The sequence below is a fragment of the Cuculus canorus genome, chromosome 6, assembly GCF_017976375.1.
Source record: "Cuculus canorus isolate bCucCan1 chromosome 6, bCucCan1.pri, whole genome shotgun sequence".
Classification (NCBI taxonomy): Eukaryota; Metazoa; Chordata; class Aves; order Cuculiformes; family Cuculidae; genus Cuculus; species Cuculus canorus.
Window position 1 is genome coordinate 30,040,553 of NC_071406.1, and position 144,179 is coordinate 30,184,731.

Here is a 144,179-nt window from a genome sequence, read left to right on the forward strand (position 1 = left end):
GTCTGTTTGCTGAAACTTCTCAAATAAACTTCTCTGTTGTGCAATACAGATCACATTGCCTGGGTGAGAAGGTGAATTTAATATTGGAAGAATTTTCATACTGATGGAATACTTTTTCCCCCTCGCGAGGTTCTAGATAAAAACATCTAGCTGTCTTTTTTGTTGTGCATTCACAGTCTTTGCATGGTCTCTGGAACAGGTGACCACAGCTAGAAAAGCTCTCTGCTTAAGGGATCAAAGTCTGCTATGTAAACTGCCTCACTAGGGGCATATTGAACTCAAAATTCATACATGAAGTGTTCTACAGGATCTTGGGGAAGCTGCGCTGGGGTTGCAGACTCACAAACAAAACAACAGAAAAGTTGTGGTATTACTTAAATACGATGTCTAGGTGCTTCTTATAGTTTCTGGTTATAGTTCAAGACTGACATGTAGAATGGACACATCTGAAAGCTACACATCCAGCAGTACATTTTGATTTGCATGAATCCTTTTTCTCTCAACATATGCAGCTGAAATTCTGGCAACTTACAGGAGAAAGACACAGAGATCCCCTCGTACTTCATGAGATTCCTCTTGGCCCATTTCTTCAGCCTGTCCAGGTCCCTCAGAACGGCAGCATAATCATCCAGTGTTTCAGCCACTCCTCCCAGTTCTTTATCAACTGCAAATCTGGGCAGGCGGCACTCTGTCCCAGCATACAGGTCATTCATGAAGATGTTAAACACTACTGGCCCCCATATGAAATGCTAGGGAGCTCTAGTGCATGGCCTCCAACTAGACTGTGCCCTGCTGATCACAGCCCTCTGGCACTGGTGGTTTAGCCAGTTTTCAACCCATCTCACTGTATACTTAACACATACTTGTCAGTTTGTCTGTGGGATATTATCAGAGATAGCATCAAAAGCCTTACTGAAGTTGAGATATACAACATCTACTGCACTTCCCTCATCCACCAAGCAAGTTGTCTCTTGTAGAAGGCTGTAACGTTAATAAAGTTTGATTTCCCCATTGTAAATCAATGCCAACGACTCTCATTCACCCTCTTGTCTCTAACATGGATAGAAACAGTTTCCACGACTATTTTCTCCATCACCTTCCCAGGTTACAATGGGAGCTACAATGAAGTACAAGGAGTACAATTTGGCTTGGCATTCTTAAGAATATACTATAGATTTAAGAATATCAGTTGCACCTCTTAAAAACAGTATCAGACCAAAGGTCAGGCTAACCAAGGAAATGCCCTCAGAAGCTTCCAACAGTGCTCTTGGAAAAGTATAAAAACCAGTCAAATATATAGTAAAGCTTCTCCAGAACACTCTTGCAGCCTTCAACAATTTACAATTCAAGGAGAATCTGTGCCAGAAATAGTATTATGGTCATTCCTCACCGATATTTTTCCATTAATTTTTCCAATCAATTTTTAAGCCCTTGTAAGCCAATAGCGTCTGCTTCTGGAGTATGGAATTCATCAGTGTAACTGCAGGCCGTGTGAAGAACCATCTTCTGTACCCCAAAGAAGATAACCTATTTGTATCTCATTAAAAAAAAGCTTTGGCTATCTTGGTTGCAAAATGAACCTGAACTTTATCGAATGGAATCTGTAAAAGTTGTGTGGCAGCTGGCAGCATCTATAACTCAGATAATGCCAGAAAACTGTTTGTCAGCTGACACTGCATTATGGAATGCACAAGTGATTCATGAGAACCCAGAGGGAAGAAGGACAAAGCCCTGAGAGCTGAACAGTATGATGCAGTTGTCATACTAGCAGTCTTTCAAATGGAAACTTAAGGTGTTGTTTTGCCTGCATCCTATTTACTACTGAATTCCTATGGCAGTGCTGTTTTCTGTCCAGCTGCCTCTGGCACATCCTCTGGACACTAGACTTCTCTTTGCTGTTCCTCAAAATGAGACTTCCTCATTCAAATTTCTGTATGATTCTGTCAAACCAAAAGTTGATTATCAAAAACAAGGGGATTGTCTCCACCTGTTTCAGCAAATTTATTAAAATTTGGGATGCTTGTGTCTGCTCCAGCCTGCACGGAGAAATGGTCCTACTGATGGCAAATATGAAGAACTCACATTAAAATTCGCAAATATGCTTTATTTTAAATTTTCATGAAAACATATACTTTTCTTACAAATTAAGAAGTGCAGCAAACCCTTTCAACAGATTATAAATTACTGACGAGAAAAGCAGAACATGAGAGTGGAGCCTAACTTGTATTTGCCTTCCTCAGTAAAGTATTCTGTGTCCCTTCTACAGGGGTTCCTTTCCAGGAAATTCCACTTTGGAAGACCTTTACTACTTTAAGAACAATAAGCACTCTGTAATTGAAACATACATATATATTTTAAAAATTGTACCCATTTTAGAAGTATTGTTTATGCAGGAAATTCTCTTGTCTTCTTCAAATATATTTTTATTTACTTTTAAAGCTTCTTTTATTTTTTCCTTTATAGATTGGGGAATCCAGAAACTGCATATCTGTAAACTTATCCCCACGCCTTAATTTGCTGTAAACAAAAGAAATAAAAGACATAATGTACGAATATCACCAAGTACCCACATAACTGTAATTATTATAATTATGTAATTATGATAAAAATTCCAAATAGCAAATACTCTCAATGAAAGCTTGATACACTAAATAAAATACATCTATGGAAAATAAATATGCCTGAAATACCAAGGCACAGATAACTGCTATTTTCAAAGAATAATCCTAAAAATAGACATCTTTTTATATGGCCTGTATCAAATTAGTATCTGACTAATCATAACTTATTCCTATAAGAAAAAACTCAAAAGTTATTTAGACCAAAGGCTTAACAGCATCCACTCAGGGCAATATGCTTGAAAATAAAACATAGTGTAGGAGACAGTAATCTAAAACCTTGAGTCATAGTCACATTTTTTCTGTTACTAGTTACTGTCTCTCTCCAGAAATACAGAACCTTATCATTGCAAAGCAAAAGAGAAGACTGTGTCAGTATGAGAGTATTGAAGCATTTTAGCCCTCAGTACAATTAGTAGGAGGAAAATGTAACTCTAGTCCCTTTGCATTTCTTTTACAAGCTATTTGGCATAAACACTTCCAAAATGTCATTCGTAAAGTGAAAAGACACTTCCTACATTACTGTTAGCTCCTCTTTGTCTTTAGTTTCATTGCTTTAATTAATTGTTTGTTTACTTACACAGGTAAACAAAAATATATTGGGAGTGTATGGGAATGTTGTGCTAATTTTTTCCTTATCCTCCCTCCATTTGCCAGAAAAGGGAAACAGACTCCTTTTACACCTTTGTCATAAAGTGAGTTGCTGTAATCCTTTCACTGTCAACGCTGTTACGTGGAGATGTTTATACTCGTTAGCACATGAATAAGCATTCTACTAATACAAACACAACACGGTGTGATTTTTCCTTTAATTAGTAATATAGTTGAGGAAAAAAAAAACCCCAATGAACGTTGCAGCAAAAAACTCTCAGAATATTTTCAGAAGTAATAAACTTAAAGGTCCATTGAGAGACAGATCTATCCACATAAGTGCAAATATTTGAGTTTTCTTAATGGAAGTTTGACTTTAAAATCTTCTTAAATATTAAGAGTTATCACAGAATTTATGCCTTGTCTTTTAACAGTCTCAGAAATCCTGTGCCACTAAATTTGCCTAGACACTGAGAGGCTAATAACGAATTATCAATTTAATACATCTTAAATTATTTCTTATATTACATACAGCCAGTATCAAAATGACTGAGTTATATAATATCAGTGCATAAATTCTAGTGCCACTTGACAGTATTGCAGGAACATTATTATGGTATGAGTATACATTTAAGTATAATATTTACAATTATCCAACTCCAAAGGGGTTTATATCGTGCTAATCACTAAGATTTCACCTTTATTCACCACTAGTATAAAATGTTACATTATTATTTAGGTTTTGAGACTTGAATACTGTTGGTGTGTTACTTTAGTGCTTGGAAATGTCTTATTTCAACACTGAAGCATCTTTGTGAAACAGGTTTGTGAGAGAAACAGGTTTGTGTTTATTTGGGGGGTTTAATAGCAAATCTTTATTGAAGATTGTTACGTAGTCAAAAACGAACAAACAAACAAAAGCCCTGTTTTATATATACATACCTCTGTAGACTGGGTTCTTTGTAGCAAATAGTGGCTCTTTCTCGTCTAGATTGTGCTACTGAGTTTCCCTCTGAAGTTTTGGGGAATTTAGGTAAAGAAGTACGAGAGGGTATACTGGTATTTGTCAGATCATGCAAAACCTTTGTCCCTGTGAATACAGTAGTTTATATGCCTCATTTAAAATATCTTCGGAATCATTAAGTAAGCTTTCTATTATTATTTTTAATGAGTAGTTCTTAATTCAGGACTTTGGTTACTACTCCTACTCTAAAGATGCTCAGCAAAAAACGGGATAGATGATAAAAGATAATTCCACTACAGAAGCTTTCAACCTACTCAAATTTGGAGCTGTATTAAGGTCTGACATGGCTCTTGTGGAACACGTTAATAAAGCCCCATAATTACTGTAATTTGCAGGTGGCTGTTTAAGACTACCAAGAGTTATTACAGTTAAAAAAATAAAGCTGCACACAGCTCTTGCCTTTGAATGCAGGGGGAGGGTATGCATGTATAATTTGAAGATTTAACCTGCACGAGAGTTCTCTAGGACTGCCTTTTCATGCCTGCTCATATGCATCAAATACGCATAGCAAGGTGAGCCTCCTTCATCTTCAAAACTGTATACTACCAACCTATTCACAATGTCTCGTATTTTGAACCACTGAACATGTCCAAGAGGAATACTCCATAAAAGAGTAACTAGCTTTGGTAGAAGAAGTACTATTTATGTCAGTTTTGCATAATCCTTTAAGACCAACTCAGAATGCCAAACATTCAATATTTATTTATATTTACTGTGTGCAGATGAGAACATCTGGAATGTTGTTTTTCAAAAGAACTGAACGTAGAACTCTCTTACCTTCATTTTTTGAGTTTGAACGCTTTACCTTAAATTATCTGTGGCAGCAAATGGATCCAGGTAAAGGATAAATGATGAATTTGTTGTGCCAGTCTTGCCACTAATAAATTATATCACTATATATTTACATAACTCTCAAAAAGTGAACACTTTCTTTCTTTATTATAGTATCTGAATGTCTTGTACACTGTAGCGTACACACAGTTAATTAAGGAAGAACAGTATTCATTTGATTTAAACAAGAGAGCACTCCGATCACGAAAAGCTACCAAGTTTGGCTGCCTCAGAAATGAATCTTGATTTGTACTAGTAACTAAAGCAACTTTAAAGTGGAAGTAAAATGTTATTCTGGGTTCTTCCTAAAGCTTAAGGTTAGAGATCAGATCAGTTTCTTTTTAAGCAGCATGCTTTGAGACATCTATAATAGTGCGTTACTTAGGAAAGCTGTGTGCGAATTAAGTGTGAATATTTATGTTCGCATAGCCTTAACTATATGGTGACTTTGATTACAGGAGACTTTCAAGATATATTTCTAAGTACACCTCAAGGTAGTGATCTGAAAAGCTGGCATCATCAGAAATCATGACATTTCCTTGCTTTCTTTCAATTCAAGATATGGATTTGGATGTAGGATGAAAAATAAACTAGCTTTTGAAGTATGCTTAAATAGATTAAATTATTAGTTTGATTTTATCTCAGTAGTCTTTGATACTGCTGCTCACAAAGGTTTATGCGTCTATCATTAAAGCTAATAAAATGATAATATCATTTTTCTACCTTCCAAAGAAGGAATCGAAAGTGAAAAGATGCAATTGCAAATTACCAGGACTAATACCTAATGGTCTAATTCTGCCAGTAATCCTGTTCTGTGCTCCTGCAAAATAGGAGATTTTTTGGCCATTGTATGCTAGCATTCAAATGAAGCCAAGGCAGTATTTGCTTGATAATTTGGGATTCCAATAATTAATTTGAGCTAGGAAGCTGTCTAGGTGTTAGGGCACTCTCCAGAGACAATGAAGTAAACAGGAACTCATTTAGAGTGTTTACAAAACAGATCCCTCATGCTAGGAAACGTCAAAGCTTCATTTTAAAGCATATCTAAACTCTAGCGTTGAGGTGTTGGTCATCTATTCCTTTAGCTCCCTTAAAGTAATGTTGTTGCATGATAGAAGAATCTAGACTTATATTCCAGAGTACACTAAAGTTTGGTTATTTTCTTAACCTAATGTATCTTACTTAAATAAGACATTACCACATGAAAGTTTGGTCATGGGTAGATTCTAGAGAAAACCCACTCAAAGTACATTTTTAGATCCAGAATTCCTATTGATTTGCAGTGTTTCTAAAGAAATGCAAATGAAATCCTTAAGTCCAGCTATGTTCTCTATTTATGAAGGGAACTGTGTAGCTGACTCTTATTTTGCTTGCATAGAAGCTCAAGCTATTGCATCTTTCCTATGCCCAACTTCCTGAATTCCACCTCATTCTTTGAAAAATGAACACAGGCTCCAACTCTAACTGCTCCTGGAGAATGTTGACTACTTACAGGTGCTCAACTAAATATCATCTTGGAATATACTGAAAGGTAACAAGGATATTAGTTACAACAATTAAAATATACATTATAACTGATATATGATATAGAATACAAAATATGAATAATTTTAGTGATTTTCAGTTCTTATATTTTTCCACTCCTGTTTTATCCACTTTAAGCAAGCAATAACAGTAGCATAGTACTAAAATACTCTAGGCACTACCTAATTCAAAACGCCATTTTTATTCTCACCCATACACTTACCACAACAAGGTGTCAGAGTCTTTTTGTAAGTCTCGTTGGAAATAAGATCCAGTTTTTGTTCTGCTTTTCCAGCATCCAGTGCTTTATTATGATAATTTTCCTTCAAGATTTCAGAGTTTTTCAGAATTGAGAAATTCACAGAACCATTCTGGTTATCAAAAGCTGGGAGCTCCACATTGGAAAGACTTCCCTGGGACAAACTATCTGCATTTAATGGCCTAGTCTTACAACATTCAACAGGTAAGAATTCTAAAAATTCTGATTTTTGAACCACAGACTTCAACTTGCTTGTAGAGGAATCTCTCTTATGAGGTACTTCCTGGTCATCCAAAATAGTCTGTCCCCCCTGATCAATAAGCCTGAAAGATATTTTTTCTGATCTGGTTTCAGTAACATCAGAACTAAAACTCTGTTTGGGCTTTATTTGATTATCAGGATAATTACTAATGTGAGGGGTTTTATGTGCCACTGATAAAGAATCTTTCTTTAACATATCAGCATCAACTTGTTCTTTAGCTTGTGGTGTATTTATAGCTACAGCATTCTGTATAACTAAAGCTACTTGCATTTGCTGAATTTCTGTAATTTTACTTCCACAAACAGCCTCTGCATGCAATGCATCCTTATTTTTTAATTCTTCGTTTTTACGAGATGAGAACTGTGTAAGATTTTCTCTTGATATTATACAGGCTTTCTGGCTAGCCTTTGCCAATATACGCTGTAATCTGCCTGGCGAAAAAATTATACTGTTTTGGTCTACTTTCTGAGTAATTTTATGAATGCTGTCACTCTCAGTTTTCCTGCTTTGCCTGTAACTACTTTTTTTGTTGTATTTTCTCTTCATGATGATGTTCTGGTCTTGTTTTTTATCCATGCTGTCATGTTGCAGTATCTCCCTTTGTGACTTTTTTGAAACACATGATGCATACTGCCCATTTTCCTCTCCGAAGTGTTTTGCTGTGTTCATTTTAGAAGGGATTTGAAAACTTTCCTTGTTTATTTTTGGTTTGTTACATTTACCATTCGTGTGCAGAAAATCATGCTGTAAAGGAAATACAGTAGCAGTGTTATCCTGGAATGAATAATTTTCAGCACAATGATCTTCTGGTGGGATCTTGGTAACAGATGAGTTTGAGTCTGCTTTTTGTATTTTGCTTTCCATGTCTTCAAATGCTGCTGAGAGAGTTTCTTTATTTGCCTCCTGTTTTCTTGGACTCATTAAGTTAACCTGGTATGTCCTCCTAGCATCTTTAGCTTTACTTAGAGAAATTTGTGCTTGAGACGTGCTGGCATTTAGCAAGTTCTGTTGGCTTACAGAATTTTCTGTAGGTAGCTGTTCTGTCTGACTTTGGAATAGTTGAGTTTGTGAGTCAGTAGTTTTTGAAACTTCACTGCTGTCAGCCCTACCACGTCTTTCATCTGTGTATAAATTTGAATTGACTTCATTCTTGCCTTTAATTTTCTCTTTATCCTTCTTAGAATATTTTACTTTTCTGAAATCTGCTACTATTTCATCAGAATGGGCATTACTATTTTTATTTTGGTTAAATTTACCTTTGTCTTTTGCTGTAACTGTGAGAAGTTCACCTGCATCACTGGCAGTCAACTCCATATCAGCATCATAAACAGTTTCGTCAGCCTTTATCTTGTTAGCAAAATGCATCTTCTTATACTCTGTCTTACTTTCTTTGCTAAATTTGAGAGGTGAAGGAATACTGTGAGACAAGTCACTTGAACCTTCCTGCAAATTCATGTCATTGGTGTTGCTGCCACTGTTGATATCATGATGAGGCAGATTATTTGAGCAACATGTTTTATCAAAATCCTCTTTATTAGGGTGAGGTTTTGACTTATGAAGTACTGCATGTTTCTTTCTTTCAGTTATATTTCCATGGAATAGCAATGAACTATCATTATATTGTTTTGTAAGCTTCTCAGACTGTCCTAAAGATTGTGTGGTTTTGATATCAGTCAGGAAGATGCTATTGCAAGTTGGTTCTGTGCATAACTCATTTTCTGCAAAGAGAAAAATTTCAGCAGCTTGTGGAAAGAATAGAGTATAGCTATGAGAATAACACAGATTACTGAAGGTTGGGCCAGAAGCATGGACAATTGCAAACCACTTGTTCCTGTTTTTTTACTGAATTTAGACATCCTGTGGTTGGTCCTTAAAAATTTAGTTAACTACAACTAATTTCATAAGTTACCGAAGTCAGACTTTTGAAATTGGATATAAATAAAAACCTATTTTTCTATAACTACTTCAGTTATTATTAGGTTATTTTATCAAAGTTTTATTCTGTTCACATTAATGTGGTTACATTTCAGCTGAACATTATTTTACACGTCACTATCAGAACATTTAAACTTATGGGTGAGCATTCTATTTTTTATTAGCTTATTGCAGATTAGGAATCTTACTATACCTTCTGTAACACACATCAAGTAATGAATTTAAACACTGATTCTCTGATACCTCTGAAAAATAAATCACCTCTACAGAAATACATCATACCTTTTAAGAATATATTTTTGTCAATGGCTGTTTCCACTGGTTCTGTTTCAATTAACTTTTCATTATTAGTACCACAAAGGAAAGATGATGCAAATTTGATTTGATCTGAATGCATTTCATTTGACAAAACAGTGGTACACTTATAAGAATTCTGTATTTCACACACAGAAGCGCTATCTTGCCGTTTTGCATGAGCTGTTGGGACCAAAGGAAGTTCCACTGGCAATTCTACATATCTGAAAAGAGGTAATTTTACTGTGAAGATTTTTATTACATTTTATGCCATAGTATTCAATCGTTTAAGACATTCTCTTAATAACGTATAAAAGCTGTAAACAAGAACTCAAGTATGAAATCTAGTTTTATCTTAGCAGAAAATGTATTTTTTATGATAGAGAACCCTACTTGGGGCTGGTGAGATCACATGAATAAAGAAGCAAGTTACTCAAACACAAGTTTTGTCTACCACTCTGTCTATAAATTCCAAGTTGCAAATACATAATTTCCAAATTAGACAGTAAATTGTTTCTCATTACCACAAAAATACCTGGGACAACATACAAAGCTGTTTTTTAAAAACCCACAGGCACTTACCAACTTCTGCATTTAAGATAACCACCTACCTAGCAGGCTGACATGTATTCTTGAACTGCTCATCAGCAGGGTTACTTGGATCAGCTGACAGAAGAATGGAATGCTGAAGATTCTTTCAAAAGAAAAACAGTGGGGAAGTAGAAGCAGTTGAGTACTCTCTCATAAGTATCAGAAATATCCACAGGCAAAAAAAAATAATTAATGAGCAAAAATAGAAGCACTGATGAAAGGTGTGTGATATAGAAATGCACAGAGTAATTTTAAAGAAAAATATTTTGTAGCCAAACTTATAAAAATCCATAACCTAACTGCATCCCAAAGCAATGTATAGACTTTTAAAAGGTAGCTATATCTAATGCAACACACATTATATGTACAGAAACACAGAGCAACCCTAAGCAACAGGCAAAATAAATGATTTGTTTAAAAAATTAGCTGTAATTTTGCCATGACAAAAGGAGTAACATGCAAGGTATTCATTGTAGCAGTAAGCAAGGAAGGCAAGTAGCTTAGTGAAGAATACCACACAACTATGCTTTCTTGTTTTTAACCACATGACTTCATTTGGGCTGATACTTAACTTTTAGATACTTTGTAAACAAGATCAGATCCTAAACTTTTAGTGCAAGCAACAGCAAAAATTAATCTATTTCATTAGACTAAGGTTTTAAGGAATTGGGGTGGGTGTTTTAAAATGCATGTATGATTTTGACATTGCACTTATTTAGATGCTTTGAAAATATTATCCTAGAAAATGAGTTCAATATGGTAAGAAGTCACAAAAACAACTTACCTCAGAAAGACTGCTTATTTCTATTGCAGTTAAGAGTTTATTATTCAAAAATGCTTCTATGTCTTTAAGAGTTTTATTCTGCATGTAAAAGAAAAAGCAATTTAAAATAATATATCTTAAGTGGCTTCTGGCTTAAGAAAAGATAAGCTATAAAGCTAATTCTACCTTGTAGGACCTTTTTGAAAATACTCAAGTATTAAACAAGCTGGTTTTTAATACTATCTCAATACCTATAAAAGTAAAGCTGATACTAAAATAGATCTGAATAGATATATACAGTGATGGACAGAATAGCAAGTAAAAAAAGTCTATGAAAGAAAAATCAAATGAGAATACTATGCTATCAGGTGATGTAATTTCACAAATCTGAGATGTACATTTTAACATTTTAACAACTATTTTAAGAAGCAATATTAAGTTTCTAAAAACCATAAAAGCTTGGTTTAGCTGATGTAAGTTTAAGTGATATTATTTCTAGCATACCAAATAGCTTAGTTTTTGACGAAACAAGATATTATGAAGCTGCAGCTTGTTTACTTCTTTCTGAAGAAAAATCTTCTCATTCTTTAACTTCCGACAATTTTCTTTCTCCATACTCAAAGCCATAGCTAAGGCTTTATTATTTTGTTTTAAAGATACTGTAAACATAGATGAGTTATCTACAGGAGACAAAATCGTATTATTTTCAACAGCTTCAATGGTAAGCCTTCTCAACATCAACAATCTAAGAACATTTTTATCCATATGTTGTGTTTGAACAATAGCAGAGTCTGGCTCCTTCTAATATAAAGCTGTTTCTGTTGGCTGTCATTCTGATGACTACTCTGTCAGTGTCAAGTTCAAGTTTATTTCATGTGCAGATACTGCTCCAGTCTGGCTTTTTAAAAAAAGTTTATTTCAAGAAGAAAGCATTTAAAAATTGGTAGTTTCACAGGCATAAATATGTTTCCAAATTTCTAAAAAACAAATGTAAATTTCACAAATTATAAAGTTCACCTTAATATAGTTAACAGGCAGCAGTTCAGCAAATCACATTAAATACAACTAACTATTTCTTTTGCAGTCATAGATTTTAACTACAGAAAGTGGCTTCAGTATTATTTTAACAGGACTTACGAATTAGCTTAGTTTTGATTTTAGATGCTAAAGCAGCATTCTGTTTTGCAGCTTGGTATGTTCTCTTCCTCACGTGTCCTTTAACAGCATCCAAGGTGGAAATAGTAGATAATTTAGCAGCTTCTTCTTTATCCATCATCAAAACAAACCTGCACACCGTCAAGAGGAATGCCCAAATAATACATGATCTCTCTCACACTTTTAAAATAGTTTCATTACATCTTATTAGGATATTTTTTCTCTGAATGTGAGAAAATTCCTTTAGTCTTTACCTTTGTTCAATTACTACAAAGAGAAATGCCGAAATAACACCTGATCTCTCTCACACTTTAAAAAAAATAAAGTTTCATTACTACTTATCAGGACTTTTTCTCTGAATGTTTTTCTCTGAATGTGAGAGTATTCCTTCAGTCTTTACATATCTTCAATTAATTCAAAGAGAAATGTCCAAATAACATATGATATCTCTCACACTCTTAGAAGTTAATTTTCTTTACCTCTTGTCAGGTTTTTTTTTTTTCTCTGAAGGTGAGAACCTTTGTTCAATTAATTCAAACAGGTTAATGAATTGTTCCTTGAGACTTAAGTCACATTATCACAGAGTGGCAAATTAATTAATAAAGGATCACGGATTCGTGCCCTTGTCCATTCCCTTAAGTCCGAGCTGACACTTAAAAGGGGCAAACCGCCCAGGTTCTACCACTTTGTCAGCTTTTTTTTTTTTTTAGGACAGATTTTAAACTCAAGCATTTAAATAAGCTGCATCGTAAATGCAAGTAACTGAAACAAAGAGCCCAGGGGAAAGAGGGAGAGAGGTCCCAGCGAAAACGCTTCTCGTAGGCTGGTCCCGCCGCCCTGCTCGCCTCAGGGGCAACAGGCAGTGACTGAGCCGCGGGCAATGGGCAGCGCGCGCCCCGCCTCGCCCTGTGGCTGCAGCCGCGGGGGGGGCTCGGCTCTGCCGCTCCTCTGCCGGCCCACAAAGGCATCCCACTCATCCTTGACGCACAAGGGCGCTTTGATGTGGCCGCTGATGTGGAGTGGCCACCAGACCTCTGTCCCAATCCCCTCCACCCAGTGACTCAGCAAAGTAGTACGAGGGGAGCGATACGTCATGTAGCAAGGCACTGGCACAGGCCGCCCAGGGAAGCAGTGGCTGCCCCCCCCACCCCTGGAGGTGTTCAAGGCCGGGTTGGATGGGGCTTTGAGCCCGCTGATCTAGTGGGAGGTGACCCTGCCCATGGCAGGGGGTTAAAACTGCGTGGGCTTTAAGGTCCCTTGAACCCAAACCATTCTATGATTCTTTAATCCATGCTTCCAGTTCTTTAGCAACACTCCGGGGTGTTTTAAAAAGGGGGACTGGGATATATGTAACCTTTCATCTACATGTCTTTGCAAAATCATTTCAAATACCAACCATTAATAATGCTAAAATTAAAAAATAAATAATAATTGCATAAATACTCGTAATACACTGTAAGGAAGGGGATTGGGGAACTGCGGATATTCCACCTGCCTGTCAGAGGTTTTTAGGAAGAGTTTGAGGTATTTGGCTTTCTGTTCTGAGTTCCTCTAGGTTAAAAGCAGAAATCCATGTAATTCCTTCTCAGTGGACAGTTAAAATTCTTTTGGGCTAATAGCCTTAGTTATTAGTGATACCTGAAATAACAAACATTTAGTAGACAGTCGTCAAGACAGTTATAAAACTAGAAATGGTGAATTTAAAAAACAATAGATCATAGCAAGTACACGTGCTGCCTGCATGCTTTCTGACTTGTGAGGGCAGAGGCCTCCTGCGTTAGAATGCGAGAAATCCCACTTTCAGTTTGGTTTAGGTAATATTAGGACTGGGATTTTCAAGGAAGTATTTCACGGCTTTTCCCCAAAATCTGTTCTGAGGCCAAAAGCCCTTGCTCTTTAACAGTCCCTTCACAAGCATTCTCTTTCACTGGCTGTGTGTGCTCAGTCCTACCATTACTTCAGGTGGACATTGCCTCCTAAAATGGATCTAGGAATCAGTAAATTCATAGTAAGCAGTTTTGTGAAAATCCTGAGAGTTAGTGTTTTATTTGAAGATTTACAGAGATAAGGCAGGTTGAAATAGAAAATGGCATTAGGTTCTGTAATGCAGTGATCATTATGAAAATCTTATCTTTCCGTATGATAACATAACAATACGTTGTAAAGTAAATCAAAGGAATCACACAATAAGTATCAGTGGCATTATTTGAAAATATATCTTCATTAATTCATTATTTTCATCATCTGCTACAAAGAGCATCTGGAGAATCTCTTTACCTTTTCTTAACTTTTTTATGATATGCATCACAGTTTCTCAGTGTGGCCCTGAAGCTACAAACCTCCATGCTTCTATGCAATCTCTTAAAGCACAGGTTTGATCCAGAACACCTTAAACACCTTTGGTAATTTTCCTTTACAAGGCAACTTGGAGATAACTGTAGCCCCTGTAAAACTTTGCCCATGTAAGAGAGCAAATAACCTTATGTAACTTTAGAAATAGAGAACCAATCCAATAAAACTTACTTCCTTCTCTGCCGCGATTAAGAGACGGGACGCAGCTTGATGCAAGCAAATGTCGTCTTTATTGTGCAGCTAACTTATATTTATAGCAGTTACAGCTAATTTAGGCTCATACATATTACAAAAAGCGAGCTCAGTATTGGCTAATACAAAAGGGTCTTCTGCCTCACTTAACGACAATTTCCTGCCATTCAACAATAAGTACCCGCGATCAAGCCCGCAATCTTTGTTAAAGTTCTTGTCTCCCTCCCTCCCAGGGCCTGTGGCCTACAGTCTCCAGCACGTCTGTCTTTATCAACTGATCTGTGCTGGGGGTTCTCCTGAAGCAACCCCCAGCTGTTGCAACATCTCCCCCTTCCTGTTGCACAACAAGAATCTTTTTCATAGATCGCGCTACCAACCTTTGCAAACATTGTAATAAACATGGCAATAAAAGTAATAACAAGACAAAAACACCTAAAGCATATACGACCATTTTTACAAGGCTTCTCAACCACCCTGGAAGTCCCCATCCTTCAAAGAGTTTATCTAACCAGTCCCAACTATCACTCTGTTGTAATTTGGAGACTCCAGTCTTAAGCTGTTGAATGCTCGCATAAATAGATTCCGAGTGGTCGGAAAGATTCATGCCAACACATACCTTCAAAATCCTCACAACCATGTCCCTGTGCTAAAAGCAAAAATCTCTTGCAACTCTATTTTGTAACGTAACATGCCTAACACTATTAACATCCGCTAACAAGCCAGTCAAAGCCATTGAAGTAGCTTTAGTCTGCTTACTCAACCAACATCCCAAATTTGTCAGCTTTGTCAAGGTTGCTGCAGTTGCTACCCCAGGAGCTAATGCCGAGGCAGCTACAATTTCTCCAGGTTCCCAGAAAGGTGACTGTACTCTCACAGTCAGCCCCAAATTGATGGATAGATCGTTTCTTGTTATAAATCATAGTGAGATTGGGAGTTAGTAACGTAAGCCATCCAAGGCTACATAGCCTGCAATTAAATTTTGACAATATTCCTCTGCACACTTTAACTCCATTAATCAGACAAAAATTTTCTACATGCAAAGCAACTGGAAAAGAAAAAGAACGCGATACTTTAGGAAAGATATGACTATACAAGGCTGTTTCGTTTCTATACACAGGTAAACTAGCATTTACATTCTGACCTTTTTGAGTGATTTTATAGGTACAATTATACATTACACAAGCATCCATTATTACTGACCTATTTCGCTGGAACCTATCTTGGACCGCTATCTGTAATGACACAAACATAACCTCTTCCTGTCATTTTTAGCTCAACAGGTCCTTCCCATTCACCTGAGTCCCAGTCTTTGTATAGCACCTTGGTATCTTGCTGGTCCTGGTTATTCAGTCCTGACTCTAGGATCGGTGATGGATTACAATAGAAGGACCAGTTCCACCTCCAGCCAAACGTAAAAAGTTCAAAAGTTCAACACATAAGTCGCCTTTGCCATTCTTTCACTAGGAAGTAAAATTTCCCTCTTTTTTTTTTTTTTTTTCTTTTCAGTTTGAGGAGCTTTACTTTTAAAAGGTACTAATTGTGCTGTTAGACCAAATGCCTGACCATCAAGTCGTCTATGAGCTTTTCTCTGAGTAATGGCTTTTCCAATTTTGCTCAAAGTTTGTTGTGCATCACTCTTAAAAGTAAGAGGTGCTGTTAAAACCATGTCCTCCCTTAAGAAGATCAAATAATGGACTTAGTTCTGCATTAGTTATACCCAAATAAGGTTTAACTCGATTGATTGTTCCTTGGAGCTTTTGTAAATTGTTTTAACTACTATTTGTAATTTGCCTTGCAGGGGTTCAATTGTGGCATTCAAAACTTTCCACCTAAAACACTTCCAGGTTTGAATTCCCCCAGGTGCGACCTGAAGGCCTATTTTCTCTACCACAATCTTAGAAATGGTATTAATTGAGTAACACAACTGCTTTGGGTGATGTACACAGGTGGGAAAGGAATATATACCATAACTTGTATTTGTCCAGTAAAAGCAGAATTAATAACACCAGGCTACACAAAAAGACCCTGCAAAGCGACACTCGAATGACCCACTAACCAAGCACTCAAACCCGCTACCAATAAGACCAAAAGCTTACAGCGAAACCTTCAATCCCTTATTATTGAAGAGGCTGTGGAGAAGATCCAAGCAGGAGCATTGACTGTTGTCACACGTCTCCGCTGCATGCTGGGTTGCTGGTTTCCTTGGTTCTTTAATGTTAACGGTTTACCCCCTGGCTTCTTTTATCTGTTTTTACCTGTATGGAAATTCTCAAGGGTGCAAATGTATTAACTTTTCTATGCAGTTTGTTACTTTCAGAGGATACTCCTTTTGGACTCTTAAATCGTCTTCATTAGTATCTGGCTAAAATTCCCTTTACGGTTGTCTGCACTAGGACCCAGCAGTTGCTGATCTGATAAGAGACACTAGAATGCAGAGTGTTCTTCATAAATTGTTACTCCCCTAGAGAGAGATAAGGACTCCCAAGCTGAAACAAAACAAAAAAACCTTGACTTTCAAACAAAATCAGGAGTATGGGGGGGAGACTCACACACAGCTATGTATTTTAAAATCTTGTCCTCTGCAGCCTTTCACTTCAAAGGTCCCAGGTAAATCACCTGTTTGCTGGCTTAGTGGACGTTTGAGATTGAAAGGTCTCAGAGTTGCATTTTTAAGATTAATCAAAACAGAGGCTCAATATAACCAAAACCCAATTTGCAAGTCTTACAAACGTTTAAAGCGCTTTAAACACACACACGCATACACACGCACAGAACCCCTCTCTTGAGAGCTAGCTTAATATACCCATACAATATTTTTTACGACCGGTCAATAAGAATAGCATGATGGTATGAATACTCAAACTACACACGGCACCGAACACACACAACACTTAAAACATGCAGATATATCACAAAATAAGGTTTGTATCAATTGTTTAACAGGTAGTAGTCTTTGGTTGGTAGAGCATTTTCGTGGCAGAGGACTATCCTATGACGGCTGTGAATTATTCATGTATACGATGGAGCCGGTGGCTGTTTCGAGCGCTGGGGTGGGGGCAGCTTGGTGACGAAACAGTCAATACTTTCTTTTTACAGCCTTTCAAATTTCTTTTATCGCTTCATAACTAACTGATTTCCAGCGAAGATCTGGTGTTTCCTCTGCCACGCCATCTTCTACCTCCTCTGATTCCTCGCTATTATTTTGTGCAGCCCTCTTCCGTCTTTATCTCTCCAAAGGCTTATGACGTCGGGCGGCAGATTCCTTTTGGACGATCCAGGCCTTCGGAAAGGTCCTGGATCAAAGGGATCCTCCTCAGGAGGACAGCCAGCGGCGCACAGTTCTGGTACCACGGAGGGTCCATCCTTTACTAGTGATAATGGAGGGATAATTGGAAAGTCCTCCTCCCCTTTCACCTTGTCTCGGGGGCTCTTTTCTTGTACTTTTAAAGTCTCAAAAATACTCCTCCACCATGGGAGCATACGCTGTGCTTCAGCATTCCCTGTGGTTGCTGCATCCCACAGTTTTAACCCTACTTCATCCCAGAGTTCCCGCGTAAATATAGTAGATGCGGTTACGGTGGGTATCTTTTCCTGTACCCATTTAAGTATTACTTTAAGATCATGCCCAGAAATATTTTTACCTTGTTTCTTAAGAAGGGCTTTCATGAGTTCATATACGTCTCTTTCGGGGGAAGACATCTGATTCCCCATCTTTCCCACGGCTCACCTCAATTCTCCAGAGGGATTGTTCCTGGCCAGGATCCTGCTTCCTTTCAGCAGCTCATTCAAAGTTCCGAGGGACTCGCGGCATGCCACACAGATAGGTGGTTATCAGCCTGCCTCACACGGGGCACCAATTTGCCGCGATTAAGAGACGGGACGCAGCTTGATGCAAGCAAATGTCGTCTTTATTGTGCAGCTAACTTATATTTATAGCAGTTACAGCTAATTTAGGCTCATACATATTACAAAAAGCGAGCTCAGTATTGGCTAATACAAAAGGGTCTTCTGCCTCACTTAACGACAATTTCCTGCCATTCAACAATAAGTACCCGCGATCAAGCCCGCAATCTTTGTTAAAGTTCTTGTCTCACTCCCTCCCAGGGCCTGTGGCCGACAGTCTCCAGCACGTCTGTCTTTATCAACTGATCTGTGCTGGGGGTTCTCCTGAAGCAACCCCCAGCTGTTGCAACACTTCTCCTTTCCTAAAGGCAGTGTTTTCCTCCAGCTCCAATCATGAGTTTTCGTTTCCTCCAGTTTTACAACAGTTCCAGGTCCTTAAGGGGAAATCACCAATTTGCTTCCATTTAATGCTTATGTCACTACTGTGGGCAATAAATTTAAAACAAAACATCAGGTACTCTGTTTCCACCCATGATCATACTTTAACTTACACTCTGCTGAGGAACTCCCACACTGTAACATTTCACATGTAAAAATCTCCAGTTAATTGCCAGCTACTCCAAGTGGGCAAGAGCTTAAAGCACAGCCAAGTTTCACAGCCTATATATCTTAAATATATATTAAGAGCAGAATTCTGGGTTTTGGTCATTTAGGATCCTAAGAGTGGTCTTTAAACTGAATAGAAATGAGAGAGAGTGAGGAAAACCAGAGACAGACCTATTGCAAGAGCCCTAACCATGTGGGAAGTATTGTATTGAATTTTTATCTTAGTAGATACACGCAAATCCATCTCTGAGAAGAATCTTGCTTGAGGAATTAATCCTGTAGGGCCTAGTAAAGCGTAAGCTATAACTAAAACACTTCTGGTGGGTAGATTATGTAGAAGAGCTTTCCCCTCTGTGGGTTCTCCAATGTCCAATAATACTTGAGCTCGTACTATAGTTTTTTTCCTGAAATTACAATATTAAGAACACATCTTCTCATCACACTCCTTCTTGCACAAGCTTAATGAAAAATCACTTCTTAATGCCTCTTCCCCGCTGTCAAATTTGACTGAAATTGATAAATTGAAACACAAATATATAGAGGATGATTGTGTAAGCCTGTGTTCCTTTGGAAACTAATGAAAACCAAAAATATCCATGTGTCCATTTCCCAAGAACATACAGCTCAAAAGACATTTTGCATGTGCAGGTTGGTTATGCTGCTTGCTTCTATACCAAGCACATGCTGTACTACACTTTAACAGTAATGATAACAAACAGTTAAATCTGAGGTCCAAAATGGCATTGTTTGTGTGTGTGTGTGTACAGATAGACTGAACATCCATATTGTTCTGGTCTCCCTAAGCAGAAATACACGAAGGAACCTTGTTCAGATATCTGAGGCAAGACCAAATCCGCTTAAAGGAGAAAACAAGCACAGAAAGCTGCAGCTTCATTAAGTGAATGTTGTAGAGTGTACAAGACTGGAAGTTCTACCTTAAAGTATATTGTAACATGTGACAACAGTGGCCACATTTAAGTTGTGATTGCTATGTATGAACTATACCCTGTAAGTAGGGGACAATGCAGATTACATCCTCACTAAAGATATAGTTAAACCAGACACCATTATTGCACAAAAATTATCTATTATAATTATTTTCACTTGTTTTATAGCAAGTCCAACATCCATGATTTATCTGTCTGTACTGCGTTCAGTGGCATGTTGTAACCTGTGCTTATTTAATTAATTAGATATTAAGCATTAAAGACCTGGCTTCTGGGTATGTTCTCAGCCAAGAACTGTTCAGAGAGAAGAAGAGCCATGGCTCTTGCCGTGTCATTTTCCCTCTTTGCTACAACTGTTGCATGCTTAGTTGCTAAGGAAAATGAAACATGAGAAGCATTTGCTGTGGCTTAACTGCCATTCTAAGGTAAATCAGCATTATGATAAAAAGAAGTGAGTTCTAAGTAGTAAGTGATCACTCAGAGTTACAAAATCTGAAAGAGAATCTCCCTCCTAGGACAAGATGTAACACGATTTAGATGGCTCTTTCCTTCAACATTCTTCACTTGAGTCTGAATTGCAAGTCTATGGTAAAAACCCAGGATGATGAAAATCAATAGGAATTGTATACATAACTGAGTTAATTTGATAAGGTAAATACAGAGAAAATACTTACATACAATGCAGGCACATTTCTTTTATGTGCCATGTACAGTTAAATAACTGGATTTTTGCTGGACTTCAGGTAGCAATTAAAATATATTGTTAACGTTTAGGATTTAGTTATGTCTTACTATATTTTCTAAATATATAATTGGCTTATAATTTGAGGAAGTTAGCAGAAACCTAGAGTTTGGCCCTAACTTTTGCATGCAACTACTAGTTATTTGGTAGTTGCATTCAGAGGGTTAGATTCTTTACATTATGGCAAAAAAAGGAAATTATTTGTTGCTTGCTTACAAGGTTAAGTGGGAACCAGACATATAAACTTTTCTCTTTTTTAAATATGGCTGCATCTCAGAACCATTTGTCATGGTGCTGATACAAAGGCATGAGAATCTAATTTTTTCCCCTTTCCATTGTTTATGCACGCATTTTTGTAAACAACTACTGATGAGTGAAAGCAGACAACGGGGGTTGGGAGTGTTCATTACAGCTTGACGCTGCTCACCTTGAAGACCTTGGAAGTTGATAACGAAGGAGCCAGCTAGCAGAAGTTTACTGATAAGTGGGCATTGGAATGCAGAAAGCTGGCTGCATTTGGTTCAGGAGTTTGAAACAGCCAGAGGAGACTGAGTCTGTGCAAAGTTCAAAAAGAAAAATATTCATCCCGAGGAAGACTTCCTACTTCATCCCTAAGACCCCAGCCCACGACGACCAGGAGGCACTACGCAGGCGCAAGACTGGAGTGAACTTTCCAGAACTAATTATAATGTGAAGCGGGGAAAAGGTTATGAATATGCAGTAGGTGCTTATAACTATGCATATATTTACACTATAAGTAGCTGCTTGTTAAGTTATACGGTGTGCAAGGTAGGAGGAGAACCCCCTTGCACCCCAGTGCTGGAAATAAACATACCATTCATAGTAAAATATTGAAAAGGAAAAAGTCTTTGAAGCAAAGGCAAAAATATTTTTATTTTACAATTCAGTGCTGAATCGGATGCCTTTCTAAAAAGGCATCCCATCTTACAAAAGCAGTAGTATATATACTAGTTTTAGACAAAGAACCATGTAAGTCCTCAAAGAATGTTTATTTTTTAGGTTATCCAACCATGTCTGGAGACTCCCTTTAGGTTCTCTCCTGACCCAAGACAACTACATCTCATAAGTCAATTAAGCACATCAGTAAATTCTCGCAGCCCTAAGACAAGTTATCTCTTGACCTAAAACAGCGACATCTTATGAAACAATTAAGCACATCGATAAATTCTTGCAACTCTAAGAGAGTGTTTATTCCATCAGGTTATTCATTCATGACTGGAGATTGTCTGCATATTATCTCTTGATACAAGACAGATTTATATTACAAGATAATTAAGCATACGAACCAGCTACAGCAAAACTTATCTATTAATTCTCAAACACTGATACCGAAAATGCCAGCAGGTAAACTCTCCAAGACTCGTTTTGGAGTTTTAGAAAGTGAGCATCCTTTATCACCCTGGGTAACACGAGGGAGTGATCCTCATCAATTGTGTGCAGCCAGACACGAGCTGGGACAGAATGGATTTCCCACTTACAGGCATGTGGATAAAATTCCCCAGAAATCTTGTGCATATTCTACTGCTTTCCCAGGACTAATTTTAATGTTATCATGAACATCACAGCAGTCAAATCTCTTGCTAATTTGGAGCTTCGGAGCCAGCTCTGACCTTGCATTTGAGATGGGGAAAGGCTGCAAGCAGAGGTGATCCCAGCAGACACAGCTGTTCATACAGATCAGACTCAACACAAAACTTAACAGTGACCAGAAAAACACTAATTGAAAAAACACGCTATAAAAAATATGCTCTCACTGGGACATTCCGTCTAACTTTCAAAAAATACAGTTACTCGGATGAATTTAACTCTAGCTTAAATCAAAAGATTCCACTTTTTGTAACAGTAATAGGAATTGCTTATACTTGACATGTAGTTGTTCACAAAAATGTGTGTATAAACAATGGAAAGGGGAAAAAAATAGATTCTCATGCCTATCAGCATCATGAAAATTTCTTCAAAAATGTAGCTGTATTTAAAAAAAAAAAAAAGTTTATACGTCTCGTTCCTGCTTTGCAAGCAAGCAACAAATAATTTCTTTTTTTTTTTTTTTTTGGTAACATAAAGAAGCAAATTCTCTAAAAGAGTGTTTATTCTTTCAGGTTGTTCATCCATGCCTGGAGATTGTCTGCATGTTATCTCTTGGTACAGGACAGGTTTATATGACAAGATAATTAAACACACACAGCAGCTACAGCAAAACCTATCGATTCATTCTCATAGCCCGAGCAGGCGGCCCGCGTTCCCCGGGCTCCGAGAGCACCTGCAGCGACACCGGGGCATCGCGAGCAAAACGGAAACCGAGGGAAAAAAGAAAACACCTCGTCTGCAGAAATTTATGCCTCCCGGAGCCCAGAGAGCCGCCTCCCTGCGGGGACCGCGATGCGCACTCCAGCCTCTCCTCTTCCCTCCTCGCCGTCGCCATTTTGCGGCGCCGTCGCCATTTTGTGGCGTGGGGCAGCCCCGCGGCAGGTGTGCGCGCCTCGGGAGAGCGGCGGGAGTCGGGCCGCTCCGAGAGAGGGCATGGTTTGTTACAAGTTAGTCGCCTGTTGTATGTTTCAATGTTATGCATAGATATCGTGATTTTAGAACTAAAATGTAAGGTTAGCTTTAACAGTAAACTCGCTGAGGGTGCCCTCGATCTCACTGTCTCTACCGGTATCCAGGCACAGGAGAGCTAGAATCATAGAATCATACGACCTGGTGATTCTATGATTCTATGATCATGTATCTCAAGAGTAACCCCAGTGTAGCAAAGTAAAATGCGATTTTTTTTTTTTTATAGTACAGGAGTAGAATATTTGGCTATATGCACTAATACATCTCCAGAACTGTTTTGAAACCTGATGTACCCTATTGTGTAAGAAGCATATAAAAGCTGAGTAAAGGTTGGGTGTTGTATGTAATGTGTTCAGTCTTAACTGTCATTAGATTCACTTTTGTTTGTGTCCATTAGAGGTTTCAATTACTTGTAATTAACTTCATTTGCAAATGAAATGGAAGAGGGCAAGATTGAAGACATCCAGGATATTCTATGACTTAATGTGTGGGGATATTTATACACAGCCAGGCGTGAGTCTTTATGCCACTTTAAGGATTTAATGCTGGCATCTATTTTTAGTGGACGCTTTCCTTTGAAAGTGGATGAATCAGGTAAATGTGTTCAAACTGTAAATATGACATTTACATGATCAAGGAGCTCTGTGGCAAATACATGCTTTTATATATATTTATGCATTTTATAGTAATCTCTCTTCCCAGTCTGCTGAGCACCAGTTGGTTTCTATAATTCCAGAACATGAAACCATGCATGACTTTATACTTATGAGTAAATCATCTGAATTCCACAAGACTACTCATGGTTGCAAACATGTTTGTACAGTGCTTATCCCTGTCTTGTCCCAGTCCAAACCGTGGCCTTGGAATGTACTTCTTCATTATGAATATGGAAATAGATAAAATTGAAGTTGGCAGAGTGTTTGGCATGTTTTAACTTAGTTAGAGTGTTTTAACTTAGACCCTGTTTATGACCCCTCTGTATTCTCTGGAGACATCTCATTCTCCCTGTTATGTAAGGAGACTTGTGTCTAATCTTTGTTTCAGAATACTTTGTTAACCAGTAAGACTGTACTTTTCTCCACCATGGCTTGATATGGAAGTTTGAATAAAGCTATTCATGGGTCAAATTTCACACTTGTTTGTGACTTGGAAATCCTGCCAAAGTTATGTTCAGTTTAAAGATATGATGGATGAAGAACAGTAATTCCTTGTTTTACACTTTTATCTGTTTAAAATACCTGAAACGTTTACCATTTTTACGGGCAGTGCTTTGCTATCTTTCTGTGGCAGTGAAGAGCTTGTTGTACGCAGCTGTGGGTAGTTTGGTCAGGTTCTACAGTGGTCCTTGAGTCCAGCAGGCAAAGGAGAGAAAAGCAAACAAAAAAGTACTGTAAAACTTGAACAATATTCAGGGAAGGTCAGACCAGGTGTATACTGGAGCTGACACTGCTTTTAGCTCTTTAAATTGTCTAGATCCAAATTTGAAAATGTCTCTGCAATAGTGAGAAAAGATGTATCTACAGTTAAAATTAGAAATGCACCTAGAATTCAATTCTAGACTTTTAAGTGGAATGCAGTTCTGCCGAGGTTGGATGTTGGCACAGCCCTGTGCAGAGCAGTGATTTCAGTGAAATCCCAAAGAAATGTTCACTGCACTAAGAATTTTATCTTCAAATAACAAGTATTCCAGGGAAACAAAATAGTAGTTTTGAGAGAACAGAGGAAGTATAATTACTCCTCATGACTAGTTTTGCTTAAGACTTTCAAATAAAGGCTTTACTTGATGATTTGGTGGAAAATGACAAGTCTGTCTCCGCTTGCTGGAAGCAATATTTTAAATCATTTGTGTTTTGAGGAGCATGTCTAATTGATCAAGATGGAAGTCTGTTTAAATATCTTGGATTATCTTCATGGAGAAGTTCAGATTCCTGAAGATGAACAAATTCGAATTGCACTGCAAGAGGAAGCAGATTATTTTGGCATCCGTTATCCATACAGTCTGTCTGATCATTTGGCTAATGAAATGGAGACTTATTCTTTAAGGTCAAATACAGAGCTTAAAAAGGTCTTGACATTTCTTATATTTTAAAAGATGTTCTCTCCAATCCACACCATTCATTAGCATCAGATACTAGAACTACAGTGTATGCGAGTTAGCACTTTTTAATCTCCACATTAAACAGTAAATTCAGAGTTTTAGGTTAAGAAATCCTAGAGTTGATAATGCAGTCACAGTAGTTAAGGACATCAGCTTTTACCCATCACTGCAATACAGCAGCAGTTTAAATTTGACTCTGTTTTACATGCATGGCTGCTGTAAAACTTGTGTGGTAGGAATGACATTGTTTCATTCCCTGTTTGGCTTCAAAGTTCACTTGAGATTAGATTTGATTCCCTCAAGACATTTGGTTGGGTTTTCTTTTCGGCTTTACAAATTCATCCTAAAACTTGAAAGATAAAATGAACCTTGCCTTTTTTCAGAACAAGAAAGGAGAAAAGAAAATTATTGTACTATTTTAAATCCCCAGGTTTGTCTGTTTTAGAGTACTGTAATTTAAAAGCTGATTTTAATTAACTGACTAGAAATAAACTCAGATTATTAGGCTATGTTTGTCCTGACAGTCATCCGTGTTCTCACTAAGCTATTGTTCCATGTTTTCCCTTATTAATTTCCTTTTGAAAAGCATAACACATTTCCAGGCCTTTCAGTTTCCATTCTTATTAGGGATTTGCCATGCCTTTAAGTATTTTTGTTGCCTTTCCATAAGTTTCTCCTAATTGTACAGTATTCTCTGCTAACATCAGATAAGAATTGTTGCACATATTATTCTAGATAAAATACATCCTTGATTTACTTAAAATACCTAATCAGGACAGTTAAGAAAACTTAAATATGAAAGCTTATTCAACTAAAAATATTATATTCTCATGAATGTTCTGTATTTTGTGTTTTATGTTTTTTACAGGCTTTGTTAGATTTCTGTGATTCTTATGATTTAGTTTGTACCAAGCCTACAGTTTGGGTCCTGAACTGCCTCAACACTTATGGAGTAAGCTGTGAAAATAAAATTGTTGGTGTGTATGCCACAAAAGCTGATGGGACCGATGCAATTAATAAGGACCTAGGAACAAAAATTCATATTAATAGCATTTACAAAAGGTAAGATGACTGTCAAACACATGAAAGCACTATGAAGTGATAATGAACACTATCACAGAGTATAATGATACCTAAATATTTTTATATGTAGCATTATTATACTATAAATCTGTGCAAGGAATCAGATTCTTTCCAGCTTCAAAAACTACTGGCTGATACAATGTTCAGATTAAACAAACAAACAAACAAACAAAAACTAAGTGTGGAATATAAGAATCGGTGGGAGTCCACCACAAGTGACAAGTGTGCAGCTGCTGTAAGTTATCATCAGGTTTTACTTACTATTTTAAAAATGTCTCAACCATTTACAATTATGTCCTAATTTAGGACAATATTCACACTAAATACAGTGAATGAACCCCTGTCCAGAAATATTCACAAAGTTCATTGTGATTAATGGAATTGTATTTCGCCATCTTCTAAGACAGCTGAAAGACATATTTAACACTGCAAAGATCTGAAGATGAAATGAAATGGTTTTAATTCTTTGAAGGATATGTACACCTCTACTACACTATTAATGTATTTTTATGACAACAATTGTAAGCTATTGGTAGACCTCTACTTCCAAATGTCTGGAAGCAGTTGGTCTTTCTCTTAGTCCCACAGTAGTGTCAGATGTGCACTTCACTATGTAGCTTTGGAAACATGTTTAAGAGAGAGCTTTTGATGTTTTGTCATCTTTATAATTAAGATGCTTATTTTCCTAAATTTAGGCTGGGACCATTAATATTTATTTTAAGACTGTCTGAACACATAGTAGCAGGTATCTGTCCTCCTACTGCTTTTTCCCTTGAATAAATGGTTCAGATTTAGAGGATTAGATTTTACACCATTAATTCTGAAATTATTCTTTTATGAAGATCTGTTATTTCATGACTAGCCATTTTTAGCAATAGATGTTCACAGCATGCAGATCATGGGAGAATGGCTGTTTGGAACCTCTTAGACAAATTTAAATGAAATTTAAGTAACATTTTACTTTGAACTTTACAGAACATTTACTATTAAATCCTTAGTTAGGAGTTCATAAGAATTATAGCTTTCATCAGTGTTACATTTTTGAGGCCATAGCTGCATTTACTATGTAACTGTTACCTTTGAAACAATGTTTCTAGAGAAGTTGGAAATAATGTCCAGTACATCTGGAGCTATTACTCAGTAGCCCAGTTGAAAACGATGATGGATGCTTTTGATGCCTGGGAAGGGAGAGGTAGAATATTATTTTTTTTCTTCTATTTCAGTAGTAGTTCTTATTTTACAGAAAATTAAGAAAAATACTTGTCTAACTATAATAAAAAACACATACATTTTCACTCATTCAGTAAATAACATGTAAAATATCCCATAGTAGTGGCTATGGAGAAAAAAAAGAGTTGTAAGGGATGTCTGACAAGGTGACACGAAGGCATAGACATGAGAGCCAGTGCACATGAGAGGTGATAGCCTGTGAGAGTAGGGCACTCTGGTGGAAGCCCTAGAGGTGTGCTGGCTGTGAGCAGCAGTCATGTCAGCAGTGTCAAAGCTGAAATTCTATACAATAAAATACACACATTCACTCAATCAGGTGCATACACACAGAATATTGACTGTGCGGTCCAGGTCATCAATGCGATGTCCCTTTGAAATGCAGGTATCAGCTACTGGAGAGTACCCCAGGAGCTGATTGAATGCTGGACTCTTGAGGAGTGCCCTTTGAAAGGCAGTTTCCATCATTTCCCTGCAGTTTCTTGGAGGTATGCTGCTTTGCACAACTGGCTTAAAAGAAAGCAGAAACACAGAACGATACTTTTTTTTTTTTTTTTAATAATTTCAGGTTCTTTGAGTAGCTGTGAATGTTGAGGTTTTTTTCTGTTTCTTGTTTTGACATTTTTATAAAATATCTCATAATCTTGTAATGCAGACCTTAATTGCAGGACTTATCCTTCTAGAAACAAATGACCTTTTTTTTGGCTACTGGAACTGTATTCTAATTCCACTTCTCCAGCCTTTAAAACATCATTTCAGAGTGGGAAGGAGTAATTTTAAAACTTAGAGAGCAGTATTAGTTAAATGGATTGCTAACAAAGAAATTTAACTGAAAACTTTAAAAGGTTAATCAATTTTCACATGTGAGATGTCTTCCTTTTGTTAGAAGGAATTTCTAGAATTCCTTCTTTGCAGTTTTTCAGTGCTACTTGTGACTACACCTCTGTTCCCAATACGTTACCTAAAAGCTGCCTTTGCAGGTGCAGCTACGCAGCTGATCTGAGCCACTCTACAGCCACTCAGCTGCCAGACAGGAGGAGTATCTTGCTGACACTCCTTGTCCCTGGCTGCCCTGTCATTTCAGCAGCAGCCTCAGAGCTGCGTCAGCACAATGATCCAGCTGAAAAGTCCTATCTTGGCATCCTCCCTATGTTTTTGGATACTGCGTTCTTTGCCTTTCATAGCTTAAATAGGAAGGACTGTGATAATTTGATCCCTTGACTGCCTAACAGCCTACATATATTCCTGAATGCTCCTCTACTACCATTGCCTATTTAATCTCCTATCTCTTGGCTTTGATTTATGTTTTCTATTCTCTTCACCCTCAAAAAAAGCTATGTATTTAGCACTAGTATTTAGTAGATTTTGTATCTGACGGAATTGATAGCATCTTAATATTTGCTTTCTAGAACTCTTCCAGCCTTTTCCCTCATTGATTTTCTCTTAGCATATCTCATACATAAGAGATATGTGTACCATATCTCTTACAGTTTTTAATGTGTAATATTCCTTACCCAGGTAGAGAAGATCAGTGGTTCTGTTCATATAAAGGCCAGCCCGAGTGCAGCAATGAACAATTCAGAACTGCAAATGATATTGTAGTAAGCAAAAATTAAAAGAATTTCAGATTTGTGGATGGCTGTCACAGAGTGTCTGTTTTGTAATAATGTTATAATAATTTAGATACACAGTTTGTTGCTTTAATTGAAGTTTTTTGTTTTACAGACAATTAATTGACTTTACTGAAGCAGAAGACTGTTTACTGTGTAAAGCAGGTTCCAAGCCAATTAGATTCTCAGGTCCCTCAACAAGTACCCATATCAAAGTCAAGAATTCAGCTGCTTTAGAGGTAGCTGCTTGCAGTGCCTCACATTCTGCAGTGACTTCTAAACAAACCAACAGTGAGAGTCTGACGTTGCCCAGCAATTCCCAGGAGCCCTGTGGAAGGCCGAGTGTTGGCAATGGGACACCGTGTCATGTGACGATTGAGGTGGCAGCATCTAGGAAGCCTGGAAGCAACTGTGTAGTAAAGCTGAAGTGCACTCCACTTTTTCTAGTGGCACCAAGTCAGCCATCTTCTTCTGTGACCAGTAAAACAAGTGAACGGGACAGTGGTCCTGTTGAAATTCCTACCGCTTCTGTGGTACTAAACAAGAAAGAAACAGCTGTGTTAGCAGATACTACTAAACTTGTGAATGATAAAGTGGATGGATAATGTTTGATCCAGCCTGATAAACTGGATAGCTTTGCATCATCTGGTAAAAAAAGAGATCATCATCTCTTGTGGTAATTTATTTGAAAATTTGGTAGTAAATTATGATGAAAAAGGTCCATGAAAAGTATAGAGATAAAGTGTTTTAAGTGAACAGTAAAGTGTGTTTTCTGCTTTACTTCTAAACATTTTTTAGATGTTGGGAAGGCAGGAAGAAGAGGGATTTAAAAAAAGCCCTCAAACACAAAGCACGTGGGGTCTAATGTTCCAGTGTCTCACACTTGTACTTCTGTCAGGCTGTTCTGGTGCAACGGGCCTTTTTAAAGGGAGTACCTGCACAGCATAAAAGAAGACCTCTCTATCAACTTTAACTACAGTTAATATTAACTACTGTTAATTTCCTTAATTTTTATATTTAAAGTGGGGAAAAATAGATAATCAGTAGCTTTTATTAGATAGAAATTTGCCACAACTGAAGATTCCAGGAGTTGAATGCACTTAACTAGTGCTTCTGGTGAGGGTAAAGCACCATTTTGTTATGAACAGCAATGAAAAGGATGCCTTTCCTTGTACACAGTGAGAAAATTCAGGAAGGCAGGAAGGGAGGAAGCACGCCTGGGGAGTGAGAAGACATTTCTTTCCATAGACCTGGGACATGTACTGCTATCCTAACGCAGTGCCGTCTGCCCCTGGGGCAAGGCTGCTGCGGGCAGGCAGCGCAGCCTGGGCATTTCGTGTTGCACCACTGCGGGGGTGCATGGCAGCTGCAAGGGAGCCTCATGGGGCCAAGTTCCAGGTGGCATTTCTGTGTCCCTCTGGAGGCCCTTTCACTGAACTGTGCAGTGCTAACAGAGCTGCCCTGGTTTGGAGGAGGATAAAAAGAACCCCTCCTTCCACCAGGGCAGGACAGAGGAGACCTTGTACCAGGGTAAATTTGGGGTAATGACACTGAAGTGAAGAGCTCCTGTGTGTTCCCGTCAGGTGACAAAAGCTGAACTTGGCTTACTGGTTTTAAAAAGCCCTTTTACTTGTTTAAATGGGTGAACGAAATCTGGCTTTGTTTGTTATCCCTGTTTGCTCAGAGTTGGGTGCTAGGTTTTTTGTTGGTTTTGGTTCTACTTTTGCTTTCCCAGCAGAGAGTCAACAGAGGGGCCCCTGAGTGCCGAGAGGCTGTGCCGCACTGCCAGAGTGCAGTGTGCTCGAGATTCCTGAGACACTTAGAATTACAGAAGGGTTTTTTAAATGTTAGATTTTGTAGATCATTTATAAGCAATCACAATTTCAGGCATTTCTTCTAACTACAAGGACTTGAAACAATATTTGCACAAGTAAAGAACCCAAATGCTCATGTATTAACATATTTTTAAGGAGATGCTGTGCCAGGAACAGTAAAGGTGTGCAGTACTGTAATTTTCTGCTGTTGGTGTGTATGTTGCAGACCAGCTTCCTTTGGAATCTTTAAGCTAGTGTTTTTCCTTAAAAAATAAACCCAAAGAACAACAATCCCAACCAAAAAAGTTTCACTAAAAAAGGACAAGGCAAAAATAACAGAAAGATACGAACAATGTAGTCTCCTGTTCTTTGAGCATGTAGCTCATCCTTGGTGCTAAGGTTCTGAAATCTGTTTTTCATAATAATCTGCCTGAAAAGCAGTTTTTAATACTTACCTTCCGTAAGTAATACTTAACCTTACCTTCCTTCTGCTTCACTATTTATTGAACAGCTGAGCACTTTAACACGGACCTTTAAATCATTTTACAGGGCTTCCTAAAGCATATTTCCTTCCTCTTCCTCTGATGAGTTTACAAGGCTTCTATAAACATAGAATCATTTAGGATGGGAAAGACCTTTAAGATCGTTGAGTGCAGCTGGCATTTAAGCTCACAAAGACCATTGAGTCCAATATCACACTAAAGCTCACAAAGACCATTGAGTCCAATATCACACTAAAGCTCACAAAAAGTAGGGAATTTTGCAGGTGTACAAGAAAAAAGCTTTGAGAACAATCCTACAGGACTTCCTGAATTTGCACTAGCTCAGTGCTTGTTTAATATCTTAGTAGCACTTTTTCCAATAACATTTGCATCATTTGCATTACAGTGGCTTTAATGTGGCTGCTCTCTGCTCCAGACAGGCTGGCTTGTGGTTAAAAGAGAAAAAACCCAAATGAACTCCCTTGAATTTCAGTAGATGAAACAGGAAAGTGGCTGTGGTAGGGATTAAGATTAATTATTTTTTGAGGGACTTGATTTTATTTATTTTTAGTTGGATGAGGTGCTGACATGGCCTTCTGCTGTACCTAAGTAGGCACTTGCAGCATGTTTTGTGTCCCTGTGAACCTTGCCAAGTTTCTTTTAACTGATGGGGTGATATTAAACAGTTTATGATAGCTGAAGACCATTAACCTTCATGGTGACTCTCACTATGAAAATAACGTTGCTTTTATCTATGCAAAGCCTTTTAAAATGTGGAAGTAAACCAGAATTCCATCTTGTCTCTGGGAGGCCAGTAGCAGAACACAAATGAAACTTGACAGTCTGGGGACTTGTCAGCCTCAGACAGTGCTCCTCTGTGACCACACATGGGCTTGTGATGCAGAGGGCCCATTATCACCAAGATGTGATTCAAACAGATGGAATTCTATCTGCCTGCTTCCAAATGTGGAGAACTCATTTGTACTTGATGTTAGCAAGCAGATGATATTTCATGGGACAGGCACATGTTACCACTGGTCCCCCAAGTGGAGTTTCCATCAGGCCCTTGGCTGAAGAGCCATGGAAATACCAAAGCTACCTGTGTTTTTTTTTCTTTCAAACTGCTCCAGTTATTCTCCTACCAGGTCTTCCAGAGCAGAAAAGTACTCTTTTAAACCAATTTCCATTAAATTGCTTAGATAAGATACATGTAGTTCAACTCTTACTATGGCTAAAAAGAAATACTAACATTACCCATGAGTAAGCAGATTTCATGGACTTGGTTCTTCCCAATCGATGAAGGACAAATTCTCACCAAATAAAAATGTGAGGCCAGCTGTGCCATCAAAAAGTTGGGAGTGAAGCTGTCTGTCCCTTTGCTGCAGTTACAAAGTGTGGTTGGAAGTAAAACTCTGTAAATTGTGGTAATAAACCGCCACAAAAATCTAGCTTCATTTTGGACAGCAGCTTTTAATAAAAGATGTAGAGCAGTGGAAACAGGTACGGCTGAGTTTACAGACCTTTACTGATTTCTGAGCTTTTGGGTATTTCTTCTTACAGAGTTTTCTTGCCCAGAGAACCCGGCTGTCGAGACCAGAACTGATCGCTCTTGGCTGAAAAGGGCTTTGTAAATTCATGGGGTCACGCGATCACCTGTGTCGCGTGCCCAGAGCTTGCAGGAAGGATTTGGCCCCCTTCAAGTTGCGCCTTCCCTCTCTATCAATCCTTTCACTCATTCTTGTCCCTGGTACAGCACACAGGAACACTCTTGTGCAGTTTGGTTTAAGATACATAATGGAATGGCTGTATTGTCTCAAATTTCTGGCACATTTCTATTAGATCCTCCTGTGGGTCACTGGCAAGGAATGGAAACTTGAGACCTGTGGGTCCCGCAGCGCCTCTGCTGCAGTCACACGTATATGAATGAGGATGCAGCTGATGATCCACCCCGGTCACGACGGGGAGATGGACTGGCAAGCACCATTCATGCAAGCTCAGACCAGGCATTCCCTACAACAACCGTGTCCGGGAAAGCGCTACAAAATCCATGTTTCCCTTCCAGAATTACTAGTTTTTCTTTCAGAGTGACATTTTCAAACACATTATAATGATTTTCATTAAGTTTTTTCCCCCCAAACATGCCTAAATAATCTAAGTTTTCCAACTAGCCTGGCTGTGTTGTTACCTCCCCTTTTTAGTTTTCCAGCTGCTTGTTTCGTACTTCATGCTACCGAGTTGTACCCTTACTGAGTTTAATCTTACACAGAAGATAAACCAGATCCAACCTCCTTTAAAATACCACCCTTTAAGGTGTGTTTCCACTTCTGAAAGAGTGAACAAAATGCAGTGGGAATTCCAAGTTTGTGTCAGAGCGATGCCAAGCGGCTGTGTTTGCTTTGCAAACTGAGGGTGCTTTTTAAGAGACGGCTGGCCTGACAGCCAGGCCTCGTCCTGCCCTCGATCCCCTCGGCGAGCACTGCAGCTCCTTACATTATGAGGCACACCACAGGTAACCAGCTCTGTAATTAGAAGATAGAAGAGTTCTATTGAAGATGGCCCAAAGAGCATCTGATTAGTTACAAGTATTGTGAACAACAAAACACTCCTAGAAATAGGCAGGTAGAATTCCAAGCGCAGAGACCCCAGGAATGAAAGATGAAGAGATACCGTTGTGACAAAGCCACGTAAAACAGTAACAGTGCGGCCCGCCACGCACACACTTGGTGTGCTCCGACTGCAGCATCCCCAGACCCAGCCCACCCCAAGCACCCAAAGGAAATGGGTTTGCCTCAGGCTGAAGAGAAACGCCCTCTCACCAGGCAGCCCTATATGGAGCCATCAGCCTTAACTGGTACCGAAGAGCTGAGGTGGTCCTGTCATGCTAAGTTATGCCTCATGTTACAGACGTTATTTATTTGCAAAAGCCTGCTTGCGCAAAGCTGACTTTCGGAATAAAATAATAACAATCCTGTCAAGTAGAGGAGTTCTAAAGGAGGAGTAAAAGTCATTACAGAGAAGTTAGACTTTGTTTTTTTCAGGAGAGGTTACAAGAAGTGACATAAATAAGTTTCACATATAATGCTAAGGACAATATAATAAGATTCCTGTGGAATATCTGCATGGAAATGAGGTTACGATTCAAACTAAGGCAGGAGATGAATTTTGAAAAGCTACCTAGCTAATGGGTGTGCGCGTAACACGGATTCTGGGGTTTCAGTTCCATGTACTCAAAATATTCAGCTTAAAAGCCTAACAGGTAACGATGCAGGACAGCAGCAGCACCCCAGGGCTAAGAAAGCCAGTGTCCCCTATGCACCTTTATTTTTCTTTCACCACTCTTCTGGATGAAGATAAGTTCTTTCCCTTTTAGAATCGGGTTTTGCCAATATTCACATGTAGAAAACTCTAGATAGATATCCAGAGAAATAAAATTCATCAAACCCACCCATAAGGAATCCACCTTGCTTTACACTTTGAGATTATCTTTCAGTGGCCACATGAGAGAAGTAAACCACTCGGTACAAAGGAGGTGTGCAGTCAGCTAAGAGAGATCAGGCAGGCAGAACTGGTAAGAAGCAACCTCAAACAAGAACCTAGGAATAAACTTTTCAAGGTACTCCAGTGTCCGGCTCTTGCCGCCATCAGTGGGAAGTCAGTCTTACTGACCTTCTACGCCCTTCTGACTCTGACACTTGGTTCACCTGATGCCAAGTCTGGATTCTGACACCTCACTATGCTAAATAATAACTTATATTCAAAGCAGGTCCGGGACGGAGGGGGCTCTCATCGGAAGGTTCTATTCTGTGCTCTTGTGGCATCAGAATCTAGCTAAAAGCAAAAGCCCAATCCGAACTCGGCCAGAAGCCTCCCACTGATATCGGCTGAATTAAGCAAACACCCTTTGAATAAGATCCCCACGGTTAGGGACTGCAAAGCAGCAAACACCAGGATATTTTAGAAAGATGCTTTTAATTTTTTTGAAGAAACGTTTTCTGAAATACAGAACCAGAACATTAAGACTAAGTAAGATCTTTATTTCAACAGAAAACTCAGGATGTAGTATCTGCTCAAATATGTACCTCCTCGTTCTGCTGCATGTTGCTGTAACAAATTCATTAGTTGCTCTCGTTGTGGACAGATGGTTCCTACAGCAAAAAATATAGAAAAATAATTTGGATTCAAGTCTAGAACACCTGCAACTTTTTGTATGCAAAAAAATAAATCAAACTAATCATAGAAAAGTGGCTGGTATGGATGGAGAGCAGGGCTGCGCACACAACAGCCAGGACTCTACACAGTCCAAACTTAAGAAATGAACACTTTTCCTCCACCTCATAAAAATAGTTCGTCGATGAAAAATACCAATATGTAATACATTAAATACAATTTATACTTGAATTTAAAGATCTCAGATTATGGAATAATAAGCTAAAATCAAATGTACTGTTTTTTTCAAATGTTCTTGTATATAATAATACTCTTGGTGTATCCAGTGTGCATGCACGTACACCAATACACGCACAGAAAGAAAGATGGATAGAGATTTGCTGAAAAATTCTATGAGATTATCTAATTTCATTGCAGACCACAGCATATAGCCTTCCTGGGATCCTTCTAACACAGACTGCTCTAAAAAATGTTTTCTGGTATAACCTCATATCTACAACAGGTTTTTGCTATTATGAATTTAATTATCTTTTTTTCCCCCCCAATCTAGATTTCATTTTTCTAAGAAGTAAATGCTGCTTTGGTAAGATTCTGTACTGGCATGACAAAATAACTGTGAACATAATGGGCAAAGCATTGAAAGTACGAATTAATTTTGATAATTAGTAAGTAATAAAGATACCAACAAGTTTTAAGCAGCAACAGATTTAAAAAGACTATGTTCTGACTTATTTTGTTCACCAACAAGCATCTTGAGCAAGAAACTAAAGTGAAGAGATTCAATTTCTCTGCTCGCCACCACTATGACATTTTAAGCCACCAAAGTCACAGCTGGCACTGAAAGAACAGTGGCATCAGCGGAGACTTCCATCCTTGCAGGACACAAATTGCATTGCGACACCCTGCCAACATTGCCTTGGAAAGGCCTGAGATCTGCAGTGTCCAGCGTGTGATGCTTTCGCCGGGTCTTTTCTGAATGTGTCGGGTTCTCTGGGGTCCGTGTAGTCGTGGACTGCTCTTGATTTTTCATCGCTCCTTTGTTTTTAGATCTGAAGTTGTTATGCTGCTGCCTTCTGTGTTCAGCCCTGGAACCGCTCCTTGTGTTATTTTGATCTGCCTCATTACTGGCACCTTGTGACTTAAGAGATCCATTGAGCCGCATGTTTTGGTGCTGAGGATTGAATCTTCGTCTCTGGCTAGAAGGCCCATTCTACCCAGAAAGAAATTGGATAACTGTTGGGTTATCTGAATCTTTCAAACAAGACATGAAACACAGCAATCAGAATTCACAAGAATTGCAGAATACAATTTTGATTGTCACTAGGAGAGGGAAACCTTGTGCAGTTTTGATTGCTGCCGGAACTCTATTTATAACACTTAAAAACTGACCTATGAGTAACGTGCTACATCTGAGCAGCCTGGAAATGTAGACGGCAGGTTCACCACTGACACCAAATTAAACCCTGCCACGATTCAAGAAAACACAGAAAAGGGGATGAAATACTGGACATCTCAACAGCAGCAGTTAAGAAGCACTGAAGAACTTGATACTGACTGACTTTTTCCAAAATCATAAAAATACCTTTCCTAGTAAAGTATTGTGTAAGGCTGCAGGAAGAACAGAAATTCACATGTAAATTAAGAATCCACACAGTGGAAGAGATGATGTTGTTATATCTTGCTCAGAGGAAGCTCTGATCCTTAGTGGGAAGTGGCTCAATTGCTTCATTTGCTTGACTGCCAGGGCAGCCAATTCCATACGTGCATGACATTATGTGATGCTCCTATGCTTCCCTTCAGGCACCTACTCGAGCCTGAAGTCCCTACTGGAACAAAATTCAGACCAACTTCAGTAGCAGCTTTACCCAAGCACCACAGTACAAGGACAGTCCAAGGTGCTTTCATGCTGGAATAGCTACCAATACAGCACAACACTATAAGCTGTGATATCCAGCTTCTGAAATACCATGCTTTTAAACCTGGCAGGATTCCCCTTTCAAAGCCTATCTAATAATTATACTTCAGCAGCACATCGACTGGTCATTTGTCAAAGATCAGGGATAAATGTTTCTCCATCGTAGCATGTGGAGCAATTACAGAATCACAGAATTGTTTAGGTTGTAAAAGACCCTTAAGATCATCATGTCCAACCCTTAACCTAGCACAGCCAAGCCACCCACTAAGCTATGTCCCTAAACACCACCTCTACACAACTTTTGAGTACCTCCAGGGATGGCGACTCTCCCTGTTCAGCCAGGCCAGTCTTCTTCGCTGACGGCTTGTCCTCCATCCCATGGGGACAGTCTTCTCTTGCACCTTTAAGACTTACTCCTTGAAGAATGTGCTGCCTTCCTGGCCTCCCCTGCTCTTCAGGACTACCTCCCAAGGAACTCTGTCAACCAGGCTCCTAAATAGGCCCAAGTCTGCTCTCTAGAAGTCTGAGGCTGCAGTTCTGCTGACGCCCCTCCTCACTTCTCCAAGAATTGAGTACTCTAGCATTTTGTGGTTGCTGTGCCCAGGGTGGCCTCCAACCATCACATGATCCTCAAGTCCTTCTCTGTTCATGAACAACAGGTCCAGCAGACGGCCTTCCCCCCAACTAGGCTCCCTCACCAGCTGGGTCAGGAAGGTACCTCTCACACACTCCAGGATCATCCTAGACTGTCTTCTCTCTGCTGTATTTTATTTGCAGCAGACATTTGGTAGGTTAAAAGTCCCCCATGAGGACAACAGCTAGTGATCATGAGATTTCTCCCAGCTGCTTGTAGAATATTTCTTCTGCCTCACGTCATGTTTGTGTGGTCTGTAACAGACTGCCACCATGATATCTGCCTTGTTGGCTTTCCCCCAGATTCTTAGCCATAAACACTCTACCTTATCATCACCATCATTAAGCTCTGGACAATCCAAACGCGCCCTACCCCTCTGCTTCTCCTTCCTTGCCTGTTCCTTCAGTCTGTTAGCTCTCTAGACACCTCCGAACACCAGACCACAGGGTTTTGCTGGTATGGCATTTCTGGTATTTCTACCTTGTATGTTCACACTGTCTTGAAAATGAGCCTAGATATAGAGACTGCAAACCAGCACTCAATTTTGTATTTACAGCTTTCAACACCGCATAGTTTTTGGAAATCTTTTGAAGTAATTTAGTTTAGATCTTAACTGGTTTCCTACCTGCTTATTTGTCATGATCCCTTGGGAAGAAGATTCTGTAAGATTGGAAGAAAGATGATTTTGTCCTTTAGTGGTGGCTGTTTTATTATCAGAGTTCTTGGCGTTACCAGAGGACTTCTGGGTGTGCGTATTTTGCTTGCCAGTTGTTGCATGCGAGGTCATTGAGGACAGCATGGAACTACATGGTGTCCTTGAGGAATAGTTGTTCTTTGGATGAGAAACTAAAAAAAAAATATTCTGCGTTATCAGTTAAAGTATCAACATCTAAACATAAGACCATTCTTATCCTGCCTACAATTAATTTTGGTAGCATCATTCCAATCTTACTTTAGAGAATGAGGTAAGGTAGATAACTAGGGTTGGAATCAGGGTGTAGCCTTTCACTCCTGTGAAACTGCCTTGTCGTGAAGCACTTTGGGAGACAAAAGAACCAACATGGTGGAACTGCGCTGAAATTGGAAGGAGCCTCGCAGGTGCCTTTGCTCATCCAAGAAAACTTCTTGAAATTTGTGGCACCTATTGGTTTGCTGGTGAAGTTTTAACCAGTTGGGCTGAAGGTGTGCTGTCAGCACTGCTCCATGTGCTGCTGTATTATCAATAACACTTCTAACGGGAGTCTTCAAGCAATAAAGGAAGAGACACGTGAAGGAAGACAGTGACTCTTTTGACTGTTTGAAGTCAGAGGAAGTTGTGCCTGCAGACACCACAATCTAAATTTGATTCCAAATTATTCTTTGATCACAGAAGGCTGAAGATGTTGACGTTTGCTGTCTATATCTGTACTAGCTACAACACAGGTAACAGCTATGAAAGCTTCCTTAGTATGTCAAAATATTTTTTAAGAAGGAAAATAAAATGTTTAGTTCCTGTTGCTCATTCCTCTCTAAGGAGATGGTTAAACAAGGCTCTTCTGTACCACAGATATCTATAAAAACTGAAACTGAATGTAATGCACTAATTCACTTCATATAGATCACAGCCATCATCACCATCAGGAACTGCTATTGCTTGTCCCAATATGTGCCTGTCCCCTACTTCCCTCTTACTATTTTGAGACCGCTTGATTTCTTAAGCACTTCCATGTCTGATGTGAAATGCACCAAACAAATTCTTGACTCCTACCTCTCTGTGTTTCTACAAGCTCTTCAAGCTACCTGACTCTGTACAATGGCCCTTAAGCAGTCCTCCTTAAAGAGGACTCTGAGCCTATTGAAGTAAATTTCTTGATCTTAATTTGGTGTTTTATTTTTCTCCATTACGGAATTGTCCTGTTTCCCTCTGGTACAGATGACAAAGAAGAGGCTCACTTCAGTGAGACACCTGTTGTTTTATCTAAGAGATACTTCTATTTTTCTACTTTTAGTACAGAGAAAGAAAATGTGGAATAATTTTAGCAACTGAGCATCATCTGTTAGGGTTTTTGAGGCTTATTCACTTAGACTGACATCAGCTATTTCTCCCACTAGGTGTCCTCTTTAGAAAAACAATGCAAAGATCAGCCCAACAAACTGAATTTTCTGTCCCATGCTCAGTGAGGCTGGCTGTCACTGAATTCTACTGCTCTCTCTTGCTTAAAACAGACTGCTGCACATGCAAGCCCACATAAAAATCCAGGTGTTTGTCATAAAATGAGTTTTTAACAAAGTGATGTGCAAGGAAGGAGTACAACCCACCACTGGGCATTCTGGATATATATACATATGTCAGTCCAATTATTTTTTGGTTTCCTGTGTGCATATGCTGCCCACTCACTTCTCATGTGAGAACATGCCTTCCTTTGCACAAACTCTGTGGGTTTGGTTATTGCTCTTGTTAAGCCCTCAACAGTGGCTGTTCTTAGCCATAGGCCTGGTATCATCTCTGTTTGAAGGGTATTTGCAGCTCCTAGCTCCAAGGCCTCATTGTGAGATGCTCCAAACAGGAACATCTTTTGCACTGAAAAGCACTTATCAAAGATACGCCAACAACACGAGTTACTCGTCTAAGGTCACTGAGGGCAACTCAGAGCTAAGTTCTTCAGACGACCAGTGCAGTTCTTCAGACGACCAGTGCCTATCAGTCGTTTCTAAGACGGCACTGCTTCCCTCCTAACAGCTGTTCTTTTGACTTCACTAATCTGATTTCAATAGGTGTGCATCAAAATATGCTGAAGCATAATGCTTTACTGAAATGTGGTATAAATAATTAACCCGCAGAATTAACTGCAGCTGAAGGTTATTTAGGAAATTAGTTCAATGACTTAAAAAAAAAATAGACTATGGTTATATCAAGACCACCTGTGGTTCCAGTTAGTCAGGATAGTCTCCACAGAATTTTCAGTCTCTTAAGCTTCAGGGTATGAGACGAGGTCTATGAGGGAACTGTTAACAATTACATGCTTTAGTGGGAAGCTTATGCCTGCCTTTGAAACACCCTGGCTTGGCTTCAATGAGAGACAGGATACAGGGTTAGATGGATCTTAAAGTGTTCTGCAAAGGCAATTCTCATGAAGTAAACTGGTTACACCTCAAAGGAATCAGTGCTTTAGCTGTGCACTCAACACACCGTACTGGCAGATTGTGATGCTTTTTCTTTTTTCTATTTCTAGTAACTATTTGAAAACAATAATTATTATTCTTCCCAAAATTTTCTTTCCACTAAGATGCACTAGTTCAGTACTGCATTAACAAGTATTTCCTGAGTGATGCTACTTTCCAGATATAATGGGACAGGCTAGTGTTTAGGGTAAAAATATTTTAGCATTTACTTTTTTGGGGGGGAAAAAAGCACCACAAAGATCAGAAATAGGCTATCTCATATTTTGCAACAGGGACACGATACTAGGATCACAAAATGAACGTGAATTTCTAATTAAAATGGCAGGTTACTTGGAAGCAGGAACATTTGGGACTACTTTTAGCTCTTGGGAAAGCCTGTGCTATAGAGCTGGGGAATTACTTCCCAGCAGGAGACTTCTGAATTGGTCTCATAACATTATGTTCACACAGAGGAGCTTCCGATTTACTAGTCATTCATAAATCACTGAATCTGAGTGTTCCTCAGAGCTGACTTTTATTTCCACTTGGAAATCCTGTTTAGATGGAAAACTCCAACTGATCTGAGTAATAACCGTAAATCTCTGACAAAGAGGGCACGCTGCATGTGCAGATGGGACTGTGCAGCACACGTACAGTGTATCTAATGTGTTGCATACTGTAAAGCTGACATGTTTGTGTTCGGCAAGCCTGCTGCATCCAGATATACCATTCATGTTAGGCCTGCTGCACACACAGGCAGTACACATGCCATTATTTCTGCCAGCACATTCTGTGGAATGCTATGTTTTGAAAACCTCGCTGTGAGAAATCACCAGCACTTACTTTCTCCAAAGAGCTGAATTTGGGTCTTCAGCTGTTCTGTATCACAGGAAAATTGTGCAGATCTGCCCAGCTCTTCATCGTATTTCCTTTCACTCACAAAGTGCTGCAAAAATACAGACAACAAGTTAACAGTTATTTGCATTCTGAGAAAAAGACTATATGGATACTTACATATCAATACTTAAGTTCCCTTTGAGGGTCTGCAAACTCTTGACCCTGCCCTGTACATAGGATCTCTATGCAGAACCAAGTATTTTCCCATCCTTACCCAAATTACACGTCTCTCAGCCCAATGATTGGTGTATCACTCCCACACTTGGAAGTGGGTCATTTCACAGGAGTATATGTTTTTGATCACTGAACCTGAAACTATCAGGTTTACTTGTTAACTGGGTCTGATAAACGATACACAAACAGCAGAACTCCCCACTGCTCCACTTATGAGGAGACAGCTTACACTTCTCTGATAGTACCCGTACACTGTTCAGAGGTATTAGAATGCTTTAAGAAGGTATGATTTCCCCGTGAAAAGCTAGTTAATCTTTGGCCCACAGCAGGAATGAACAGCCTGGGTATGGTAGCATGACAGCTCTTGCTTGGCATTTATGCAAACAGCTAAAATGTCCAATTAGAAGTAAATGCCTGACCTTAATTTCAGCCCTGAGTTCAGACAGTTGTGCTTCAGCCATCTGACTGGCTAGGTTCGTCAGTCTCTTCAGCTCCTCAGCTTTCTTCTGACGAGCAGTCAGGATTTCCACTGCCAAATACAAATAGTCAATAAATAATGCTAGGAAGATAAATTGCTCTGTAATTCATTACTCTTTGTCTCATATGTGACGCACAGTGTTAATGCCCAAACACACACATCTCAAACATCCGACTTCCGCTGGACTTCCAACATGCTGCTTGCACAGATTCAGTTAATCATCATATTTAACTGAACTGCCTGATGTTGAAAAAGAGCTGGAAATGGGATAGCTGTCAAAAAACCAAAGTGAATCTAATCCTTCAACATTTAGAGAAACAGGGGCAGAGGGCATGTTGTTTTGAGTTTTCCAGTGCTTTATTTTTAAGCACAACATCAGGGGACCTTCCCTGGAGACACAGAAAGGAGCATTACATTAAGCCAGCAGCCTGCTTCTGAAGACATACTATATTTTATTTACACAGGGGAATTTCAGTTCCTCTGAAAAAAATCCTGTGTATATATCATTTACGTTAAATCACAGGCACTGCAATTTTGCTTTCAAGCACAGAATTTACACAGTTGCCATTTCTACAGCAAAGCAATAATATAAAAGCCAACAGTCTTTATGAAAAAATACAAAATATGCACTACTGCCTGTCTTGTATACTTTATATAAGGAAGGGGTTAATATTTACATTCTTATAGGAAATGATTAACCATGAACCACATGTCCACTTACATGCAGTATAATATGACATTACAATTTTGGCAGAAAATTAAATATATGCAAATCCAAAGAGCTATATGGTGACTCAATGTACAACACCTCATTAACTGGCTGGTGGGTCAGCACTTATGGCGGAGAGGAAATGTAGAGTAGTAACAATCATAGTCTTTCGTCTAGAGCTTATGTCTAACAGACAGGGTGAGTGGTAGTTATTGCAAACTATCCTAAGGCCACAGATTCTATTAAAGCTGTGGAGACTTTGGCTTCTTTGCCTTCTTTTGCCACAAATTTCCAGAGTGGACGTGGCAAGTCACCTAATCAGCTCATATTTTGTAATGTTATTGTCTAGGCCAGAATCAAAGATATTTCATAGAGAATTTGTTTCTCAACACACTCTAATTTACTTAATCAAATGGCACCTTCTTTTGAAAGTATCATAGAATGGTTTGGGTTGGAAGGGACCTTTAAAGATCATCTGTTCCAACCCCCTGCTATAAGCAGGGACATCTTCATTCAGACCAGGTTGCTCATAGCCCCGACCTAGCTGACCTTGAATGTTTCCAGAGATAGGGCTTCTACCACCTCTCTGGGCAACCTGTGCCAGTGCTTCACCAAGTGCAGCACGGTCCAGAAGGCACGGGGAGACTGAGCTGCAGCTGTACAGCTGTGTGGGAGCAATGAAATCATACGACGGACGAGTGTGCGTCACACAGGCAGGCAAGGCAGAGAGTGGCTACAGTTCCTTTGGCCCTGTAGGTATAGCTGTGCCTATGTCATTACTTAGGCTAACAACAGGTGTGTAACTCTCTCTCTAGCTGATCTTTTAATTTCCTTTCTGTGGAAAGCAGTCTACAAGTCTGAGAAACCTTTATCAGATTAAATGAACAGTTTACCGGCTGTTTCTCTTTGTCCAATAGTTCTGCGTTATTTCTTATTCTAGGTAATGCTAATATTGTTTCTCCCTAAGGTCAGCATCCCCTTTGCAGAAGTGACTGCCCAAACCATATGATCCCATCTCATACTGGCACTTATCTGCACATGAAATGCCAGCCAAATACCCATTTAAAAAAAACCCTGAAATGATCATATTTGGAAATTTTCCCAGTATTGACAGTAAGAGTAAAATTACCCACTGTAAAAAAGTCCTCCAGTGCAGCAAAGAGATGTGAAAATAAATAATAATGTAAATCTTGGTTAGCATGTTACAGTCCTATAACAAATTTTTGCATAAAGTTCTGAAGCATTTCACAAACGTACAATAGACTTAAAAGACAGCAGAAACCATATGTGGAGTTGGCATAGAGCAGGGAAATAGAACCTGCACATGCAAATGCAGTGCTTTGCATGCCTGTAGATAAGAGGTAGGATTACCTTCCACACAAATTACTACTGTGCCTGGCCAAGATTAATGAAGGGGCCCTATGATACCACCAGCCCTGCATGTTGGATTTTCAGAATGTTCTTTTTGTTTATGCTGTTAGGGCTTAGATCCACGTCCGCTGATATCAGTGGGAATTTTACCATCAGCTTTCCTGGGAGTGAGTGCATGCCCTATGACTGATTATGGCTATTGGGTCTCTGCAAGTAACCAAAAAGCTGCCGATACATTTCCATCCATCACAACTCCTTCCCAGAACAACAGAGAACTCCCAATTCACATCTATTTCACGTTAGTACTAGAAAAATTAGCATACAAAATTCCAAACACAAACTAATGCCAGTCTTTGCTGTAATAACTCATATGTTTTACTTCCCACACACAAACAACTGCAAAAGCCTTAGCTAGCAACAGAGGATTTAGAGTATATTTTAAAATAAAAATCTAACCAGTTTACATTTGTGAGCGTTCTAAATGCAAATGAAGCATTCAAGAATGTTACACACATTTTTGATCCTCCTTGGAAGGATTTTAAATTTTCAAATCAATAAAAGGATTGGATGTATACATAGCAACGATATTTTCATCTAGCAGGTAAAGTATTATTCTAACAATACTTCGGTTATTCTTCAGTTTCTTGGTTAGTGCTCACTGTTGAAACTGATCCCTTTGACTACCGAGCCATGAATACTGTATCTCAGATAGGGTATAACACAGACATTGTGGACTCCTAATCTTGCCCTTTCTTCTCAGAATATATACACCTTACCTACACAAAACCCAGAGACATCCTGAAAGCCTGGAATCAGATCAACTCTCACAGGTTATTAAGAAAACAGATTCTAGTAAACAGCTGTTTTTTTACCGTTCTAATTCATAAGCTTGACCACTATGCCTTAAAGTTACGCAAGGCCATGCAATAACCTGCTCCTCACGTAATTTCCAGTATTCTAACTCACATATACAATATAAGCAAGCAAACAGTGATTAAGAAATGGAAATGAAGTAATCAAAAAACCACAGAAATAAGAAAAAAGAGTGGTCATAAAGCTCTGATATGTAAGCAGAAGGAAGAAACAATTTAAACCTAACTTCATGTGAACTTTTGATTTACCCTTATTTCATAATATTTAAATTTTGATGCAAACATTATAGATAAAAACTATACAGAAACTATCCTGGAACATCAAAGACTCACTCAATTTTATGTGTATACAATGAAAGATGCTGGAACGCTGCTAACCAAATTTATGTACTGCATCATTTTCTGCCAAACAAAACAGATGTTTCCGTAACTATTCCAACAGTTCCCTGCGTATTCTTTTACTTACTGGCTTCTTCTTTAACTTTACCAATTTCTGCCATTAATGACACTTCTTTGTCTACGACACTAAAAAAGGAAAAAAAGAAAGAAAAAAACCACAATTTAATCCACGCTAGAACTCCATTAAAATCCAAAGCTGTAACTACACAAATACTTCAGACCTTAGTTATGGGAAGTTTTGAAATGAATAAGACTTAAAAAAAATGGAAGCTGAAGAAATGGCTAGGCAAACTGACTACAAAAAAAGTGAGCGATAATCAATGTATCCTGCTTTGCACAAACACCTCACTGGCCTGTCCACGTGTCTGCACTCTGACTTACCTCTCCAGCACATCTTGGGCACAGCAGCCATCAAATGACTAAACAGCCTCTGTTCTAATTAAGCCAGGTATATCATTGCTGCTACCTAGGTTAATACAGCTTAGCTCTCAGTGCAGTATCAGGAGTAAAACAGAATTAAAGCCATGTGGAAAGAGGTCCTTCTGTTCTTTAAACAGAGGTATTATTGCAAATATGTCGGGGTAAACAAGAAAATGGTTTGTGATGTAAACAAGCATCAATGTGTCTCCATAGCAGAGGTCAGCTTACTTCCCCCAAATTCCCTCCAGGACTGAAAGCTGTGGTTCCACTTTTACCTGGCCTTCCTAAAGGTCTTGTGCGCCTCTCCTTCCACAAATCTCTGGTGTGCAGTCCGTGACAGAGCTTTCAGTTGCTAAACTGCAAACTGATCAGTTTGGTGTACCAAGAGCAGTTTGTCTGGTAAACTGTTCACATCATCAACACAGCGATGTCGCTCAGTGAAGTAACTCACTGAAGAACGCTCTCCAGTGGATAGTGCTCCAGGGCGTCACTCCACCTTCTCCTCACTAGATTATTCTCAGTCATGTACATGTTCAATAAACACCACCAATGTTGATGTTTATGTTTGCATAAGTGAGTAAACACAAGCAGCTGGGGGGGGGAAATAGCAAAAACTAGGCCAAATACCAGGAGTACATCCAGACGTGTGGCTCAAGGGAAGAGTGGAGTTCTCAAATCTTTCAGTAAAATCATCCTTGAACGTAAGCTTTTGTACCCAGGGAAGATCCTGAGTTACACGTGAACTAGCTTCCATCAGAAGGAAGACATTACAGAAAACTCAAGAACAAACCATTTGTCTAGAATGCCCTTAAGCAAGAAACGAAAGATCCTACAGAGTTCAGTGGGCAGCAATCAAAGACTGAAGACTTACAAAGGGACCGAAAGGTTGTCACCTAAACCAAGAAAAGATTAGGGAGCAGGCAGCAGATTTACAGCTGATTCAATGAGAAATCTACCATTTAGCACATGTTCAAGTGCCCTGTAGCCTTGCTTGAAATCTTCTCATAAATTAACCAGGCTCATACAGGACGTTTGCAACAGAAGCTCCACAGCGTCCTGCGCTGGGTTTTATCAACCAACCATGCCGCCTTTAGAGGAGGAGAGGCTACTGCCTTCCAACAACCAACAAGTGGGACAAAGGCAAGCCGGCTGATGGCAAAGGACGCAGCAAGACAACAGAACTGCAATGTAACACGTTTTTCCGCTTCATAATGTAAACAAGACTAAAATTACTGGTTTTGGCCTGCCAGATCAATTTAGTGTGAGCTACACACCAGAGGTAATAAACTAGCAGGGGGCTTTACAGGAGAGCAATTCAGTAAAGAGACATACTCTCACAATGAAAGGACACACTTCTTCCAGTTGGCCCTCAATATTCTCCAGGCATAAGCATTAAGCTTGGACTCCAAATAGGCAGATGATGATTCCAGCTTGCTAATCTAAATAGAGATAGCTTTTCAGAATTAATCTATTTTCAATCAGCTTTTGTAACTACATGGTATCATAAACTTCCTCAGCTTTCAGAGCAGGTGGCTGAAATGAATCTTGTAAGCTCTCACCTGTTTCTACCCTACACAGAAAAAAAGAGATTTTAATGGTCTTTAGTATTTTCCCCTCAATTTAAAAGACTGCACATTTTTGCTTTTGCCATCTGTGTTACAAAAGTTCCTCTCTAGTGTACTACATAGGTTATATAAACACAAACTTTTGGCTGGAAAAAACATTCAAATAACCAGCTCACAACAGCAGAGCTCATGAGAACTTTGTGTTAGGCCTGTTCATTCCACGACTGTCCTCTCCCCACTCCAATAACAGATCCTTGCTAAACTGCTTGGCCCCTAAGATTTCATTTTGACGCCAAATAAAAACACTTTTAATATGAGAATGAGAACCAGGCCATAGCAGTCCTACATATGTCATCTGTTACCAGACAACTTCCCACTCCTAATGGTTTAGCATGGTCTCTGATGAACACTTCAGGAAAGCGTTTGAGGGAAGTGTTTGAATGTAGTAGAGGCCAGGACTCTGATAAATCACAGAATCATAGAATGTTCTGGCTTGAAAGGGACCTTAAAGATCACCCAGTTCCAACCCCCTGCCATGGGCAGGGACACCTCCCACCAGACCAGGCTGCCCAAGGCCCCATCCAACCTGGCCTTGAACACCTCCAGGGATGGGGCAGCCACAGCTTCCCTGGGCAACCTGGGCCAGTGCCTCACTGCCCTCATGGTGAAGAATTTTTTCATTATGTCTAAATTTGATGGAGAACAACCACTTCAGTACTTCCCTTGTAGCTACAAGCTAACATAAGGAAAACTAAAGAATAAAATGAGAAAAAGTGTCTGATGCCTTTGTCAATATGTGAATAGCTAATGTGATAAACTTTCCTGAAGATGATGCAGCTGTACTAACTTATAGCCACTGAGGACATGGATGGACTCTTTTTTTTGACAAAGGAAAGGAATGTATTAATTCTCATCTGGAAGTTTACAGCCATATTTTGCAGCTTGGAAATCATGAACTACCATATGTCATAGAATGGGGGAAGTTAATGTTTTTTTAAGACTGCCACAGGCCAACTAACACTAGGAAATGCTAAATTTGTTCTTAGTTCATGTAAGGTTAATTATTAAGGAAACAGAGTAAGAATCAACTTGATTCCTTTCTAGTCACATAGAGCACTTCAGTACAAAACAGGCTCCTCCATGAAGAACTGGCAAAGTTATAAACAAACAAAAAATACAGAGAGAGAGCTGGAAATCTAGGTTGGAAAAAAAAAGATGAAAGATAGAGCAAATACAAAAGCAAAACTAAATGCTAATGGACCCACATGGAAAAAGGACAAGAACACCATGGAAAACATCAGTGGATCAAATTTTGCCTCTTCTTCCTGCTAAGATCCCACTGTTTTCACATGAAACTCAGAGAGCCACTTAAGCTGAACAGCTTCTTAACTCATGAGAAGCTTAACTGATTTTAATGTATTTTCTGGAACAATGTCCTACTCAGCCTCAGTAGGATGATCATGATCAGATTACAGTGCTAGTATTATTGAGAAGTGCTCAAAGCTCAGCTCAGCAATGCCTCCTGAGTATGCATCTGCTTTCAGTGCTTCTTAGTGTCCACTTTACAGCAAAACCTTACATCAAGCTGGTACACTCCAGTGCACAGCCTGCAGTCATTGCTGTGCTGCAGAGAACTGGATACCCGCTACAAGAGGAACTTCCTGCACACTCACATATCACTAGGTTTAGGCTCTAGCAAAGCAAGGAACAGAATGCATTTCAGATCTAAAGACATCTTGGGGAAAATGTTCTGCTAACTCCTTCCTCTCTAGTTATGCTGTTTCTCCTGAATCTTCTATAGATGTTAGGGACCAGGATTAAAATCATAAATGTGATTCTTCAGCTAAGTTTTGGAGAGGTCATACCCTTATCAATTTTTTATGATTACTCCCAGCACTAACATTCTATCAGGCTTCAGTCATCCCTTCCCATTCCCTCGAGCATCAGCATTTGAGTACATTTCATATTAAATATATTCCATACGAGGTCCAACATGCCCCCTCTTCCCACACCAAGAAAGTGTCTGTAACTCCTTATTTAATAAATTAAGAAAATCCAGCATGATCACTTTCAAAATAGTTCCTTTCTGAATTGCACATAGCTTGAATACAATGCTGCCAACGTTCAAACAAATTCCACAGATCATATTCTGAAAGGCTTTTGAGGGTGTCTGTCACTTTTGCTCTCACATCTTCTACTGACAAAAAATGGGTTTCTTTGAGCACCCACTTGATCTTTGAGAAGAGGAGGAAATTGCAGGGAGCCAGGTGTGGTGAACAGGGTTGATGCTCAAGCACAGTGATGTTATTTGCTAAACACTGCTTCACAGACAAAGCATTGTGGGCTGGCGCACATCGACATTTTCTGGCCAAGGGTAAGAAAACGCCTGTTTGAACACGTGTCCACTCATACCGAGTGAAGCAACAGAACTGAGCCTTGTCTCACTGTGACAGGTTAGAACATGTTCAATAACCACCGCTGTGTTTCAACCCTCCCACTCTTGATTCCTCAGCTATAGAGTTAGTCTTGGTTTTTTTGTGTTGGACCTCACATACTATTTGAGACTCCTGTGACAAACATACAATTCAGCACCACCATTTTCCTCTCTGCATGTAACCGAATCCATGCTCTCATCATCAGTCCATAGATCCCCTGCTGCAGTAGCATTTGCCACTTCTGCTACAAGTGTTCATGTTTTTTTGTGATACATCTGTAATACTCACTGGATAAAATAATGGGAGTCAAATGCCTTCTCCTATTGACCAGGCTCAAGGACAGATCTGAATCAACCGAGTCATGGTCCACGACTGATGCTGAAGCTGTTTCAGAACAGTGTAAGGCTACTACCCCTTTCTTTTCTGTCTCCCTTTGCAACATCTCTCCTCTGAAAGACTGATTCTGTTCTTCTCTTACCCCTCACTTTTTCAGGATCAGGGTCTGGGTACCAAACTCTAGCTATCAGCATCATCTCATTGTTCACCACAGGTGAATATCTGTAATTTGCAGCAGAGGATTCAGCACTGTTTAATTTTAATATCCAGATGAAATTTTGAGGTGGCATTCAGGAAGGAGATAATCTTGTTGAAGGAACACAGCAAGGTAGACACTTAACACAGAGGACATGCAAATAGGGCCAGGACACAGCCAGTGCTTGTGCTGTATAGATACGAGATGCAGCAGGAGAGACAGCAGCTCTTCAGGATTCATTTTGCTTAAGCAATTCTGAAGGTAAGAGCAGAAGTGCCCTCTTCCTGATAGAATGGACATTATTTGTGCCTTGGACTTCAGCAGGCTGGCAGAATTCACACTAGTATACAATTGGAAAAGAGCTACAAATGCCAAACTGCAAAGAGCTGACGGCACAGCAATGATGGGGTAAATTATGCTGACAGCTGCCTCATTTCACAGTTCCATACAAATTCTGAATTTGTTCTGACATTAGTGGAAACAAATTAATCTTCTTCTAGTTTACTGCATGCAATTTAGTGCTTGCACAGTGAAAAAGAAAAGATACTTCCAGTCAGCTGCAATACCTCAAAATCCCACTAAAATGATTAAAGTTATTAGTGCCTCTTCAGAAAAGCTGCTTCAGATTGCCAGGCTGGCTGATTTATAGCTTTACTGATGAGAATCAGAAGGGTTCCAGACGACCAGAATCTTCTCTTTCCTTCTGCCTCTTCTAGGCATTATGATAAACCTATTGTGCCTGAAGAGACGGGGAAATAAAAAGACCAAGCTGACACGGAGGCAAACATGCTGACACAACTCACAAAGATAAGCCACAGCTGCATGGCACAGAGGTTACTGTTAAGAGTGTAATTCAAATGAGTCCTTTCAAAACCCTGTTAAACCCCCCAAAATGCCAATTTTCTCCTTGAGGTGTTTAATAAGCTTCACTCTCCCCTGAAGCAGCTTTGTGCACAGTTTGAGAACAAATGTTTTGGAGACTGAGTAAGACACAGTCAGCTGTGTCATTTTGAATGACTGCAGCAGGGCTCTTCATCTGGGAGGGGGAAAGAGCTATTTTTCCAAGGGCACCCTCTGAGGTCTGGATCAGCAGGTGAAATGCTGGAATTCTAAGGTACAATTTGAGGCCTTTTTTATGAGGAAAAGATCTAGTTGTGGGACACTGCTGGAGTTGTGAGACACTGCTTAGTCTTCAAAAAAATATGACACACCATTCCCCAGTGACTTTGGTCTGTCAGTGGGCTTTGGAACAGACACCAGCAGCTCCAGAAAGTTGCGCTGGTTAACAATCTGCTGACAAACTCAAGCAAGTCCGAGTGACATTAGTGTTGTCACTGTCTCTGCTATATCTGAGCTGAGACTACATGCAAATTCACGGGATAGTCCTGATAAGCGCAGCCATTGTCGTTAAGCATTATGCCTCATTTCATGTGCACATTTCCCTGCTGGCATGAACACATTTGACCCACAGGTAGGGTGAAAAGACAGCTGATAAGAATTTCTGAGCCAACTGTGAATGGCAAAAGAATAGCCCACTTCAATCCAAAACCCAAAACTGCCTCTGTCAAACTTTCAGCACAAGGAACTAGAATGATGTGATTAGAATATAAATATAGAGCCCAATCACCTGTAACGGGTGATGACAAACTACATGGGATTATTGAATTGCCAGACTATTTTGTAATTGGAAAAATGATACTTCAGGTTTTCTTTCTATTAATAAACCTGTAGGAAAAGCTGTGTTACATTACATATTTTGCAAAAGCTCAGTAAACTATATTCTTCTACTATTAGAACAGTTGAAGGTTGTTATTTGATCACTGTACTAGCATTTGCACATTTACACGGCAAACCAGATTACATGATTTTCATTCTGACCTCAAATACAGTCTGACAATAAACAGATAAACCAAAGACAAAATAAATAAATTTCACTGAAATCCTTCCCTCTGCAGCATACCATCTAGTAAAAGTAAAAATGCCTGAAGATTTTTAGCTATTCAAGTTTACCCGCCGTTAGACTTAATCTACCTTTGTTAATACTGTTCTCTTTAGCAGCCAGCTAGCATGGTGTAGCCTGGTAAAGACATCATAATTAAAGTTCTATTTGCATTTTTCTTTTAAGATCTGTTTACAAACAATTAGAAACATATGCCCTCATCATAAAAACTTGTTTAAGCTGAAAACTGACATGGAAAACATTTTCCTGAGAGAACACTTCTACATTTTATTTATTTGGAAATGAAAGCATCACCTCAAGATTCAGCAATTTCAATGAGGAGGTGAGGAAGAGTTGTACCATGGCTTGTTAGCACCCTGCATGTTTTTACATAAATTTGTCAAGTATTTTTTTCTCATTTGAGTCTCAGTTCTGATCCAACTACTGAAATATCCAAGTAGTCGGATCAGTGTCCTCTTCCTGGTCAATGAATTTAGCCTAAACACCCTCTGCCAAGGCAGAAGACTGTGGTCCCTGTTTTGGGGTTCGTGATGACAAACACACCTCTGAATGACTGGGAGGGAAGAGGGGAGATGCAGGGTGATAAAGTATGAACAATAGTTCAAGAGACAGTGTAATCCACCTTTGGATTTCAACCCCATAATCAGTCTTTGCAAGCTTAGTAAAAAACATGGAGATGAAGCAAGTACCTATAAAAAACAAAGGGGCCAGAATGTGGGCATTTTGTATCAGATTGGAATCTAATCCTCTCCCCCATGCTTGGGAGACCGTTTTTTCCTTCTCAGCACTGGCGAAGTTATGGACCAGGTTGTGTGGCTGATAGAGAAACAAGTATCAGAACAAACTGCAAGAGGATTTGAAAATCTGTGCTTCAGAGGCATAAGGACTACCAAAGGTTGTCTGGCAGACAGACACGGACAGAAAGCTAATGAGGACTGCCTGGAAATGCAGAGAGAAATGGCACAGGAACTCTGTTCAGTATAAAGCAATACCAGTCCTGGCCTTCCCAGCCATCTTCCCATGCTCTAAACTACCACAGTGCTAACACAGACAGGCAATTTTTCCTCTGGTGCCACTGACTCTGCACTACAAACAGAAAGCCATCATCTTCACAGTTTGCCAAGTAGAGGTCCCAGAAAGCGGATGACTCTGTTCACTGACTGCTCTTCAACAGAGAGCACTGGCAGTGCTGCTCATCACCCAGCACTGAGTTAGTACAGACCATATTCATTTAAATGGCTTTTTCCCTCATTCGACCACTCCTCTACTTTGAGTTTAACTTAGAAAATGATAGAAAAATTGCTTTATCTCCCCCAAATATGCAAATATTCCTAGCTGTTCCCAGAATGTATTTTAACATATTTTTAAATTGTTGGCATTGCCAAACTCAATTTTTGTGAAATTATGTCAGATTCAAATTTTTATCCAGTCTACAGTGGAGATTTCGATGCTTTTTGTTCACTCAAAAAATCATTAAATATGTTGGTTTTCAAGCTCTTTATAAAGCATTGGTGATACAAACGTGTTTAGGATGCAAAGAGCACAGGAGTAGAGGAGGCTTGTCTTTCTTTGGTTTAGTTCTGTGTGCAGCATGATTAAACCTGACCCTTACTATTTTCTACAGATTATTTTCCATCCGTGGCTGGAAGCAGACAGTATGGGCAAGTAGCAGATGTTTCCTTTTAGTTCTCCATACGACTGTGCAGATGCCCAATATGTGAAAATGATTTTCTGGCAAGAGGTGTTATGAGGAACTGTGGCTTCTTTTGTGCTCTACACACTTCACTCAGATTTCCTGGGGCTCTCTTTTTATACCCAAGATTCAGTCTCTTGGTGGAAAAGTGAGAATTAGAGCATATGGGTTTTAACCTTGGCAACAAATGTCCCAGGTGCACTCTAGTGAGAGGGTAGTTCATCTAGCTTTTCCTGGCCTTCCTCTGCAGCTCTGCAGCACTACTGGTGTTCTTCTTTTCCTTGTCCTACATTACTGTGAGATGTGGCTATGGTCTGACGTGTTTTACACCAAAACAATAAGTGGAGCAGCTTCTGTTCTCACTCACACAAAGGTATTCCTGACAACCACACACCAAAGCTGGATGCCATGATGAGGTTTGGCAATACTGTTAGAAGGCTCTTCCTCGTAACTTTCAGGTGCACATATCAGCCTGAGAAACACCACCCTTGTAGTGGTGAGAGTGCTAGGTCACAGCAGGAGCACAATCCACATGAAACTGCAAAACTTTTCACAGAGAAGGGCAAAATACCCTGCATGGTCCAGCCCATGGCCTGTAAAATGCTCTGGTGTCTTGTGGCGCGAAAAGCGCTGTATAAAGGCAAGTTATTATCATCTGCTCTGAACAAGCAGAGAATTACTCCATCTGGCAGGAACTCCTGGGAGGCTCATTAAGAAAGTGAGCCCACTGCAGTGTTTTTAAATAAACATCTTTCTGGGATTGTTTTTTGGCCCCATTTCATTAGAAAGTTAAATTTGGAAGCAAGCACTGTTCCTCCCTCCTCCCTCAAGCATTTATTAGTGTTTATAGCACACCTGCTCCATTCCCCTCCTTCTTTAGATCGTGGAAGGGCAGTATGCAGTGTTTTGCCAGATAGGTAACTTTTTAAATAGCAGCATAGCCTGAGTGTGGTCAGGAGTAACTTCCCCTCATTAGTTAGGTCGAGCTTTGAAATACTGAGTCAGACAGAGACGTAGACTTCACTGGCAACTATCACTCAACAGTTTCTGCTGCTAAAAGGAGGAGTTCTTGTGAATCTTTCTGCTGAAGCTTCCAGGACATATTAGGCCACACGTACTATTCTTTTATCTCTGTAATAATGGCTTTGTATGTTATCTGGAGGTAGGAGGAAGAGATACAATGTTATCTTTGTAGTTAATCCTTTCTGTGACTGGTAAAAACATGAAAAGATGAAAGAAAAAAAAAGATTATTAGAAAGTCCAAAAGATTCTTTAAATGCCATTTTGACTCTAACTTTCACAGTAAACACAAAAATGGATGACAGAACAAGGGTCTTTTATCGTATTGCCAAAGGAAGAAAAACGAACACAAGAGAGACAACAGAAAGCAGTGTGTTCCAGCATTAAGGTGCAATGCAAGATTAAAGTTTCTAACTTCATCTAGCTTCACTAAAACTCCTTAGATAGTGACAACTGTGTCTAATAGGAACCAGTTAAGCTCCCATCTAGGTTATGGTATTGAGCCCGATCAAGTATTCCCTGAAGTTCTGCCCACAGACAACACTTAGTTGCTGTTGTATGTTCATCTCTTGTGTATCTCAACCAGCCCACACTCCAGCAGCAACTGGAAGAAGAACTTGCAGAAGGCTTTGGGATCACTGTCCAAAGGAGACCAGATGATATTGTCATGCCCTTGCTCTTTGCCATAGCATTCTCGGAGCAAAAATTTAGTTGAATTGCTTCAGTTTCCCTTGATAGACAACCTGACTGTGTCACACTGAAATTCCCATGCTCAAGAAGGGTGATAAATATGCAGGAGGCTGAGTGCTCACTTAATTTTATCTTATCCTCCTGCTACCACTAGTGAGGCTTTGTTCAAATCTGAAGCAAGAAAACTGTCATGTAAATAACACAAGCTAAATTGTTCAGCCCTGGAATATGATGTGTTGACTGTATGAGATCTGAAGCTATATGCATCACTGGTTCTTGTGACCTCTACTCAGATCCAGTGGATCTACAGCAGCTGGCAGCACGCTCTTTGTAAGTGAGGCACTAAAGACAGCTTTTCCCATCTTTTTCAGAGTTTAAGGTCATATGAAACATCCCAAAAGGGGGTTTAATTTTTGTGAAAAAGGTATTAAGCTACACATTTTACTGTTTAAACCAGATTTTCTCTTCATTCCTTTGAAGAAAAACATAAATATTAGGCTCATAAGCTGCTAAAGGCAATGTAGCCAGCATTCAGATGTCCATAAACATGTCCTGACAATATACTTTCCTTTTTGCAACATTATGCTATGTGCATGAAATTGCTTTTTGAGGCCTGAATATTCAGAGCACAGATCTGTTGCATTCTAGAGCTTCTGGCAGAATCCACTCGATTAATTTAGGCACTGAAGCTGGTAGGAGGTAAAATTAAATGAAGCCTATTTGAAGGCTAATTTTTTCCAGGCTCTTTTTCATAATTTTAATTCTACTTGGATTTACATACTCTTTTGGAGTTGTTTAATCTTTTCTCCTATTAAGCTCACCTATTAAGTGACACATGCTAGCATTACACAATTCACTGTAGTGTTTTACAAGCTAAAACATGAAAAATAAAGAATTTCAGTTCTGACTTTACTAACAAAGCGCCTCCCCTCACATTCTTAGATCCAAACTAGACTTCCAAGTCTATTCCATGACCAGAGCGACTATTATTTAAAGACTGAATTGACTGTGACTGCCTGTAAACAAAATCTGATGTGTGACATATCTTTTCAACACTGCTACAAGAAAATCTGAGTAAGAACTACACAGTGAATGAGACCCAGTTATGAATTTACTCAGAGCCTTCTTAGCAGAAAGCATAGATATTTTACAAGCTTAGTAGAACTGGTGATCACAGCCCACGTTCATCAGAGTCCAGAGACAGAATAGACAGAATGTACTCTCTGCTACACAGTGAAGTACAGTGGCAGCTCAGTGCAACAGAATCTTCCACAAAACCAGCTCAGCAGTACTTGGACTTCCTACCCATTCAGAAGCGGAGCTCCAGTGGCATTGAAGTTCCTCTAGATGCATCACTAAAGACAATAAATACACCACTCAAGTCCAGAGATAACAAACCTGTGCTAATACTACAGCAATTTCATGAGACATGGTCATAAAAATACTCACAAATATTGCGGATGAATTAAGGGTGAAAGGTTTCTGTACTCTTCTGTGATTTGTAACCAAATCTTCTACTTTTTAATATGTTTCCGAATGTTTACTGCAACACTGTATAATACACAGGTTTTATAAAGCACCTATGCTTAAGAAAAGGCTGAGTAGAACTAGAAAATATTTTGCTATGACAAGCATTCACAAAATATGCAACTTGCTACTACAGCAATTATTTCCGCTACAGATTTCCAAAGGGTGTAGATATATATGCCAAATATCTGCAATAACCAGAATTATAATGGGGGGGAGGGAAAGGGAAGAGATAAAAGAAGAAGGAAAAAGACTGAACTAGACAAGAGAACTTTAAATGAAGTGATGGATGTGAAAGTTATAAGAAACTATGAGGGAAAGAAAAAAAAAAAGAATGGAAGAATGGTAGGACAAGAAGCAAACATGATGGGAAATGAAGAGACAGTGAAAGACTGGCTGCCAAAAAATATAAGATCAAAGAAGCATAGAAGGCAGACATTCATAGAAGGTAAAAAAGGCTTCAGAAAACCCCATAGACAGGATTTTTGGAGAAGCTTTCATTTCCTCACATATGCTGCCACTGAACTTGATACAAAATAATTAGATCAAGATGGATTACTTAGAAAAAAACAAGCAGTGAGACTTTGCAAAGAACTGTAGTTTTGTCCCCATTTACCTTATGTATGTACGTAAACATAAACTTAGGCATATATTACTTTCTAGTAGGTGACAAGTTACTTAAAGGCACCCCATGGGTTTTTCTTGATGAAACCAAGAGCTGCAAAGAAAGAGGGTGTAGGTGACTCTTTCCCACCAATGCCTGTGGCCTTATCAGCCCCTCTTTGCGTTCATGACAGGCAGGTCTTGCCAAACTAACCTGATTGCCTTCTATAACAAAGTGACCCGACTACTGGATGAGGTTGGACGAGGGAAAGGCTGTGGATGTAGTCTTCTTGGACTTCAGTAAAGCCTTCGACAGAGTTTCTCACAGCATTCTGCTTCAGAAACTGTCAGCCTCTGGCCTGGACAGGTGCATACTCTCCTAGGTTGAAAACTGGTTGGATGGCCAGGCCAGAGAGTGGTGGTAAATGGAGTTAACTCCAGCTGGAGGCCAGTTACAAGTGGAGTTCCTCAGGGCTCAGTGCTTGGTCCAGCCCTGTCCAATGCCTTTCTCAATGACCTGGGTGAGGGGATCAAATGCACCCTAAGTAAGTTTGCGGATGACACTAAGCTGGGTGGAAGCGTCCATCTGCTGGAGGGAAGGGAGGCTCTCCAAGAGAAGAGCAACAAAACTGGTGAGGGGGCTGGAGAATAAGTCTTATGAGGAGTGGCTGAGGGAACTGGGGTTGTTTAGCCTTGAGGAGAGGAGGCTGAGGGGAGACCTTATTGCTCTCTACAACTACCAGAAAGGAGGTTGTAGAGAGGAGGGTGCTGGCCTCTTCTCCCAGGTGACAGGGGACAGGACAAGGGGGAATGGCCTCAAGCTGCACCAAGGGAGGTTCAGACTGGACATCTGAAAAAAATTTTTCACAGAAAGGATCATTGGGCACTGGCAGAGGCTGCCCAGGGATGTGGTGGAGTCACCATCCCTGGAGGTATTTAAATGACGGCTGGATGAGATGCTCAGGGGCATGGTTTAGTGGTTGATAGGAATGGTTAGACTCGATGATCCAGTGAGTCTTTTCCAACCTAGTGATTCTGTGATTCTTTACTCATGGTGCTGATGGATCCTCCAAGCTGATTTACCTACCAGCTGTGTAATTCTGCAAAAGCAGCTTTGATCTTCTTCACTGAATTATCCACTTCCTCTTTGATCATCATACGGTATCTGGTTAGAGAAACAGTGCAACGTTGCAAGTCTTTTACTGATTTTTCAATGTTTGGCCCTAAAATAGAAAACAAAAATGACACAAAAGTCAGAAAGCTGGTTTTGGCTTTTCTGAATGAGGTAGCAGGAACAGTTCAACATGTTATTTGCCCAGATTAGGATGAAGTGATTATCCCACTAAAGACCATAAATCCAACCTTTTCACAGTCCTTCTGTGATACTTTTCAGTATATAAACATGTCTGCTTAACTTAATTCTCCAAATCAATGTTAAAGCAGCACCATTAATTCAAATTAGTAATTTTAAATTTCATTTAATATAATTTTAAATAGCCCATAAATTGTTCTGCTGATTCCTGTTACGCTGAACATGATTCTGCTATCGCTTGCCAAGACATCTCCTCCTCACGTATGCGCTTTTTTCTTTCTAGAGGACCCAGCTGTCCGATCACCTCAGCACACAGCAACCAGGGATCAAATTCACCTCTTTTTTTGACTGAATCATCTGTCGTTGCTTCAAGTTGAGTGGCAGCATTAGATGATTTAACTGAGGAAGATTTTGACTCTGGCCTGCCTAGGTTACACTGGATTTGAACTGATGAACAAAGAGATTCATGTTGTTCTACTCCATTCATAGTCTTTGGGTTTAATTCCACAGATACTCTCTGCTGTCCTCGTTCTTTGTCTGTAAGAAAACATAAAGAGAAAACATGGTTTTATAACATCAAGAAAGATATGAAGACTTACTGTTTAGTCTGAATGGCTTTATATTTATACAGTGGAAAAATAAAGCTTTTTTTACTGGCACACATTCTACAGAACCTCAGAAAGCAATGACAGAACAGAAACAAAATTATTTTGGTTATTAAATACTAATCTGAACACATCTATGTTTCAACACTATAAAAAGAAAAATCCACTAAAAAAATAAGCTCTTCCAGGCTGATATGAAAAAATACCTCTTAACACAGAAAGCATACTACCAGTTGTGATCTTTGCCCAAGTATCAAACAGAAATAGAGAAGAAGTCTACCACAGAAAGCCTGAGACTTTAATGTTGAGAGAGAGATGTGCACATAAAAAATATGTTAATCATTTAATCAGCATTTTAAAAGCACTGATTAAACATTCCTACCCGAAATACTTACCTTGCCTGACTACAGATTTCTATCAAAAAGTAGCTGCTAAGAGGGACCAAGCAGGAAATGAAAAAATGTCAAACATTAGGCTCCTGGGTTCAACAGCTTCAGAGGGATAAAATAATAATGCCTGAGCCTGCCTGGCTGCCACAAGATGACCTGGCTTACTCTTTCCACGACTCCAAGGGATTCAAGATAGCAGCATCATGACAGAGGGACAAGCAGCCAAAGAACGCTATGAAAACAGGTAAGGCCAGCTATTACTACCACTGTGAATTTTAGTAAAGGAAACATGCATAGAAAATTATTTATTCTGTTAACTCATTTTTTTTAATCTTTGCACTCACTTTGATGAATGAATGATAGTTTGTTCTGAAGATGCTCTTTATGCGTCACTTTATTCAGCTGATGTTGTGTGGTGTCTGGAGAAAAGGAGCTTGTCAGATTAACAGCTGGACTACAGTCCGCAGAGCGAGATTAACACTGCTGGGACTGAGAGATACCACCTGCACAGCTCCAGGATAATAACTAGTGAGTTCTTTGTGCCCTGGCTGGGCACTAGGATGGGTGTGTAAAGTAGATCTTGATATGCTTCCATGGCAATCTCAATGCCAGAGGAACATGGAGGAACATTAGTGCCCCCATGTTTAAAACAGCTTTTGTTTATGAACTTTAAAAGGTGAGTATGTAAGCAAAAAAATTATCTTACATAAAAAATTATGTAAGAAAATAGCTAGAGAAATTAAAGAAACCCATGTATCACTGAAAGCAAGAAACACCAGGTATGCAGCACTCTGACTGTATCAAAGGTTCAATGCAGATACGAGTCTCACACATAGCCAGGAACTCTGTTCTCAGAACTGCTATTAACCCCATGCAATCCTGACTGTATCACACACTAATGTAGGTAGCTTTAATTCATAAAGAATGTTTTCTACTGTCATTTGAGGCTAGCCTTTCTAAATAACTCCAACAGATAGCTAGAAACAAGCAGTCCATCAGCTAAGATATAGAGAAAGGCCAAGTTCCGTCTCCAAGATGAGATATTTTGAAATTTGTTGTTGAAGTGCAAAATTGTTACTTACTGCTTTTAATCAGCTGCTTTTAATCAGCAGCTTTGGTGTACTTGTCAAGACAAATGACAAACTGACAGCTTTTTGTCTAAAGAACGTAATCTAGAACAATGGTTATACTGGTTATATAAAACTTTTTAATCACCTTTTGCCTGCAATATACTTCCTCTCTGTTTCTTCCAAAATGGCAAGAGCTACTTTGAAATCCAGCAGGAAGATGACCAACATAGCCTAGCAAACAATACCTTACTATGCTGCAACTCAACTTTCAAGTTTTATTGACAATCAACACAATTAAAAATACATTGAGGAAGTCTGCACCAAATCTCTGAAGACCTGGGCCAGCTAAGAAACATGTATAACAAAGCCTAGGGACAAAGTCTCTCTCAAATACTTGAAAGAGAAGTAAAAGTTTGGGTAACAGTAACCTACAAGTAAACTGCTGCAGGGTTCAGTACGTGGTGGCTTGGAACTTTGGCACTAGTCTAATGTGTGACCTCCACTGTATTAACCATCAAGTATTACCAGACCTGCCGGTAAAGGCAGCAGTCCAAATAAACTTGCTTTGAAATCTACTAAGATGCCAACTTTGAAATGAGTGGTTTATGTTTTTATAGCAGCTTGCCATTCAAAATCTTTCAAATAAAGTGAACCTCAACGGATTCTTTGGTTGAGAGAGGGAAAAAAACCTCCCTTGATACAGACAGGAAGTTTGAAGGACTCACTAAAGATTGTCCTACACGAAAAACAATTTTAAAAAGTAGGAAAGAGATAAGTATCTGATTTGTACCTGGTTTTACCCAAGTCCCTGCAAAAGGAGTAGTATGGCAAAGCAGCATTAAACAGCCTTTCAGCGCATTCATGCCCCTCTTTACAAGGGCATGCACAGAAAGGATCATTGTAAGTCCTTCAGATGCTGTGATGTCAAGGTCTCTAAGAAGGAGAGTTGGAGGGTTTGTTCTGGTCATCATTTTGAAGCAATCCGGTTTATTGGAGGCCTTTTCTCCTTCAAGATACTGAGAGGGAGAGCCCCCAAACCGACTCATAGAAGCGAAACACTCCCTAAGGCCCTCCATGCTGAGGCAATTTGGCTTTCCAGGGCCTTGAATACTGTGCTTCATTTTCTGTAGTAGGTCTTGATTCCCTGTGGGAAACCATCTCACAAAAAAATCAACAACTAAAGACTTTTGAGAAAGATGGACTAACGGTGAGAAATAAGCAAACCTGAACTAAAGGTAAAAGCCACATGTTCTCCACTATAATTTCCTAGCATGGGACACATTATGAAGAAACATCAGCTACACTGCATCCTCCCTTCTGGTCCCTGAAGTCCCTTCCAGGCAGCCAAGATTTTATGGCTCTGAAAGACAATCTTACAGACTGTGAGTTGGTATAAGCAAAGCTTCAGCCTCATGTTCCTCATGGGGAGGAACACATAAGGACTATCAGCAGACACCTGACTATGATCCTTTTAAGCTGTGAGCTGTCTGAAGGTGACATGAAACAACTACAGTTACATTAATTTTACAGGGAAGAAACCAAAACCACAAACCAGACAAGGATAAAACAATGCAGATTACAAGACGAGGAAGCAATATAAAATGGGTGCTCTTTGGACTCAGTTCAGCATTTCAAACTGCTCTAGAACAGTCTCTGTGACTTGCTCAGAAACCACAAGGGTGCAGCTGCTGGCCCCTGGGGCATCCTGACCACCCTTCTCTTCTATTTAGTTCCATGCATTTCAGCACAAATTTAGCAATATGTACATAGGTGGTTTTTGACCTTCAGGAAGCAGCTGTTACACTGGCTGCAAAGACAAGGATTCTAGTGCAACTGAAAGTGAAGAAGAAACTCTTTCCTTCTCTGTACTAAACACTTACTTAACTGTGCAAGGAATATGCTTCAATATTAAAGTTTCAGGTTTGCTTTCCTTTTTTACCTTTGTCTTTTATTTTAACCCTCTCCCCTCATTTTTTAAGCAGGGGATATGTGTAAAAGCGTATAAAAACTGTAAAGCTACAGTAATAGCTCATTTGTCACCTGTAAAAGCAAAGAAAAAATCTGAGTTACTTTCTGCCCTTGGTGTGTACAACTCCACAATGTATCAAGTCAAAGAGAAAAATGGCCTCATCCCAGTGCCACAGAAAAAGGTCACTAAGAGCATGGGTGCTCTTCTTGCATTCAAGTCTGTTACATCCTAGAAGACACTCCCCACGAATGGACAATTCAGTCTAGGTATCATGGATGCATCACTTCAAAAAGAGTAATCAAATAAATCTGACATGGGAGCTTGACATATATTAATACCATAAATCTTTACATTTTGCAGATTAAGTGGCAACAATGCTTTCAGTATTATGGAAACACAGAATCTTCTGGCCTAGGATATATTCCATCCAAAGTAAGTGTCAGCCTTTAGCAAGGGCAGGAAGAGCATTTCCGATCCTTTGTGAGGCACTAAATTCTTAAGACAAAATTTCTTGATAAGCTGTTTGTCTATTTGGCTGCTATAGGTTACAGAGTCTTCATTTAATTGACCAGAGGCTGGCACCACCAAAGTCATCTGGAAGCAGCACAGAATTCATTTCAGGACAATTACCCATTTCGCATAACCTTTAAAATGGGGTTTGCAAGCTGTATTTGCAACCACGGAAAAGGGATTTCAAGGAAAGTTCTTTCAATGCTTAAGACTTACACACTGCTTAAGACACAGGAAAAAAGCATTAAGAGCAGCATCAACCTAGGGCTATCGCAAGTTTGAAATGTGAAGAGCTGAAAACCCATTACCAGTACTAAGCAAAATTAAACACAACTCTGTGAAAGGATACTCAGGCACAAGCTTTCACAGAGATTCTCCCCCAGAGAAGGTGGTTTGCTTATATTGATGTTGCTATAACCATAACACTGTATCTACTACAACCCAGAGGGGAGCTTTCTGTGTTACTGACCCCCAGAGTTTCACAGCCGGTGTCTAGACCCTAGCAGAAATGTGTGTGTACTAAGAGGCTACCAGACTGCCTTCCCCCAATACAAAGGCCCTCCCTTCCCTGAAGAAAAGCCAGCGGAGATCTACTGTGACCAGACTATTCAGGGAAGATGAGAAACAGAAAAAACAGACTAGTGTAGACTAGGCAATAAAGAAGTTTTGCAACATGCCACAAGCTCATACCGCTCAGATGACTTTGCTTCAGATGAGAGACTTTATTGCTTCTGTCACCATTTTACACAGAAGCCATTTCGTAACCCTGCGTTTTTCTGTATTTATATCTGTAATATTATGTATTAGCTGGGCCTCTAACTATAGTTTGATCCTTTAGTCTCTAGAAAAAAAGGGCTTCCTTTTATTACATTCTGCTTCATGGCAATAAAAATACTATGATCTTTATGTAAACAGGGGCTTGGCAATTGCCAGTTGAAAAGATGTCTTGTGCCAGATGAACTGACCTGTGATTTCTGGACAGACTGGTGCTGACCGTATAAATTCCGAGCCTTTGTTCCCAATAGAAGTGGCTCCCAGTTTCTGATTGGCAGAACCACTGCAAGAGTTGTCCTTAAAACATCCATTCAGATGGCAGTCATATATTCCCTGGGGCTCTTGAGAGGCCTTCTCAGGTCCACCATTCTTTTTTTTAGGTTCTTTATTGCCTTGGTGCTGTTTAGACTTGCTTCTTTTTCGCCTATTGTTCTAAATGGACAAATATTGCAAGAACAGAGACATCACTCAGTGCAACTCATATAAACTCAAAATATAATCAGTAAATTATCCATGCTTTTAAAATACCATAAAAGTGACATCAGCGTAATGCAATTTACAGGCTGTGCTGTGCTATACAACACATTACAACTGTTTAACTGAATAGTACACACAAGTGCTGTCCCAGAAATTCTCTCAGAACACTGGGCTAGAGAAAGAGCAAAAGATGAATAGGATTAAAAATAATATACACATTTTCTTTCAAGTATTCTGACTACAGGTGTGGATTAAGTCACCTATGTTATGAAAGGCAAAGTAGCAAGGGCCAAAATAAAAGTACTATATTCAACTATGGACAGCTGATAAATGGTCTGGATTCTCAAGAGCAAGTTCTTACCTTCTTTTTCCCTGTCATATTCCATTCCTTTAGAACCTGAGCTGCACTGCCTAGAGAAAGGAAAGACAAAAAACATTTCAACAAAAGTTCAGCTATGAAAAAAAACAAGTATGTTCAAGAACAGTTTTGAGTCTCTAGCTACTTTCTAGCATTTCCATTTACTTTGAATTCTCTGATATGAGGAGAAGAAAATGGGTACTGCCATCTTTTTCCTTTTCAGTTACTGATTTTATTTGGCACTTGGCACTACTGCTCCTTATGGCCTTCATCCCACAAAGTGATTGGGCGGGTGCCTAACGCAAATCACTAGTATAAGCCTCAGAAAAACCAACAATCAAACCTCTTGCCTGAAAAGCGAAGCATCTCAGCACCCCAGTATAAGCACTGGGTAAACGAGGTAGTCCACCCTGACTCCAGAGCTTCAGAAAGTTTTAAAATCTGTTGGCATTTCTATCATATACTTCTTATGTGTTATCTGTCATATTCAAAAGACATAAGAATATAAAAAACCCGAATACTTAATTAGCATTCAAAGCAGTAATTCTGTGCACTCCTGCAGAAATTCTGTATCACACAAACACAGTAAACTTAGGCCTGGCAGAAAAAACACGCCTAAAATTTATATTGAAAAACTACTACAATTTTGTATAATTAAAATTTTTCTGCCAGCCTAAATAAGTTGGTTAGATAAATTTATGAAACAAAGCAAGCAGAACCTCTGTCAGACCAGCACCAGCTCCTGTGTTAGAAGAAAACTCTTCCATGTCTAGTTAACATCACTGTTTTGTTCTCCTGGACCCTAAAGCTGAAAATCAATACTCATGGTAAGCATACAGTCTGGATTGTCATCTAAACTACTATGGCAGTATCTGCCACAAGAATCCTTTTAATAGCAACCGTGTTAAAGGTCTGCTTGAATTTAAGAACCGTTTTACCGTCACTGCATAATTCTAGTAAATAATCACTTATTATCTGTTCCAAATGGGTTTCATACTCAGCCATTCATCTCACTTATTTCTGTGATTTCTTGATTATATTAGTATTAAGAAGTAGTCGAGTTTTCATACCACTATGAGTCAACTTGTATCCATCCAGAGACATGTGAGATTTTCAAATGTACCAAAATTATTTTTCTATCACAATAATCCAAACCCAAGATTATCTGGTGAGTTTATCACGTGCATCAAAACAGATTATGTGTCTTGCTAGCAGTGCTAAGCCTAATTTGCTAAATTGTAAAAAACGTGTATAGAATCCATCAGAGCCATATTTTGTTTCCTAGATGACATGACAAAGTAGATAGAAGGCTAAGAAAACTTCTATTATGTGTATAGTTATACACATATCTATATTTAGTTATAAACATACAAGATAATGTACATATAAATACAATCCCCTCTCCTAAAGGTACGGTACCTTTTGACAGACACCATATTTTCAGTATGAAGAAACGAACCCAGACATTTGTTGCCTGTTTTATTCTGTGCTGCTGAAAATACACAATTTCACATGACAGCTTTGTTAACTACTTTCACACTCTTTTTGTGTTGGCTAGTGGTGTCTTAGCTTTGCTCCTCTCAGCCTCCCTGCGAACACTATGCACAGTGAAGGTTATTTTAGGGCTTCACCCAACCAGCCCCAGTTTCCTCCTGTTGGAAGTGCACTAACTGTGCAAGTCTCAAAGCCCTCATTTGAATCCATCAGCACATTTTCTTGAACGCTTGTACAAAAAAAAAAAAAAAAAAAAAAGCTGAACAGGCCTTCTGATTATGCTCAGTTAGGTAAACGTTAACATAGCAAATAAACCATTTGAACTGCTACTTTATTTAACTCAAAATTCACACATAGAAGTAAATTCATGAAGAAGACATCAGTAATATGCCACTCTAGATAAAAACAAGGATAGGAGCTGATCTCAGGAATCTGAACACTTCTTGATTCAGCATGCAGCAACCTCCAAGAGAAAAATTGAGTGGAAATGCACAGCCTTTTCACTCAGCATGGCTACCCCCATGTTTTTCACTGCATATGACTGTGTGTTCTCTGCAAACGCAGTATTTCAATCTTAGTATCTTTTGTCATTCATAAAAAGATACTTGAAGTCCTAGATTCGTTCTATCCACACTGGCAGCTGAATGGACATATGTCTTTTCTCACACTGTTTCCAGACAGTACCAAATAATGTCTGTTTTCAAAATCTCATTTGCAAAGACTTCTGAACTCAAGGCACAACGAATATCAACTGGTGAAATTCAAACAAAGATAACTTGAAGTCAAGTTACAACAGCCTACTTTTCTTCAAGACTTTGTTGCATCCCTGCAAGGCTTGCTTTTGCCCTGTTTCTTCCTTCCAGCAAATGATGACGCATATCTATGAAATCACATCCCCTTTTGAGGAGCCATTGGAAGCAACTCATAGACCACACGTGAGCAATGGTAACTTTAGAAAAAATAAATTGAATGAAAGGAACTTCCTGAATAACCACAGAGCAACCCTCCACTACTTTTCCCCAGCACATATGTTACAGGAGAAAAATATTATTGTTAACTAGATGCATCCCATTTTCCTTTCTCTGTGCATGTACACAAACAAAATCTGATTTCCATGCATCTATCAGATTCTGACTGTCTATGCAAATGCATAGGGACCGTATAGATCTGATGGAAGAATTCCGATGCAATTATAAATAGTTCATTTTGCTTGCACCTGCTTTTTGCATACTGGTAAGTAATCCCTTCCCTCATCAAGATGCTTTTTGGCTGATATATTTTAGTAAATGAATCCAAACTGAACCCCAAACTATTCTGAAGTAAAAAAGATATGAAATAAGCAACTTGGTGAGATGGCAAATCAATATACTGAGGCATTTTAAAGATATACAGGGTTTCTGAGACCACTGCAGTCCCAAGCTACAAAAATTTTGAGAGCATTTGCTTATTGCATGCTATTACTCCTGCAATACATTTCTTACAGACTTTGGTGAAAGTTCAAAATACTTGCCCGTTTATATTTATCAAAAAAGCGTTATTTAAATACAAGTGACCTTTCATTAGAAATGGTCTCATGATGCAAAATACAAACTCAGATCCAGATTTAGAATGGCTTGAACTTTCAATGGAGTCTTGGTTCAGTCGTTACAAATGTCAATGCTACTTGCAAAATTCAGATCAATTCAGGGTTGAATGCGAACGTATTCATCAAGTTTAGGGGTTTAGGGGCCTGGTTATCTGCTTCAGAACAATGTCAAATTCCTATTAGTTGCTGTTTCTTCAATAGTGAATCATATTATGACATATTTACTTTAAAAAGAATCAGCTCCCATGCAGAACAAAGAGGGTCTAGAAAAAGAGTGCCACTAAAAAATGGCAAAGTCAGGTAGAACAGATAAACAGCCCTGTCAAACGCATAATGTGAAGAAGCAGAGACACAGACAGGAGGATCAATTATAAAAAAAAAAAAAATGAGCTTTCCAAGTATCACAGCTATATGAATTTTAGCAGAACAGACTATATTTTGACCTACTAGAGACAACGAATACTTTAGCACACAATTGAATCCCTCATACCTTAGTGAAAGAGGTACACTGTACTCACCATCCATGAAAGCTTGAACAGCCTTGTCTACGTTGTTATCAAACTGCTGCAACACTAGAACTATCTCATTATTGCTTTTGTTTGGAACAATTGATCGGATAGCATTGATCTGGAAGGAAAAAAAAAAGGAAACAAATAACATATGGGTTTAGGATGCTCCTTTAGACAACAAGGTACCTCTGTGCCAATGCATGTTTATATAAATGCGTATTATACATGATGTGCCTACAAGTATACAATACTGTATCTGCATGAAGCAATACCCACCCTCTCCTTACGTGGCCCATGCAAATAATGAAAACAATTTCTTCAAGAGACCAAATCACAGAACTGGTAGCCAATAAGCCTGGAACCAAATCTGACCCTCAGTCACAACAGGAGAAGTAGTTTAAGTAAACTGACAGAATTTGGCCTTAGGCTTCTTTCCTAAATGTTTTATTTGCTGCCATACAAATAGACAAGACATACCGCTTATGGAGTACACCACTACTTCAACAAGGCTGTTGCACAGCCTGGCTACATTAAAGTTATAAACAGCGGGTTTTTGACATCTGGAAAAGAGTCATATGCATGAAAATAGTCACTGTCTAAAAGAAAACAGTACCATTTTTAAAAGCTTTAGTGGCTGCTCAGCATAATTTCAGTTTGCTGTTGCACATGTATGTGACCGGGAAGTTTGTGCAACAAAATCTCAAAGAAAGGACATGGGAAGCCAAATGCTTCCTTCAGGAAACTCTGCTGATGGATGAAGTGTTACATCCACAGACGGTTCTGGGATGCCATGTTTCTATTTCACAGCATTTGCTACTGCTGTATTGTCTTCAGTATCCGTTTATACCAAACCGTAAGTCAACCCACTATGTTTTAAATAAAATATTCCTACTGGAATCATGTTGATTATTTACTTTCTATTGCACACGTAAAACAGCTGAAAGTAAACAGTTCCATGAAGCTTAATTACTATATTGTTTTAATGCCAAACAAACTTTACTAGGTAGTACCGAAATGAAAATACTTGGTTGAATGTAATTAGCAACACTAACAAATGCCTATGGTAGTACTCTAAGAAACCAAGACAACCAGTGCCAAAACCAGTCTAATTGTTTCAAATGAGTTTTTTTAGCTTCTGTGTCATGTCATCCAACATGTATTTACTACTAGAAAAACTGTTACTGCACTGCAAATGTTTATCCAGCACCCTCCTATGCCATCTTCCTGCAAGAATACATGCTTGATTAGGGTGTACTTTATTTACTGCATAACAATGTTGTCATGCTAATTGCTGATCATGAAGCACTGATGTTCTTTTTATTGTACTGTGAAATACAATTGTGAAAAATAATATGTAAAGATAGATCTGTTTAAAGGAAAAAGGCTGGAGGTACTCACACTACTCTGTGTTTCCTGTCCATTTAGATGCTGAAGAATCATAGAATCACAGAATAGTTTGGGTTGGAAGGGACCTTAAAGATCATCCAGTTCCAACACCCGTGCCATGGGCAGGGACATCCCACCAGACCAGGCTGCCCAAGGACCCATCCAACCTGGCCTTGAACACCTCCAGGGATGGCGCATCCACAACCTCCCTGGGCAACCTGCGCCAGTGTCTCATCACTCTCGTACTGAAGAACTTCTTCTTAATGTCCAGTCAAAATCTGCCCCTCTCCATTTTATACCCGTTCCCCTGGTCCTATCCCCACAAGCCTTTAAGAATAGCTCCTCTCCAGCTTTCCTGTAGGCCCCCTTCAGGTACCGGAAGGTCGCATAGGATCTCCTCAGAGCCTTCTCTCCTCCAGGCTGAACAAGCCCAACTCTCTCAGCCTGTCCTCATATAGGAGGTGCTCCAGCCCTCCAATCATCTTTGTAGCCCTCCTCTGGACCTGTTCCAACAGCTCCATATCCTTCTTACATTGAGGATTCCAGAACTGGACACAGTATTCCAGATGAGGTCTCACAAGAGAGAAATAGAGGGGCAGAATCACTTCCCTCAACCTGCTAGCCATGCTTCTTTTGATGCAGCCCAGGATATGGTTGGCCTTCTGGGCTGCGAACACACATTGCCAGCTCATAGAATCACAGATTCAACAGGTTGGAAAGGACCCACTGGATCATCAGGTCCAACCATTCCTAACACTCGCTTAAACCATGTCCCTAAGCACTTCATCCACCCGTTCCTTAAACACCTCCAGGGAAGGCGACTCGACCACCTCCCTGGGCAGCCTGTTCCAGTGCCCAATGACTCTTTCCATGAAGAATTTTTTTCTGATACCCAGCCTGAACCTCCCCTGGCAGAGCTTCAGGCCATTCCCCCTTGTCCTGTCCTCTGTCACTTGGGAGAAGAGACCAGCTCCCTCCTCTCCACAACCTCCTTTCAGGTAGTTGTAGAGAGTAATAAGGTCATCCCTCAGCCTCCTCTCCTCCAGGTTAAACAACCCCAGCTCTCTCAGCCGCTCCTCGTAAGACTTGTTCTCCAGCCCCTTCACCAGCTTCGTTGCTCTTCTCTGGACACGCTCCAGAGCCTCAACATCCTTCTTGTGGTGAGGGGCCCAGAACTGAACACAGTGCTCAAGGTGTGGTCTCACCAGTGCCGAGTACAGAGGGAGAATTACCTCCCTGCACCTGCTGGCCACACTGTTTCTGATACAAGCCAAGATGCCATTGGCCTCCTTGGCCACCTGGGCACACTGCTGTCTCATGTTCAGTCGCTGTCAACCATTACCCCCAGGTCCTTCTCCTCCGTGCAGCTCTCCAGCCAGTCTTCCCCCAGTCTGTAGCACTGCATAGGGTTGTTGTGCCCCAAGTGCAGGACCCGGCATTTGGTCTTGTTAAACCTCATGCCATTGGTCTCGGCCCAGCGGTTCAGCCTGTTCAGATCCCTTTGCAGAGCCTTCCTACCCTCCAGCAGATCCACACTTCCTCCCAGCTTAGTGTCATCTGCAAACTTGCTGAGGGTGCAATCAATGCCTTCATCCAGGTCATTGATAAAGACATTGAACAGAGCTGGACCCAGTACTGAGCCCTGAGGAACCCCACTTGTAACTGGCCTCCAGCTGGAGTTAACTCCATTTACCACCACTCTCTGTGCCCGGCCATCCAACCAGTTTTCAACCCAGGAGAGTGTGCGCCTGTCCAGGCCAGAGGACAGTTTCTGAAGCAGAATGCTTCATGTCGAGCTTCTCATCGACAAGCACCCCCAAGTCCTTCTCCACAGGGCTGCTCTCAATCACATCATCTGCTATTGTGTACTGAAGATGGGGATTGCCCCGACCCAGGTGCAGGACCTTACACTTGGCCTTGTTAAACCTCATGAGGTTCTCAGAGGCTCAGTACTCCAGTCTGTCCAGGTCCCTCTGGATGACATCCCGTCCTTGTGGTGTGGCAACTACACCACTCAGCTTGGTGTCATCCACAAACTTGCTGAGGGTGCACTCAATCTCGCTGTCAAAATCGTTTATAAGGATATTGAACAGTACCAGTCTCAGTACGGTCCCCTGAGGGACACCACTTGTCACGGACCTCCACCTGGACTTTGAGCCATTGACCACTACTCTTTGAATACAATCATCCAACCAGTTTCTTACCCACCTCACCATCCACCCATCAAATCCATATCTCTCTGATTTAGAGAGAAGGATGTTGTGAGGGACTGAGTCAAAGGCTTTACAGAAGTCTAGATAGATCACATCCGTTGGTTTACCCATGTGCACTGCTGCGGTTACCCCATCATAGAAAGACACCAAGTTGGTCAGACAGGACTTGCCCCTGGTGAAGCCATGCCGGCTGCCATTAATCCTGTCCTTCATGTGCTTTAGCATAGCTTTTAGAGGATCTGTTCCATGATCTTCCAGGCACAGAGGGGAGACTGACAGGTCGGTAGTTCTCAGGGTCATCTTTTCTACCCTTTTTAAAAATGGGCACGTTACCCTTCTTCCAGTCACCAGGGACTTCTCCTGATTGCCATGACTTTTCAAATATCACAGAGAGTGGCTTGACAACCACATCGGCCAATTCCCTCAAGACTCTAGGATGCATCTCATCAGGTCCCATGGACTTATATATGTTCAGGTTCCTCAGGTGTTCGCAAACCTGATCCTCCTCTACTGTGGGAGGGAATTTACCCCCTTGGTCACCATCTTGCTGTCCCATGAGGACCCAGGAGGGGTGAGAGAGCAGTTATCGGTGAAGACTGAGGCAAAAAGGTTGTTAAGTACCTCAGTCTTCTCATTTGTTGATACACGATTCCCATTTCCAGTCACCAGCAGGGGTACATTCTCTTTGACCTTCCTCTTTTGACTGATGTACCTGTAAAAGCACTTCTTGTTGGTCTTCACTTCCCTTGCCAAGGTCAGCTCCAGCTGCGCCTTGGCCTTCCTGACTTCATCCCTACACAACTGGGCAGTGTTTCTATACACATCCCAGGTTCTCTGTCCCTGCTTGCACTGCCTGTGCAGTTCCCTCTTCTTTTTTAGTTTAACCAGAAGGTCTCGACTCAGCCATGCTGGTCACTTCCCTTTCCTGCCTGATTTTCTACATAAGGGGACTGAGCACTCTTGTGCCTTGTGGAAAGCTTCCTTAAATATTTTCCAGCTCTGTTCCACATCCATGTCTCAGAGGACCACGCCCCAGGGGATCCTACCGAGTAATTCCTTGAGGAGCTGGAAGTCTGCTTTCCTGAAATATAGTGTCCTGACTATACTCCTCACCTGTCCCATATCCGTCTGGACCTTGAACTCCACCAGTGCATGACCACTGCAGCCCAGGCTGCCACCGATCCTAATGTCATTGATGAGTTCACTTGCATTGGTGACCATAAAATCCAGTATTGCTTCTCCTCAGGTGAACAATCCTTGCAGATTCCCTTTATGGAGTCGTCATTAGTGGAGATGCCAGAAGGTGATTGTGAACAGTTAAGTACTCAAATTTACAACCAAATATCTTATTTTGCTGTGGTATGTTCACTCCACTCCTCAACCACTGTATTTCCCTGTCCCGTACACTAACATAAGACACGACTCATTTCACGTTCTGTTAATGCACAGTGACTGAGGGATCTGATTCGTGGCATCTGCTAAACTTAGCGTCAGCACTGCAAAGGGCTGATATTTCTTTCAGCTAAATCCACACAGCATCAAACTTTCTGGAGGATGCTTTCTAGATGATTTAATCTTTTTCACTGTGTAAAGAAGACCACTTTCTGACCTCAGTGCATTTTAGCACATCTAGTTAGTACTATTGACTCTGCTCCTGCCCATACATTTCTTTGCAGCTTCACATTTGCTCACAACACTTTTCAAGTAGCAAGTCTAGCCATGGGCAACTCAGGTCACAGTCATAATTTAGAGGGCAGTGGACTTAAATTGCCACTCAAATTCCCAAGGACCCCTTTCACTGGCCTATCTAATAATTTATCTCATGCTGTCACCCTATGACTGGGCAAGGCTTGCCCACCAGCTAGCTCCCAACCCAACAGCTTTGAAGTGTTGAGAAAACACAGGCAGCTTTATGTCGGAAGTTCAGACAGGCTAAGCTGTCAACTGGACTGCTTGAACTAGAGGCTGTTGTTGCCAGAAACTACCAGAAAATCTCTATCTGTTCAAGCTTATCTCTTCAGCTGATGTGTACATGTGCGGAGGGAAGTAGCGAGCACAGCTCACTATACACTGCAGGCATTCAAGTGATATAACCACCCCAAATCACAGGATATACAGAGAAAGCCCTGAAAAAAGGAGTTTTATTCATCTTTTGATTGTGGGCAGACTGATAAAGCTGCAACAAGTATGAACTGACCTGGCTCCATAACAATAAAAGTTGGCAAAGACACTAGGCTAGAGCAGGCCACAAGCTGCAGTCCATTTTACGATCAAGCTGGTAGTTGCCAAACATTTCTACCATGTGGATTACATCTTCACATTCTCACAAAAACCTCCTCTGTTCTTTTAAAATCATGTGGATCATCTCTCTGCCTACTCAGAATTGTATAATCTCCTTGTGGCAACTGCTTACAGGAAAAATAGCAGAAGGAAATATCTAGTGTATTCTAACCATCTTTAAATATAAGCATGGGAATTTTATATGGCTTCTAGGTCCTTCTTTGCTATGAAAGGTCTGGAAGCCTCAAGAAGCATCTGGGAACAACGAAGTGAGGCTAAGACCACAAGATGGATCAGGCAACTCACCACACACTGCAGTCTGGAAATTTCTTAAAGACATTAAGAAGAACATCTGTGAGATGGAGAGTACTGACACACAAGAACTCAACCAGGCAGACTACATCTTAGAGTAATGAAGATTTTCTGTTTGCACTGTATAGTCTTTGCTAGGAAATTTCTGATTAATAGGAAAACCAGAATTAAAGGCTAAACCGTGCTTCATCTGACTAGTGCTATGATTAAACACAAAAAGCTTATGGAAACATTCTAGTTGTGGAAATAACCCCAAAAAAAGCAAGATGATGATCTCAGGAAGAATACTCACCAAGGCAGAGGAAAGAAATTAAGCATTTGACCAACAATGCATACACAATCCTGTTTTAGTTGCACTACATAAAAATTCAATTTAAGGAACATTAACATACTGCAGATCTCAACAGTTCTACTGCCAAACCCCAACAATATCCTTTGTTGACTGTTGTGCAAAATACACATTCGTTTATCTTTCCCTTTAGAAAATAAAAAGAAGTTTCATGAAAAAAAATTCCTCAGGAAAAGAATATCAGGCTGCAAAGTAAGGCGTCCAGGACTTGGGAAATTCCAAATCAGAAGTTGCATACACTTTCTTAATCTGCTTCTCTTGTGTATGCACACTATGATACTCACGATACCTACAAGTTGCCAGTGCTCCTTTCCAGATTTTTGCAGGGACTTACGTGGCATAAGACAGATGAAACTAAGATTTGCAACCAGTACGATATGTCAATATTAAGGAAAAAAACCCTCACCAAACATATATATATAGCTACTGCTCCGTTCAGAAAGAACAAAAGCAGATATAAACTCTGAATTCCAACAGAGGAGAAATCTCAAAATGATTTGTTCTGAAATAAAATATTTTGTCTTAAGTTTTTGGGGTTTTTTTTAGGAACAAAATGGAATGATGTTGCCATTTTTTTCTCTGCAATTTCAAAGACAGACAGATCTGTGTGTCAGACATCAGGTCTCCAACACGTACATTGCTTGACTGATGTTTTCATGCAGAATACACCAGAATTATTTCACATGGGCAATGAACAAGTGAGTGATTCCTGGACATGAAGAAATAATTGATAAACGGCTACAAGTCTCAAATTCTGACCTGATAGTGTATCTGGGAGGAGGACAAGGCTTGCTGAGGAAGATAAGGCCATATGACAACGTTAGTTCAAAAGTGCAAATGTCAAGTTCCCTGATATTTCTCCTATTAAGTCTTTTCATGCTAGGTTCAAAAATAAGTGTAGAAATATGTGTTTGAAGCGCCGGTCTGTTTCCACACACAAATATATTTCTGGAAAGGAACATAGTGATACAAAATTAAAAGCCAAAGGGAGGGGTAGACAACCTTCCTGACAGCATAAGCCTATCACAAATACAATTCCTACAGCTGAAGCTCATAAGAGACGTAGCACAGACTGTGAAGAACACAGGCACAGCAAAGCTTCAGGAATGGCTGCAAATATAAGACGGCAAGTGGAAGACAGATTAAACGGTGGGATGTGAGCTGGATCTAGGCAGACCTGATATGCTGATACCTCTCTGGTTCACTGGCTAGTTCAGGTGACAAAACAGTCCAGTAGCAGCCAGTACAGTAATAATGCACCTCAACTGCCCACAAGTCTCCGCTTGAGAGAAGTCAGTCACTTCTCAATCCAGAAAAATACAGAGAGCTCATTTTTATTGAAAGTGTGATAGGTCAGTATTCAAGAGCAGCAATTTCCCAACCTTTTTCTCTCTAAATTTACAGTCTTCAAACACACTGAGAAGGTCCACATTCTCAGCATGTAAACAACAGATTATGGAATTGAAATAACCCAGTATTCTGTGATTTCTCAACAACAAATTCCACTTTAAAAATATTTACCATCCTAAAGAATAAAAAATAACCTAGAAGAGCTGAAGCATCTCCTAACATGCAGTGATACTGCTTTAATACCTAACAGTCTGCAAGAACAAATTCATAGCAGTCTACTTTATTAGATTTCCATTTATGTGGGAGAAAAGAGTTTTTTCCTGCTCGCTGAAACTGCATAGGAGGAACAATATTATCAGACAGACTATAGGGAAGTCAACTATTTAATGATTTTGTGATTCATCACGTCTTTATCCAGTGTAGATTCCCAGTGAACTTCCATCATCATCTGGATGCTAGACACACATTCCGGGACACGAAAAGAATTCAGTAACATACCTTCTGAACTGCAGATAACTGTGCTGTTAGTGTCAGCATTAGTTGAGAGGCTGTCACTGACAGCAATTAAACTCCTGTGCTTTCCCTCCTGTAGCCTGACTGGAATGTACATTTCTTTGCCTATTATTAAGATGGCTTGCTCAGAAATTCAGCTTACAAAAGCTACATTAAAGGAATCATTGATCTAAAACATAAAGCTGTGATCCTGAAAATACCTGTTTATGCTCAGGAACATGGAAGGTAGAACCAACATCCACCTCCATTAAAACCTACTATCCAGAGACCTACCTTGCTAGCATGCATTCAATTCCTGTGGATCAAGCTACTCTCTGGACAAAGTTAGTTCAAATCTTAGAAGACTTTGAACCACTTTTCTGAGCTGAAGTCTTAAGCATACACTTGGCTTGAAATGCTTGCTCAAGCTCTGCTAAAATTGCTGCAATTTGAGCCAGGTTGTGTCTCATCAGGATCAGAATTCCACAGTCATGAGATTGTTTTTATCAGTCTCTTACACAAATTGCTGAGGACTACCCAGAAGTTCATATCAAAACTGGAAAAGGTTCCAAGTCCCCTCAGATAAGCTGTTTCTACCCTAAAATAAAATCCCCAAGGTCTGATCAGATATACTTGACTATTTTTCTGAGTATTACTGTTAAACTATAGGCAACCTCACCTGGGCAAATTTTTGGCTCACTTTAAAAAAAACCAAATTCAGTAACAGGTGACTTCTGAGGACCATGGCACACAAGAGCGAACACTGAAATTCTAACTTCTCATGGGACCTTAGTTGATATCCTCACGAGTACCCATCTCCTGAGACCTACCTGCAAAGTCAAGCTCAAAAAGAAACACAGCCTGCCTGACAGTTGACAGCAGATCACCAACTCTGTGCCCAGAATCAAACTGACATTGTTGGGTATTCATGCGAGTCCTTTAGTTTCTCTGTCAAGTTTCAAATGGTTTCCAGGCAACTTTAACAACATGGAATCGACTGCTGCCTGTGTGCTGCTCTACTCCATCTGCTCCCACTTGGCATAATTTCAAAGAGGATGCTTCTGATGAATAAGTAACATATCCGGGGTTCAGAGAATTTGTTTATATATTTCTGACATAGTGACAAATTGAGCTTCTTTGCTGAAAGTTCACGGCTGTTCTGAAACCCCTGAACACAGCTGTTCTAATCCCCCTGAAGTAAGTTACTATTATGGTCACTTATTCAGTCAGAAATATTCTTACCTACGCTTGGTTAGGAACTCTAAGCAGATCTACATTCACTTAATTTTCTCTGCATTAGGAGCTAAATTAATTTAGAAGTACGGTTATCAATGAATACACAGACATTTGCCTACTTTATTTTCACTGCATGTCAGTAGCAAATCTTTATGTACAGATACACACCATATATACTCATTGCAACTGAAGACAGACAGCAGTGTAGCTCATGCTCAACTAGATTAAACCTCCTATTAGGATTGACTCAAATCCTGCAAGAGGAGCAGGGAAGAAAGGCTGTCTGCAGAAGTCCACTGGTTTCCATAATCTAGGAATTCAGCATTAGCAGATATCCTGTCTATATTAAGCAGGAAAATGCATTTTAAAAAACATTTCATGGCAGTATTTTTTAAGGTTTTAAAAAACTCTACACAAACATATTTCATAAATACAACTTTGCTGCATTAAGAGCCTATTTCGTACACTGGAGACATTTTTCCAGCAGCTTTATTAAACAAGTTTATCATCTCAATACACTGAAAAAGTGTAGTTAACATACCCACTGAGAAAAATAACAGCTTTGATCAGGTCTGCAAGTCTCTTTCCACTACATGATCTGTTTATTGCGTGGATATCGTCAGATAATTTATTCCTAATAAGCACAAAACGAATTCTACTTGCTGCAGGAAAGTGCTTTAGGCAATCACCATGGATTTATTATGCTGTCCGTGTCTTCCAGAGTTTTAAACTAATGAAATGGAAAACCCAGACATTTCAAGAATTCTGAAAGATATTAAAAAGTTTGGATCAATAAGAACTGTTCTGCCTGAATAATGACAGCACTGTTTAGAGACCTGAATGTATAATATCCTTAACCAAAGTCAAATGGCTCTCCAAGTGACAAAAGTGCATTTTGATCAACTTTGCTGGTCTTTGGACTAAGTTCATCTACTTCAACATATTGGCAAGGAACAGCTACAAAGGTCAACTTTAAGGAGACCAAGTGAAATCATAGATTGGAAAGTCCATTTTTGTACTGTATGATTTTAGATTTATTTATTACTTCCATCCCTTCCACTACGAATCCTACTCTTTCCTTGCATGCTGACTATTGCTTATGGTGCAATGTAAACAAAACTGTGAACTCTCCTAAAATCAGATCTGAATAAAATTTCCTCCTTGCAGCTTATAGAACAAACCTGCCCATTTGCTCCTGCAGCGCTGACACTTGAAACGACAAGTGAAAAAGCAAGCCTTTCAGGAGAACTTCAACTAAACTTTACTCCTAACAGAATCCCAAGAGGAGAATTTTCATCTAAATGAGTATTTTGCTAATCCCAGCTAACACCAGCTCTCACCTGTTCAAACATGTTTGGGGACACAGACGAAAAAAGGATAGGCCAAACAGCAGGTACTGAGGCTTGGACAATTCCTGATATTTCTTTGGATCAAACCCAAAATCAAGTGCCAAAACTGAAGGGCTATCCTAGGGATTGCCTGATATTCACTCTCCTCTTGTTAAACTAAGAGGGTCTAATTGCCGCAGGAAACAATAAAACACTTGTATTCCTCACTCTAATTGCTGTTTCTTTGGAGGCTTTGCCATTCAGAATCTCAGCATCTTTTCTGGTGGTGTACTACGTTAATACTTGAATATCTCTACAAATTTTATGGAATTATTTTTGGATGTAAGCCAATGACTTTGGCCCGTTTTTATCCCTCAGTCCAGTGAATTTTGTGTGCACATAATGTGAACTATGTATAACTCCCAGACTTTGAAAATCCTGATACAAGTTTTCAAGTCCTCAGTTATACTGTATTTTCAGGCACAGTGATAAGTATGATCACAGGTAAGAGGGAGAGTGGAACAGTGAAGGAAGATTGTAGCAAGGGTAAGGGCAGAGGGAATCATTCTGAGACAGATCCTGATTGTAAACTTCTTGTATTAGCTATGCAGGGATGTAACAAGGCTTGTGGCTGCTGAAATGCAGAAACTGGATTACTGCAGAAAATCCGCGGTTAAATGCACAAAAATATGGTAATCAGGGTAGTGCTGGCTCCCCACAAAAGTATCACAGCTGCAGGAGCCTCTGCCAACTATGGAAATTTCCATTAGCCTTCCTGACATCACAGACCAACATTTATGTTAATCTCTCAGGAGGAAAAAAAGTACTAAAGATATGAAATAGAATGTTTAACCTATTGACTTTATGAACTATTTCAGCTAAAATGCCAAGAATGAGTTATACAAGTATCAGTACCACAGTAGCATTCTTTCATGAATCAGATTAGGGGTAGGGTCCTACAGAGCCTGTATGTGAGCATAATGCCCAAAATGCCTGCCTCAGCCTCACACCACCTTTAAAACAGTGGCAGGGGTCTTACTGCCTTGAAGTTGCTCATGGAGAGAACATGGGGAAAGGCTACCATTAAAAAAAAAAAAAAAAACCAACCCAAACATAAGGCCAGAATCTCACAGGCTTCTTATTCCATTTTTGTCAGAGAAACAATGTTCAGTTTAAGGAGAAACTATGTGTTCTGCTTTTCCAGAAACTTACAAAAATAAGCATTTGGGTACAGATGTAGGGCTCCTTTGGCTTCATTCAAGTCTCAGCAGGATCAAAGTCTTAAATATATGATGATCTGCAAAGTCTTAAATATATGATGATCTGATGAGGTAGAAGAAAGGAAGAACTGGGAAGGAATTGTATTCCATTCTGTTCTTTTTAACAAGGCCTGCTTACACTGGTGTTGAGGGCAATGGATTTGTGGAGCTCAGTAAAAGTAATAAAATTTAGAAACATCAGTTCTGTTTCCCGAAATACTACCCCACAAAAGGTGGATAAAGTAAACATTAAACTCATTGCGTCAATACTGTGCAGCATGACCACATCTTGCTCTGGAAGTTTTTTAATTGAGAAAGGGATTTGAGCTGGATTATCTTACCAGGACTCTGTGAATACGTCTGCTTTTTAAACGTGCAAATGAAGTCCTTATGTTTAGCACTCTACGTGCAAATATAATTAAAGCCAACTCAGCAGGACATCTCTATTGAATCCTTTCTTCTCATTTCTAGTGCATTACTCAGAGGGTTCTAAAGCTATAGATGCTTTACAGTTACTCAGTTTGCTGCTGACAGAAAAAGCCAAATGTAAACCAAATGTAACATGTCAATTGCAGGTTCTACGCCACAGCGAACTCATTTTAAACCAAGACAGAATTGTCCAGGTGAAACGGGAAACTGAGCATGTTAACTCCTCAGCTGATGTGTATAGAGTTCATGAGGTTTATGGTGTTCAGCCACTAAGCCTTTATTTAGTAGGTTATTAGTCTATATTTTACAGAATAAAACCCATCGATTTTGCAATAAAATATTAATTGCTGTTAACCTAGGTTTTCACTTTGGCATAGAGATTAAGTGGCACTAAATACTGATGGAAGATACAGGAATAAAGAGAGAAACTATTTGTAACAGAGTGTATTGATCCAATTATTTTCCTGCCTTAAAATGTATGTGCTCATAAACATTTGATTTCATACACTCCCAGGAGACAGACTTGGAACAGCAGCTACCCTAGTGTGAATAAAAGTCCTTCTGCATTTCTTCCTTCTTAAACTTGCAAAAGACAACAGATGATTTGTGAAATCTTGCACTCGTGAAAACTGACTATATAAATACAAAAATCCAAGCTACACAGCAAATAAGGCAGAACTTCAGTTGATCTACTGAATTGCATTTTGAAAGTAACTATAATTTACCTTCCAGCATTTTCGTGTTAGGGGACAGGATTTGATGACACTACTTTCTGTTGCAAAATCCATATATTACTCAACATTTAAACCCCCTGCTGCTATTAAGGACTACGAAAATACTCATCACCAAGATTCATGTTGACTTGCAAATCCTCAAGCACAATGAGAGATTCAGGATGTAACGACGAATATGAGCAGAAACTACCGAAAAAGCAGGCAAGCGGGCAGCGCAAGATAAGGAATTGTTTCCCACAAGGGGATTTAAAGCAAAAAGGTTCAGTATCTTTCTGAAAGCAAATAAAGTGAACACACAGTGAAACATGGACACAACAGTGTGAAAAGGAACTTCCTACCACCTGAACTACTTAGCATAAATCACCCCTTGCTATGCTGCTTCCTCAGCAGCTGCATTCACCTATTGGTGGGCAGGTAACAGTTCGTAACTGTTCCTTCAGGAAACTCCACTGGCAGCCTGAAAGGTGAGGAAATCTAGTTTCAGGCTCAGTAGTTCTCATGGTTTATCAAGTCTTTACAAACCAAATATGGTGTCTAAGCCATTAACTACTAAGTCATGATCAGTTTTGAGAAATATGCTACCCAAGTGAATTCATTAATTGTGAAATCAGAAGCAAAACTGCAAGTTAACTAAAAATCTGACTACTGACCTCTAGTTCAAGGCTACTTCTTTTCTGTGCCATGCTGCAGTGTGATGTATTACCTCTTAATTCTCTATCACTTCTTGGGACTTTTGTGTATTGGAAAGCCACACTTAGAGCATCTTGCACACATTGCCAGATGATTTTTTTCCTTGTTATCTGTCCACCTAACTGCAAAACTGAAGTCAGGCAAACCCTCCTCTGACGAATAATTTTTTCAGCTCAGGAAAAGAGTTAATCCAAGGAAATGTACACAAAAATTTATTATTTTCCTTTCCATTGATAAACTCAGAGAGAAAAGAATATTTCATGTGCCTGCTGCCCAGCAGGATGTGTAATGTCCCACTGGCAGGTCTTATGATATAGTGGAAGATCACTAAATTTCTCAATTTCACATTGCCCTCACTGTCTATATTTCCTTGATATTTAATCAGTCTTGAATCCTTTCTCATTGTGCATGTTTCATGAAGTGAATGTGCCTAATCTACTTTTCACTGATACTTGGACAATTCTGGGCTTAGTGACAGAACTGGATTCTGGCCTTTAGCCTTTATCATGCTGCCTTAAAATGTGTATCAGAGAGGCACGTTGGGCTTAATAAAGCCATAAATCAAGGAAACCGCTGGCCTTTCCTGAACTTCCTAAATGCAAAGCTCCATCTCTCTTACCAAACACAAAATAGAACAAAATCTGATTTTATAATAGAGAAGATCCAGGAAAATTCTTAAAATCTTGTCTTCTTTTAAAACACAACTCTATTGTGATATAATCATACAGTCTTCCAACTTCCCTATCTCTCCTTTTTTCCTATTCTTTGACAGATGTCTTGATTTCCTATTTATGTTGCTGGGGAGTGTTTTGGGGTTAGACTGTCTCTTCACAGTCTCCCTGCTAGCATTCACAAAAGATCTCCTGATCTACGTTGTATTTGTATTCGAATTGGCTATAGGTCCTTTACTGATCTTGAAAGGGTGGTAGAGCTCTAGCACCAGCCAGGATATGGAGAGGATGTACTGAAGCATACAGAATGCAGTTAAAAGCAGAGCTATTACATAGGAAAAAAAAAAATCTACTCTTTTCAGGCCCTGCAGTTTTAGGAATTGCCGTTCAGTACTACAGGTACAACATTTTTGGCCAGAAAAATTATTTTCTAAAGGATGTGCTTCTTCAAAGGCTGTATTTTGTACAGCAGCAATCATCACAATGTGCTATTCTCTACAGCATAAGCATGCACAGGAATCACGAAAGCATAAGTGAAGTCTATCTCACAAAACATTGTCTCTGCAGAAAACTGTTTTCTCATCAACCAAGATTAATAAACTAATCCTACCAATATCTGCCTGTGTACTTAACTTTATGCAACAGAGTCAATGCATATTAAAGTGAAGTATGAACAGTATTTGAAGAAGCAGGGATAAAATATGTATGCAAATATCATTATGGTTTGCAGTACACTTGAACCTACCTTTTCCTTGATATTTACAGGAGAATTGACTTCTGCCATCTCTCTTCAGGTGAGAATATTGTCTGTGAAAGGGGGAAAAAAGAAAACAAAAACAAAGAGATTCATTTGGACATTTTAATCCCAACTCGTCAAAGCTATACCTATAAGGACTAATTGCACATGCTGACCTACAAGCATGAGAGAAACATGAGAACACTTAATGCCCTGCACGCAAAGCTAGTCCAAATTTCCTATGTTCCCCAGGTCAGTTCTGCAAAAACATTTTAAAAATGCCTTATAGTTATGAACCTGGATAGCAGGGGTATCATACGCCTCCCAGTCGTGTCTCTTGAACCCTACTTATTATTACTTGATACCTTTGAGGCTTTTAAGTGGAAGAGTACCTTAAACGAACTCAACAACTGTGGTTTTCTTTCACCAGCAAAGTCAATTTTTGCCAGAAAATTTGTCTGAACATCCAGTCTTAAAAAGCAGCTGATGGTGCCAGGAGGTTTGCTTGACAAGTGCTACATGGCTGGGTTTTTCTCAAAACTAATTCAGAGGATTTAGCCACACAGCTCCTATTGAAACTAACAGAGTCTGTATAGTTAAATCTCCAAGTCTGCTCTGAAAACTCGGGCACATGAATGGAATTTGCATGTGATTAAGAAACCTTGCAATATGCTTTCTATTTCCAGTTATGTGGCTGGGTATTTGAGAGACGATGTACTGCACAATGAAGAGTTAATACAGGGAGGGGAGTTGAGTTGCCTAATCCTGCTTCCATCAAAAACAACTTAGATTTCAGTAAGGAACAGGCTTGAATCTCCACATTTTAAAATTAGAGTCACACACAAAGAACTACATCAAAGACTAAGTCAAAAAGGAATAAAAGCTTGATTTCATCAACAAATTTAACTCTATTACAGACTGATAAAAAGGTACAGATGTACATAAATGAGAATGAAATCTCAGTTCTTTCCCAGTTTTTGAGGCAAAACACTTCCTCCATTTCCCCATTTGCGTCCTTTACTATGTGAACTGATGTAGGAGTTCCTGTAATTCTTCTAAATCTCTTTTAATGCACTTAAAAAATCCTCCCCTAACTCCTATTTTGAAACATAGAACTTAGTGAAGCTCAAACTCCAGAAACTAAGCACTTCCATTGCAGGATCCACTGACAGCATTTAAATATTTTTATTAGTTTCTGTATGCATACATTCTAATCAAAGAGGTGAGATTCAAGGAAGCACATTTTTTAAAAAAAAAAAGGTGACTTAGTCGTAAATGGGGAACAGACAATATGATGGAGAAAAATGAATGAATTATTGAGTTTTGGTCCAATGAAGAGAAGACACTGAATTACGGAAACCCTTGAAAATAAGATACCAGAAGAAAACATAGCCCTTTCCATTGACCCTTATTAAAAAAAAAAAAAAAGCTTGAAAAGAGTAAGGTCCTCCCAACATCTCTGTTTTACTATACTGCAAACAGATACTCTCTATTGAAACTCACATAATTTATATCTGTCTTTAGTCACTGGATCAACACCTTTGTCAAGAGACTGAGCTGGAGCCTCACTATATTTGATAGGATTTCTCCCTGGCAACTGGGCCACTCTGTCACTCTGAACACCCTACTGCCTGTTGGTATCTCGGATCAGAAGGTTCCCCTGCCCACCCATCCTTAAATAAATGATGAAAGAGCTGAAATTGTGTTTTTCAAACCTACTCAACAGCTAAAAGCAGAGTTATAAATGTCTGGACAAAGAAGGCAGGATGATCACACAGAATATGAGCTTGGGGCAACTCTATTTCCAATATTTAGTATGTTCTGACAAGGAAAGCATTGAGAAATTATTGTAGTCCATTAATACTTTTTTAATGTACTTGTCTTTTGCCGACAGATTCTTCTCATGTCAAATGGGCAAAGAACATGAGATGCAGGTCATCAAATTTCCTATGCAGACTGGAAAATTTAGCTCTAAAACTACTCTGTAAGTAATAATCCCCCTTTAATGCTTTTCAGAAAAGCATGGCTTCTACTGAGTGATATCTATAACCACATTGGACTAATATTATTCTCTGTTTAATAGATGTGTCTATGTAAACGAATAGTTATTTGACTAGTTGGCCCTTATATCTACTATCTAGCAGGTGTTGTAATGTTACAAACATCTGATAGAAGCCTGCCCTCTCGCACGACAAGTTAAATACACTTAATTTTATCCAATAACTTATAACAACATTAACAAAATATCAGGAAAAAAACCGTTATTGATGAACCAACACATAGCATAGCAACAAGTACAATAAGAATCATAGCTAACAAAACCTTCTGGCCTTAAAAGCCTATTAATCTATAAAAATCAATAAATACTGGGAAAACATCTTCATCACTTGAAGTCTTCAGGTTCTGCTTTTTCAGCAAATGCTTTATTATTTTTGTAGCAAAATGTACATTCTAAACCTGCATCTTGTACGAACAACATTATTCCCAGTAATTGTACTTTGTGAAAGTTCCATACCTCTCAATTTATATTGCTTCAAAGATACTAGGTAAATAATTCTACAAACCTAAATTCAATTTGATGATTAAATCCTACTACAGCACTTAGCCAAATCAGCATGTTAGAATTAGGGCTTCCTTCCCTAAAAAGATAGAGGATCTCTGGCCCAGCTGAAGTGCACCTAGACAAGTGCACACAGCATGGGCAACAACCAGGAGGAGCTGGAAGCCATTGTGCAGCAGGATAGCTACAACTTAGTCACCACCACAGAAACATAGTGAAATGACTCACACAACTGGAGTGCTGCACTGGATGGCTACAAATTCTTCAGAAGGGACAGCCAAGGAAAGAGAGGTGATGGAGTTGCACGGCATGTTAGGGCGTGTTTGGATTGTCCAGAGCTTAATGATGGTGATGACAGACTTGAGTGTTTGTGGCTAAGAATCAGAAGGAAAAACAACAAGGCAGATATCATGGTGGGAGTCTGTTACAGACCACCCAAACATGATGTGAGGCAGAAGAAATACTCTATAAGCAACTGGGAGAAATCTCATGATCACTAGCTGTTGTCCTCATGAGGGACTTTTAACCTATCAGATAACTGCTGGAAATACAATACAGCAGACAGAAAACAGTCTAGGATAATCCTGGAGTGTGTGGCAGGTATCTTCCTGGCCCAGCTGATGAGGCAGCCAACTACGAAAGGCAACCCTCCTGAAATGATGTTGTAGTGAGGTGGGTGTTGGTCTCTTCTTCCAAGTAATAAATGACAGGATGAGAAGCTTCAAACACCAGGGGAGATTCAGAGTGAGTATTAAGAAAAATTACTTCTCTGAAAGGGCTGTCAGGCACTGGACCAGAGTTGCTGAGGGAAGCGGTTGAGTCACTGTCCCCAGAGGTATTTAAAAGAATTGTAGATGTGGTGCTTAGGGACATGGTAAGTGACGGCTCGGCAGTGCTAGGTTAAGGGTTGGACTCAATGGTCTTAAAGGTCTTCTACAACCTAAATGATTCTATGATTCTATATCTACAAATACTTTGGGTGACAGTACAGCAACACAAGGCAGATACATGGGCCTACCACGAATAGAGTTGTTATCAGGCCTACTAAGCAAGAATATACATGCTTGGTCTCTGTTAAGCTTTAACTTAACAGAGCACCTACAGTTTACAATTTTATCATTCAAGTGTGTTCATAAAGTGGATCAATGCTAGAATGTGGAATTTTTTATTTTTAATTAAGGATCATTTACTCATTTCCAAATAGTCCAGTCAAAATCCCCCACCTCCAAAAAGCTAACATGCAAGGTACAGGCAGAACAAAGCAATAACAATTTTAGAGCCAAATTAAAAAAATAAGATGTAAATGCTAAGTATCTAATGAGATTGTAGCAGCCTGCACTATGCTTTCATCTTCTGTACTTCCTGTACAGAACTACATCTCATTTTTAAATGAGGTTCCTATCTATCCATATGTATTACATAACACTGTCTTAACTGCAGACTTCCACATGCCCTAGGTAAAGACAAACCCAGCAGAATCAGAGACACATGGCCTCCATTCTACATTTCACTTGGACTTTAATTATAGTTATATTATTATTTCAGATAAAGGCTGGGATGAACACACTCTTTCTGATGTGGCTTTATATAAGACAAGGTCTGACAGGCAGTGGAAAAACCCAAAGTACAGAATGATTGTTTAAGGGGGATGTGTTGGAACTTGTCAGCCACAGACCTTGGATAAGCTCGGCCACAGACCTTGGATAAGCTAAAAACAAGAACTCCTCTCAAGAAAAGAAGAGCAAGGAGTAACAGCTATGTGGGCTACGTGCAAATGGCATAGCAACCATCTAGATAGGAGGAAACCTTGTTACTGTCTAAAGAAGCTAATGACCTGCAAAAAGACTAGATAGCTGTAGCCATGCAGCAATGCCAAATATTAGCTTATACAGCAATGGACTATAACCAATCAGCGTGAAACGCGTTGCTTGTAACTAGTATATGTTAAGAATGCAATAAAATGGACATCTTGCTTGCATCAGGCTGTGTCCCGTCTCTCAATAGCGGCAGCTTTAAGTTAACATTTTTGTATCAGAAAGACTGACAAAACTGCAAGACTGTGATTCCTAAATTAAAGTATTTCAGAAAGGAATTCTTTTGGTTTTCACCCAGACCTTCTCTCAATAGCAGACAAAAAGTTACCTTATTAGGACAAAGGCCAAACATTAGTGTGTATATGATCATTAATCACAAAAATTAGTGTCCTCAGTTGTGCACAAAGTCCTGCCAGTGTGGTTGCAAAGCTGCTAGAGATAGCACGAGATCTAGACACTTCTCTTCACCATTTTAAGATTAGCAACAGGCATGATTTGCTGATGCCTAAAGGTAAATACAATAATTAAAAAATAAATGCATAAACATAACCAGTGTCAAGAGCATTTAGGACATATTAACAAGTGTCCTCCTAGCTGTCCTTTTAGCCTTCTGCGTCATTATAAATGAATAGACTTAGTAAAACCAATGTGAACTGTAATTAAGACAGAACTGCTATTTTTCCAGTATTGTTTTATGCCTTTCTAAAGGCTATATAGAGAAATGGTAGATGCTATCATTTTGTATTTCCTGTTTTTCAGAAGTTTGAAATTATCCACTTCAGGCTGGTGAAATACCTCTGGGCGATTTAGTATCCTTTTCTTTAAATGCATAAATAAACATATGTATGTGAGTGCACATACATTCTGGAATATTCTCCATTTGCAGAGCCCAGTCTCACTGCCATCCACTGGTCGTGGCCTCAACCACAGAACACAGCAGTTACCTGTGCATTCTCCCTTCTGTTCAGCTAAAGCCATCTGATTCCCTGATGGTCACCACAGTCTGCCTGAAAACTACTGGCTGCAGAGCTGGAAACAGGCTGCAGGAAATAAAGCAACCCACTGATTCCACATATAGGTCTGGATTCCTATAGAAAAGGGGCTTAAGGTCCCCTGTTGTTTATAACCTCCTCCCTGAAGATTTCTGAAATAATTGACATTACAAACTGAGAAGGAAGCAGGTATCTCAGAGATACTACAGTCTTGCAGACTGCTTGCTTGAAAACAGGCAAGAAGGCATAGAAGTCTGGAAAACATGCAATGGCGCATCAGGAACTCAGGTTATTTAACATTATAAACCCCGCACCTGAGAGACCATGGATCTGTCTGCTGTAAGAGAAAAGGAACAGAGGCGAGAGTGAGATACGAGAGGGACAGTCCTTACAAATGGATCAGTGTCCTTTGAAGTCTGCTTCCTATCCTTGTCAGATTTCTGCCAAGGACAGCAACAGTTCTAAGCAAGTATCACAGTAACACTGTGATGTCTAACCAGTGTCACAACAAAATGGTTAGGCACCAGTAAGTCCTGTATCTCACTCCGATACAACACACCCTTGTTACTGTAGCAAAGGCTGCTTGCAAACCCTCTTTTGAATGCTGGGTCTGTCCTACCCAAGTTCTTTAACACACAAGTTTCAGTGTGCTTCCCCAACAGATGAGTGAGTGTCACTGTACTAGCTGTGGATTATTCAAGCCAAGTGACTGATGACATGTAACAGTTACCAGAGTTTCCAACCCAGAGACGTGCCAGTACAAGAATCTGCTAACTTTGTAGAATATACCTTGGACTGAGAAGGATCCAAACCAGTTGCTTATATTTAGGTTGTTAACATCATCCTGCACCTGACCAACGGAGAAACTCTTAAAAAAAACCCAAGTATAGATTTTGGTACCTTCAGAATCAGCCTTTACATGGGAACATTGTTCAAGCTTAAACACAATATAAGTGGCATTACACTGCAATGAAATACATCAAAGTGATTCTCAAAGCCTCTGGCTCGCAAGGGCAGAAAATTCAGAACAGCTGATCCCAGAACACTGCAGAATATAAGCGCACATTTGCAATAATGATACTAAAGGCAGTAAGAGGTAACATTTTCCTGATCTTTTCTTGCATTTCTGACCAATTCATTCAAGAAGTCTAGCCTAATGTGCTGAAGAATACTGAACATTAAAAACTGCTCTTCTCTTTATTAATGCTTCAGGCTGAATTCTAAAGTCATCTCTGCTACCTCCTTTCATTTTCCCACTGCAAAATATGATCCCTGCACTTATATTTGTAATGAAACAACTAAGAACTCTGCCATATGAGACACCTGAATCACAAAACTGACAAAAGGCCAGCTCTGCATTAATTACAGCAAATTACTGGAATGAAGAATCAGGACACAGGAAGGGACACGTCCGAGTCAAGGTACCAGCACAAAGCAGATATTCCGTAACTACATATATATACACAGAGGCAGGCACATAAAAAGATCCAGAAATACTACTTCCACTAAATTGTTCTATGACAACACGTGAGCCAAGATATATAAGGTATATATATGTACTCATTTTTTTATTGACTGCCAAAGAATCACCGCAACATTATTAAGTTTCACTACAAAGCACATTAACTTTCCCTCTCTAGCAACCCTTTTACTGGAATAATGCTGTTTTTCTTCAAATGATACATACACACATTTCATAACAATACACACATCCTTACACGAGCAGTCACCTTATGTACCTAACAGTTAGTAAACAATGATTTGCTTCCATATGATATGAACACTACTCCCTCCTTTGATGGCTACTTGGCTTCCATCCATAAAAAGATCTTTGATTCATTACCTCACATTCTGCACCTGTGCATTAAAACTACACAAAATCCAAATATCCAAACAGGCTAATTTTGTGGGGCCTATTATGCTCCATTTACTGAGTCTAGAGGATGGCAGTCAACTAGGGTGAGCAACCCCAGTCTCTTTGCACGGTGGGCAAGCTATTAAAAGTCCAGAGACCTGTAAAGTTCTCATTACCATTCAGTCTCTCTTCTCTGCTGTTTGACAAACTTGCATTAAATTGCATTTTAAATCAATCAGGGTAGTTCTAATGATATCATGAATTAAAAATGAAAGATTATGTCATACTATTGGCAAAACCAGAGACAAAGATACAAGGCAGATCAACCTCCCACCCTCCATCTTTGTTCAGAAGACAGAGAAAGAATGAAGAGGTGTTCAAACTCTATGAAGTAATGAAACAGCATACTATAGAAAAGCTATATACTGCTAAATACTGAACACTAGTTCAGTAGGAATGTTCTAAGAACACAATATTTAGCTAAATGAAAATAAACAGTTCAAATGGAAGAGACTGAAAACCTCATTCCAGCAGCTCAGTGACAATGGGACATCTCCAGCCTATAGATACTAAAAATCTACTGCCTGTTCCAAACCAGCCTCCTGCTGCACTAGAAATGGGCTTTAACCCTTGGGCCATTCTCGGGAGAATGGGAATTTCTCTAGATATTTTTCAGCTTCCCCTCAAACCCACCTATCAGTTTCCTAGAACCAGTTAAGAGTCAGCAAAGGTATTTCCCCACTCCAGAAGTCCAAAGGCAAGAACCCTAGCCCCATATCATCAATGACAACTGCCTGTGGCTCCTTGGGATAAAGTAGCAACTTGCTTGGCTCCTGGTGCTCTCCACTTTAGGAACTGCATCCAAAGACTCTATATTGTCTCCACTTTGCAGCCTAGAACCTATGTTTTGATGGCTAGCACCCTAGATAAGCATGTGAAGAGCAATCCAAAATTCCTGGATTTACTACATACATCTCATTAGTAGAGCTGAACCCACTTCCAAATAGCTGGATTCAGCGACATGGCCAGTAAAATGGTCCTCTCCGATATGTAAGAAGGAGGGATGTGGGATCTGGAAGAAGACTTCAGACGAAGAAAACTCATTTTCCACAGCAGTGCTTGCCAAAATAAATATTACCATCCTGCTCTTCCTCAAGAGCCTGAAGGAATCTTGCCAAACATACTGATAAAGAGCAGTGAAATGGTAGAATTTGAGTAGCTCATATTTTATATTTGCATGAACCCCTTGCAAAACTAAAAAGAAACAAGAAGTTAACTGCTAGGTATTATCTTTCAAATAATTCTTGCCAGGGGCTTGAGTCATTAAAAGTCATTTACATTAGCTTCTATTTCAGCTCCGAATGGCATGCCAAGAGACGGAGTCAGTTAACTTGCTTCTGTGGTTGCCCAAATGTGGGCTGCTAGAAGATTACAGAAGGGGAATGCTAACAGCGAAGTATGCAATGTAGTAGCATCCCTTGCCTCAATCACAGTGGTTTCTCTGAACAGTAAGAGCAGAGGGACAGAAGTGAATGTCAAGAAGGGTTCAAAGTCACACTTGTTTTAGATGTTAGAAATAAAATTATCATAAGGAATCAAACTTCCACCAGACTGGGACACTGTAATTGCTACAGTAAACTCTCATAAAATGGAATAAATCTCAAGTTCAAAGACAGTCCCAGAGCTATTCACGTTTCAGCCTTCTTTCTGTTAAACGTTTTAAGTTCACATCATCTTTTCTTCTCTCCAGCTCAGACATCTTTGAAGAGCCAGTTTACCACTGCTAGACATGCAGCCTGGATTCTCAGAAAATACAGGTTGGTGTAACTGCTTTGAATCCAAGGAGCTATGTGGACTTTCACCAGCTGCTTGCTGGGCCCCCAGGACAGGACAGCAGAGGCTCCGTAGCTGCAGACACAAAGAAGGAGCCTCTGGGCCAGCAGCATTTTGAACGTCGTCGCAGGAACTACCCTGGCCGAGCATGCAGGGAAGCGCCACTCTCACGATGATGGGTTGACGAGTTTACGGTGAGCTTCGAGAAAGGAAGACCTTTACCAGAGCTCTGAAAGAGCTCCCTGAAATAAACTGCTTTTGATGAATACTGATAAAGCTGGATACTCAACTGGAGGCAAGTCAGATCTAATGAAGCCTTAGGCAGCTGGGTCTTGGGTGACTAACATATGTTCAAAGCATATGTAAGCACACTTTGAGTCAGCAAGGTTATCCATATGCTTGAAGGTAAGTACTTGATTTAAATGTGCCAGAGCAATCTAAACCTTCCAAAACTGAACATTGAAATTAAATACAGTCTTTCATTTTCTAAGACTAAGTCATCCCATAAAGTTCCTTTGAAGATGCAAGTTTTTCCTTGAACAGTATTTTAAATATTTTTATATATGTATATATAAACACACAAATGTACATACATAAAAACTCTAAAATTGCTTACAAGTTCCACTATTAAAATGACCAGACATATACCCACAATAAAAAGACACCAGCCCAGCAGTATTCCCATGTTAACAGTACCCACAGAGTCACAGACTATACTGGAAACAATACCACTGACACTTTGGAATTTCCAGATATACAACAAATGCTAGCCTTTCTCTCCTCCCCCACCTCCCCACTCCAAAAGAAAATGTTGATTTCCTATGTTAACAGAAGGTATTCCTGGAAACAACAACAAAAGCATTAAATAAGTTAACCTATAATTACTTTGAGTTCATACAGTCCTTCAATCTAATTGATATTACACATTAAAATAAGTGGTTATTACAATATTTACTGCAATTTGAACTGCACTTCTTTAGAGGAAAAAAAAACCCGAGGAACTAATTGTTCTTTTCACATAAAATGCACACAACCCAGGTACATCAAAATTAATTACGAAAGTACAGATCAATGCAGACTGTGTACTGCCAAAAATATGCAAAGGCACCTTAACCAGTCTCCCCTCCCACTCCAATAGTCAAAAGACAATGCCAGAAATCTTTTCTGCTTCTCAAAGTCAATAGTACATGAAGTGTTGCCTGACACGCATGAAAGGAGGCCCTTGATTAGCCAAGCACATATGGGGCTGAACAAAAAATTACAGATTTCTTAACTTGGCAAGGGCAATCCTGATAAAGCAAGCTCTTTGACTAGCCCTGTCAACATGTGGACAGCAAATACAGTAATTTTATCAGCAGAATTAAAAGAAGCTATTTTGCTCATCTACTGAGGAACACTTTAAAGAAAATAAATATGTTTTATTTCAAAGGTACTTTTCTCAAAGACAGGTAAAACCTGTTTCACTGTAAAGCACAAACAGATACTCTAGAGCTTTTCTTAACTTATCTAGTTTTGCCCATTCACTGCAGCTGATCTTTGGCATGACACAGTCCCTGAATTCATCAAAATATGTGGCACATTAGACAGACCTTCACTTTGCATCTGTTCAGAATTTCTGCAAGGAAATATTTAACATAGCTTTGTAGGATAAAGAAATACATTCTTTGCTCCATAGAGTCCAGTGTTGAAAAGCATCAAATTAAGCTCTCGTTTGCAGTTACCAGCCATTCTCTACCTGTTGAATCCAGCAGTGTGCTAAAGGATGCCATGCATACTTTGTTTGGGCAAACACAGAATCCAGCACGTTTCAGGTGAGTGCACAGAAAAGCGTGTCTTGTATGGGAACTTCAAAACTGCCCTAACTGCTACATCTCTCTTCCCACTGCTGTTAATTAGTAACTTTATAATACCACTTACAAGGTCCTGTACATTGCAGGCAGGCATTATCAAATGAACAGTGCCAGTTAACAGAGTTCCCGCACTAGGCAAGCCAAATTCTCAGTATCTCAACCTGCTCTAGCCACCCTGTGAGGAGGAAGAACTGGCAGACAATAAATGGGCTGGCTGGGAATTTTCCAATCAAACAGATGTTTTGTTAGGGCGGGTGGAGTTACCTCATCATATCTCAAAGATTTCTCAAACATCTGCTAAACAAGCACTCTCCAAAAAATTAATCTACTTCCCTGTGAGCCACTTATCCCTCACTCAAGAGCCCAAATCACAGCAAAAGTTGCAATATGCAAAGTTCAATTTATCAGAGCAGGAAGTTACTGTGGCTTGTGCAGTCACAGAAGAGCTCACCACAGTGTTTACTGTCAAGTATGTCCCTGTGTCAGTCATGCCTTTCCTCCGCTTCTCTAAAACCACCCCAAGTAAAGGCAAAGGTGATTTCTAAACAGTCAGTCTTGGACTTGAGGACTTTCCCAACCTTAATAAGTCTATTTTATAAAGCCACGCACAAAGTTATCAACTTCATTCACAAAGAGCAGTTCTGGCAGTCACTCACACAGATTTCTTACTGTAGACAAAACCATGCAGTCAGAACCGCCACAAATTCGCTTCTCCAATTCAGCCACATACCAAAATGGGCTGGCCCTGCAGGCAGCAGACGTGAGTTGCAACTAGATTATGTGGTTAACAGAGCTCTATTGCTGGCATCCACAGACCCAAGGATTTTGACTGAAGAGAGATAGCTCTGTAGTTGCTCAATATTTGGCCTCTCCTCTCCAACAACAAAAAAAATAAATCAAGCCATGTATGAGAAGCAATTTACGCAGGATGAGATTCAGCTCCACTGTCTGTCTTCCTTAAATATGCAGAGTTCCAAATAATATTGACACAGGTAGAGTTGTTCCAAGAGCTGAACTTTCTCCATTCATTATTTTTCCAGGGGTTCTGCTTATTACCTGAGACCAGACAGTCTAGCCACCTTGCTCACACTCAGCGCACAGCAAATGGGGAATGCTCTGGCTCTTTTTAAACTGCCTGAACTGTGCAGTTGGGAGGAAAAATACAAGAACTCTTTCAGCACTTTTTCTTCTCTTACACCTTGCTTATGGACAGGGCACAAATTACTGCCTTGATCCTCTATTCTGGAAGTACACAAACTCCATCCTACTGCCCTTAGAGGAGGTGTTTGTTTCTCCGCTGATGAGGATAAAGATATCCACAATTCTTCCTACCCACTCTGAATGCATGCTCCTTAGAGAGAACAAAAATGCAAGCTATCAATGGCATAGAAAATCTACTTACTCTGATCATGAACCACTTCAGAACATATGGGGGAGAGGGGAGAGGCAATTCTGTCCTGCCATCACTGTAGGCTCCTTTTTTATGAATATGTTCACTCTTCCTCATCATTCAAGGAAACCTGCAACTGAGCGAGTGCTTCAGAACTGAAGAGTCATGAGAAATCGCACACCTTTTATGAAGACACTGAAGCTTCAGTTTCACTGTGCTTACCCCATGACCAACCAAATCCCATGATGTCATCTGTCTCCTGGATCTGCTACCCTGGATAGCATTGACTAACAAATCCAGGAAGAGATCTGAAGGCAGCTACCTTGAACTGTTACATTCAGACTGGTCACACTGCTGTATATTCAAAGCCTTTGTGATGCTTTTCACCACCAGGAATAATGTTTATCCATCTTAATATTAACAGAATTGGAATAAAGAAGGGCTAGCAGTAAAAACAGAGCTGATAAACATCTTAAAAATAATCTCATTAAGAACCTGAGTCTCCTTTAGCCTCAATGATTTCCTCAGAAAATTCTATGAAAGCTCAACCTGCTTTCAGCTTCAGACTTTGATACTGATCAAAGTGATCAGTGAAATCTAAGCTGAATTATTTCTCGAGCTCTTTGCGTCACACAGCTGCCAGTTATCTTCAATGACAGCAGCATACGTGATCAAAACTTGAAGTGTTGTAGGCAAGAATAGGGATACTGCCAGTAAAATGATTCAGTAATTTATTCTTCAGAAGCGAACTAAAATTTAATTCCTACTTCAGATATTTTCTTTTTTTTGTTTCATTTTTCCATTTCCTAGCATAATTATATCATTCTAAATCTTAACATTTTGATTTTGAAAGCATTTTATCTGTCCTGCCTCATGATAAATGCAGACAATTCCATCTCAGAAAACTTGTAGAGTTTATTATTTCAAGGCAGAAAATTACATATTTATACAATACTGAGATGCCTCTATAGGTAATTACAGAGCTACCCATTTCTGAGATAATTTGCCCAGTGTAAACATCAGACCTTTCTTCAGAATTGCTCTCACAGGACAGAGTCAGCTTGAACACGTGGTTCCCTATTCAGAAAACTACTTGAGTGCTACTGAATTCCATGAAACTTAAGCAAACATTTTGAGACATTTTTCAGAAAAAAAATAACTTCAGCACATATATAGGGTCTTTTTGAACTGTTTCAGAAGTGCCCATGATCCTAATGAAAACGTCACATCTGTATACGCAAGAAAACATTTTTAATCAAGGAAAGTCTGTTCTTAAGATCTTCCAATCCATTTTCGTCTTTCTGATAATTCTTTTTGTAGTACTACATTAACAAGTCAGTAAGAGTACCAAGTCTTTCTGGGATGGAGTTAATTTTCTTCATAGCAGCCCACATGGTGCCACATTTTGGATCTGAGGCTACAATCCTACTGATAACAGAATCACAGAATCACAAGGTTGGAAAGGACCCATTGGATCATCGAGTCCAACCATTCCTAGCACTCCCTAAACCATGTCCCTCAGGACTTCATCCACCCGTTCCTTAAACACCTCCAGGGAAGGCGACTCGACCACCTCCCTGGGCAGCCTGTTCCAGTACCCAATGACTCTTACTGTGAAGAATTTTTTTCTGATATCCAACCTGAACCTCCCCTGACGGAGCTTCAGGCCATTCCCTCTTGTCCTGTCCCCTGTCACTTGGGAGAAGAGGCCAGCTCCCTCCTCTCCACAACCTCCTTTCAGGTAGTTGTAGTGAGTAATAAGGTCTCCCCTCAGCCTCCTCTTCTCCAGGTTAAACACCCCCAGTTCCCACAGCCGCTCGTCGTAAGACTCGTTCTCCGGCCCCTTCACCAGCTTCGTTGCTCTTCTCTGGACACGCTCCAGAGCCTCAACATCCTTCTTGTGGTGAGGGGCCCAGAACTGAACACAGTATTCGAGGTGCGGTCTCACCAGTGCCGAGTACAGAGGGAGAATAACCTCCCTGGACCTGCTGGTTAACGTACCCCTGTTTCGCCTATTGCTGAGCTCTGCTTGCACAGCATCAAGGCCATTGCTGCTTCCCACTACACTCCCACAGCCAGGAGGCTGGGAGGGAACAGAGCTGGCATAGCTGACCCAGACTGGCCAAAGGGATATTCCACACCATGCATGCTTACGCTCAGCAATAAAAACTGGGCTAGAAGAAGAAAAAGACGTGTTTCTTTGTTTCCAAGGTGGCTGTTGTTTGGAGATTGGTGGGGTATCACTCTGCCTGTGGGAGGTGGTGTGCCAACTCCTTTGCTTTGCTTGTTATTTTCCTCCTGTCCTTGCCTTTTCTTCACCTATTAAAGTGTTTTCATCTCAGCTCAAGAGTTGTCTTGATTTTGTTCTTATTGTTTTCTCCCCATCCCACTGTGGAGCGCTGATGAGAGGACTGAGCAAACAGCTGTGTGGGTGTTTGGCTGCTGGCTGTGGTAAAGCCATCGCAGCAAGTTATACAGAAAATCCATTCCACATCGGTGTACTATACTCTTCTTGGATTCCGATGAAGAACTTGCCCTGACATTCAGTGTCTACAATGTTCTATTTGTTCTGTAGATATTTGTGTGGCACTTTACATCTAAATAGCTGAACGGAGTATAATCCTCAGCACAAGTCCACAATCTGGGGAAGAGTTTATTATCTTTTTGTAGATGGATACAGAGGTGGAGAGAGACTATAAGAAAAGCTTTCATTAACAATTTTGACCTCATTTCCAGGAAAACTATCTATCAGCATTCATCTTTTAACGGCAACCTAAAGGTTTTTCAGAGCTGGAAAACCAGCCTTTTATGAGTTTGAGGGCTTTACTGACCTCCATACTACTGTCCCTCAAGTACATGACCTGGTTCATAAATTTCAACCTTCACTAACAAGCCAGCAACATTTTCCCTATTTTCAGAGCCACAAACCATTATTCTGATGTGGAAGATCAAGTACAGCTGAAAAACTACCACCTTTTCAGTGAAATCATCAAACACCAGTACTGCTCTTCTGAGAAATCCCTGTGCTGTGCAACATTGCTGACAAGGGTGGAGATGCTTCCAAGGTATCTTGCTCTCTAGGCAGGCCATCTGTTTCTGACAGCTCAAGGTCTGGTCAGGAACTGACCCGATGATTCACTTAGTTGTAGTAAATAGAGCTTACAGCCAAACAAACAATATTTCATCATCTACTTGGCCACACTTGGGATCAGCAGATGTATAAGAACTATTTGGGGCATCCATATCTTTTTATTAATTCTTTTCTTTGGGAAAGCCACACAGCTCACTGCTGCAGAGTTCAGCATGCTAAACTATTAACTAATAGATCGGTTCTATTCAGCCACTCCCTGTGTAAACCTTCCACCACCGAAAGCTTGGGAATTTTGCCGTTTAGCAACTCTGTGTAAAAAGTGTTTTAAGCAAAAAAGAAATCCTTAAGAAACAGTGCAAGTGCCCTCCATCAAAGAAAGAGGGTGCTTGCAGTGAGTAACGTGCAAATGACTCCTTCTTCTGCCTAATTATTGTAATGTCTGAGCATTTCACAAACCTGAATACATAATCTATTTATCATCCTGACAACCATGCTCAAGTGCTGGAGTATTGTTATCTCATTTTACAGGTATAAAATTGAGGCACTAAATGATTCACTGAAGATTTCTCAGGAAGCTATTCACAGGGAACACAATCCCGGTGTCCAAAGCTGCAATTAAACTGCAGAACCTTAAAGTCATTTGAAAAAATGGTCATACCCATTAGAATTACATGGTATGATGAGGTCATTAGCCCACTTCTTCGACCTGGGCTTAGAATAGACTGAGCTTATGCTTTTGCAATATGCTGGACAGAAATTGCCTACTTTCAGACATTTCAGCAAAAGGAATCACTCAATATGCTTAACCAATATTTTCTTCAAAACAAGTGACAAAAAACATTGTGTTCAAAGTGCTTCTGAACTGAGGCAGCTGCAGTGACCCCATTTCTCAGTTTTGTAGTCTACAGGTTTCCCTAATTAGCTTTTCTAATTACTATGAAGCTGCCCTTTCCCATCATCTTCCGAACATCACCTTGGATTATACTAGTGTAAGATGATTTCAGAATACCAGTTGAGCAGGACTTTCAGTTGCAAACCATGATACATCCTAACAGCTGTTTGAACAATTGAAAAAAAGATGAGAAGAAGCAATAGGACAATACAGTAGGAGCTGATCAACTTAATGACACAAGAGAGAGAAGATAAAGGAAAGAAATTGATCTGGAGTGCTGAAAGATAAACTCTGCAGACAAAAACAGGAACCAGAACAGCTTTCAAGATGTTCAAATAGTCTCCACTGCCCTGGTGAAAGAAACCCCCAATATTCCTGGCTTCTTGTCCCCACACTGATAGACCTATGAATAAAGTACCCTCCTATTTGTTATCCATCACACACGGCATTGTGAAATTGGGCACACTTATCCAGTGATCTGTGTCTTTGTAAGAAGTCAAAGCTACACAGTAAGGAATTTAGAAAGCACCATTTTACCAATTGTAGCATTTATCTTTTTCTTTTTTTAACTCCTGTGATCACTCTGGCACTGGAACTATAACCCACTTTAGCACAATAGCTAAAGAGACCTGATCAACTCAGTTATAATGTGCAGGTTCAAAGTGTGACTGACAAGTTTTTGAACTTACTCAGTTACATGCCAGTCATAATGCTTAGCAAAGAGAGATATAAAAATATCTTACTTCTGTGAATGACTCCAGTTTCAGTTCTTACTCTTCTATCTTCCCCGATAGACTGTATCTCCTGCAAAAACAGCTGGAAGTTAAAAAGAAAATAATTAATTAATTTGCTTTTGATTTACTTCACTGTTCTCTCCTTATAGGAGACTTTTGTGAAAGAACATCCCTCATCTCCTTACTGCTCTGGCTGACGTGTGGAGTGCTGATAGATGCCCCTACAAGTTTTTAAAGGGCTTATCTTCACTGCCATGCAGCTTAGGCAATTCCCTAAGCCTTGTTGTTAGCCCCATTCCTGACCACACATACCATTCTCCCAGCTAAAACAAACCTATGTTCAAAATAACACATATTTTGAACTTAAACTATCCAGCACATTGGTATGTGCAGAGCGATAAACCTTAAATGACGTGAACCGTTCTACCCATGAATGCAAGAGGGCCATGGGTTGCAAGGAACTCACCAGCTACTAATCAAATGCCTCAGAGCAGCACCAGTGCAGTTTCAGTGCGGTCATTCTCCAATAAGTGACATTATTATCTTAAGAATACTAACTCATCTGAAACAAAGGTAAGCCTAAAGAGCAACGCCAGGCCTTTGCCTATTTGTGCATATGTTTTGGAGGACTTCTCCCCAAAGTTAAAAACGTACAACCACATGGATAGCCTGTACATCCATACACAGATGAATGGAAACCAATTTCCCCACTTTATTACCAGGTGTGGAGAGGGAGAATTAATAGCTAAGTTTTGTCCTCTCTTCTGCAGCTGTAAGGAGAAGGCAGTCATGAACTGTTTTATGATTTAACCATGCACGCCAGGCAAGAATTATTCTTTTCTAGTTGCTACTGAAGTGTGTTGCACACTGGTCCTTGTTTGCTTTGGAATAAAGTCTGTTCAGCAGCCCCTCATCTAACCCTGAAAGTATAACATAACATTTCTCAACAACTCGGCTGCTGAAATGAGCCTCTACTAAGCCACTATAACGGGATTGTCTCTGCAGACTTATTCTTCCTCCTGTATTACAAAACATTCACTCTCTGTAACAAAGGGTGTGATTGCCGTCCTATTTAATCCATTTTATCCAAAACTACATATTTCTACATCATTTTATCTACTACAAAGTTCTAGAGTGAAAAATTCCTGTCAGAGTCACAGGTTTTATTTTAAAGCAAGGCAGAAAGCTCTTAATTGCTTCTGTATCTGAAACAGCCAGGTGTTCCCTGAAATACTTCACCTAGCAAAGGTTCCCACAGCTTAGGTCCCAAAGTCTATTGCAATCTAAACAATTGGCTTGCTGACTCATGGTTGTGATCAAAATCAAAGGAATGCAGGGAGCAATTTAAAATGTGATGCCTCGACGAAGAAACACAAGTACTCATATACATCTCAGTGTTAAGGAGCATTTCTGGGTATTAGGATCTACACAACAAGCACACATCCCTAAGATGAACAGAGGGGCTAGAAAGCTGATGAGGGAAGCCTCCCCACTTTCATGCCTTTGGGCAGAATACCCTAACCAAGAACCCTAGCAAAAGCCTATGCCGTGGCCCTACCAGTACTTTGACGCAAGCAACGGCAAGATTTGGGTATTTATTTGCTTTACAGGGACATGAAGAAGGGCTGAGAATGAGTGAGACACCAGGCATCCCTTTAGGGGGCACCTGAATTGAGAAAGACAGCAACATTGCCAATAGCTACTGCAATTCTTACGCCAACCTATGGACATCGAACTCCTTCACGTCTGCAGGTGGTATTCTCAGGATTTAAACAGAACACATCAGATCATGCACATTATTGTACCAAAGCACCCTCTGCTTCTTTCCTGCCTAACACACCACCTGCTAAACTCCAGTTTTGGTCTTCTTCAATGCCAGTAATGGAAGAGATTCCTCTCCGACTTCAGTGGAAAATTAAAATCTGGAAAATCAAATGTGAAGAGTTGTACAACTTGGAAAAATACTCTAAATGCTCTTTTATTCTTGCTTAGTGAATTCTTTTGACAATTTTCATCCTCTTGAACTTTCTGAAATACTGAAGACCAAAGTGACAGGTGATCTGGGAATCCCATTTCTTGATGAGGTCTCAGGTATGAAATACAGTTACTGGTACAAAATCATACAAGTTAAAATTGTAATTCTTGTACCTTAAGAGCCGCTACTATTAAATACTATTTTAGAAGACAAAGAAACACAAGCAAAAAATTGAAATAATTTTTTTCTTTTGTTTACATCAATGTCAAGTAAAAAAAAAAGGAGATAACCAAAACAGCTATATACCATATGTATAATTTAAAATAATAGTCTTAATGGATGTTTTAAAGGTTTCTTCTTTCCAAACAATACCACATCTATCAAGTTTGACCAAATGAGATGTAATGCTTCGAAAAGAATAAATGGATTCTTATGGGACATGTCTCCATAATGTGATTACCTTCCTAAGCCACCATCTTGTCCTTACTCAATGTTCTATGGCATATTATCAAGGACAGCATTATGCAGGAAATAATGACTCAAAGGAGGAGAAAGGAAATCAAGAGTAAAGGAACAATACTTAAAAGAAAACGTATTTCACTTCTGTATTATCAAAGAAAATACTGTTGCTTTAAGTCTGACAGAGTTTAAGGTAATTTCCCATCATAATGAAAGGCCAACTCTTAAAGTTATTTTTATTTGCAAACAAAAAAGACTGAAACAGGAAAGCAATGCTGTGACTTTGTAGATATGAATACAGACCTTACAAACAGTGGCCTATATCCCTGTACGGCAGATCTATGGCCGATGAAGGCCATGTGTATGGAGATGACGTGAAACTCAAGCCTTCAATCCACTGTCTTCTGATGCAGCATATGAATGGAAAAGAAGCAGAGCTTCAGATACCATATCTCTAAACCTCACATCAAACAGAGTGACAAAACTCCACCAAAACTAACATAAGCCAAAAAAAGCAGCAGGAATCAGTGTTCACCACAACTCTACAGACATGGAGAACATACAAATAACCAAGCACTTACATCCCTTCCCATTCTGAACTCTGACCCTGTTAATAGTTCCCTAATCTTAGTACTAACATGACACAACACATACAATCACAGCAGCTATTCAGAAAGATCAGGCCTTAATGAATCTAAAGAGCAGAAGCAAAGCATACCATCAACTATATCACACACTGGAGAGCAGTCTTCAGCCTACATGAATCTCCTTTACTCTTTAGAAGAGTAAATCACGCTCTTCGACCACCTCTCCTCTAATGATTAGCCCTGACACCAACCTTAACCTAAGGTTTTGCAATACACCTGTTGCCAAGATCAAAAAACTAGAAACTGCACTCAGCATGGTAATTCCAGTGTAGACCTATAAGCCTGCTGAATCCTAATAGTAAATACAACCTTCAATCCCTCCATTCCTGAGTACATATCTTAAACACAGTCCGGAATAGTGTTAAGCATAGACTAGTGACAAAGATTAGCATTGAAATTAACTGCAAGTTATTTGGCTATATCTAAATCAGCTCTTACCTTTGTGAGAGCAAGCAGTAAAATAAAGTCCTAAATAAAACCCCCAACTTAAAAGACAGCTGCTATCCAACACGACTCCAAATTTAAGTAGAAGCCGTGAGATCCTGCCTGCAGTTGCCTCCATACTAGCAGAGAGATATTGCAGGGCTGAACTTAAACTGAACGCAAAAACACACATTCACAAACTCAACAGAGTACCAAAAGGAGTGGAAGACTTCAGTTCCGCTAGCTTGTAAGGTCCAATGCTCACATTTAATTCTAACGTCTCTACCTGTCACTTCTATATTTAGTGTTAAGAACAGTTTGTTTGGTTTTGGATTTGGGGGATTGGTAGGGGTTCTCTGTTTTTTTTTTTGGGGGGGGGGTTTCGTCCATTTTGTTTCTTTGTTTCAAAAAATTAAAAGCTAGGTTTATTGCTGGAATTAAGGCAGCTCAAGCTGGGATGAATACTGGTAATACAAGGATACAACAGACTAGGGCTACTTTTATTCCAGGATAGTTATCTGGTGAGGCCACTGATGGAACACCTCGCTTGAAAAGCAAGTCGACAGAAGCCAGGGAATCTTCTATCAAATGCTGACAAGACTAAGTGCTGAGGCTACTTGGAGTCTGCTGGTAGACACACAAAAAGTGAGAATTTTGTTGAGGGTTCTGGCACTTGGCTTTTTTTGCACCTTGCTTGGTTTTTTATGATTTTGGTCTAGCTAGTGAGTTAATCACACTTCCCTAATTGCCAACGCAGTTATTAGGCACACGGAAAGCAAAGCTCCATGTCTTTGACACTTGGTCAAACCTTAAGACATATAGTCTCAACCTTACACCCAACACATACTGTAAGCCCTGATGCAGTCAAAGTAAACAAGGGCTGCTCTTTGTCTGTCACTGCTACCCTTCAACACTGTTGCAAGATTCCTGTTTGGCATCTCAGTATTCAGTCAAATAATAACAATATCCTCCAAAGCTGAACTCTGCCTCTCTTTACAACTAACACATAATGTTCTATTTTAGCACTGCCATTTCTAACTCAAGTCACGGAAACCAATGTTGAGGATACTCAGCAGGATCCAGTCTTCAGAGGACTAGTCATACTGACATTTACAATGTGCATTTCTTATTACAACAAAAGATGCATATGATTATAAAGCAGTATAAGCTCCCTGACTTAAAACCATCCTCATCTGATATTTGCCAAAGATCTTATAGCAAAAGAACCTGTTTACTTTAGAATTGGGAAACAATCAAATAACATTTTCAGGATTGGACCATCTCTCAACCTAGGCCAGAGTTCTGTCTAATGACACCAGTGGAATAACAATACCACAGTACGGCAAAGGAGAGGATCCATGTTCGACACTGGTCCAGGAGGAAATTACAGTAACCGAAGAACTGCTGCAATGAGGAGGTAAATCTGTAAATGCTGTGTGGTTTTGTCAAGCAGAAAAACTGTTCTTGAAGACTCTCACAGCAGAGAGCCAGCAATGCAATCACACATATAACTGGCACTACTTCAATTGCAGCCAGCATGAAATACTATGGTTTAAAAAACAAACCGACTCTGGTGTTTACTATGATCTATGTGTCTTAAAGGACTTGACTATCCAGTCCTTCTAGCCTAGGAAACTCCTTCTTGTTGTGTGGGAACTTTGGCATCAGCTGAACATCAAGATGGGCCTCAGACTATTTACAGATATGTGTTTTGAAACAAGCCCACATGTGGAGTTTGTAAGCACCTTTGTTCTAACTGTGATCTGTCATTATTTCAGTCTGTTATTCCTCCTAACTTAATACCAGTCAGCACTTTCCTCCCAAAGCATTAAGGGCCTAATCCACTTCCAACTTCCAGAACTGGACCTGCAACAGAGACATGCGTAAACCATACAACACTGGAAATTCAATACCACACAGGTGAATACCTAGTTTCTCACCGGATGAGAAATCTCTCCTAGCAGTCCACTGTCAGAAGAGCTGGACTCACTGCAAACCCAGAATGGTTAGACAATCAAGCTGTGTGTCCCACTAAAGCACTAGCTCTCGGACAATGAGCATAAGGCAAGACTTAGAAGTTCTATTTCCTCCAAGAATTGTTGCCTGCTTCCTACATTTTCCATACTTCTGATAGGTGGGGATAGTTTTTTTCCACAGCTGGGAATGTGTTTTCAAAGTGTTCTACTTGGATGTGTTTATTTTTCCCCAGTCTCTGGCTGACTCACATATATCTCCATTTATTTCCATTTTCTCCACACTCAGAAACAGTAAGAGGGTTTCTGTAACGTTCAACTCTACGTACACTGTTAATGACTCTAGTAGATTTATGGAAAAGTGTCATCCACATATTCTCAGAGAAGCTTTACTTTGGGGATTAAGTTCAGTAAAAGAAACTTATATTCATTTGTAACATATCAATAAAACGACTGTCTCAGAGTTCTCTCTTTCTGCCTGAAGGTGACAAAACTCAATAATTTTCATTTTGCAGAATCCTCCTGCGGAACAAGGATGACAAGAGCGCAGTTACCCAGGCATTATTGCTATATTCAGTTCTCAGAATAGCTCTGTACTTTGTTAGGATCAGTTAATTGGATTTAAGAGGAGAGTTTTCCTTAAAACACATGAGCCTACATACCAAAATTATTCCCCAAAGGGCCGGAGAGGACTTCTGAAGCTACATTCAGAAATATTCACAAATTACATGAGATCCTCAGCGAAATGGTTATGACAGTTCCTCATTATTGTGGTTACTAAAGAAAGTAATCCCTAACACTTTCCAAGCTAATATTTGCCCTTTTCCCTGGCCTGAACTGAGATGCACATAAGGTTTATCTGAAAAGGCTGTATCCCAGCTGGCGCTAGCAAGATCTCCTGACAACATAAGCCATTATTTGTTGCTCCTTGCTTCCAGTTAGGATTCCAACTCCTGAACTTAATGAGCTTGTGCAAAATCCTAAAAGCAGTCCGATATACTGAAAAAACATATCTAAAATAAAGCCTTTATGAGTAGCCAAGTGGAATACTTGAGGGAAAGAAACCCGATCATTAAAGAAGCCGTAGAGGATTTACAATTCTGTTTTGTTTGGATCTGTACAGTAGCCTAGCCCATAAATAGAAACCATTTCTTTTACATTTGCTTTGCTTTATTTGAGACTGGTGGGAATGACGGTAACCAAGCAACACCACAAAGCTGGAAATCCTGGGTTAAGACAACTGCCGATGCTCTGGTGAGCCAGGGTATGTGCAGTGCCTAGAGGAGCTAGGGGATCTCTGGTTTTGTACGCTTCAGGGGCCATAAGATCCTAAGAAGAATGAGAAAGATTCCATACAATCTGTGGACTGTCCATGCCTCTGGGTGAAAACTGCCTCCTGTGAACCAAATTCTGCTGCCGCTTAGGAGTCCACTGTGAATTTTACCCACCGTTTTTGCACACTGAAAGGTCAATCTGCCAGGAAAGCTTCCTCTTACAGAGGCCAGAAAACTCAAAAATACGGTGCCTCAGACAGTGTAAGTGTTAACAAGTTAAAAATAACCTCCAGAGATCTAACAGAAAACAGAGTGTGGACCCATGTAAATTTGACTGTGTTAGTTTACACAGAACGTAATCTTATAGTTAATTCTAAAAGACAGTCTTAAGAAGTGTAACTAAGTTCCAAAAAAATAATTAAAAAATCCATAATGTCATTTTCTATATAGAACTCCAATCCTTATTTGTCTTCATTTAGAATGGGAAAATACACTCTTTTCTTAATCATAGAATTCTTGTTGCATAAAAATTGTAAGAATGGGATCATAATCAACAAAATGAATAATGAAATCAATTTACAAATCTAAATAACTCCAGCCTCTTTTGAAGTTTTAATAGGAAGGAGGAGCAAAATTACCCAAGGGATCTTCGTCAGACTCAGCCATGGGTGTAAATGAGATGTCATTCCCTTGTGGTATTTCACATCACAAAGAAAAGCACGTAGAGCTCTCACAGCCCTGAGAAAGAAGGTTCCATCAAACACTAATTTGTACGTCAAAGCAGCCTCTTCATGGGAATGACATACAAAGAACAAAATAACCCCCAGAGTTTTGAAGCAAACTTCTCATGCTGGAACTTCCTCTTTCCTTGACTTTGGCCTCGGCTTCAGCTGAAATGCTTGTGTCAGACGCCTATTCATGAATTAACTTGGCTAAAATAAAGCAAAAATATAGCTTGGGTTTCTTTTCTGCTAATGGTTTTGGATAAAAATGAGTGCTGTTGCAAATCTGGAACGCCTTCAGTGAACTCAGATATGCTGTAAACTAAAAGAAATCAGTTTGCCTCAGTTTATTGGCATAGCACCTTCTGTATGGATTATATATTCAGAATTCCTGTCTGTATTTACTTTCCTAGGAACAAACAAGTATTTACTGCTAACACTGAGCCTCAAGAACTAACTTACGAGTTGGCACCTCTGCTCCAAATGCTTTTGAGATACCAAAAGTAAAGTCTTGTTTCACTGACTCACCCACAAGACAGTCTGCATATTTCATGGTACACTGAAAAAAGCAACATGTCACATTTAATGACAAAGGTGCATGGAAAACATGCACATGCAGTGTGGCCAAGCTACCATCCCTAACCCATCCTTTGCTTTCCACACTACCAGAGTTCTGATTGTTTTATCTTTGCAAACTAACAGTACTTAGATATTATTTATTTTTCCATTTTATTTCCTAAGATTTTTGCTGCTTAATTGGAAGCTGAGAGAGGCACAACAATTATGGTCACAACCCACCATTCTTCTTCCCAAGGTCTCCTGGCTTTCACAGATGGACCTGCATGGAACAGGCTCTGCTCACATCACCCATGAAGTCAACTCAAGGTCATCCTTTTTACTCTAGTTTGCAGTATGAACAACTGATGCTTCCATGTGCCAGCAAACACCTCAATAACTATACCTGCAGATTTCAAACACGCATGATGCCCGACTGCCTCATATTCACCTTGATCACCAACATGTTAAAACCAAAAATGTATCTCAGCCATCTCAGTACACAAGTGCATCTCTTTTCCTAGTGAATTACTGAAGTCAATGAATTTGAGAGGCCGTACAAGCAACTCCTGGTGGGTGTTCAGGACCACAGCACATTGTAAAAGCCAGCCATTAAAAGCAGAATTACCAAGTTACAAAGTAAGACTGAAATTATTACCTCTTTTCACATCTTTTATATAATGAAATGCCTAACTTAACACAAATCATACTAACAGTGAACTACCAGTATTTAAGCCAGCCCTGAAGCATGGCTAAAAATCCACTGCTGTCACTCCTCATGGCTATTTCCTGCCAACAGGATCTGACTAAAGGACTATGAGACTCACTAGGTCAGAAATGGTCTGTTAGGTGCATAGTACTATGCATGCAGAACTGACTGGAGGCATGGCATGATTACCAGGAATGCACTTAGAAGGAAGAAAAGAAAAAAAGAAAAAGGAAACAAAAATCATGGATTTTTTAAATTTTAAATTCAAGTTCTTATTTAGAGCAGTAGACTTCCAAAACATATGCTTTAAATACTTTTAAAAATTACATCTTCTCTAAAGACAAAGAAAGTGAAATGAGAAGAAAGATGTTTTTTTCCAAATTTTTTTTTAATGTAGAACAAATATTTTCATATGGGAAAGATATTTTATATGTGGGGTGGCAGGTGAGAAACAATTATTTTAATCTTTCACATTTTAAAAAGGGAAGCAGATGAAAATAAAACAGCTACTCTTCTTTGTATTAAGAAGCCAATTTTTTACACAATTCCCTACAACAGATGTCAGAACTTCCAGCATAAGGGAAAGAATAAAGAAAAGACTCAGTGCAGAACCGATCTGTCCATTCCCATCCCAAAAAAACAAACATGCTACAAACGGAAAGAAGAAACATGAACTATCACAGAACACAATACATAACATTAGACCACTAAAGAACAAAGATGAAACTGCTAAAACTGTCTTCCTTCAACACTGATGCCTTATGGTTAAGTAAAAAGATAACAAATTTAAGGGAAACTGTAAAACTTTAGGTACATATAAATATACCAATATAGAGTTGTTTTATATTTTTATTATATAAAATAGAAATATTTTTAAAATAATTTTAAAGTCTGAAGACAGAACTAGAATATAAAGTCTGGTCCTAGAACATGAAGTCCAACAGTTTACCAGAAATACCATTAGCTGGTCCCTCTCATGTGCCTGGCATTGAAGTAAGAGAAGACTTCTGGAAACACAGCCTATCCTTCAGATACTACTTCGACCCAAAGTTTACTACTACAATATCACAGGAGAGTAAGAGATAGAGCCACTGGGAAAAACAAACAACAAAGCCAATAATGAATCAATAATTCAGAACTTGACAAAGGTGAAGCACCGGCAAGGGATCTGGGATGAGGGAGGCAATATAGCCAAGGCTGGGCAGGACATGCAACCTGGGCTGCTTAATAAACATTACTTAAATAGAACAGAGCACCATTCAGCTGTGGTTTTTCACATTTTATGTAAGAGAATCTTAGAAACTGGCAAATCAACTCCTGTAAAGGAGAATGGGAATTCCAAAGAATTAATACCACAACAGAAGTTGTTACTAAGTAACTAACACTTATTAACAACACAGACAAGTTTCCAAAGATGGAGGTGTTGCTCTGCCTAATTTTCATACACACATTCTATGCGAAATGGAACTGTTACATTTTTGTAACAGTTCTGAAAGCTGCACTCTCTGTATGAGTGTTTTTCTTCCTTCAATACACTTAAGCCCTTTATGTTCCTCACAGAGGAATGCTCACATCTGTCAGTAATCATATGAACATTATCACATGGCCCTTAACACTTCATGGTTAGGACCTTATCAGTAGTTCTCTTCTTGGCTGCTTCTTTCAAGGAATTATAAGAACTCTTCTTACTTCACACAACTTCAGACCGTATCTTCTACACAAATTATCATCCTGGATTTGCTAGTCACTTTGAGGCAAAAATTAATAATTTTTTTCATATTTTGTTTTAAAAACAAAACAAAAAAACCCCTAAATTCTAATCAAAAGCAAATAGAGTCCTAGATGACTCCAGTTTTCATCCTATATCCTGAATATGGAAACAGCATTCCAAACAATTTGTGGAGACAGCTAGTAACAGGCAAGGGTTGGGCCCCATTCCCTCATTCCTCCTCCTGGGTTGATCCTGATGCAGAATCAAGCTGTGGGAAGACTCTCTCAAGGAAGAGGTTACATGAAAATTTAAAACTGTCATGTAAAAAAGTATACAGTCAGACCAGAGTAAATCATACCATCTTTATCTCTGCATGTGCAACAAGACAGATTGTATATACACTTCTTAAACTTCTTGTATGATGTGTGCTGTCTCGCGTAGCAGAGTTCACAGTGCTGAATATGAGCGGCTGATACATTTCCATCCCATCACCACCATCTGACTGCACTTGTGTGCGAGTAATTTTCTGTTTGGGTTTTCTTTTGGAGGAAGGTGGAGGTTGCTTCTGGGTTTTGTTGGTTTTAGGTTGGGTTTTTTTGGTGTTTTGGGGTTTTTTTAACCTTTAATCCATGAACAAGTACCTTTCTGCATTTGTATTAACATGGAGGGTTAATCATTTATGGCCTGTCTCTTAAGGAGTCCATCTACTGTTTAAGAGCTTATACAGTGTATTACTATGTTTTCCACTTCAATTAACAACATACTCCTTCACAAAGCTCTTTTCTGTGGCCAGCACTGCAATCTGAAAGTGTCCAAAAATGTAGTGCATAACTGAGGTACCTCCCAGAAAAATCCTAAACTAACAAAAGGCAAAGACTTTATGGAGTCTAGTATGAAATTTGTTTAAAGACAAAATCCAACAAAACCAGCACACTCAGCAATAGCCATCCCAAACCAGCCCAGCTGCCAGATGGCTCCACCTCCTGTGGTTCCCCATGCCTGCCATAAAGCCTGCAGGAAGAATGCAGCTCTACAAGGGCCTTGTTCCCATACACGTAGGGCAAAGCACCTTCACCACACTCCCATCTTACAGCCCAAGATTTCAAAGTTAGTTGTCCTTGCCCAGATCTTTTGGCATTGCAGAAAACAGCCCTTGCTACAAGTTGTTTGACTGTTTCCCCCTGCTAAACCACCTCTGAAGAGTTGACTCCAGCAGCTCAGGGATGATGGAAAACCTCGTAGACTGAGTTCAGTCCAGAACGAGCACTATACCATGACACAAAATGCCTCTTCTATTGTCAAAATTAACAATAATCTTTATTTTTTTCTTTTTAATTTGCAGAAATGGAATCTTTAATATCAGGCTGAGCTACTCTCCAAAAGGAAGGTGTAATTTGCTTAAAACAGGAAATGATGATTTAAATGTGTTCTATTCGGTTCAACTAATGATTGCATTTACATTGCTTCATTCCTTTAATACAATGCAACAATGGTAATGACTAACCTTTTCACAGTTTAGCAGACCTTGTAACTACAGGATGTTCCCTCTTCTATTTAAGAAGCCCCTTGTTATAACTTAATTAATCTGATTTTGTCCTTCGGCAATTCTCATGAAAATGAATTGGAAGATAACACCACATACGGACTGATTTTCAGAGGGCCAAACTGCACACAATGCCAACTAAAAAATTCTGCGCTCGACATCTCTGAAAATCCCACATCAGCAAGGCAATTAGAGGTTTCCAACCTTTCCTCACCTACAGGCTAATGCCCAAAACAACCAGGGTCACGTATAGAATAACTTAAGAGAAGTGAATTGTGTTAAAATGCTAACATGTGAACTTCAACTCATCCTGTTAGCGCAGAGAATGGTAACCCATCATTCTCTGTCAAGCAATGGCAGTACAGTGGATGAATTTACATACACGACCATCTGTTGCCAGATTAGACAACTGCCGAGTGACTTTCCAGACTGTCAAATCCCTGCCCTTGCTCAGAACTTCCTTGGTTTTGTAGGTTTACTTTCCTTACTACAAAATAAAATACAACACTTCACATTATAGAGTGCTCTTCATCCCTGAACGCTCTCTAAACTGTGAACCCTCTCACAAGAACTGCTAGGAGTTTTAGGACCAAGTACTACATGAACATCAGTGAAGTGAAAGGCAGCACTGCTGCAGCCTGCTCAGCAGCTGTGTCTCTCCTGCTACATTCTTGGCTAAGGACATAGAGTCAAATTCCTACTCACATCAGAAGTGGTGCAAAACTTCCAATACATACAGTGATCTGACAGGAACTAAGTTTGAAATATCCCTTCCCCAGAAACCAACCTGCAGAGGATCCAGACTGCACCTATTTTGGGCTTGTGCTTCTCATGACAGCAAAAAACTGTGAGGTTACAGGCCATGCTGCAATGCAGACCCAACAGTACACCGCTAGAATAGTCTCGTATCAAAAAGGCCAGTAAACTTATTGTAAAAAATAACTACATGACGAAAAAGGAAAATTTGACATAAATATTAAAAAGATCATACAGCAAGATACTGTTTTTACACCAGTATCTCAAAAGTGCAGCTCCACCAATGCTGAAGATTTCCTGTCTTCAGCATCTGCCAGAAAAAAATTATAATATTTTCCGAAGTCCCCCTTCACACAAAGATAAACATTAGAGTCAGAGCTCTTCTGATGTAAAGTTGATTGTCTGCTTAGCTCAAATCTTCCCCAACACATCACTGTTTGAATACTTACTTTACTTTTTTTAGGATAAAATAATTACCACATTTAAAAAAGTCAGTGCAGCTATCGTAATCAACTCTATGCTGTGTTTCCTAGCCTTCTGCAATACCTTCCAATCCACCAGCAATTAGGCAAAGAATCAGCACATGCAGGTCAAGCAGGCACAAGAATGCAGATATTAAATACAGGTGTGTGGTTTTAGCGACAGATAAGGGAGAATTGTTTCCACTGAGTGACAAGGAATCAGTGATAATGGGCCTAACTCCGTACTTGTGGATTTCAGTGAGCATAAGCCCCAGGAGAATCTGGCTACAAATCAGTAACATTTGAACTGCTGCAAGGCCACCATTTCCATCAGGTCCTTAACCAAACAGCCAAACCTGAGGAAAAACCCAGATCTTCTATTACCATCACACAGAAAAGATATTCCCTGTAATTGCCTCATTCACCCTCATTTCACAGTCTTCCATTCCCACTTGAGTATCTACAAAGACGGTCATAAACCTGGTGCTCTCTGACTGCCAGAGCTCCTTCCAGCTCCTGGGATCTTCCTAGACCTTTGTCCCTCATCAGGGCTTCTTCCAGTCACTGTCCTCTGCTTTCCTCACTACTGCAAGCCTCCAGGCACTATTCCTATATAGTCACAGCAGCCGCTTCAGTTCATCTGTATTTGCCTGGCACTGCAGACCTCTTCAGGACATCATTGGCAGATACACCTCTTGCCCTACCTACGCTTCAGCTCTGTGCGTCTGATTGTACACCTGATCTTTTGACTCCTTTCTGCTGTTCTTTCCTTATGTTTTGCACCTGGCTGCCTCTCTGCTGGCCAGATGAATCATCCAATCCTTTCTGGCTTCAGCTGTGTTTGTATACAACGCAATTTGGCTATTATGGAGGAAGAAACCCTCAAGGTCTTTGAGGATTTTAATAAGAATTCGGTGTTCTTTTACAATAATGGCTGAACCACACATGAAACCTCAGGATCTGTGAGAACAGATGGGGAAGCTCCTCTCCACTGAAGTGCTGTGAAAAGGAGTCTATCGCTACGCAATCCCTCTCCTCATCAACACCAGAGCAAAGAGAACAAGCTCAGATCCTAACACCAAAGCACAACGTCATGCCAGCAGCCTAACAAACCCAACTCAAACTGATTTCTAGCCAGCAGTAAGTTAGTACTGGAAAACAGAATTACAAAGCAACATTTCATTCAGAGTCCTAAAGATCACTAAATTGAATTCTGCACAGGCTAGTACTACTGCGCAAGATAGTTATTCCCTCCATCAACACAGAAAGGAGAAGTCCCAGTGATGACATTTTTTGGACTTGTAGCATTTTTTCCACCACTAGTATAAACCACAGCTTCTAAACACATTCCCACTCAGAAGTACCACCACACCCAGACTGTACATTCAAGGCTTTTATTGCATTTAATTTTACACAGAGAACCATACACATCATTGTAATTTAAATGCTGGACAATTTAAGTGTAGTGCAGAAGTGAAAGCCACAAATTGGATGTGTGCAGGGCAGAACATACTGAAAGCTGGTTTTATTAAGAAGTAATCCAGTCTGAAATAACCATTTGAGTACATGCTTGATCTTAGAGTCATCCAAAGACGAAACACTCTTTCTCGGCAGTTGTACCTAAACCAATAAGACAGCCTCAAGTCCTGATCTGCCACCCCATTAGCTATCAACACATCAGTCTTCAGTGGCAATAAAAGCTAAGCGCTGCAGCGAGCACTCAGGCAGATACCCCCCGCACTAAACCTTCAGGGCCCACTCTGCACAGGTTTCTAAAAATCCACGAGGATCCTGAAGAGCTACTACCATTTCGAAATGTCCCACAGCACAAACACCATCTGCTGGTGCTGCTCCAGGTAAGATTCAGTCAAACACCACCAGTCTTTACGTGGATTTTGCATAAGGTTGAGACAACAAACATCAACCTACCAGCTCTGAATGTGAGATGCTTATTTTGAAACACAGCCAGGCAGGTTGGCCTAACCAGCTGAGAAGCGTAACAACTCTGCAAGACTAAGCCGTCAACACAACAGTGGTAGCAGCTTCTTTAAAGCTAACTGTAAACATGCCCACAACTTTCCAGGACAGTCACTGCCCAAGAAATCATACTCACGGTCCTTTTGGCCGTGCACAGCACAAACAGATAACATTGCTCATTGCCACACAGAACATAAAACAGCATAAGCCCTCTAGAAGCATACTTCACAGAAACAGCAGGTTTAAGCTGCCACTTTGAAAAATGAGAAACAGAACAGACCTTCAGTTAATGAACATCAAATAAAACTGTACTAGTTTACACCAGCCAAAATCTGTTCCCAACTCTGAGAAGTAGCACACTGATATTGACAAACAAGTGAGGCTTCCTTGCATCTGAACTCTTACCTTTTCAACACTTGGGAGATCAGATTTATCGGTAATTTAAACACTGGACACCGGACACAGCCATAGGCATTTTTTTTTAGTCAGCAAACTACTAGAGAGTACTGAAAGACCTTTTACAAAGGCCAATACTATCCTTTTCTTGAATGACCACAGGAAAATCAGTGACCGTTCCACAATGGATTGAAAGGGCCTTTTGTCTTAAGGAAAAGAACAAGGAGTCAAAGTATTGCAGATTCATTTTGTAACTCATGAGTTTTGAAGAAACTCTACAATTGCAGTTAAGAGCAAACCAAGAAAAGAACAGGCTTTGAAAATGTTATGCTACAACCCTTTCCCACTATGTATATGCAGAGAATATTTTTAGATTAGTCTCTTCTGTATTACGAAAAGACAGGCAGGCATTCTATATTATTGTTTTACAAGAGAAGTCTAAAACACACACAGAGTTTTGACTTTATTCCAAAACTCTAATTAGGGTCTGCAGCACTATTTGCCTTTTCTAAAGAGAAAATCATTAGAAGCTTTTTTGGTACAAGATCTAGTAAAAGTATAATTACACTGGGGTAATAAGTAAAAGCATTGTCACTGTTCCCTAATAATCACTTCAGTAACTGAGCAACTTCGCCATCACCCATAAAGTACATGGTGGCCTATTGAACAAAGAGACATCTTTCATTTTGAGAAGCCAACAATTCACTCCTTAATTTTGAAGTCTGTTTCTGAAATCTCTCACAAAATGGTCGATTACATCTGCTGACAACTTCCCAGAAGTAAGAAACGTTTCACGTCTCCACCTGCCCCAATCACACTTTCAGTTCTCAGGTTTTACACGTAGATGCACAAATACCCAAAATGGGATTCGCACACATGATTTCATTACAGAGCTCCCAAATAAGCTTCACGTGGACAAACTTTCAGCAGGAAAGACAATGGGGGCTAATAAACAAAATAAGATTTCTTCCAATACATACCCAGAACTAGGGAATTACTGCACTTCCACTCAGAAACAAAAGTCACAGCTGTCGGACTTGCCCTCTTCACCCATCTGTTCCACCCACGCACCCTGAAACTAAACAGTCAAAAAAGTCAGTTTTCACTCTCCAGCTTCTTGCTGCATCCCAGAATTTATATTTCTCATGCTTGCACAATCCCTCTGAAATCCATCAATACACTTCATAGACTCCATTGGTCAAGGTGTCAGTTGGATCTAGCTCTTCTGACTGTCTCCCTGTAAGATTCCACCAGGCAAGGAGCTGGTCTTCGGCATGTTACAAGACAGCACTACCATGGCCAAAATCTTTGCTAGGGAAATTGCTCACAAATTCTACTTTCAGATATATATCAGAAGTAAAATTCCTGCCACGCCAGATACACCCTCACAATAACTATACACCCCATCATCTCACCCTGTGTAAAACATGAGCTTTTAACCTTTGGGACTGTAAAGAGAATAAGCTAAATACAAAGTAGACGCAAAACAATGCTGCACCTTTATCTTCAAGCTCAAGGTGCTCAGAAACAAACAGTGCAAAGAGATGTGAACTGCACAGCCCCCTGCTAATCTTCGTGAAGGTCAAGGCCAAATTCTTTTATATAATAATACTACAGAGTGTTACTTTCCAACAGCTATTAGCAGTGGAAGGCACCCAATCTAAAATGAAGGCACTTTACTACAGAAGTTAACTATTTCACTACTGTTCCTTTTTGTACATAAAGGAAAAAACTGCAAGAGAAACTGGTGTAGCATCTGCAGAGGAAAGAAAAGGCAGGAAGAAGAAAAGAGAAACTGAAAGATTGGGACAGTAAAAAAAAATACGAAGATAGAGGAGACAGCAACACCAGCCATAATTATGGGGCCATATTTCCCAAAAGCAACATGGACAATAAAGTCCCTAGTATTAGCTACAAGTTAACTACAATTTACAGTTAACGATAAATTATTTTTCTCCCCTTGATCTTTGTGCAAAGCCTCACTACCCTGAGTCTTCTGCTCCAAATCATTACATGTCTTTACTTTTATCCTCCAGTGCACCATGAAAAGTGGAATTTGACTTCCCCTTTGGATGTGTAAAGCACTGCATCAGATTGTTTTGAGAAAATGATTGAGGATTTTTTTTTTTACTCTACGTGACAAGCATTACTTAATAGTGTCCAAAGACCTCTAAGACATGGGCCCTGAAAACACAGTAGGAAACACAGTCCCTAGAATCACAACGCTGAGGCAACACGCACAGGTGAGAAGGAACACAAATATAACAGCCTGGGGAAATTAATACCGAATACAGGTTGACTACAACCGCTAACAAGCACAGCTTTGGTACTTCCACCATCGCTAGAAACAAACTCAAAGAAAATATAAAACACAATGCAGGCCATTAGAATCTTGTTCTTTCTCTTAAAAATAGGCCTGAACTGACTTCAGATGTTGACAGGTATTTTCTTAAAATCTGGGAAATGGCAGAGGTAACCTTAGATAGCTGCATTTCTATTTCTTTGAGCAGGGAAGACTACATACAAAAACCTGATCTAGATTCATAACCACACCTCCCACACGACAGAAAGTACTCAGAGATGCTTGCATTCAATTCAAAATATACTCAAGTATATTTTCCTTCTTAGGCATCTACCTGGGCATAAGGACTGTGGGAACAGACCCTTCACTTAAGGATAACCCTGAGAAAGCTTTCAAGGATATTTTACTCCATCTTAATCATAGCACTTTCTTACACAATAAATTTGCCAGAATTGTGACCTTACCTCCTTGCATGTTTATACAGCACCTGACACAGTACAAGACTTATCTCGATTGGTGTCTCAATTACATTTTACAGATCCTGCTGTTCTCATAAAGGGTCAAACTCCCTCAACACTCATAACACAATCAGTGGGAGAAGAGTCACAGCCCAGCCACGGCGTTTAGCTCCAGCAGGTTGAGATGGCGCCTCACAGAATTCATCATCATGTTCTGGCCTAGAAATCATTCCACATTTCCACGGTTTAACAGCATTCACGGGAACAATTGTGGCAAGGGCGCAGTGTCCTGCTCACAGCAGCTTAAAGATCTGGTTAGAGGCATTCAACAGGTTACCACCCAGGACGCCTTTCACAGCTCGTGCAAATACGTTTCCGGTTAACCTTGACATTCTGCACGCAGCAGTCTTTTCTACTTTATACCTAAAAAAATTTTAGTTTACCTTCCCTGAAACACGACATTTGGAAGAATATTTCAGGACTGCATCAGGAGCTAAACAACAACCAGAAGGAAGATGCTTTACACTAGTAATTCAAATTTAAAAGTTAACAGAAAAGAATTCCAACATAAGATCGGTGGCCTGAGATCTGGTGGGAGGTGTCCCTGCCCGTGGCAGTGGTTGGAACTGGATGGGCTTTAAGGTCCCTTGTAACCCAAACTATTGTATGATTCTATGATCATAGGTGCCTTGAGAAAGCATTTGCTCATTTTCACGCTGGAATCATCCAAATCGGTCCAGAGGAACGCGACTTGGAATGAAATAGATGGATTTCCTGCGTTGCCCCTCAGCTCTCCCGAGGAAAATGAACCTGGCAGAAGCAGCGATCCGCATCCCGGGATGGCGAGGGCGGGGAGCGGCGCCCAGCGCTCCCTTACAGCTCAACAAAGGCGGCGATCTGACGGAGAACAACGGCTGCCGCGTATCCCCCCCGCCGCGCACAGCCCTCACCTGCAGCCCCGCGGACCCCCGAGAGCTCCCGCCGACCCCGTCCCGTTCCCGCCAGGGCCACCCCTCACCTGGCGCGCGCCGCGGCGCAGTCTGCTGCCGCTGTAGAGTTTCGCGGCCCTCGCTCCGCCGCGCGGACCCGCCTCCACCCCCGGCCGAGCGAGCACCGCCCCGGCACCGCCCCCCGCCCCGGGCAAATGAACTGGGGGGGGAAGGGTGGGGCCCGGTAGGTGCCCGCGGGGGAAAGGGAACAGGCGGTACCGATTTGTGTCTAAATGAGTCCGTCTGGTTGTACCCAAGGGCATGAAGGGATAGGATGAGGAGGAACGGCTTTAAGTGGGAATGGGGAAGATGTATATTGGACATTAGAATCATAGAATCACCAGGTTGGAAAAGACCTCTTGGATCATCGAGCCCAACCACTCCTATCTGCCACTAAACCATGTCCCCGAGCACCTCGTCTACCCGTCTTTTAAACACCTTCAGGGATGGTGAATCAAGAACCTCCCTGGGCAGCCTCTGCCAGTGCCCCATGACCCTTTCTGTGAAAAAGCTTTCCCTGATATCTAGTCTGCAACTCCCCTGGCACAGCTTGAGGCCATTCCCCCTTGTCCTGTCCCCCGTCCCCTGGGAGAAGAGGCCAGCACCCTCCTCTCTACAACCTCCTTTCTGGTAGTTGTAGGGAGCAATAAGGTCTCCCCTCGGCCTCCTCTTCTCCAGGTTAAACACCCCCAGTTCCCTCAGCCGCTCGTCGTAAGACTCGTTCTCCAGCCCCTTCACCAGCTTCGTTGCTCTTCTCTGGACACGCTCCAGAGCCTCAACATGTTTCTTGTGGTGAGGGCTCAGAACTGAACACCCGATTTGAGGTGTGGTCTCACCAGTGCCGAGTACAGGGGCAGAATAAGCTCTCTGGCCCTGCTGGACCTGCTGGCCACGCTGTTTCTGATACAAGCCAAGATGCCATTGGCCTTCTTGGCCCCCTGGGCACACTGCTGGCTCATGTTCAGTCACTGTCAATCAACACCCCCAGGTTCTTCTCTTCCAGGCAGCTTTCTAGCCAGACTTCTCCTAGTCTGTAGCACTGCACGGGGTTGTTGTGCCTCAAGTGCAGGACCCAGCATTTGGCCTTGTTAAACCTCATCCCATTGGTCTCAGCCCAGTGGTCCAGACTGTTTGGGAAGACATTAGGTTCATTTGACACTAGATTCAGACTGGACATCATGAAATTTTTTTTCTCTGAAAGGGTCATCAGGCACTGGCAGAGACTGCCCAGGGAGGTGGTTGAGTCACCACTCCTGGAGGTATCACTGCCCAGTGAGGTTTGCTTGGGCACCACCGTTGCAGAGAACTGCATGCTGTCACACCGGGGTGGTTCTCTGCCTGCCCACCTGTCTACTACACACTGCTAATGTCCAAGCCTTCCCATCCACACACGTTCCTGGCAAGCAACCAGAACATAAAAACTCACCGCCAGTTTGTCAGTAATCAATGTTTTAAAGTAATGCCTAAAAGCTCCAAAGAAAACACACAATCAAGGTTGTTAACACAGAGCTAAAGGAGCAATAATGTGGAGGTACAACCACACACTTGGAACTAAAAAAAAATCAGAGCAGATTTTCCATAAACAACTGTAATCTGGTTTTACTATCAGTACTGGTGTCTCACACCATAACCAGCATTTCCCTTAACCCAAATATGCAGCAGTTTTCATTTGCGTTAGCAATGTCAGCCACAAGCACAGCATTCCTCTCAGCATCATTCCATACTCCTTTTCCTTCTAACACAAAGGAAAGGAGACTTTTGGGGTCATAACACACCTCTGCCTGAACTCCCTAACCTCAGCTGGAAAACCGACTACTTACATTTTCAAAGACAGTTTGAAGGCAGCACTTGGTTCTTATTTTCCACCAAGGATTCCCATGCTGCAGCATGGAAAATAATTCAAGGTGAAATTTATAATGTGACTCACTCTCCAAGGCAGGCAGAGCTGGCAGCTTTTCCTTGCAGCAGGCAGGTGGGCAGGCAGAGAACCACCCCGGTGCGACAGCATGCAGTTCTCTGCAATGGCAGTGCCCAAGCAAACCTCACTGGGCAGTTTCCACTCAGTCGCAGTGGCTTCATGGAGCGAGCATCTGTTGAAAGGACTCATCTGCCTGCTGCAGAAAGCTGGGCATGATTTTTTGATATTCAACATTATGGTGAGGCCACAGGTTCAGAATTAATGTTTCATTTGGAGTCACATCTTCAAAACTGTGCAGATCTTCAGTAAATGTGGGTTTATTATAAACAACGTAATTTTGAATGTCGAGGCTTGTATTTGTGTTCTAGGAGTGGTCTTTATAGTATTGCTGACATTTATCTGCACTGTATGAATTTTGCCTGGGAGTTTTCAAAACGATTCTGAAGTTCAAGAGAACAGTGCATTATATTCATAAAACAAGGGTGCCGCTGACCTTTCAGCACAAGAGAATAGATGTGAATCATGGACCCAAGACTCAACTAAAGGAACACAGTGGAAACAAATAGGATGAAAGGCTCTAAAGGCTTTACAAATTATATTTGGGTGGGAGAGAGCAGAGAGAAAGAGAATGTGGGAAAAAGAAGAATGAAAAAGGATCCTGCTGCTTAGCTCATGCATAAACTGTATGTGCTCAGCCAAAGGTCACTCCTTTTATTTTCTCATTAATTTCAATGACAGTAGACGGTATATGAAGAACAATCTAAAAATAAGAACAGCCAGAAATAGCTTAAGTTTTTCTGTGACAGGGTAGTGAGAAGAAAAACCTGAGCTGCAACTTTATTCCATATCTTTACTTTTGTTTTTTAAAAAGTAATGACTTAAAGGGAGTTATTATATAAGTGAACTGTAAAGTTATAAAATAATTTTATTATTTATAAAAGTAGTCTACGTTTTATACTTTTTCCAATAAAGTTTTTGTACCATGTGTATGCTGAAATTAATTAGTTCCTGGTGTTTTTTACATCCACCACTGTTGGTGAGAAATTGTATATTTGTACAGTTTTCAGGGTGAGTTGACTGGATACTAAACACAAGTGAGGAAAACACTAAGTAGTAGGCTGAGTTGTAAACAAATGGAAAAGGAATAACAGCTTTGGGAAGCCTGCAGGTGCATGCAAAACCTGGCACAAGGAAATTGCCATCCACAGCAACTGAAAGTAGAGGCCGGAATGAGAAAATAGAAGGGATCATGAATATCCTGCAGTGAGGATCATGAATGCCTGCCTCAAATGAATCTTCAGAAACAGGAGCACTTCATACAGAGACTGATGCAGTATCTGCCAACTTTTTCTAGGGAGTAAAAGGCTAACGTGAAGAGACTGATCTCCAGACGAGGTGCCACAGATTCTACATTGATGTTGAAGGAGTTTTAGCATTACCGCACCAGCTTTGTAATTTTTGCAGCAAATGTGTACATCTGCATTGACTTGCAGTATATTTGGCTGTATGCTGAGCCTACATTTTCAAAAAGAGGACACCAGCTGTCCAGAGCTTTGTTCTGATCTCCTGTTTAAGCCAAATAGCAGCATGAAGCTTAGGGTCAACACGTGTTGTAGTGTTTGGTTCCTCTGTATAGCTTATTCATTGGTAAAGGTAAAATGATGATCAACAACAATTAAACATACCAGCTGGAACCTTTGGGCTGTATTAGAAGTGAGATGACCTGGTCAAAGTTCTGACTTTGGATTTTGTATTAAATCTTCAGTTCACAATATTTTTTGTACAATCACAGTCCTATTTCTGATGTGACCACAGGAAACAGTTTTATTTTCTCTGGGCCTCAGTTTCCCATCTGCAAAAGAAAGAAAGAAATATCCAAACCTGTATATGACAAAGATTACGAGATACTCCAGGTATAACTGTGTGATGTAGTGACATAGCAGTAAAGGTGCCTCAATGATTTCTTGTTGTCTTGCAACCTCCCTGACTCTGCCTTGGCCCTGTAATCTCTTACTCTACTCAGTTTTTGAAAGTTCCCTGCAGACCAGACCACTGAAATGACCTGAGCTAAAAATAACTGAGATCCAGTTGATATTGAGGGTCAGCAGCTGGTGACCTGTCATGAAAATTACCTTGAAAACTTATGTGTCCTATTCTAACATCAGTTACTGGGCTGCAGTAATCCAGAGGGATGTCACAACACAACATTAGTAAATTTGTTGTTTCTCTAGGGGAAGAACACACTGTCACACATGATACAAGTTTGTATCTTGTGCCACCTGAGTACTAGTGTTTTCCATAGGGCTACGAATGAGACAGGAACCAACTGAATACAAAGATAATACAATAGATTGCTCTGTAATTGTTCTGTCTCCTTGCTTCTTCAAACACCTACTGCTCCCACAAGACTGACAGACTTGAAAGCTTCAGTTGTATCAGCAATTGTCCTCTTGGACTGCTTCTCAGCCATCAGTTACTACCTGAAGCAGCTCACTGCTGTTTTTCGTGGCTTATGGATAAGAGACAGCAGCACAGAAAGAAAGAAATGGTGCAGAGAACTTCCCAGATGGAGAAATGAGACACATGTCCTGCCCAATGCACTAGCTACAAAGCCTCACCTCTTGCTATTTGGTGGAGTCCATTGATTCACCAAAGGAAATAAGTGCAACAATAGGACTGGAGACCGCGGAGCAGGGAGGAGAGGCGTCTAGAGGGGAGCTGGGGTGTGTCTCTCCAAGTATGTGTTTGTTGGTTGGTTTCAATACTAGAATCAGTGATTAAAAGTTTATTACCTAGCAACAAATCAAATCAGTTGAAATTCCCCAGACACAAAACTGTTTCTGGCTCACAACAGAGGGAAATTGATTCAACACAGAAATTTGGAAATAAACTGGTACAGTCACAGTGGTCTGGCAACAGATCTGAGGGTGAGGATACGGAAAACAGCTAATTACGTAGCTCATGTTGTACAGCAGTTGCTAATCTGGGGCATAAAAGTAACATGGCTCTTTTAAGCCAGGAGAAGGGTTGATAATAACATTTCATCCTGGCTTTTGTTAACTCCAGTTAAAAGCTGCAACGTTAATGGAAAGAAGTTCAAAGAGAGGCACTACAAGTGATTAACAGGGATATGTCTTCAGGAGATAGATATTTACATGCTCGGCTTAGGAGAGAGCTGCCAAGCAAGGAAAAGACAGAAGGTCCTTTCAAAAGACCTGTGTGAGGACATAAAGAGCATTATATGGAGTATCAATGTGGAAAGAAGAAAAAGAAGATTCGTGATTGCTACAGAAAATTCTGACAGTTACACTGCACCAAAAACCTAGAGAAACTGGGTTTCCACATGTTACCAGCAGAAAGCTGTATTCAACATTGAAAATTGTTTTAGAACTAGAAAAGCCCCTGCATTTGCATGTGTGACTCTAAGCAAAAAAAAAAAAAAGAAAAAAAAAATTAAGGAAGACAGGCTTTTTGGCTCTCAAAGCTACAGGTCAAATTCAGAAAGGATAATTCACAACCCACACATAAGTTAATGGCCATTATGTTTGCTCATACAAGGCCTGAATTTGATTAAATGGTTATGAGCATGCAGACTATATACTATATAAACAAAAATCTGGTTTGCAATAGGATTATTTCTATCAAAGGTAATTCCAACTTCTGCTCTGAGATATCAAGTTTGGGTAGAAATACAATGTCCTCAAATGACTGCGACAGTCAAAGTACAATATTCTAAGGACAATTTTTATTTTTACCTTTTTTTAGGGTTGGCAGACAGGCTGGTTAAAACCTTCACAGAAACACACAGTTGAAAAAAGAACCCAAGCATTTCTCATTCCAGAAGCAACGCAACAGTATCTTATGGTGTTTAATGTTTCAGAGCGAGTGGACTTGAGCAGGGTGGTAAACACTCGAGAATGACTGAAGTTTGAAAACAAACAAAAAGAAGCCTTGAGCTCACTCTTGTATTAAGTGGGAAAGAAGTGAGGGAAAGCTTGGCAAAAATCAGCATAATAGTAGGCTTATTGTTGAATCTGAAAGCTTCATTTTCCAACAGTGTCTCTTTTCTGGGAAGCTGCACAACCACTCTGAAAGCGCCTTCTATAGAGATGATAAATCTATGGTGGAGATTTATGCACATTCAGATTAAGTCAGGAAATCAGTCCTGAAAGGGATAATTAAATACAGAGACAAAAACCTAGAAGAAAAATTACTGAAAGCCCCCAAAACAAACACAGCTAACAATACACCATGATATATCAGGTCCTGGGATTCTGACTCTGACTTTGGCACCTATTCTTGCTCAAGCAATGTACAGGGTGAGCAACCTCATCCTCTTCCTCACTGCAGTTCCCAGGACTCCAAAGAGTGGTACTCTGAACAGCAGCAGATTGTGAGCTGCCACAGCATGATATTTGATATCCCCTGTCCCATTTTAGGTGTTTCCTGTTGCACAAGCTCTTAATTCATCAGTGGGTAGAAAGACATAGAAAGAAAATATATTCTGTATCTACATATGGGACTGTTTGAGACCACAGCCTTCCTGCTCCTGCGTGGGCATCCAAATGGGAGGGCAAAGATACATTTATTCAAAGGCTCCCATTGACACCAGCCAACCCCCAAAAAGGCTGTGGCTGGCTGGAAGATTTTCTGATAATGGCTTTCAGCCCCAGGATGTTGAAGCTGTGTTAATGCTCATCTTTTGATGACTTCCACCAAGTATTTACGGGGTTGGTATGTGCTTAGCAGTGAAGGAGCGGGTGAAGAAGTACTGCCTTTACTTGGCAGAGGTAGTACTAGACTTTTGCTCTGTGTGAATAAAGATGACAGTCTTACTGTTTAGCTTTAGGCATCCAACTTTACCTAAGCCAGCAGCCTTGCTGCCTAGGTTGTCAGGGAAGCATAGGTGTCCCAGTGACTCTACAGGGGTTTTCAGCCTCATAACCACCTAAATGAAGTGCCTGAAGTTAAGCTGTGAAAAAAAACAGTGTAGGGATGACCTGAAGAGTCACACTGTAAGTTATATAACTTTCCCTTGCCTGTAAGGAAAACTACCCTCAGTAGCCCAGAGGCACTCTGCTACTGTCTGACCCTTTACGTTCTGAAAGGGTTTGGTCCACCACCAAAACTCCAGCAGCAAAGAACAGAGAATATCTTTTAGCTGGTAGCCCTAGTAGATTGCTGTCCTCTGTCTGGACTTGATGCTGTGAGCAGAAAATCTGAGGGTTCATAAGCAAGGTGAGAACTTTTGAACATTTTAGTCTCCATTTTATAACCAATAGCTCAGTCTTCCCAGTCACAAATAAGTGAGGTGCTGTGAGAGCTGGCTTTTTTGACACAAAGGTCACTTCTCCCCTTTCAGCTTTACAAGATGTTCAGCCGACTCAGAATGTTGATGGTAAAGCAAACACACTGACTGAACAAAATTTAGTGAAAAAGCCCTTTTCTTTCGCATCACTGCAACTCTAAACATGCAAACTCAATACTGTGTCATAGTCCAGTGAGCAAACAACTCCTGCTTTGAAGATATGGTATGCAAATGCTGTAACTCTGTGAGAATCTTTAATATGTGCAGCATGACTTTTTCATTAATTCATCTATTTATTAAATCTTGTCCATCTTCTCCAAAGCAGATTCAGTCCTAGTGCCTGATTAATCTCAGGTGCAAGCTAAGGACTGATGTAGATGAAAAACTTGATATCAAAAAGATGTAGATCTGCTTACAAGTTTTGCAATGCAAGATGGTGTGCAAGCAGATGTGCAAGTGCAAGTAGAAACTATTTACATATTTACATACTACTTACTCGCTCCTACACCACTGGACAAAAAGATACACAAAAAGTGTGGCAATTCCACTTTCTATGTGAGAGTTCTGTCCTGGATGATGTACAAAATGGTACTTCAGCCCTTGCCCTCTTCTTTCTGCTAACAAGAATAATTTCTGACAGTTTGAAGTTTTTTTCACAGGCACTGGATGAGTTTATAGATGGCAACTAGTACACTATTAAGCCAGGCTGAATTCAGTATAAAGCACTGTATCTTTTTCTAATCACACACAACAAGACAATTTTCCCTTAGCAGTGAATCTGATAGCAAAATGTTTCATTGCCATCTTGGAGATGTATGGGAGTTTGGCACTTACATTGGTGTAATGAATGAATGTGTACAACAGGGAAAGATGCAAACTAGGGACTCCACTTCAGGGCTGCCTTTGCATATGGGCATTACTCTGGTCTCCTTCACATCAAGTCAGGTCATCTGCACAAGATAATCATAGCCAGAAGAGAAAAGAGAAGAGCAAATATATTCAGTGCTTTGGAGTGCAGATTCAAAATCTGGAATTTGACATAAAACTTATCAGGGAAGTCATGTAAATAATAGAAGAGGCACATTTAAATTGTGATTTAACTACTGGAGTCCAGAGTTTGGCATTGAAAGGAATTAAAAGAAGTAAAGCAGTGACAGTAGTAGTTAAAGTGGTAAAAAATAGATAATAATGACAGAAAAGAAATGGTATCAAAACCCCAAGGGCTAACAAGGTTTGATCAATTAGCAGGATGCTTTAGAAGGACAATGATGATAACAGAAAATATGCCAGCAGTGTGATTCAGAAATTACCAAGATAACTTAAGGTTTAATTTGGAATGATGCTGAGCATAGATTTAGTTTATCACTGAAAAGACTCAAGGTGAGATCAACATGATAGAATCCAGATTCCTCAAAAGCAAAAGGAAAGTGTCCTCACACCTCTTTGCACCTCTGTTTAACAGGGGGGAGTCCCAGCTCAGAAAATGCCTCACCCATGGCTGCACAGCAAATCTGCATGAGAACCGAGGACTGAACACAGCCCTCCAGCAGGACCCTAACTTATAGGAGCTGTTGAAAGTTGCCCTAAAATTAAATCTGCTTAAAACAGCATTCTGGCTAAAACAAGAACAAAATCTGTCTAGGTGCAATTACTTGACGTAATGCACAAACACAGCTTGCTGCTTTCAAAGACAAGAAAGGACAGCTCATGGGCTAGGAGAAGACAGAGCTGACATTAAAAGAACAGAAGATACAACTGAAAAGGGACATATACGCAAACACACTACTAAAAAAAACCAAACAGACCAACAAAACAATGCCAAACAACTTTGGGGTCATTCTTCCATTCTTCCTATGAGTATCCTACTGCACGTAACAGAATTCAGACAGTAGTTCTGTAGTCACGGTCCTCAAATCTTCTATAACATAATGAACACATCACATTTGCAACCCATTTTATTATTGAAGAATATAATTCTTTGTTAGCTAAAATCCTTAGGCTGGCTCCAAAATTTTATGAGAAAGATATCATTATTATATGCCACAGCACTTCTCCCTGAAGGATGTGTAAGGAGTTAACGCTCAGAGATGCGTATTGTTACTTATCAGCACTTCACTGCCATTACCATGACAGCAAGGCAAAGACCATTTTGTTCTGCCCCATTCCTCCCTCAGCAGAACTGCCAGTTGACTTCCAAATTCAGAATCTTAACAGAAACTAATGTTTGAGGCCAGATTTTGCATTGTGTCCTAAAAGCTTTATCTGAGATGAAATTTAATGAAAAGGAAAGGTGGAACAAAAGGCTGTACTTCCATAAGGCTAGCTGAACATTAAGAAGTTGATTATGCTGTTTGCAATACAACAGGCATAAAAAGAATGAAACAAAACTCAGAACAAGAATCTGCTGGAGTAAAATGTGCTGAAAACCCACCTGTTTTCTTTTGTTGCTCACAGACAAATGCAGGGATCAGCATGCTGCTGCTGCCTACAGGACACCTATAGCTGACAAGAAAGGGTGTGGTACAGTGAAATGACAGGAGGTTCATGAGGAAACTGTGTAAAACAGTCAGTGGAGTGCACCAAAGGAGTAGTCAAGAATATGTAACACACCAGCCATCATTATACTTGTGAGCGGCATATCCAATATATTGTAAATATTAACATAACAACTGGTGCAGGAGGAGGCCACTAACACATCAGAATTGCATTTTCTGATTTATGCTGATGCTTTGCACACTATTCATGTCTAAAGAATAAAGAGCAGAAGGAGAGAGAATGCTACAGGAAAACAACATAAGGGGTTTGACCACTTCCTAGCTGGTTCAGGCTCTAAGCTAGCTCTACACGGGTCAAGTAATTCAGGAGGCCCTCTCACATGAAATAATTCCTCCACCAACCCCATTCACCAAACCTGTGTGAGCAAAACTACTGGTGCGTGTAGTATCAAGGAGTAGATAGAGAAGTCAAGAAAGCAAGGCTCAGTGAAATTAGACTCAGACACAAACAGACTAGAAAACAACTGTAAGGATGAGAAAACAGAGGATGCAGGAGAAGCAGAATGCAGCAGGTCTTGCTGTCTTGGAGAACAGGTTCAGTATCTGCGTGTAAACATCATGAAAGATGCAGATTGTGTTATGCACTCCACAATACAGTTTGCTCATGTAGGTGTTGGAGGACACAGTTACCTGAACAACCTCTTCCCTCTTGTAAAACTTGTCATGTCACCTTGTCTCAGTTTACCCCGCTGAGTTGAATACACAACTATAACAAAGTACTTAGCTGTTTGCCTCATTATGTCACAAACACTGTATAAGCTATGTTTTGTCTACAGCAAAGTAAGAGTTAATTTCCCCACAGGAATAGAGGCAGACAGAGAAAAACACAGAAAGAAATCAAGAAGGAGACAGAGCAAAGCTGCAGGCTGCAAGTTTTATGCCACTTGATTCCCAGCTTTAAATAAACCCTTTGAAGTGGAACAGGTTTTTTATGTTAAAATGAGCTGCTTTTCAGTATGCATCATTGTTTATGGTTGCAAGAATCATTTTACTTGAACTCAAAACTAGATATTTGGTGCTGAAAAAAACAGTAGAAAATTTATGTGCAGACACCCTGCACCCTCCATTCTCACAGTTCCCATGCTGCATCCAACACTTATTAGCAGCAGCAGCAGTAATAAGCGTTACAGTAACAACTGACAGTGATTTGCAGGCACAGTTCAGAAACTTTACTTTGATCCCTGCAAACCAGGAGCTGGAGAGTATAGCTCCACAATTGAAAAGTCTAATTTAACTACAGAAAAAAATAATGTACCATCTTTGTTAACTTCCCCTGTCAAAAATATATTCAAGAGCCACAGAAAATATACCATGTGGACAAATAAATGGTGTTGCTGCTGAGCTAGATTTCATAGAATCATTATGTTGGAAAAGACCTTTGAGATCGTCAACTCCAACTGTTTCAAAGCAGTATCCTCTTCCCTGTCTCCTACACCTCATGAAATTGGATTATAAATATCAAGCAGAAGTCCAAATAAGTTCCTAAATGGAGAGTGAGTTTGCACTTAGCTGTAAAAGTCTAGCAGGTCTGCTAATCAAATCTATGTTCTATTCTTTTATTAAAAATAGAAAGGTGGAGAAGAGGATGCATGCCTAGTAGTGCTCTGGAAATGATGAGTAATATCTACAGAGAACAATGGGAGAACTTAATTGTTATTTTCTATTGTATAGATCTCACTTTAGTATTTAAAGGGTTCACCATTGCCGCCTGTGAGATCTCCAGGACTTTGTAGTTTTGTTTCATCTTCCCCATGAGAAATAAAAGATCCTTGTCCACTGTATACATCAATGGACAATGAAGAGGACCTCACCAAATGCCTGCTCTGTATCTGCGTTTCTGCAAGTAACAGCTGAATTTAAAGATTGCAAACTTGACTACATGCAATATTAAACCTAAAGTCCCAGAAGTATTGAGCTGTAATGAAATAGGATAGGAAGCAGTTGTTAATTTTAACTAAATTATGTAAAGGAGCAGCTGCATTTCCAAAAGCAAAGCCCCAAACATCAAAAGGTGATGAAGAAAAGTCAGGCCTATACATATTTCTTCTATAATGGCTTTATGCAGGGAGAAAACACCAGGTTTAGAATGAAATGTAATGTAGGACCTAAAGGTACAGTAAAAGGCAGTTCTGGTACTTGTTCCAAGGCTAGCAACAATTGGCTACAATCCCCTTATCAAAGTGTCGTGATTAACAAGATAGAAAGCTATGCAGTGGTCAAGTAAGCTGAAATACTGGCAGTTTGCAGTGTAGTCGGAAAGATATCATTTGTCATGCTCAGCATTCATTGCTATTGCAAAGCTGCTCTGAGATCAAAAACCTGATCATAATCCATCAAACCACAGCAAGTCGAATGGCTGGGTGATTGTGATGACACAGCTGGCTGCAGGGACGGTGCGAGGAATTAATATCTGAAGCTGCTATCAGCATGTAGAAAGCTTTGGGTGAAGGGAAAAGCAGCATGATAATTGCTAATAAGCACAACATGGGAATGACACCAAAAGGATCATTAAAAACAAACCAAATCACGTCATGCTGATCTTGAAGGAGAAATATTTAGGCCTGCTACTCACCATCTAAACAAAGGTGTGTCTACATGTTTCTTCACCTGGTATGGGCACAAAAACTCAATTCTCTTCCCAATCAGCATCAGCCTATGCCCATACTGAGGAAGGCAAGGGATTTCCCAATTGCTGCCCTACCCCCAGTGCTTTCACAGCAACTAGGTTCCAGCACCTACAGTCACAGGCTGTGTCCAGGGTAGGAGCGTCAGGAGAATTATCCAGCACGCTAACTGGCAACAGCCTTTGCAGGTGGGCAGTAAGAACATCACTGTTACACCAAATTGATTTTGCTTGGAGCCACTGTGAGGACTTTGGCTTTATCTTTCCTGCTAGATGGGGTGTGAGAGAACTAGGTGGATGGGCTGCACAAAAACAGTCTGGCACTTTTCCCTCCACGAAAGCAGGATTGATGTGAAATTCAGCAGGCTCCAACCAAACTGTGCTTAGCTTGCCCTGGTTAAGTCACCTCAGAGAAGCCTTCAGTGTGACTGAAATCCAGCAGCAGTATTCCCCCTTCTTTGGTTTCTGCTTCCTATCATCTTTGTCGCCTTGACCCTTCATCTCCCGTCCGTGGGATTCTTGGCTTTTAGTGTACACTTTTTTTTTAATCTAAATATAACAGCTCTTCAGCCTTTTTGTCTCTCTACTACAATCTTGGTTGCCTTTAATCGATCCAGCATGAAATTAGGCCTAGTTTGCATTCTAATCAACTTTGGTGACTTATGCTTTTAATTAGTCCTTAATAATCCTCCAGTCTGAGTGGATGGTGCATTTATAATAAACCTTTTCTACATGTCATTGTGGTTTCAACTTGAGGTGAAAAAAGATTTCAGGAGTGCTATGGATACAGAAATAAATATATGCAATTTATCATAAACTGTTATGATTTCATATTCTTCAGCTGGAGCAGCAGTTAATATTTTTTTTCAATTGAAAAAGTGCCATTTGATTTATTTTTCCATGAGGAGCAGGGGTCCGACGAGATCCCTACTTGGATACAACCTCTACAGTATTCTCAACATATTGTGAAGCACTGGATCCAAGTAAACTCTCTCCAAAACCACAGTGGGCTTTTGCCTGCCTCGCATGCAAAGATTTAACAGGTTAATTGACCAAATCGTGCTCACATCAATAGATCCTTTGTGTTTAAGATTTGACCCACAGAACAGCTCTGAAAGTTTAGAGCACAACATAAGTGGTAAGTGTTACTGGGTCACATTTTGAGGTTCAGAATCAGCTGTTACTTAATGTTTATTCAGACAAACTTCCATTAAAGCAGAACACAATCAAAACTTCAGTACAGACCTCTGAATATCACCCATTATTAATAATATGATATATCAATTAAATGTAATGTTCTCTGACATCTTTTACTCTTTTTTTTATTAAATATCATTCTAAATAAAAGATATTTAACTGCCACTTAAAAAGTGGCATTTATTGCTAGCCAACCTGCTCATCTGATCGTTGAACGAACAGAGGTGTTTCTATAGAGCGTTCTTCAAACAATCTTTCATTACACTTTCATTTATTGCCAGTTTCTGACTGCTTGTATTTAATAGTAATTAGAATGATCACTCCAGAAATGAGGTCTGGAAAAATACGTATCTTAAGAACATCAACTGTGCATAAACCAGCAACTTTTTTTAAGATGCCAGGACCTTTTTCATATCAGACATATAGTAGTGACACTAAACACACTTGCAAGTGGTTCAAAGCAGTGGGAGGTTTCTTTTTATTGATGAGTAGTTCTCTTAGTATTTCACTTCTACAAAATATATTGTTGAAATATCTGTTTGCCAGTTGCTATTTGGAATAGAAGAGTTAAGAGATAAGCAGGCAGCAAAATTTTGAACCTATCATGTAAAATACTTGGTCCCATGACAATAATACAGAAAAACTGACATTAGTATGACCAGGATTTCAGCTTCTGTGCCCTGGCAACCTGGTAGTTTGCAACACCAAGACTAAAGGCACATTGGTCAGTCAGTCTCATGGTTTTCAGGTGATATTTGCTTGGTAAAGCAAAGCATGCTCATTCCTAGAATTTAAAAATGAAGAGTGTCTCATCTCTCATTCACAGTCAGAAACTGATGTTTTAAAAAGAGCATGACAAGAGAAAGCACACAGTGCAGCTTCTCCCCTGAACTTTCAGAGTTTGCTGAAACGTGCAGCTTGGACACCTTTCTTCTGGTCGAAATGGCATGGTGGAAATTATCAGAATGAAAATCTTAATTTTCCAGGGTTTGAACAAGGGAAATACTAACAGCACTTGAATGTGTCACTTTACATGGGTGACAACTCCCAGAGTCCAAGTAGTTGCCTAGGTCAAGGCCAGGCTCCTAAGCCTCTTGCAGAACTGAAACACTGAAGTTTGAGAGACACTGGGAGGAGGAGGAAATTTTCTTAGTCTTGGCTGATTTTGCTTTGAAGCTGTCAAAGTCTGAAAGAAGGCAAGCCTAAACTGTGTTATGTTCTCAGCATTTACAACAGCAGTCTTTACTCAAAGGTATATTCTGGAGAAACACTGGGCCAGACTCTGGAGATCTTATTCGTTCTGCTTCTGAGAACTTAAAAAGAACTTTAACAATGTTTTATGCAAACATTATGATATTTCAGACTAAGGTTAATGAAACTCAAAAGGAAAACTTACTTTTTGTTCAATCCTAGGAAAGGAAATAACTGAGCTTCTTGGATTGAATCTAACCTCTTTAAAGGCAACTGACTTTAGTAAAAGGGAATTTTATCCCCAATTCCTGAACACATCAACTGTGTAATAATTATTATATCATTATCTTTTGCATTGTTTCTTGGAATGCAGGTTTGAGAGGCCAAAAGAAGTCTGGGATTCAGAGCTTCCTGAAAAAAAGGAAATACATTTTTAAAGCCTTCTGTAAAATGAATCATAAAAATATTGTCCTGAGTGTAAGAAAAATGAACCGGAGAAATACTTCTCTATACTTTCCTATATTAACACAAAATATGTGCACAAGAATTTAAGGAAAAAGGAAATTATAACTATTACATACTCAAATTCCAAGGAAAGAGACAAATATATCAGGTTTGGCTTTTCCTCATATATGGGGCAGAAATATTTCATAATAATTCGCAATACACAATAAAAAAACACATCCTTTTCCCATTTTTCTGCCCCCTAAAATGAAAACTCAATGTAGCAGAGGTGGTTTTAATCCAGTGCCACTATTTATTCCTGGAGAAAGTTCCTCAGAGAAGCAGCATGCTGCAAACAAATAAAAAGCCAAATTATGTAAATAAAATACAGAGCTGCTCTCAGAAAGCTCACTCTACCCAGAGATTTCAATGAAAGCAACTAATATCAGTATAAAGTTCTCTCGATTTGCACACTCCTTGTCCTGACAATCTTTTCTTTTGCTTCAACAAAAGTTGGCACTTTTGCCATTTGCACAAAGTGGAGACATTTCCTGTTTGCAGCACAGGAACTGAATCAAGAAATCACGTAAGTGCCAGTCAGCCCTCTTATCTGATAAAAATGGGAGAATACATTAAAATAACTTAGCACAAGCTAGACAGGCCCAGCACTGTCTGCCTCAAAAATTGTGATGCAGGCATACCCAAAAGCATGAGATGGTCTTTGAACTGTAATACTTTCAAAATAAATAGTTTACCTTTTAGGGTTTTTGAGTCTTTGCTGTGATTCAAACACTCCCATGATGACTAAATATTTTTACTAGTTTAGAAAAATTAGAAGCAATATTTCACCCAATCATATGCTTCCCAGAAGCTGGAACTTGAAGAAAATCATAATATATAGCAAAAATCAAAATAAAATTGTGAGAGTGAACAGTAACACATATTTCAGGACAAACTCAACTGAAGGGGGAGGTGGGACAAAGTGTCCCTAAGCTAAACTTCCAAAAAATCAGAAAAAAAATTAGCAAATTAGAAAACCAGAAGTTTTATACCATTGTTATTACTCTAACATCAACAATATTGAGAATCAGCTTTCTATGAGAACAAAAATGGGAATAACCTTGCCCATACTACAGCATTAGAAACCACATTAGGAAGAGGAAAGAGACTGGGCATAGTACAGACTCGTAGGACAGACCTAGTCTATCCTGGCAGGTGTCTGTTCAACACTGCCTGGGGAAGTTCCTCAGCCTCTTTGAACCCTCCAGCATTTCAAAGCTTGTATAGTCAGAAAAAACTTTCCTAATGTCAAACTTCTGTTTTTCTTGCTGTAAATTAAACTACTTTCCCTGTGTCTGATGGAAGGACAACTTATCATTGTTCTTCTTAGAACAATTCTTACATTTTCATTGTTATCTTCACCTAGCTTTTTCTTTTTTTTAGACTAAAAAGTCCCTTTCCCTCACTTTATCTCATAAGCTGAATTTTCTTAGCTTTCATTATTATCTTATTATCTCAGCTTCCCAGGCTCACGTTCTTTGTACAGTTCACACAAAAACTGGTAACCTACTTTATATACTAATATTAAAAAAGTACATGTATAAACAGCACCACAAGATTAAATCAATCAAAAAAGAATACATTACATTTTAATATATTTATAATAACTTGTCAGTCAACAGTCTCATCACTGCCAAGATTCACAATCCCTCCACAATGAATTTTGTCTTGTCCTGTGGTATTTTCCAATTAATTTGGAGTTAGGAGTTTTATTGATGCCTATTCTGTAATGCCCCTTCCGCATTTAAGACAATATACAAACCCCATGCATAATATCACTAGCAGTTTTGGATTTTAAACATTTTAAAGTTACTGGAATACTTCATTTTCTCATAAAGGTTATGAAATTCAGAACAAATATGAATGTTTTCTCCTCAGAATGAAGTCGGAGGAATAGCTCAGAAGTCCTGAGTCACAGGTAGCAAGGAATGAAAAGAGAGCAAAAGATTTCCTTTCCACAGATCCCACAAGTACTTGTAACACCTTTCAGCTAAGGCGGGTGAAGGGGGCGAACTGCTTGGCTAATTTCACTCCGTGTGAAATCAGAATATAACAAATGCTTTTAACTTAAGGATATGAAGAAGAAGGCAGAAAAGCTCTAGGGGAGACTGTAACTGACCCAAGAAGAAGCAATCAGCCATCTATTCCAGGGCCACAAGGGATATCTGGTGCTGGGCAAGGAGACCTTGGCAGAGTAATAAGTATTAGTGGGTCAATGCAAGGTTGGGGTTGTTCCCCACAGACAAATATGGGTTACAAAGGCTCTTTCGCACTGTGAATTAGGGAGTGAAATTGGCATCCAACTGCTCAAAGCAGTAACCTGAAAGAATTGCTGTGCAAAGATGACAATGGATGCAGGCTGTCCTTTTTAATAAAGACATTGAGAAACTGAAGGAATTAAGTGGGTTCCAATCACGGGGAAATATGACAGTAAAGGCAAAAGTAAGATGCTCGCAAATGCCCCAAGAAAAATACAGAGGATATGCAAACATACAAGGACAAAAAGTCTAGAGCTAGACATTACACACAACTGTTTGATTAAAGAACAGGCAAAACTTGTCTGGTAGTAAACTCTAATGGGGATGCAGCATAGCCCTGGCATCTCATTATAATGATTTTGACAACTGGCATAGAGAGAGCATGTTCTCTGTGCCTGCAAGTTCATGATCTGCCAAGACGGAGGCAGATGTCTGTCCTAACAGAGATCATTTGGAGATACTGGATAGATAAGCAATCATAAAAGAGAGATTTAAAATACATTTGGGGACTGAATAAAACAAAGAGCACTAGTAACTTTTTCTGCTGGCCCTAAATGAATAGTTTTGAAGAACCCCTGAAGAGCTACCACACATACAAAGAAGAAATCCAGGCTAAGCAAAACAGATTTTGCTGGTAACATAAAAAAACCATGGTCCCCAACATGCTAGCACAAAGCAATACAGAAATAACAACATGACAAGTGAATAGGCCAAGGAGTCACAACAGCAATCACCCATGGTAATCACCCAAGGAAAACTGAGTATTTTGTGTCTCTACAGTGAGAAAATGATCCCAAAGAATATAGGAAATCAGAATTCATAAACTAGGATATGCAAAGATAAACTGGAAAAGAAGTAGTATGGTTTGAGGGTGTGCTGGGTCTCTCTGGGATGGAGTGAACTTTCTTCATAGCAGCCCACATGGTGCCACGTTTTGGATCTGAGGCTACAATCCTGCTGATAACGCACCCCTGTTTCGCCTATTGCTGAGCTCTGCTTGCACAGCATCAAGGCCATTGCTGCTTCCCACTACACCCCCACAGCCAGGAGGCTGGGAGGGAACAGAGCTGGCATAGCTGACCCAGGCTGGCCAAAGGGATATTCCATACTGTGTATTCTCATGCTTAGCAATAAAAACTGGGCAAGAGGAAGAAAAGAATAGGTTTTTTGCTTTCATAGCGGCTGTTCAGAGACTAGCTGAGTATCCATCTGCCTGTGGGAAGGAGGTGGTGTAACATCTCCATCGCGTTGCTTGCTCCCCCCACCTCCCGACTCCTCTGCTTTTTCTTCACCTATTAAACTGTTTTTTATCAAAACTCAAAGAGTTTTCTTGATTTTGCTTTCCCTCTTTTCTCCCCGCTGTGAGAAGCTGGTGAGGGAAGTGAGGGAGCAGCTGCATGGGTTCTTGGCTTCTGGCTGGGGTCAGATGCTGGTCGGAAAATGGGGCACTTTATCTCATGCTGTGCTTTCACAGAGCTCACCTGGCACCAAAGGAAAAAAAGAAAAGAATAGGGAAAAAGAAACTCTCTAACTGCAGTGTTTGCATTAATTCCATCTCTCCAGACTTGCAATTACTACCACAGGCAGAACAGAACCTGCCTGGATTTTCTTCACCCGGTTCAGTTATACGTTTAGGAATCCCTCAACATCCAATGCTACACAGTTTTGGGAGCACTTTACCTACATATATGGTTATGATAAAACCCTAAGAGATAAATGAACAAACCTAATTATTCTCCAGTTATTATTTCATCCTACAGAAAAACAATGAACATATCACACATGTAGAAGGAAATTACAAATACCTAAAGTCTAATAAAATGTCTTATCAACTAAGTCCATGTCATTGAAATACAAGCAATAAAGTTCTTTACCATGACCCAATTGAAGGAAAAAGTATTTATAGCATGATATGATCCAGAGCCATCAGGGACACTTTAATTAGTGCTGAGAAGGAAGAAATACAGTGTTTATTGTTTAAACAGATAAAATATTTGGCAACAGAAAGGGCAAGAAAGCAAGCCAAAGTGAAAAATTCAAAGGAGGAGGAAGAAAAAAGGCACCACAAATTAATAAACCCTTTAAATGATAGGAGGCTGAGATGTAATTCATCTGTTTCACCATTTTTCTGTATATAATACTTTCAAAGAAATCCAAGTGAAAAGATGCAGCACCTGAGACTTCATTTCAACCAGTGACTCCAAGCCAATGATGTAGGACGCATACATTGGGCCCCCTGGGCCAGTCCCCCGCTGCTGTCTGAATGCAGCAAATAGAGGCTGGTGCTCAGTTCTGCAGCGTGTTAGGGAGCCCATTTCACATTCACATTGTACGGGGCCAACTCCTGAAGAGCAAACCAAGTTCTCCCACTTCTAGTCTAGTTAGTTGAGCAGTTTGTTTCACCGAAGACCTGATAAAAGTGGGATTTCATCTCCTCCAGCAGGAGGGTTCAGGACAATGTAACTGAAAGAGCTTAAGAAGCAGTTGATTTTGCCATCTACGTTTTAGTGATTTTTAAATCCTGTTAAATTCTGTGACTTGAACTGATGGAACTCATTGCCAAAGGACACTACATATTATACAAAAGTATATTTATTTTAATTGGATTAAAATATCTGTATTTCAGTCTCATCAGATAACTACAATCCTGTTCTTGTAGCTTACAGAATAGGTGAATTCTAAAAATAATAATACTTAAAAATATAATATCACTCAAAATTTTTGGCACAGGAAAAAATCCTGAGTATTATAGTAGTGTCTGTCCAGAGAAACTGGCAAATGTTTGCATTTTCAGCCCCATGCTCTCTTCTAGCTCACTAGATCTCAATTTCATTTCCCAGGCAGTTAAATCTAGAGCTGATGGGCTGTGTGTGCCTGGTCTTACATTGATTTACCCTTTTTAAGCCTTTCATTATTTCTGCAGAATAGTAAAAGCAAACATACAAATGAAGTCTAATCCATCTGTTCCTCAAACACCAATTTTAATGCAACAGAAGTTCTAATTGAATCAATGACTGCCTTCCAAGTAGCCTAATGGGCAAGAGTTAGAAGTTATTCATGCCTGTGCTAAGTAAAATGGAACTCCTGCGTTGATATTGATGTACTTTCCAGGGAAATAAGGTTTATTTGGTTTGTGATTTTTGACATACAATAGCGGAACTTTTACTACTTCCCTTTACTTTCAAAGGTTCCTTTCTCACCTGGCTCATCTGGCAAGGTTCTGGAGGTTTTCTCTTTCAGTCTTGCTGAATTATCAGTCAAACTACAGAATCATTTTTCTAAAACAAAGCCCTACTAAAAGTTAGCTTCTCTAGCAAAACTATTTTCTGCTTATATCTTTTTCCTGCAGATCTCTATATAAATATTAGACAGAAACAATTATTGTCCACAAATTTCTTGTCATTCAAGAGCACCGTGAAGAACAGGCTCTGGGAATCTTTGCTCTCTGTCATAATCATGCATTTTTAGATAAACAGCCTGTCTTTTCACTCAAATGCATACATGAACTATAGATAATCAGGACACACATATATATTTAAGAATGGATTGTCTAAAAGATTTTTTTTTTAATACATGGAAGCGATAACAGGAAAAGATGCTGGGGCTAACAGGTTCTCGGCTGCTGCCTAGTGCAGTATACCACAAGAGTATGTGTGCTTATTTTTCCACCATGTCAATGAAAAGGGTCACAGGCAAGAGATTTAACCACATTTTTTCCCAGAGATCCTCCATTAATCATGATTATCAATTCAGGAGTTCATGATAAGACTCCTTTTGTTCAATCATTTTTTCTCCTCCTTGTTTAGATGTTGAATTAATGCATCATTACTTGCATTATGCCACTTGTGACAGTATGAGCTGATTAGCTTGTAAAGCACTGATTAGTTTCAGGCTATTTTAGTAGAAAACTATGAATTATAATGGAAAATGCAGATAAACCTGTAGAGATTCTTATGATATGAACCAAATTAATTTTATATATAAATATATATATAATTCAAAATTATAATATTTCATAATTGCAATCTGTTATAGATGGGAAAGATGACACTATATGACTGATTATGCTAATCTCATATCCAAACAACTCACATCATTTCATAACCGGTATAACTTTCTATTTTCTGGTACAGCAAGATCATGTCACAAATGATCCCTCCCTTCTCCCACATGCTCCAGCTCCTACTGATGGGCTCGCTGCACACCTGGCTGATGGCAGAACACCATAATGATTGTAAACATTCCGGCGGACCTACTTACTGCTGGGTTACTTTATGGCACGCACATCCTGCATGTCAACATAGATCAAACCAGAAAATTTTGCATTTCATAGCTGACTGCTGTACTCACTGACCCACTGGTGCTCTCAGGCTAGGGCACAATGGGTGAACTAACCATAGCTCAGTGGGATATTGTCTGGAAGTCCTATTGGGTAATGAGATTTTGGAACAGAAAACAGAGCCATAGAATAGTTTGGGTTGGAAGGGACTTTAAGATCATCCAGTTCCAAACCCTTGTGATGGGCCTCCACACCTCCCTCTAGATCAGGCTGCCCAAGGCACCATCCAGCCTGGCCTTGAACACCTCCAGGGATGGGGCAGCCACAGCTTCCCTGGGGCAACCTGGGCCAGTGCCTCACCGCTCTTGTAGTGAAGAAATTCCTCCTTATGTCTAGCCTAAATCTTCTCCTCTCCAGTTTATACCCATTGCCCCTCATCCTATCACTACAAGACTTTGTAAACAGTTCCTCCCCAGCTTTCCTGTTGCCCCTTCAGGTATTGTAAAGTTGCTATAAGGTTTCCTCTGAGCCTTCTCTTCTCCAGGCTGAAGAGCCCCAACTCTCTCAGCCTGTCCTCACAGAAGAGGTGCTCCAGCCCTCCTCTGGGCCTATTCCAACAGCTCCATATCCTTATGTTGGAGATTCCAGAACTGGAACAGTACTCCAGATGAGGTCAAAACTGTATAGGTCTTAGCAAATGTTTTCAGTGCCTTTTCAGCAAGGTTTATACTGTATTGCAGTACTTCAATTTGCATTTGTGGGATGTTGGTTTTGCCGCTGCTGCAATACAGCATGTAAAATGCAGTTGGAAAAAGAGCACCAGCTTATTTTCAGCCCAGCATCAAAAGTCATTCTAGATTACTTTT

General features: G+C 39.9%; 2 protein-coding genes and 1 non-coding gene across 4 annotated transcripts; 1 reads left to right on the plus strand and 2 right to left on the minus strand.

Moving 5' to 3' along the window:
* Nucleotides 1-1,800: 1,800 nt before the first annotated feature.
* On the minus strand, nucleotides 1,801-7,096 carry LOC104059538 (uncharacterized). The gene is made up of 3 exons (XR_008450547.1): nucleotides 6,812-7,096; nucleotides 4,152-4,299; nucleotides 1,801-2,517 (listed from the first exon to the last, which is right to left on the minus strand). It is a non-coding gene; the product is annotated as an uncharacterized LOC104059538 (transcript).
* A 16,249-nt stretch (nucleotides 7,097-23,345) lies between these two features.
* KCTD18 (potassium channel tetramerization domain containing 18) lies at nucleotides 23,346-29,729 on the plus strand. The gene is given in 7 exon segments (XM_054070057.1): nucleotides 23,346-23,700; nucleotides 24,962-25,001; nucleotides 25,003-25,171; nucleotides 26,073-26,266; nucleotides 27,385-27,479; nucleotides 27,900-28,002; nucleotides 29,240-29,729. Coding segments are annotated over 7 exon segments (1,248 nt in total). The 5' UTR covers nucleotides 23,346-23,543.
* A 5,645-nt stretch (nucleotides 29,730-35,374) lies between these two features.
* Nucleotides 35,375-102,232, minus strand: SPATS2L (spermatogenesis associated serine rich 2 like). 2 transcript variants are annotated; one of them, XM_054070177.1, is made up of 12 exons: nucleotides 102,160-102,232; nucleotides 85,149-85,210; nucleotides 69,684-69,792; nucleotides 66,090-66,139; nucleotides 65,443-65,683; nucleotides 60,271-60,471; nucleotides 59,710-59,845; nucleotides 46,245-46,303; nucleotides 42,768-42,877; nucleotides 42,121-42,223; nucleotides 38,762-38,982; nucleotides 35,375-36,797 (listed from the first exon to the last, which is right to left on the minus strand). In XM_054070177.1, the coding sequence occupies exons 2-12, from the start codon at nucleotides 85,185-85,187 to the stop codon at nucleotides 36,399-36,401; spliced, it is 1,668 nt and encodes a 555-aa protein (XP_053926152.1). In that variant the 5' UTR covers nucleotides 85,188-85,210; nucleotides 102,160-102,232; the 3' UTR covers nucleotides 35,375-36,398. The 2 variants fall into 2 exon arrangements, with proteins under 2 accessions (XP_053926152.1, XP_053926153.1); XM_054070178.1 differs by lacking the exon at nucleotides 102,160-102,232 and adding an exon at nucleotides 97,446-97,498.
* Nucleotides 102,233-144,179: the final 41,947 nt, after the last annotated feature.

Coding starts and splice junctions, on each gene's coding strand:
- SPATS2L (XM_054070177.1), bottom strand. CDS start 85,187: ATGGCAGAAGTCAATTCTCCTGTAAATATCAAGGAAAAG. Junction 66,140..69,683: donor TGTTCAAGCTTTCATGGATG/GTGAGTACAGTG, acceptor TCCTTTCTCTAG/GCAGTGCAGCTCAGGTTCTA. Junction 60,472..65,442: donor AGTCTGTCCAGAAATCACAG/GTCAGTTCATCT, acceptor GTTTTCTTACAG/ACAAAGAACGAGGACAGCAG.